The sequence below is a fragment of the Myiozetetes cayanensis genome, unplaced genomic scaffold (assembly GCF_022539395.1).
Source record: "Myiozetetes cayanensis isolate MyiCay16 unplaced genomic scaffold, myiCay2020 scf5-8, whole genome shotgun sequence".
In the NCBI taxonomy this organism is placed as follows: Eukaryota; Metazoa; Chordata; class Aves; order Passeriformes; family Tyrannidae; genus Myiozetetes; species Myiozetetes cayanensis.
Genome location: NW_026087742.1, coordinates 99732333 through 99854228, shown reverse-complemented (window position 1 = coordinate 99854228; position 121896 = coordinate 99732333). Strand labels below are relative to the sequence as shown.

Here is a 121896-nt window from a genome sequence, read left to right as displayed (position 1 = left end):
GGTACTTGAATGAGAAAATCATGATTTCTCTTGCCTGTTTTGTGAGTGGTATTGCAGCCAGGTAATAGGAGGGGCTGTACCCCGTGGAAACTAGGCAAAACCAACCTTTTTAACGTACTACAGAAAACTGTTAGATACCAGTGGTATTTCCTAGCACCAGAAAACAACTGCTGATGTAGACACCTGGGCCCTCATTCCTTCTAAGCAGGAATCTTAGGAGAGGCGACAGGCTTACCCTATAAAAGTAAACCAAATGGAAGGACAGTTTGTCCTTTCTCTTCAGGAAAAAGACTCAAAATACTGCTTTCCTCCTTGCTTTAGAGCATATTTTTTCCAGGGGATCAAAACCTGTAAACACTGTGTTTTTTTAAATAAGGTATTGGGCTGTCTCTGGTTCTCTCCTGTTTGCTGTCACTAATCAGTCTATGCTGCATCTATGGGCCACAATTCTCAATTCAGCAGTGCTATTTTTCACTGATCTTCTTCATCTGGGGCTTCCAACAGTTTCTGCTTTCCTGAATCATGGAAAGAAAATGTCCTTCACTGCTATCTGGTTGTGCACACTCACACCACCATTCCACGTCACAAGATTTCTTTTTCAGGAGCACTACAGCTCCCTTGCCACGGCATCAGGCTCTAGAGTAGCACTGCTTCACAGCTCTGCTCTGAACTACTTTGTGAACAACTGATGGCTTGTTTCTGTCAATTACTAATGCTTGATAATAATAAATGCTTTAGGTTTATTAAGTGTAAATATACACCAGCTTATAACACATAGCAAAGCCACTTCACCAAATAGTGACAGTTTTTGCTCCATACAGACATGCAATAGGAGCAACATCATCCACCAGACTCATCGATGAGAGCAGCAAATTCAGCCTGAGAGGAGGCTGAGCGGGAGGTGATAACAGAGTACCAGCAGAAAGTTTCCACACATTTTCAAGAACAATGAAGTGGTCTCCTTGAGTAACAACAGCAAGTGCTACCAGAACAAAGCCACAGGAGTCTCTTTAAGTGTCCTCCATCTTCTCTCTCCATTAATTCAATTTATGAGGATGCTTTAGAGAGCATTCAAGGACCAGGCTTGGAAGCAGCAATTACTCTGCTGTCACTGGTTTAACATCTTTACTCTCTACTTTACATATTCCACAGTCTCACTCTGACCTTGTACGTGCTTTAAATGAGGAAGTGAATAAATTGACTGCAGGCATTAAGAAAGTAAGAAAATCTGATTTTCTTTTCAGCTGTTGGTCCCTTCAACATCAACTCCACCTTAGATCGGGGCAGGACAGACTCTGGATCTGTCCAGGATCTGTGATAAATTTTTACTAAACAACACAACACCACAGACAGTGAAAAATCTGTTACCCCATCTTTGTGAACCAGCCATGGAGAGAAAATTTAGCAGCACCTTTGTCAACTTTGCAATGGAAAAGATTACTTTCCATTAAGGTTTCTCCTGGGCTCCTTGGTAGACCAACTTTTCAAGGTCCCTTGAACATGAGAACCAGAGAAAGCTGCTGATATAGGGGGACTGATTGGACCTCTGACAGGTATGACAGTAAGCACAACTAGAGGTTTAATGAAGAACACAGGTGCCAGACCACCAGAGCCAACATGCCAGGCCAAAGGCATGAAGGCTTGGCCACAGTACTTTACCTAATCTCATTCAGAAAGACATTTGGGGCCCATGGCCAACTGGTGGGAAAGTGGCAAGCCCCTCCAAATTTCAGATAAATATGGAGGGATGAAAAATTACCACTGCTGTGGCATAAAAAGAGATTTATAAGATTAAGTGGACCTGTCCTGTTGCAGGTTTTGTAGCTCAGTGCCAGCATTCTGGCTTTGCACAGTAGTGGGTCAGCATCAGCTTACGGAACATATCAAATCCCACTTCTCTCACTGAAGAAAGGGGCTGCTGTGTCATATACCATTTATGATTTCTCTTTGGATTTTTAAGCTCACATAACAAAAATTACATCTTCTTTAGAGAGTGCACAAAAAGAAGTAGTCTAAAAACCCACAACATTTACCTAATAGTTAAAACCATAAACATTGTTTTCTGACTGGTATAGCTCGATTCTTCAGGCAGCCTGACAGCAAGGGAGGTCACCATCATCATTTACCAGGGCTTACATCAGGGGGTGCTGCAGCTGAGAACCGCCTTCTCCAGGAACTACTTTGAAGATATTTTTGGCGTTTTCTTCATAGATGTAATTTAAGGCCACTGCTTTACACTCAGGATACAGTTTCTTCTAAGAATTAGGATCCCTAAGGCCTCTTGCTTCTCACTCTCTTCTTTCACTCCCTGCTACTGCTGGTGAGAAGCTTCCCCTCTTCTGGCCTCACACTCAGCTTCTCATCCCGAAATTCAGGTTCTTGCCACGCCAAAGCAGCACCCGATGATGAAATCAGACTTGCTAATACTGGTTCCGCCTTTCTGAACATCTGAGAAAAATTCAAACAACAAGCAATGTTTTTCATATTCAACACACGAGTATCTTTCATGTCTTTCAGTCCCTAGAATGAAGTGCCTGATTTCCTTCTCAATTTTTTGTGGGATCAATGCCTCCAAACCACGTCTGTCCAAGCTTCAACCTAACCAGGAATCCAGCCAGCACTCCAGCCTAGGTCAGCTTGTTCTGTCACTCATGACACATATATTTGCATAGGAGTGATGACAGAATTGAATCTGACAAAATTTGTATCAGAAATCTTGGTAAGAGGAAAGAGCTGCCAAACGTAATTTGGGGAGCGTACAGGAGAGGCATGAACAACCCCAGCCTGGTGAGGTAACACCCTTCCTTGGCAGTCAGCAGCAGTCAGGCCGGTGCTGGAGCTGCGAAAGGCTGATGGCAGGAGAAGATCAGGAGCACACAGCCGAGCAATGCCAGCCCGGGGTGTCAGAGCACAGGTCACACAGCTCAGATATCTTCCCAGCATTTAAGCTCCTGGGCCGCCTGTAAAAATCGTGTTTGTTTATTCAGAGACAGCAAGCTTCCAGCACCTGTGGCAGAAGAATCGAGAACGCTTCTGGAGCTCCAGCTGCGATCGAGCCAAACAGAAGCGCACCAGAAGAGCTCCTCCACTGAGGGCAGGGCAAAGCCACTGGAACTGTGAGGCAATTCCACCCCTTTACAGCACGCTCACTTTTTTCCATCACTCCGGACTCCCCCTTTTTGACAAACGCCGTCCAGGGCCGTCCCAGGAGGGCGGGACACCGGGACACCGGCACTGGCGCGCGGCGCCCCCGCCCCCGGCACGTGCCCTCTCCCCGATTGGCGCTCCGTTTCCCGCGTGACGCAGCGCAGGGCGGCGATTGGCTGCGGCGCGGCTCGGTGCGGGCGCGCGCGGTTGCCGCGGTGACCGGGCAATGGCGACATGGCGCCGGGCAGCGCGCAGGGAGCGCCCGCCGCCGGCAGGTACGTGAGCGGTCCCCCCGCCCTCAGCGCTCCCCCGGGCCGGCCCCAGGGTGACCGCACTCCTCAAGGGGCCGCGGCGCCGCCCCCCGGGGCGTGCGGCCTGCGCGGGCCTCGCGGCCGTGCCCGGCGGCACCGCCGGCGGTGCGGGGACCGGGGGTCGTCGGGGGCGGCCGCCGGCGAGTGATGGCACCTTGTGGTTCCTTCCCCCGGCAGGAGCGGGCCCGGGACGGCGGGCAGAGGCCCCGCGGCGCACAGCGTGTGCATGGTGTCGGACTTCTTCTACCCCAACATGGGGGGCGTGGAGAGCCACGTGTACCAGCTGTCGCAGTGCCTCATCGAGCGCGGCCACAAGGTCCTGGTGGTCACCCACGCCTACGGCCACAGGAAGGGCGTCCGCTATCTCACCAGCGGGCTCAAAGTCTACTACCTGCCCCTGAAGGTGATGTACAACCAGTCCACGGCCACCACGCTGTTCCACAGCCTGCCCTTGCTCAGGTACATCTTCGTGCGGGAGAGGGTGACCATCGTGCACGCCCACAGCTCCTTCTCCGCCATGGCCCACGACGCGCTGTTCCACGCCAAGACCATGGGGCTGCGCACCGTCTTCACGGACCACTCCCTCTTCGGGTTCGCCGATGTCAGCTCGGTGCTGACCAACAAGCTGCTGACGGTGTCCCTGTGTGACACCAACCACATCATCTGCGTGTCCTACACGAGTAAGGAGAACACGGTGCTGCGAGCGGCTCTGGACCCTCGGATAGTCTCGGTCATCCCCAACGCTGTCGATCCCACCGACTTCACTCCAGACCCGTCCAGGAGGGATGACAGTACAGTAACAATTGTTGTTGTGAGCAGACTTGTTTACAGAAAAGGTAATGGGGGGTAAAATGTAAGTTTATTTTGATTCTTTCTTTTTCTTGAGGAAGGTCCTGGTTAGGTACCACTTACACTGTGTCTGTGGTATGGATGGAATTTTCAATGGGAGTGGTGAGGAGGCCATTCTAAGCTTTTGTGTCTGTGCACTCAGGAAGAAGAAATGTACATTTTGAGTTGCACGTGTTGGTTCAGAGGTTTGTTTCTTCTTTAATATTGAAGATACTGAAAACTTATTAACTTATAAATTACTGCCATTTATAAAATGAAAAGTTTGGCTTATGTTGGACATATGATTTAGGCCCTAACCTATCTATTCTGTTAGAAATGTTTTAATAGTTTTTTTATTTAATGAAATGGCAGCAACTTAAGTGATTTTTTTCCCATATTTGTCTCTTAATAGATGAAAAATTGTGGGGTTTTTGGTAATTTTATATACAACAGTGTAACTGTCTGCAAGAGACTTTTTTTTTTCTGTACTCTTGAGTAGAGTTACGGCAGTGGGATACATCATGAGAAGTTCTGAAATCAAGTACAATAACTGCTTGCTCTAAATCTTCTACTCTTAGGTATAGATTTGCTTAGTGGTATAATTCCTGAGCTCTGTCAGAAATATCCGGAGTTACATTTCTTAGTTGGAGGAGAAGGACCAAAACGAATCATACTGGAAGAAGTCCGGGAAAGATACCAGCTCCATGACAGGTTGGTTTGTGTGACCTTTCAGTGTACTTCAGGGGTGGGGAACTGCCTGCTCCCTCCCTGCCAAAAAACCTGAAAATTTGAGGCTGGAGAAGGTGAGATTTATTGAAGGCAAAACAAATAGACCAGACACTCACTGAAGCCTTAGAGAGTTGGACTGTGATCCTACAACTTGATTAATAAAAATAGACCCTGAATGAGCCTTCACTCAAGCCATAGAAAAGTTGACTTACATATAAATTGGTCATATTCTTCTCTGCAACTATGATGCTTGTGTTAGCTTATTTGTGTCACTGCTGCTGTGATGATGACTGCTAGTAATTTATTTCATTATGAAACCCTTGGCATAGTGCTTATCTGATGTTCTTGTGGTATTACAAACATGTACCGTGTTACCAAAATGTTTCTGTGATACATATGCATTTATGTATTTTGAGGGGTTTTCATGATCAAATCCAGTTTTATGTTCTTAATATTTCGTTTTCTTTTCTATTTTTTTGTTGCCTGTTTTGTAGTTCAGTCAATGATTCCCCTGATAAAATTATTTTTCAGTATCATTCTCCTTTTACTCTTTGCTGTTTTCTGGTATCTGTTAAAAAGAATAGGTTCTGATCATTGTATCGTAAATACTTTTGCCCCCTCAGACTCTGATTGATCAGACCTCACACTGAAAATTCAAATAATACATATGACAAATCTTAGTTATTAACTTAATGAAACCATTTTTTCTTACAGAACTAGAAAGTTCAGTAGCAATGTTTTGAAGGCAGATGTCATTAAAACAGCAACTTCTCCCCTCAGCTTTATTTTCAGAAGTTTCTTTCAGTGTGACAATAAAAAGCAAAGTTTTCTATTTTTCCATCGCTGGAAAAATTTAGAGAAAATGGAACCAAGGTGCCTGTGTTCATTATCTCATTGTACAAGCTTGAACCACTGGTACCTTTTTCAGAAAATGTGTAACACTGTACAGCACTATTACAGTCCAAATTTAGTGTTTATCTCTATTATTCCTGTTTGTTTTCCACTTACATGCAGGGTGCGTCTTCTTGGAGCCTTGGAACACCAGGATGTTAGAAATGTGCTAGTCCAGGGACACATTTTTCTCAACACTTCCCTCACTGAGGCCTTTTGTATGGCTATTGTGGAAGCAGCAAGCTGTGGTTTACAGGTAAAAAAAAAAAATCTCTTATCTAGAGAGCATTTATCCATTTTAGACAAAGGTCATGATCAAATAATATGTGCTTGTAACATTTGGTTTCATCTGAGGCTCTGTCTTTAAAAAGGTAGGCAAATATTATCCCCCTTTACAGATCACCTGGAAGCTGAGACAGGAGGGTTAATTAAAACTGCTTAAGCTCCAAGAAGAAATTTGTGCAGAATTGGGAATAACACTTAGGTCTGCTTTCAATTCTCTGAACTGGCCAGACTGCCTCTCTAAAATGCAATTTTGTATGTACTCCTTTACAGAGTTTTGGGATGGTTAATGTTCACAAACGTTTACTTTGACACTGCTTTGAGAGGAGCTCCAGAAAAATTGCCTGACTATGTAGGGATTCAAGAGAAGAGTTCGAGAGAGAGAGAATAGTAAAGCCCTTTCTGGTGAATTTACAACTTAGATTGACAGCTCAAAAGAAGTTGAATCAATAGCCATAAAGAACTTAGATTTTCACGTTAAAATATGAAGAAAGTTTATTAAATGAGTATCTGATTTACAGGAAGTATAGAAAATGTGACTTCATTTTTTTCTTTACTTCAGTATCTTTTGACAGCTGTTACAACCTAGTTGTGGTAGTTAGTCCCTTGTCATCTGTTTTCCTCTTTAGAGGTGAGGAAGTTCTGCAGTTTCTTATTATTGCCTGCTGTTTAGAGATGATTGCACAGTGTGAGTTTTAGTAATTTCTAATTTCCTTTTAAAAATAATAATTCAGATTAAAATTACTGAACTGAATTCTTGTAAATGAAATTCTTGAAAAATGAATTCTTGTAAATGTTCAGTAGCCTAGAAAGCATGGACTGAAAGTGCATGTGGTAAAATTGTCCTCTCCAAATAGAGGTAACATTTTTTGATGAAGGGCTTTGGAGGAAGAGTCCAAAAACCTGGTTACACAGATTTAGTTTTGTACTGTTACAAACACCTTTAGGAAAGATGTCTCATAAGTGCTCATTAGACCAAGTCTTCTGATTTATCATGCCATGAAAGGATCGCTCTGGAATCTGCTATGCCAGGTCTTTTCTGGGGCCTACACCTATAGTTCACGTACAGGTCAGATTCCCAAAGCATGATATTTTCCTTCCCAAGTGCTGCATCTAAACACTGTAATAGCAGTGTCACCACACAGTTATATTGCTGTGCTGCATTTGTAATGTTTCTTTTGTTTGTTTCCGAGGTGGTGAGTACAAGAGTTGGTGGGATTCCTGAGGTGCTTCCAGAAAATCTCATTATTTTATGTGAGCCCTCCGTGAAATCTTTGTGTGATGGATTAGAAAAAGCTATTGCCCAACTCAGATCAGGAACACTTCCATCTCCAGAAACTGTTCATAATAAAGTAAAGACGTTTTATACGTGGAGGAACGTTGCAGAGAGAACTGAGAAAGTATGTATAACCATTTCTTTTAAATTCTCTTAAAATATATTTCTGAAACAGCTGCTTCTTTGAAATATTACTATGTACATTCTCTGTGTAATCTTCCAGTGTAATTTTTCAATACGTTTCTTGTCAAACATACATGATTTTAAAATGTTCAGAAGATGCTTTTTTTCACCTCACCCCAAATACTTTCGTAGATACGTGGGGTTTTTTTCTATTTGTATTTTTTATTATGCCATAACTGCTGACAAATATTGTGAAGAACAGCCTAGTTCTTTAATTAGATTTTACTCACGTATTTTTTTGAAGTCTTCATATGAAGTAACTTTTCTGGCATAACTGGAAAACATGCTGTGTAAGATGTATGAAAACGCAAAGACAGGTGATGGCTAAGTTTTGTCTGCCACGTGCTAACAAGGGGTTTAAAATTATGAGAGAGAGTTTAATGCCAGAAGGCTGAACTATGGCTGAATTTACATAAACTGTGGTTGTAATGAAAATTAATTTTCATTGGTTTTAAATAGTATTTCAGAATTAGAACTGCACTTCAGCATAAAACTTCTGCTGTTAGTGAAGAATGGTAACTGCAGTAATGTTACAAAAACCTGTGGAGATGTGTCACTTCTGACTTCAGCTCTTGTGTTTTAGGAAGGAGAGAGCAGGTGAACCATATGCCTCTTATTTACACTGCAGTGCACTTAGATATATATCTCTTGTAAGCCACTTCGAAGAATCATGTACAACCAGTTTATCATTTTCAGGTGCCATCAGTACAATTCATTTTATGATTTTGTAACTGCAAGCAATATTTGAACTGCAAAGGTTTTATAGAAGTTAGCCTAGATTTCAGTTTCCTTAATGTAGCCCATTCTTCAAAAAACCCCACCAAAACTCTTGTGAGGGAAAATGTTCATATAATTGGAAGAAGTATGCATGGAACTCATATTGTACACAGTACAGTTGTTAGCTCATTGTTAAGTTACCTGCAGGATGAAGTCTGTAATGTTCTCAAGGAAAAAATCTCTGTGTCCTTTAAGCTGTTTTTGAGTTGCTGGTAGTGGGTTTGTAGATGCTTGGTTGTGGTTAATATGTATATTAAGTCACTCATAGCATGTATGTGCTTTGCACAGTAAATGAATTCTAATGTTACTAAAAATTACTGGTGTTTCTTTAAGCAAAGATCAGTAGCCTGTTATGATTTGCTTCATTGTTCAAACACAGAGATTTGGAATTTTGCCAACTCATCTATGAGTTCATCCATCTTTGTTTTTAAAATCTAGTAATTGCTTGTTCAGGCTCTTCCTATGACTGATGTGACTATGAGATTAGAACCCATTCAATTAACTAAAAAACCCAACTCTTTCTGTATACATGAGAGACAAATTATGCAGCCTTCCTATTTAATGAAATACTCTTGAAGTCTATCAAAAATAGTTCTTTTCCTATTTCTCTTTAAATAAAGAGATGAAATTTATTTAAGAATAGTACTCGGATCAGCACTGAAGTATTTTTGTGGTAGTACTTGTCCCTTCTAGTAGTTAGGAATAGATAATTTATTTTGCACAGTGACAGCAAAGTAGTGTCTGATTTTTTGAGGTAGAAGCAACATTGTTTTAAGATCTTATTTTCTGTCTCCTCCCCATGTAGGTGTATGACCGGGTTGCAGATGAAGTGGTTTTACCAATGGATCAGCGACTTGACAGACTAATGTCTCACTGTGGCCCAGTGACTGGGTGTATTTTTGCTTTTTTTGCTGTTCTGAACTTCCTTCTGTTGGCGTTTCTGAGGTGGATGACTCCAGATTCCATTATTGATGTTGCAATAGATGCCACAGGACCTAAAGGTGCATGGACTAAACAGTATTTTTCGGGAAAAAAAAAGAAGAGTTAAAGAAGAACTTCCAAGCTCCCAAAATGCTCAGGTGGAGAGGGAAGAATGCATCAGTCACTAAAGGTTTTAATTCTTGCGGACAGAGACCTTACTGTTACAATTCTTCAGTTTCTTTCTGAAGTTCTTGGAAAGAAAGTTGGTTAAATGTGCTACCTCAATTTAGGATGCTGTTTTTAGTTTCAAATTCATGCAAATTTATAGACATCTCTTTGCACTTAAAGCTGGGAGGAGAACATGGGGTTTTATATGTTAAAAGCCTTTGGAACAAAACCACAAGATTTTTTCTGAATATTGCAGAAAGTGACTTAAACTTTAGTGGTATTTGGGAAAGCAAAACACAAACATTATTAGCTTACAGTAGTCCCTGCTAATCTGTGATATTTACTGTGACCTTGATTGTAAGACTTAATTCAAAATAACTTCAAACCAAACAAAACGCAGTTTTTCTCTCCTCAGATGAAAATGGCACTTGAAATTAGAATTAGTCATAAAGTCCATTACCATGTAAATTTCAGAGACACATTTGTAGTAGTTGTGTCCCAGTGACAGTTTTTGCCTGCACAGAATTATTATTTTGAAGTTCTTCCCTAGTCAGATTTGATCCTCCTGTTGCTAAATGAAAATTCCATAATTTTTTGATATTTTCAGAGGTGCTAAATTTGTTTTCTTCACTTGTGTGTGTGAAAGTGATGTAAAGCTTATAGCAGTTTTTTTCAGTACATAGGTGAAGAAATAGTATTATTTAAAGATAATACAGCCTTCAGAAACATCTCAGGCCTGAAAACTCTTCCAGCAGACTGTGCCAAAGTGTGAAGTAACATGTGCGAGAGAGAGTGAAATCTGTAAAGGGCTTAACAAGCACCATTGTGCTTGGTCACTCTCTCCCTCTCACCTCCCACCCACTGTTTTGTTTTAGCCTCCCCTTTCTCTTTTTCCTTCTCCTTACTTAAGACCAAAGTGGCATTTCAGTCCATCTCTGGGAGGGACGGTGTTCAGTGTGTGTGATTTCACCTACACATCATCTGAGACACTGTCTGTCAGGTTCTGCAAGTGGAATCTGAGGAACCTTACGAAGGTATCCCTTAAGTGCAAGGTATTCCTTAAGTGGGTGCTTTTTATGGAGAGGTAAAAAAAAATGTGGCTCCTTGCAATTGTTAGGATTCCTGAGCAATGTATACCTGGAACAAGAGGGAGCACAGTGTGCCAGTGTATGAGAAGGCATTCATCTCATTGCTGTTAACCACCTCTAAAATTCCCCCTTGTCTAATGCACTGGGTTCATTTATTTTCCAAGCATCACTGATGACTAAATTTTATGACTCTTTAGTATTGTGCACTGTAAGACTCTGTATTAATATTAACACTGTGCAATATGAAAATACTGTTTCCAAACCCTAGAAGGGTAGTATTTAAAACACAACTTCATCTTGTTTGGGTAGAGATGTAACTCCACAGACATAATTTCATTGAACATATTTTCATGGAACACAGAAAGGTAATATAAAATAAATGCCATATACAAAGTCTGTTTTCTTTTACTATAGTTTTTAGCCTTTGATGTGTAACATACAGTGTGTTGTATTACAATTTGAATTTTTTGAGCTCTACATTAAAAGTGGAGGTCAACTAAAATGGTGCCATATGGATCAAGGATAAATGGGTGGAATTAAGCTAATATTTTACTTTTCTTTTTGCCTTTTTTTTTTCTTTCTTTTTCCAAACATTCAAGTTTCTAACAACTTTTTGAAAATACTAATTATCACTCCAGGGAAATGTTAAATATATATATATATTTGTAACAATATTTTTGCTGATTCTGGTTTATTTCTTTTTGGTTCCCTGCAACATCTACAAACACAAAGGGATTGTCAAAACCTATTCAAAATACCTTTTTCATTTGTGGAACATTGTGTACTTACGAATAACATAATAAAACCTTGTTATAGTCTTGTTTACAAGCCCAATGTAAAGTTTATCTAGAAGTTTATTAACCTTTCCATAAAGAGTGGATACGTTTCATTAGTATGTGGGAACATACAATTAGAAAGTACAGGAGTACACACCATGTTGCTGCTTCCCATCACTGGTGGTTGGAGTTCTTATAAAAAAGTGATTATTAAAAAACATTCTGTACAAGCTGCCATAAAAACTTAATCCATAACTGGTTTGACCACAAATATGCTGTTCCTCAATTAACACCACTTGTATTATGCAGAACTCTCTGCAGGAATGATTCATTTACTGGCCTTGTGCAGTGGAGTAAGGGGTGATGTCTCTGAACCATTTTTACAGTTTTAAAAAAATCAGTGGGTGACATGGAAAAAGTTAAATAAAATAATCACAGCACTAAGAAAAATAACTGGGATAATGAGTGTAGTTAGAAATTTATAAAATAACTAAAAAAAAATCTAAAATGTTTCAGTTGTGCTGTAGGTAAGGTGATCATTGTGAAATAACAGGGAGATGTTACCAAAGAGTGAGTGATATTAAGTAATGCTCGTGCTGAATAGAACCTCTGGGGTGTAGGTGGAGGGAACACCCAAAAACCACCTGTATAGAGGGTCCCCCAAAATCTGCAATGAAATTCCATCCTCCAGGCACAAGGAGAAATGGTGTTTCCAATACATTATATGTAGACACTGTGAATTAAGGTGTGGACAGTGTGTTGGTAATGAAAATTGTATGTTAAACCAGAACAAGTTAAGTATGAATGTAAGATTAGTCTTTCAGATTGCATTTCAGTGGATGTGCACAGATCTGCATCTTTTTGAAATAAACATTTTTTTCCCTTTTGATATCTATTTCTCTTCACTAGTCCCTTTTTTCATACATGTGTAGGCTTTTAAAAAATAATTGTAAAAGTAGATCTTTGTGATGCTTCAGTAAAATATAGGCTTTATATAAATAGATACAAGAATAAATCTCAAAATGGTTTTATGGGTGTTTCTGAATTAAAATATATTTAGATATTTTTAGTATTTGAGTTGCTGTCAATTAACTACTCTCAGGATATTTGCTGTGCATCATGACATGCATAGTACATTCACTTCTGTAGTTTTTCCTAATTAGTTGAGCATTGACATAGATAAAAGGTGGATATTTTTTAAGGGAACAAAACTAAAGGCAGGATATGGTTATGCATCTAATTTACCATTTTACCAAAGTTATGCATTTTTCTTGTAAACCTAGCAGGTAGATTGGGTTATTTTCAGGTTCTGACTTGCTTCAACACTGTCATAATACAATGATATTTGTGAGGGATTCATCAAACTTTAACTGTGCATAAATGGTTGTCTAGAAAATGCTAGTTCTTTAAGTTCATTGTTTAAGCAGGAGGGACTGATGCATTCCTGGCCAACACAGGTGTTGGAGGCAGATGGGGAAAATTAAATTCCTGCTGGACTTTGCTGTCTTGCTGCCCAGGCAGCAGCAGGAGTTTTAATAACCAGACCTTACGTGGTGTGGTGGGTGGCAGATAGATGAGCTTGAGAGCAACCAGTGAGTCACTGTACACATCCCTTTTCAAAAGCAGGCGTGTTGTAAGTGTGCTGACCTAGGGATGCAAATGAGGCAAGGCTTGGATAGGAAGTAGTGACATTTATTAGACCAAACTGATAGAAAACAAATATCTCGGCTCTCTATACAGATGTCTTTGTTCTGATCTCTTCTGTTCAAGACAGGCTGTTTCTGTCTCCTCTTTTTCCCCAGTTGTCTTACTTTGAATATATATGCTGTAATTCAACGATTGTCTAGCATAAGAATAGACTAATACCATTTTTAATTTCTTTGAGATGAGGATCCCTCCAATTTTTATTTCCTTGCTAAATTCTTCAGGTCATATCTGACACTTCTCCCTGTTGGATAAAGTTACGGTCAACCAAAATGAAAATGAGTTGTCTTCTAAGCTGGATTGCCTTATCTTTTGTTCTCATTCCTTGCATGTTTGTAAACTAAGGATATATAAACATTATCTTTCCAATTTTTTGGAGGATCTAGCTAAACTACTTCATTCGCTTTCTCATGACAATTTTATTGAAGGATTAATACATTTTCTTGATATTTTGATTTAACAATCGTAGTTGTAAGCAAGAGTGGTTCATGGAGTAGTTTGGGCATCTTGCAGAAGTTCTCAATGAGTTATGTTTTATCTATGAAGGGCTGACTTGTTCACTCAAGTCACAATGGAGTTTTATAATCCAGCTCATTCTCCAAAGAGTGAAGGAAGAACTATGAGAATCCTGTTTCTGCACTGTCACTGCACTGTCACTGTTCTCTTGTGTTCTACCTGTTCTCTTGCCTACATTATGTTGCTAACCTATCTTCTGTTTAAAAAATACCAGACATTTCCGAGTGATCACTCCTGATCTTGCAATGGTTACCTGACTACCACTTCACCAATATTGTTTCCATGTGCTGTTCAGCCATCTTCCCACTGATGATTTTCTTTTTAATCCGCCACTGTAATTTTTTTAGCACTCTTGTATGCTAAGAACAGACTAAGAGATTACACAAGCTTTTCTCAAATGACTCATTCCATAATTTAACTAAAAATCTTTAGTTGTCTTGTTCTGAAGCCAGGAGGATGATTTTGATGCTACACAAATAGAGTTTGTCCTTCTGGAAGAGTCATGTTCCTGTGACTGCTTCCAAGTGGTCAAACTTCCTCATGGTTTCTTAGAGCACTGAAGAGCTCTTTGGTATTACTGGAATTTCACTAAGGTACTAAGCCCTCTGTATTGCTACAAACCAAAAGAAGTTACCTCTACAGTGTCCAGAGAAATAATTCACTGTAAAATTTTTTTCTGCATATCCACTATTTCTTTGGGATCCCTAAGAGAGGAGAGTCATTCTGCTCTTTTCTTTGACAGGTGTATAAATTGAAGAGTAAGAGTACCTGGGCAAGGAGGGGATTCATCGAAAGAAATAAATCTCCTGTGGTGCATGTAGGAAAGTAGGAATCAATAGAAGTTTAAAATAAAAAGAGGTGGGTATTCTACATAGATTGAATTAATTACATGCAGAAAAAATACTTTGTTCTCTGTGGAAGCCATGTGCCTTCAGAAAGTAAAAAGGGCAGTTAAAGAAAGGGTGCATCTTCTTTGGTTTCAAATATACCTTTGAATCAATGATGGATAACATAAAAATATTTCTATTTTTTTCAAAACAGTGAGATTCTGTTTGCAAGAGATACCAGTGGACACCATTCTTTATCCCTGAGTGATGGAAAATACCAATATGTTATCAAGTGTTTCTTATCACACAATTTCAATGTATTTTTCTCCTCCAACAGTAACTTCGACTTCTTAGCCCTGGCTTTGGAAATACGTGGGTTTATTTCAAATTATTTCATGATAATGCTTTTCTTTGACATGTTTGCCTTTGTTCTGTGTCTGAATACCAGCAAGGCCTGTTATCAAGATGGGAAACACAGAAAAGCATTCATTTTGCAGAATTTCTGAATAGTTGCTGCAACTTTACCTATGCAGTATTGTAAATGGAACTGCTACATCAAAGAATTAATCTAAGGTAGATGTTCAGGCTTTCAGATGGTATGGAGAACATCTGTCTGAAAATTTATGCTAATTTATGTGGGTTTGGAAAGGTGTTGCTGTTTTTTTCTTGTATGCAGAGATGTTCAAAGTATCTTATCCTTGGTATTGTTATTTAGTATCGAATAGCCTCTACCAAATAAAACCAGACTGTATTTTTGGTAAGTGAGGAACAGCAGGTCCTGAAGAGTTTAAAATAGATGACATATGATACCCAGAATAGCCCACTGCCACTTAGCCAACCTGAAAAACTATTCAAAGAGCAAACCAAAATGGAGGGCAGTTCTATACTCCATGCTTTCACTAACATTTATTTTGCCATTTTTGCTTTGTTTTGCTTCAAGCTTTTAATTAAGATTTCCTTGGCTTTGCTGACCCATTTCTATATTGTTAAAGGCAACAGAAAAGAGGCTGCCAGGATAGCAGAAGAGATCTATGGAATAGTCCCAGGTAAAGTAAAATTATGGACTCTCTAACATTTAAATGTATATTTGGTACATTTTTGTAACTTGAGGATTTAAATCAGTGAGTTGCTAGGAAATGAGGAATTTGTTGCTAAATGCATGTGTGAATGTTTTAACCTGAAGTGCCTTCCATTTCTGGGGTCTTTGCAGGGTCAGTATTTGTTGGCATGATTTAGGTGTGCAAAATATGAGACTCCAGCTAGAATGAGAACAACATTTCCTCAAGGCATTATGGTAAATAAAAAGATTGTTCTCGGAAGCAAGGCATTCTTTAGCAATCATTACAGATGGATTTACTAAATATCCAGCTTTACTGCCAGAGAATATTTAGGGAAAAGTTTTATCACATTGATTTTTTGAAAGGAGATGCTAGGAGGATGTAACTAATGACTTTATGAATCCAAGCTGAAAATCCTTGTTTTTTTAAATCAGATGATAAAAATGAACGCAGCTAAAATTGTCCTGAAAAATATGTGGCACATGAATGTATTGTATTTTGTAGGTTATTTAGTAGGTCATGGTTTTGGTTTTTTCCAAGTTGTTTTACTCCTTCATATCACTGCCGTAATAATTAGCAAACATGTGTTTGCATGCCTGTTAATTCCACTAATTAAAATGATACAGTATTTTAAATTTACTGGTAATGGAGGACTTATTTTTCTAGTTGAAGATTCTTATCAGCATTGTGACATCACACATTTTTATGTGACTCATTTGTTGTGTACTTGCTTCATGATGGATTGTGCCATCATGAACAGGCATATGAAGGGGAGTAGAACATGGGTGGTGCGAAATGGCCGCCCAAAGCAGAGAGATTAAGATCTGGCCAAGAGAAATACTGCAGCCAAGCATTTTTTACAAAGCCTTTATGAAGCCTGTGTACATACAGGCATATCTTGGCTGTTAAATTATTTTTTATTCTAAAGAATGTAATTCCTATTATTTATTACTGTCATTTTTTTCCAAGCATCTTTATGCAATCGTAGTCAGACATGTGGCAAACAGCAGTTTTTCCTTCATACAGGTTCCTATTGAGGTGCCTTCAAATTCAGCAGGCCATAACATATTTTTATTGCAAGTTGCCATTTGCAAAAAGCCACTAAGGATAACCTTACAAAATGCAAGATCATGTGATGCTGTTGCTGGGGCTCTGTATCATATTACAGTCAGAGCTTTGCAGCATTTCTCCTTGCAGTGAAGTAGCACAGCAGCATCAGGACTGTTTGATTTATCCATAGACATTTAAAAGGAGAATGCTTTCAGTCATGTCGCTCACAGCTGTGAAGGGAAGATGTGCCCCATATGGGAACTATATTTGCCACACGTTTCAGGGAGGTAGGTTGGGGTGGCTGGCATGGAACTGTGCAGCAGCTGTCATGGTGTGTTGTCATGGTGAGGGATGTGTGTGCATACACATGCGTTGGAAATGCATGTGGTAACATGCACTTGCATGTGTTACATTTCATGCTTAAAAGGTTAAATAAGGCACAGTAGCTCTGTTGTCTGAGTTACTTCTGAATCTTCCTGCCCCTATAAGGGCTCTGGGCTTTGTCACTTGTGATGTCTTTTGATTTTCTGAATTGAGCTTGCCTATTTCAGTCACCAGCATGATGAGGGGTATTGGGGTATTTTGGATATTTTCAGGAGGATGTTTCTCTCTCAACCTGCTTGGTTCTTGTTCCCATCATTTTGACTGCTGCATTCTACCTGGTCATTCAGAGCCTTGGCATATATTGTGCCAGCTGATCTTTCCATTCCAGCTTCCTGCCTTAGGAGCACAGGAACAGCTCTCTAAATAAATGGAAATAAAAGTAATAATTATAGTTAAAACCGTAACCCTATGAACTCAAGTGCATCCTGGCTCTTGGGTACACAAAAGGAGTGTACCAAGAGTGGTACAAGAGTTACACTCTTGGCCAAGAGTGAAACCTCTGCTGTGTCCTTGGCCTCAAGTCCCCATGGCTGTGCCTCTCATTGATTTCTCTCTGCCTTGGGTATCATTTGAAATGGAGATAAATCACCCTTTCCATTCTCTCTGGTGTGTGGCATAGCTGAAAAAATTAAACAAGACAAGGGTTTCAAATAAGTGCCCATGGGATTGCTGTACAACAGAGCATGAATGCAAACACTAGTGTTGCTTCTGTCCTGTGGCACTGCAAATGCAGCTGGCCTTTGGAGAAATACTTACTACCCACTGTGCTGTGGCATGGTTATAAATTTTAATATGGAACAAGAAATTTTTCTCTCTCTATTTGAGTGGCAGGGATTTAACCTGGGGTGATTGTATATGCCTGTAAGCAGCAGCTATGAAAAAGAATTTTTTTCTTGGCACATAGATAGATTAAGATAAGAAAAAGGGCAAGCAAGACAACATGGAGTCCAAACAGTTCAACATCTCAACATTATTAAAGAAGAGAAGTAAAACCTCAGGCAGAATTTGTTTTTCTATGCATTTTCTAAAATCTTTCAGTGAAGAGGATGATGAAATGGATTACCTGGTAGCCTGAGATGGAGGATGTTATTTATGAAATTGTCAGTTCAGGAAAAAAAACTCACAGGGACATGCCAGAATTCATTTGATGGACAAGTCATCCCCATGTCTCCTGTTATGCATATTTTAACTAAGTGCCAGGGAAGCTGGGATGCAATTTGTGTCAAAAGCTCCCTGGGAAAGGAGGAGACTGATATGGTTTTTAATAGGAGAATTGCAGGGCTCAAAAGTCTCCCTATGAGACCCAGCAGCACTAAACTTGTGATCTTTGCTGAAGCATGTTTTTAGCTGTTCTATTAAAAGTTCTGCCAAGAAGCTTTTTTTAGGTCCCTTAGTGAGCAGCCAGACTTCTCAGTATTGCTGAACTCTCAGCTGCTCTGCTGAAATCAATTTATCAAACAGTTTCACCACTGACCCCACATTGATTTCAGTCCTGATCTGCATTTACACGAGGCTGTGTTTCCCCTGTCCTCCTGGGATCTGCTTTTGCTGCTCACCTGAGTTAGCTTCCATGCATTTGCTGTTTCAGGCAGCTGGGCAGACCGATCACCTCTTCATGACGCTGCCTTCCAGGGACGCCTCCTCTCTTTGAAAACCTTGATTGCACAGGTAAAAGCCCACAGGTAAAGAAAAGATTGGGAAGCAGGGTGGTTTCGCGTGATTTGCATGTATGAGCTGGTAATAGACTGCATCAGGGCATGAGAAATATGGCTGTATGAATAATATATCAGCACAAATGCTTTGGGGCATGTATTAGTTTGCTTAGTTAAGATGCTGGGGACAAGCCCAGGACAAAGACTGTTACAGCTTGTAGCTTGCTATATGATAAACAATGATCCTTGTGCTCTTTCTCAATGATACACCATCAAACTGGGCTTGAGAACAGGGACAATAAATATATAGAGACTATAAAAAAAACCCAACAGTAGAAAGCTATAAAAGTGCCTATTGCTTTATATAAAGGGAGAGCTGTCAGCCTGAAACCCTTTGCTCCAAATGGAACCAGAATAAAGAGAGGAGGAAAGAATACCCTACAAAGAACAAGAAGGTGGATATGAAAAGGGATAGGTTATGGTTCTTCATGCTTTGCCAACTGTCTTCCTCACCACCTTTGATTAAACTCAATGTCCTCATCTAGCATGAATGGGCAACTGTCATCCCTCTTCCCCTGTCCCCCACAAGGCAGGGAAATTAATTCCCTGAGCATAAAGCTCTATGACTTGGCCATCAGGCTTTTTATAGTCAAGGTAAACTATTTTTACCAGTAAGGCCACAGCTCAACTGGAGAACATCCTCAAGGAGTGGAGCTGCCAGTCTGAAAGCCTCCACTCCAGACATATATTGAGCTGCAGCTAAAAGATGTTGCTGTTTACAGACAGTATATTTTTATGGAAAAGGAAGTGATGGAGGTTAGGGATAAAAAAATGAGGGTTTATTCACTGAGAGATTTGGTTTTCTGACCCCCTTTATCTCCATTTATACTGACCTTACACCATCTGATTAGTGGAGCACCTGGGGTTGTGGTTATTCACTAGATGCCCTGGTTATGCACTGATCATCGTTATATACTGGAGAAGCATGCAGTGTTATGGTTATACACCATTTAGGTAATCCACCCTTTCTCCTTCTCCTGAAGACATTTAATTTTTGGAGTAAAGCATGAGGGTCCTTGCAGATGAAAAGAGATCAGGGCAGCAATGTCTGTAGAGCCTGAACTGGAGCTGAGTTACCACACCTTGATAAACATAAGGACAAAGCTGTTAATGGATCAGCACAATCATTGCTCATTGTTTCTAATGTAGTTACGCTACTAGCCTAAAATTAAATGTTGGACTATACTGGAATATATAAGGGACACTCAGAAGTCTCTACGGAAGGACCAGAGCTTTCAAGAAAGCAGTGAGGCTTTGGCTCCATAGGGAATGCCTGGACATAAGGAGATTATGTAGTGCTGGAGATTGAAAAAAGCTCAAGAACTCACCAATGCCTGTTTCAGCACCAAAACAAGAGTTTGATTTTTCATGTACATTGAAAACAAGGTTTAACATGAGCAATGTTTGGCAAACAGCTATAGTAAGATCTATAAGTCATTCTTCATTTCCTAATGGAAGAGACTGCTGTATTGCCCAAGATAGCAGTACTTATTCTTTCACTTGCAATGACTGACTTTTATTTGTTAAATATATATATATATATATATATGAATAATGATTGAGAATTAGGAGTCTCTAGAAGATATTGGTCTCAAAGGAATATGCTGATCATTAAGTATGAAACAATTATACAATTAGAAAATGGAATCATATCAATATTTTTTGAGGTTTTATCTGTTCTCCTGGTACTATTGTAATGCATGGGAAATTTTAGCGACAACTTTTATATGACTAATGTTTTCACATGACCTAAACCCGATTGTTTTTCTATGATAGAATGCCTAGCCTAAAGTGATTACAATGGTTGCTTTTAATACTCATGACGTCAGGACTGATGACTTTTTTGCAGTGTTATGGTGCTCCCAGATACTCATTTCTGCCCATCCCAATGAGTACTGCATACCAAAAAGTGCACTGCTGCCATCTTGTGAGCTGTCCTGTCTATAGCACATCAGGTGGAGACAAGCTGTGTTTCAAAACATGCCATCAAGCGCAAAACAGAGCTGCTTCCAGGCCTGTTTATATACATGGTTGTAAAATCTTAATGATCAGGAGATTTAGTTGCATTCTGGGGAAAACACAAATGGCAATTGTTTTCTCTTATGTGAATATTCCTGGTTTGTCTTTGTGCAGGAATAGATGTGGCAACTGTCAATTTAGGGAAATACTTGCAATAATGTGTTTGTAAATCATTGTTCTTTCTTCCAGTGTAAAACATTTCTCGAGTGGTCAAATAAGAGGAACTGATCTGTGGGTGAGATTTGTCTCATCTATCTTATAGGTTTACCAAGTACTTACCACCTCTGAGGGAAACACACTGGAGACTCCATATAATCATAATAAAACTTTTAGGACATAATTCATCTGACCGACTAGAAACAGCTGCTTTAGCATGGGATGAAATCATATCTTAGGGATATCTCCCTGCTGAAGGAGCTGCCAGCTTCAGCCGAGCTGTTGATACTTGTGCCAGAGGCATCTTTAATCAGGGAGGTGAATCCTTCCAGCTGTAGCTCCTGCTGCTGGACTTAAATTTCTAAGGGTGCCATTACTCCCTCTATTAAGAAATGTGATGTCTTTCCTGTGATTGACCATGCATCATAACGCACTAGAAACAGAAGGCATAGCTTGTCCTTGCTTCCTGTTTCACCCCATCACCAGCTGTGGTTTGTGGGGGCAAGAACTGAAGCACTGAACAGCACTAATCCAACCCAAGCACCTTCCCTGGACACGCACCCAGTGACATGATGCTCTCCAGCCGTGGTCTGACTGCACCCATGCCAGCCCTGGGGGAGCTGTGTGGTTTGTGTGTTCTCCTCACACCCTGGCCCTGCATTGCAGGGTTTCAACGTGAACCTGGTGACGACGGACCGCGTGTCAGCCCTGCACGAGGCCTGCCTGGGCGGCCACGTCGCCTGCGCGAAGGTGCTGCTGGAGAACGGGGCCCAGGTGAGTCCTGGGGAAGCCACAAGGGTACCTGGAGCTCAGATGCTCCCTGCATCAGTGGGAGTGTTGGATGGGCTGCCTGTGTGGCAGGGACAAGAAGCACATGTACAGGAGCATCGATCACAGAAATGCGGAAAAATAAAACAGTGCTTTGTTTCCATGGGTGATGGATTTGCCTTCCCCTTGTGTCACATCGTTATTCTTTTTTGTTTTCCTTCAGTGTGTGAAACATAGTTGTGATTGATGGAAAAGGAATGAAAGATGCTAGGTGAAAATAACCTTGAAGAAAGTAACTTATCCCTCTTTTCCCCCTGCAAGTAATGATCTCTGGGATTACCTCTGGTTTTCTGTGGGATGGTTTGGAAGTCTCATGCAAATAGAAATAGATGTTCTTGAAGCAATGAAACATTTTATCTGCTAATAAAATAATAATTCCCACAGTTGGACCTGCGGTAGAACACATGTTAACGATGGAGATAAAGGAATGGATGAAATATGTAAGAATATTTTTATTTTAGCTGCATTGCAAGTACAGTTTATATGGCAAGAAACTGAGCAACACTACAACAGGCAATCAAGCTATCCTCTGCAGAAGAAAACAAATTTGTTAACTTCCTAAACTCTATGCCAAATTTTAATCCGTTAGAGGGATGAAGGGAAACCCCCTTTCTAATCAGTTTTACTTGATTTTGGAATATTAATGACATTGCCTTTTTATAACTCAGAGAATCATCTCTGAACTCTCTGTTGTTTCCTAAGAAATCAGCCTATTCCTGGTGTAATACATAGCTCCAGTGTTTTTTGTTTTAGCTTTATCCCCTACTCTCTGTACATAAATAAACAGGCTGTTTTCTACCTTTTGAAAGAACATATGCCATTTTGCTTCTCTCCTTTTTTTGCTGTGCTTTCCTTTATTTCCCTATGATACCAAATCACACAATGGCTGTCTTACCATTCTTTCCTCTTTTACCAGTTAAACCATTGCCCAGTGAAGAGGGAAACCAAGAAAGTAGTTTTTCTTCTTCACTTATCTCCTTTCTTACCCTTGGTTATCAGCCTGCCTGCATCGCTGCCCTTGTTGTGAAGTGATGCTGATGGACCTTCAGTGCCTCCAGCAGCTCCAGCCACATCTGCCTGATGAGACTGGGAGCAGGCAGGGGGCAGTGGAAATCCATACAAACTGGCACGTGCTTGCATAATCCATTGCTCTTCTCTGGTGTGCCACAGAGTTAGAGACATGCCGATTTGCTGCATGAATGGCCCCTGAGGGCTTGCTACGTAGTTAAACACAGCATAAACAGGCACGTGGTGTGACTCTTGGGGTGCCCTGCACAGGGCCAGGACTTGATGATCCCAATGGGTCGCTTCCAAATCAGCATATTCTATGATTCTACAGTTCTGTGATCTAAAGCACAGTGCAAGCATAAACCAGGGATGCTGCTGTCCCAGTGGAGAATGGAAATGGTGGTTCTTGCCAGCTCTTTACGTCAGAGGTGGGGGAAGGAAATTGTTTCTCTCTTGCATAGACATGTGTATACGGACTCTTTCAAGCTCTTTTTCTGTTTGGGATTAAGACTGTGTTTCTGTGAAAGTTTCTTTTGCTGGAAATGTGTTTCGATTGAAAGTATTAAATGTGAAGTAAATATTTTCATTTAAAAGGCAAAGCCATTTTCCTCTGAGGGTGTTCTACCTTGAGACCAGAGCAAACTATACAGTTATGAAGACATTCAGCTTCTCCATATAAAAAAAAAATAATTAAAAAATGCATTTTCTAGCAGCTCCTGGAGAGCATTAATAGCAGGCGGTGTCGCTGCCTTCTGGCACTAGTTATATGGGAAAGAGTGCAGACATCAAAGGAGAACGTTATATATATTATGTCACAACATATAACTCAGAAAGCTGTAAATAAAATAATTTCTGAAATTCCACATGACAAGAGTCTCATTCTGGTGCACTTCTGGGGTGTACATGAGGCACAGTGCAAGGGCGTTCCTCTTAAATTGGATTATCCTGAGCGTATCTTGCCATTCCAGGTCAATGCAGTCACCATTGATGGAATCACCCCGCTGTTCAATGCCTGCTGCAGTGGCAGCGCAGCGTGTGTCAACATGCTGCTCGAATTTGGAGCCAAGCCACAGCTGGGGAACCACCTCGCTTCGCCCATTCACGAGGCGGTCAAGAGAGGTAATGTTCAGGATGTGAGTGCTGCTAACAATAACTGAGTGAGGAATGCATCTTTCACTGATGACAAAGTATTTAAAAAAAATAAGTTCCATACCAGTACAGATAAATAGGCTTGGCTTTTTCACAGCTTTTGTTCCCTATATGTTGTACCTGGGTGTGTTCTGCTCTGCAGCAATTCAACAACTCTTATCTCCACAGGTCACAGGGAGTGCATGGAGATCCTTCTGGCTCATGAGGTTGACATTGACCAAGAAGACCTGCAGCATGGGACCCCTCTCTACGTGGCTTGCACATACCAGAGGACAGATTGTGTCAAGAAGCTTTTGCAGCTAGGTACACCTGGAAAGGAGGCCAGGGGAGAGCTATGGTGGTGTGAGCCAGTGCTTCTGGTCTCTCTGAGCTGCCTCTCCGCTGCAAACATCATGGGTTATTTCCATAAGAGGTGTTTGGGCAGCCTGAGTCTGTAAGACTATGAGGCTATTAAAAATTTCATCTCCACTGATGAAGAAATGATGATTTCCTGAGAAAAAAAAAAAGGCTGTAATTACAGACAGCTCCCTGGGGCTATCTGAATGTGAAAATTCTTTTAGTTTTCTAGAATGATAACAAGAAGCACAGAAAATGCTGGCTAATATTACTGACCAAAATCAACTCTTGATTATGATAAACTGCCACGTTAAACATTAAATTCACCTCTTTCTCAGTGGATGATGAAGGCAGCAGTAAAGCTGCTTGGAAGAATGATCACTGCAGGTCCAGGCACAGTCTCTGAGCTAACATAAATTTTTCTGTCAGTGTACATTAGCTGACTTACACCTGCTTGAAGTGTGGCCCTGCTGTGCCTGGCCAGCCCAGGGCAAGCATTTTGCTTGCTGTGCTCCCAGAATTATTACGTTGAGATACCTAAAGAGGTTTTTTTGTGGTGTGGTTTTTTTTTTCCTCTGGCAATTAAATTAACATAATCCATGTTGGATTTTATGCTATTAACAAATTTAAAGAGCATATGGTAAGCTTTAAACATCTGTTAGGTTGAAGGTCAAGCTGCTCAGTTCTGACCATCTCAGACAGGGTTTGGTGGCCTAGAGGACTCTGACAGTGCAGGTATTTGACCTGCTGAGTTTTGCACAGCTGCTATTGAGAGAAAGGAGTGAGTCCTGTGTGCTGTCTGCCTCCTTCATTTATTGAGGTTACTGTTGGAAACCGGCCTGCGTTATGTGGGTTCAGACAGTTCCTGCTGCCTCCCAGATCTAACCATGGACTCTTGTTCACTCAAGGAGCCAATGTTAACATGGGGAAGCGATTAGACACCCCCCTCCATGCAGCAGCAAGGAAATCCAGTGTGGAGATAGTTGTCTTGCTGACAGACTACGGAGCTAACCCAAAATGCAGAAATGCTGAACTCAAATGTGCCCTGGACCTTGCCACACCCAACAGCAAAGTGGAGCAGGCCCTTTTGCTTAGGGAAGGTAATGATTTCCTTTCTTCCTTTCTTTTTTTTTTTTTTAGTAAAGCAGTATTTATTTCCTTTATCTTTTCTTGATAGCTTTTATAAGTAACGCTGTATATAAGTTCTCTTCTGCCTTACCTTCTCTGCTGCTTTCAAGCCTGCAGCCCATGACAGGAATGAGTAAGAGATCTCTCTTTTGTTGCTAGATTTGCCACATAGTGCTAAGGTTTTAGTGGATACGTTGTTCAGTTATTCTGTGTTTTAATTTCCTGTCAACTGAAGGAAAATCATACATATTTACCTATCAGGACTCTAACGGTTAAAACCTACTGTGAAAGTTTATTCAAAGATAATATTTTAGTACCACCATCTAGTATTCAGCCCAGTACTGTGGCTCAATGTCCTGCTTCCTGCAGAAAAAGTGACGTGAGTGTGTGAGTCCTCGGTTGCCAGGAAAAAGCAGAGATGTTTGCCAGGTGGCTGTTCAGCTTTGCAGCACGCAGCAATTCCATGTGTTCATGGGGCTGCAATCTCGGCACAGAGTAGCACTGCCCTTTGCAGCTTACCTTCAGCCTTCTTGCAATTAATTATCTTTACTCAAAAAACTTCTGAGCAGAAATGAATGCAGATCCTCCTGTGCCTTTTTCAGCTGCACCACATTTGGCCAGAACTTGATGCATCCAGTAACAACATCCCTGTAATATGGACTTGCTGAACTAATCCCCTCCCCTTGCTTCTCTAACCTCTGTGTTTCCCAGCTCACTGGTACCCTGTTAGTCAGTCTGTGCCTGCCCCGAAGCTTTGCCCATGCAGAAGGTGAATGGTGCTCCCCCATGCAGGCAGCTGGCCACATCCCAACCCACCAAGAACCACAGCATGATGTGCACAAAGGGCCCACTTAACAGCTCTTGGATGGTAAATTAATAATTGTTGGTGTTGCACACAGGTTTTGTGCCAGCCCTGGAACACTGGTTGGCTTTAAGGAGAAAATGAAACAGTGGCTTAATATCCTTCTGTCCTATTCCCTTTCTCCATGACTTTTCATGCAGAGCTTTAATTTGCCATGTTGAAAGCCTTCTGGGAGGACTTTTGCTTGAATGTTTCTTACCTCTTGTGACAGCTGTCCCCGTATCTGAGATGCTCAGATGTGTGAGCAAAGGCAGTGCTGGTAGTTGTCCTGCTCCAGTTTCCTGTGTGAACCAGAGACTGTGGAGATAAAGAAAGAGACCAATATTAATAATTTTCCAGAATTTCCTTCTGATTTGCACTCTCAGCTTGTCACCCTCTCCTCCCTTACAGTCAGAGAGACTATAGGGGCACTTCAGCTCCTGCTGGCTCTCCATTTTTCAGACATGAAGTTTCTTCAGTTTCCTCACCTTTAGTCACACTTTCACATACTTAGCTATGTCTGACATGCAACTAGCCTTTACCCCTACTTCTGTGTTTTCTGAGGTCCTTCTGTTTTGTGCAGGTACCGGCTGAGACACCAGCAGTTGGAAGAAGCACGTTCTGTATATGTGAACAACTAACTGTATTTATCCTGTATCTTAATCCTTGCAAAACTGCTGGGAGTTGTCTTGTGTCCTGAGCAAGGGCTATGTATTCCAGAGCTCTCTCTCTCCAGTGAAGACAACTTTATGGTATTTTAAGTGTTTGCTCAAGAATAGATGCAGTAAAGCCTAGTAGTGCATACAGAAAATGGGGTTTTATGTTCATAGTTTTCAGATTGCTGAACCAACTTTGACAACATAAATTAAATAAGAACAATAATCTATTTAGCCAAATCTTGCTGGTGTTTGTTGCTTTGACTTACACTGCAGATGGCGTTGGGGGTGCTTATTCTTGCCTTTTATTCTTTTCCTCCCAGGTCCTGCCAGCCTTGCCCAGCTGTGCCGGTTGTGTGTCAGAAAGCATCTAGGTCGGTCGTGCCTATATACCGTCCACAAGCTGCACCTGCCTGAGCCACTTGAGAACTTTCTCCTTTATCGATAAGTCTGTGACTGTCTTTATACTGGTAAAGAAAGAGGAACAAATGGTTGTTTACTATAAAATTATTATAACAAAGAAAAAAAAAATCAAAGGCATCATATACTGTCTACTGTGGATACCAAACATTAGCTGCTACGTGACAGTGCAAATTGAAAACACCTCTTCACAGACAGTGAGTGATATTATGGATGCAGTTCCCTCATGGTCTGTTGCCTGATCCACTTACACCAGCCTGAGAAGTTGTAAAACCTGAACAGCTCTAGACATGTGTTTGATACTTGACATGTCTTTGTAGATGCACATGCACACATTCACCTACTACCTCACCCTGCCCCCTCTTCCTTTCCCCCTCCCCCTCCGATTTTCTCTGCATTTAGGGCTATATATATTTGTATAGTGTCTGTGCAGCTTCTTCCCATTGTCTGTCCAATCTCGATGTCAAAATCAAGGCAGTGGCTGTTATTCTTCCACTGGTGTGAGAATGAAAGCATTCAGTGCTGAACTTCAGCAGTATGTAATATATTGCACATATTTTGTCAGATTTGACTTTGCATCCTTTCATCTCTTTCCTGTAGTCTAGTGGAGTCCTAGCAACTACTAGCAGGCTCTGGCTGTCCAGACACTGTACATCCCTGAGCCCAGCTGCCCCCAGCACTAACACATCTTGTCCGTGGAAGTGCAAGTGGTGTTACCAAAGCAGGAGCAGGGGTTTGGAGTAAACCCACAAAAATGCATGAAAGTCTTAAAAAAAAAACCCTTCATCTCTTCTGAAAAGAAAATCCCTCCAAAGCTCCTATCACCTCAGGTCTGGCTGTGTTCATTACCTGAACAATTTTTCTTAGCTTAATTCCAGGACAGAACAGCAAATGTTTTCATAGGCATAGTAGGTGAGATTTCAATGTCTGTCCTTTGCAAAGTTTAAAGAAAAGCAAAGGAAGGAGTGTTGCTTTTTTGGGCTTTGCATGCTTTGACATTTCTCAAGATAAGTCCTTGGACTGTAGAGCAGCAGTGAAGCAGGGCCACTAAAGATGATTGTGCATCACCCAAATGTTCTGTTTGTTGTATTTTCCTCACCAGGACAGGTTTGCAGGCTTGTCTGCTCCCTCACCCCCTGTTCTAGAGGCTTTCGTTACTTTCCTGGGAGAAAGGATTTTTAGTGTCTTGTAACTTTGTCCATTGTGGTATTAATTTGAATAACATCAGGGTTAGTGGTTTGGACACAGCACAGCTGAAAACATGAACCTCTTTGAGCTAAGAAATGTGGGATCCAGTGACTGATGCAGTGCCTGTGTGACTTCGTAAAGGTTTGTTTATTTTTCCTGTGGAGGTTGTTCTGAGGCTAGAAATGCTTTTTCAGAGCTAGGTCTTGGTAAACTTCTGCCATGAGACAGGCAATGATGTTTCATTAGTTGTAGTAAAATGGGAAGCTGAGTTAAAAGAAGGGTCTGTCTCCACTTTGCTCAACTACACAGGTCCAAGAGGCTGCTGACAAGTTTTCAGGCTGTGAGATGTAGGGGTTTCATTATGAGTTAGGCATGCTGGTACTAAGTTTCACTACCCATATATCTTAAGTCTGGGGGCACTGACCTACTGGATCCTGAATACAAGATTGGCTTCCAGCAGCCTTTGAACTCCTGTCCCTGCTCCAGCAGCAGCAGTCTCTCTGGTTTGATGCTAATCCCTAAATGTCACCATGACAGTTTCTCTCTCTGAGACAAAGGTCTAACATTTCCTGTACTTCCTTATGATTAATTCAGCACAAGTAAGATAAATTGAGCTCTCAGCAGTTCATGAGACTGGACCTTCAATGTTACCGTGAAAATGAATGCAGTTTTCAGCCTGTGTTTGCACATATTGAATGCTATCTGATGGCAAGAGCTATTGCCCATAAAGTTGTCAGTGACATCAATGACCTTGTATAGTACAGTACATCATGAATCTGGGAGATTTGAACACTAAATTCTCAAGAGCCTTTGAAAATCAAATACTATCAAGAAAGAAATGTCTATATTAATCTGATGTCAGCAGACCTCTCACAGTTCTCTCTTTACTGCCAACTCACCTGCTCTGTTTATAAGGTGGCAGTCAGAATACCATCTGCTATCTAAATAGAGAGACAGAGCCTCAGCTCTGTGGGTTGTCAGACTTGGATCGCAATCAAGGAACTAAGGCAATTTCTGGGCTCTATTTCAGTGTAATGCTGAATTGATTTCCTGCTGCGATCATCAATGAAAGCAGTATTTCACTTGCATAGGATTTTAAATTGAAAAATGTATCTCCATTAAGGAAATGCAAAGTCTGTTGAGCCTCTCAGAAAGGTTTATGTTAAGAAGCAGCTCAAGCTGCCCTATATTTATTCCTGATATTAGCTTCCCATCAAAAAATCACCTCACCTTTTCTTCCTCGTGGAGACATAATTCTTCCTGAAATTCTGTATATCAGAGAGTCTAGAAGGAACAGAGCCTTAATAAATCAGAAGAGAAGCTCAGAAGTCCTGACATTAAGAAATTTCCTTAGAAACTTTACCTAGACTTTCTTGCTCTTATCTCAAAGATTAAGTTACCAATTTAATTCTCATTGACTGTGCTTTGTGTTGTAGCAATGCATGGAAATAGCTGGAGGAGGTATTTAATTTTTTTGCGAACATGCTATATGTTATGTGAGAATAAGGAAAGACTGGGACAATTTTCTATGAGACTACTGAATCTTGCTGGTGATTTTTCAGAAAGAGTTTGGAAAACATCTGTCACGCTTTCCCCGGCAGGAGAAGGGCTAACTAATCTCCTTCAAAACTGGTGGTGTCTTCTCTGTCCTTCCGTGATTATTGACTGAAACCTGTTATTTGGGTAAAATATGGTTTTCATGAGAAGACAGACATTTTTATGTGCTGCTATGTTCACTGCTATACAACATCCCTATGACTTTACCCCCAACAACCGCCAGTACTGTCTGCTGCAGTGGAAAGTGCTTCATATTTCACCAGGAATGACTGCAAAATATGCTGGCTGCTGGGAAAATTTTTCCACTCAACAGCTAGGATAGTTTTTCCACACAAACTCTCACTGATTCTGAGTACAGACACTGACCTGCAGTGTAAAGCACAAGCTTGCACTATGGATACTCCCTAGCTGTAAAGTCCCTGCTCCTGAGTTTGTTTTGCAAGAGTGGCTTAAATAGGTTACTGATGTGCAATAGAAACCCAAAACACTTCCTTTATCATTCTCAATGTGTTGGCTTTTCAGTTTTGTTAATAATCTGTTATGAGAGATCCAGTGGGGCCTCAGAAAGGCCGGTGATGGGGACCTCACAGATCTCAATTAACCAGATTTTGACTTCAAGCCATCATTTGTTACTCTGTGTATGTCCATCATTGCACAAGATCCAAAGCAAACCAAAATTAAATGGGCCTTTTATCAGCCCTGTCTTTAAAATAAGCAGTCTTCTTGTCAGCACTCTTCCTATCACTAGATGTATTGCTCTGTCTCCAAAGTTTTTTGCAATCCTTTTCTCTTAATTCCCACTGTATTTTTTCTCACACCACTAACCTCTTGTTCATAAGCATGTGTCTCCTGATCAACTTTCTCCTGGATTCACATATTTCTTCTCTACCACTAAGATAATGGTTTTTAGTTTCCTCATTGAGAAATCTAAGTCTTCAACAGAGGCATCTTAGTGAGGACCAGCCTTGTTGGACGTGTTATTTCCCTGGCTCACCAGGCTGCTGTGCTGGGCTTCCCCACCTCCAAACCTAGCTTTAGAGAAGGGTGTACTCCTGAGGCACGTGTAGTCCTCAGAGACTTCTCAGCTTGTGGAAGGAGGACTGAACTTATCACCGTGTTTGTGCAGTGCTGGAGCAAGTAATTTTGCCATACTGGGTGCTGTCTGGGCCATCTCCAGGCACGGCACCTCCTCTTGCTGGCTGGCTGCACATAACCAGTTTGCTCTTATGTCTGATCACAGTGAGAGATGAGCTGCTGTTGTTCATGGTTTGCAGTAATTTGTAAAGATAGTTGTGGCAATGCTCTTCTCACTTCCCCCTTATTGTTATCTCAGCCTCTTGCCCAAAATGTGACTCCACAGGTTTCCCTGCAGCTGAGACCACCTTTTCTAGAAGTCTTATCTGTGAGTGTTCTGGCTAATGGACCACCTCCTCAGGAACATACAACAGTGAAAATAAACAGACCAACAGATTTTGGAAGGGTTTAATAAACAATTTTTCTTAGGGTAGCTAGGAAAAGTTACATTCTAATTTGGCCTCTCACAGTTCTCCGTTTTGATCTCCTGACCAGTTTCTTGGGTTCAAGGTGACCTCTGTCTCCTACAGTGCAACTCTGCTATTGGCATTTAAAAATCCTCCAATCTCTGCAGGATTCAGCTTTTCATAAGAGATGTGCCAGTCCCTGAATTCCTGTCTGTCCAGCTGAATCTGCCACTCACAGAGTAAAATTAAAAAGGCAGGAGAATGCTAGGCTGATGAAGCTCGCTGTCATACTCTAAGAGCCAAAACTACCCACATCTGCCTTGAGGCGCCAACATCCCAACTTTCCAGGCAGATGCAGACTCTGAGGGACACTTTCTGTCCATCCACCTGTGTGCTCCTTCTTCTTATATTGGGACATGCCTGTGCCACTATAGGCAGTGAGATGGGACATTCATCTCTTCCCCACTGTCTTCCCCCAGGGAATTTGAGTCTGGTCAACATCTACCTCATGGCATTTAGATTTCTTCTCACCACACATGCTAGAAAGAAATATTGTACTGCCCCCATGCAAACCCTTGTGAAAGGGATCAGTGTGCCCTTTGTGCCGCTCTCTGCCCTCCACTTGCTGTCTACTGTGCAGTGCAGGAGGCACAGGGGCTGCCCGACACCCTTCTGTCCAAACCTGACCAGCCTCCTGCAGCACAACTCTGCTATTGGCATTTAACACACCTCCAGTCCTTACTGGATTGAAAATACAGGTGGTATGTCCCAACAGAGCGTTAGGGCAAGTCTGATCATAACAAAGATGAAACACATTCACTGACTCTTAGTTGAAAAATCTGGCCAACCTATATTCTGGAGTGACAGTTCATTATGCCTTTGTATTTTTTTTTTTTCAGAAATTAACATTTTCCACATGACAGTTGCTCCTCACTGTGATTTTTTTTAACCTTCAGTATGAGATGTATAATATATTATTGACAAATACAGATTATTCCATGCAGAACTTCTAAGTAATTTCATTTTTATTTCTTGAAAATTCATTTATCCTTAAATTTTATACCATTTGTAGACACTCAGGATGCACATTGCAAGAGAATAGAAAAATATGTCAGGTTTGGAATTAAAAGATCTTCAACAAAGGGTACCAGGAATTGCAGAAGAAAGCATAATTTGCATATTCAGTTTAGAGTAGCATCTGGAAGGGGGGAGAGAGATGAATCAGCAGAGCATGTCATTCAAGCATTTTGTTTAACAAGCTGGCCAAAGCAACACATTAGTCAGCAAACCACTGCAACTAATATATACACTTACTAGCAATGGATAAAGTTTCACATGTGACAGATTATGAACTTAATTTTCAGTGAATTAAGCTTACATATTCACAACTTTCATTCAGAATAATCATAGAACAGATTAATTAGAAAAAAACTATTGTAAATGCCAAAAAAAAAGCACATAGTCAACATAACAATTTTTGTTGTTGCTGTACTTACTCTGTGGTATTATCTTCTACAAGTCTGGCTTACTATCAAAATCACTAATTTTTCACTTTCATTCAAGTGCAAAACTGAGGTCTGATAAATACAATTAAGTTCCAGCTAAGTGATTTTGGTATTTATGGTAATGACATATTTAATGCTTTTAGCTACAAGATGTACCAAACTGTGTGGTGTGTAGGAAGGGAGGAAAAATAAAACTTGTAAACCAGTCTTCACAGGGAAGGGAGAGTTTAAACCTGTGTTTTCTTGAAACAACCTAACAGAATAATACACAGGGCTTTCTAGTCTTGACCTTTCTCCCAGATGTAGAGATTCAGTGTAAAAGTTCTGAGGATTGTGAGACAAGAAATAACCTGCCCTTTAGTAGTTTTCCTGGCCTGCAGGCTATGGCTGTTTATCTGATCTCCTCCACAACACAAGCAACAGGACCTCAACCAGTAATGGCCCTGACCAGGACCGGGGCATTGGACTACATCATATTTTATAAAACATGGAAGTCATTCAGGCTTCCCTGCCCAGATGGCCTCCCTGGGAGCTCCTCTGCCACTGTTGGCACTCCAGGCCCTGGGAAGTAGTGGCTTGAGGCTTTGTCTTCTCCTTCACATACGTCTGGTCTTGAGCAGAGCCAGGAGCTGCTTCCACTGGCACTGCCAGCGAGACGGTGCACTGTGCCAGTGGGCGGTGCCTGGCCAAAGCCTGCTGAGTTAGTGCCTGGGATTCTGGTAACCCAAACTTGTAGAAAATAAGGTGAAAATTAAGGTCAGTAAGGACAAACATTGTTATATTGACTACGTGCTGGGTTTTCTGGCATTTGGTAAGTGAATTGCTAGGCACTGGTGATACAGCCAAGAGCAGCCTGAGCAGATTAGGAAGGATTACAGAGCCCTGGGAGAGGTGATGAGGGACTTAAGGGACTCTGGAGCACAGGAATCTTTTTCATCAATATTCCTGATCAAAGGGAAGGGGTTTGAAAGGGCCAGTCAAATCTGGTGAATGAACAAATGGTTACAGGACTGGTGCCACAACCAGGGGTTTGGCTACTTAGGATGTGGGACTTGTGTTAAGAAACACAATCTCACAATCTACTGGGGGGCAGCCTGTCGGGAAGGGGAGGAGCATCTTCAGCCACAGGCTTGCCAAGCTGGGGAAGAGGGCTTTAAATTACACTTGCAGGAGGAGAGGAACCTCAATCCATCACACTCCTACCAGTTTGATGTCAGGGCCAGTAAGAGATACCCACCGTCTGGAGAGGAATCAAAGGTCAGCAGGAGAGCCTTTGAAGAGCAGCCCAAAGGAATTTCCCTCACTCCATCCAGTCAGTCAGCTTTATGCAGAGCCCAGCTTAAATGCCTCTATTCAAACATACATAGCATGGGGAATAAACAAGATGAGCTACAGGTGTGCACACACCTGCACTGGCATCTTGGAGATGGGGTGGTATGGCTCCTGTGACTGGGATGCTGGAATGGAAGGATACAGGCTCTTTAGGAAGAGCAGGCAGGGGAGATGTGGAGGGGGTGTTTCCTCTATGTCACCAGGTGGAGTATATGGAGCTCCACCACGGTATGGTTGAGGAGCTGATTGCATCAAGATTAAAGAAATAGAGGGGACATTATAGTGGGGCTCTGCTACAGGCCACCTGTCCAGGAAGACTGAATGAATGAGGCCCTCATAGACAGACAGGGACAGCTCATGTTCTCAAATCCTGGTCCTCATGGGGCCTTCAACCAACCCAACATCTGTTGAATGGACATGACAGCAGGGTTTGGGCAATCTTAGGAACTTAGGAAGTTCCTGGAATGTGTTGATGATAACTTCCTTCTACAAGTGATAGAGGCGCTATGTTCTCACCAGTAAGGAGGGGCTGGTGGGGAATGTGAAGCTCAAGGGAAGCCTTGGCTGCAGTGACCATGGAATGGTGGAGTTCCTTAGAGCACCTGGAAATTTTCAAGGCCTGGCTGGATGGAGCTTTGAGCAACATGGTCTAGTGGAAGGTGTGCCTGCCTGTGGCAGATAGTTTGGAAGTAGATGATCTTTAAGGCCTCTTGCAACCCAAACCGTTCTAGGATTCTCAGAATTTTGCAGCATACTGTCATATTTTTTGCTGTATGTTACCAGGGACTTGCTAGCAGTATATTTTTGTGAAAAATGGTTCATTTTCTGCCAGGTCTAACTGCTGGCTGTAGAGGTTAACATGCCCTAACAGAACAGAAATTAGACAGAATGGGAAGGGAGAGAGATGTAGAGATTTCCAGAGAAAACTTGTTCCAACTTTTATTTTTTGCCCTAGGAATGTTTGTGAATGAAATGTGGGGTTTTTTCTCTTAGGAAGAGAAGAATTAAAGACTCCACAAGCCTTATGACTTACTTGTTTTATGTTGCCCATGTCATTCTCCACTAACTTCATAAACACGATTCCAACTTTTTTTTTGGTTTTGGTTGGTGGTAATAGTGGGGGGAGTTTGTTTGGCTTTTGTTTTGTTTTGAGTTTTCTGGTTTGTTTGTTTGTTTGTTTGTTTTTTCTTGGGTGGTGAGGAACATGCTTTATGGTTTATATGTGGAGAAGGAAGATGGATGCACTTACTGAATCCTGAAGAAAGTTAGTTTAGAGCTAGGATATTAACAAGTATTGTTCTCTGCAATTTTCTTGCACTAAATGCTGACTAAATACCTATTTTACTCCAGTCACAATGAACAAATGGTTCTAGGAAGTGAAAATAACCCTGAATATCATTGAAGGCTGGTGTACCACTTCCCATGAGGGTGATAGGTTTTATGAAAAAAGTATACTCCTCACATTCTGTGTAAACACTAGTGTTCCCATTTCATTCTATCTCCATCAGAATTTAAGTTAAAATATTTTTAAGGACATTGGCCCAGAGGCTCATCCTTTGCATACTATTTGTATCTCATTATCCTGCAGAGAGATGCTTGCTCTTACGCATTTCAGAAGGTGAGTTCCTGCTGCCTGTAGCCTGACATGTGTAAGAATACTTTGACTTTGTCCCAAGAGCTTTGTGCCTTTCATTAATGAGTATATGTCAAAGACCATTCATCCCCAAATATCCCAGAATGGCTTCTAATTAAGGAATGTGATAATTTTTCTTTGCTACTTGTACTTCCAGGGTCACTACAGATTTACAGCAAGGTATATATATGGAATATGGAATAAGGAAACATCTTGAATAATTACATGACTGAGGAATAGGTTTTTGGGGTTGGGAATTTCCAAGACTTCAATGAAAACTTTCTAAAATGATGCCAACAAGTAAAAGTAAAGCCAGCTTGTTCCCACAAGCAGGTTCCCACAGGCTGTTGGTGTAGAGAGGGCAAGAAATTTCCCCTTGAGCTGACACTGCTTTTTTTCTCGAAATGCTTTCCAGTTCTACACCCAAAGGGCTCCCCTCCCCCTTCACCCACTGTGGGAAACCAAGGTTGCAGGGCACCACAGCTGCTCTGCTGGGTGTCCAGTGGGGTGGCTCCTTGTTTGACATTTATTTAAGTCTTTGAGCTGAAATGACTTATGAGTCTGCTACTGACCCATTGTAAATGGATGAAAAATACCTGGGCTTTTCATGCTTGTACCAACTTGGGAAGAAACTTGGTTTTGCCGTTCACCATTAAATCACTTGTTAGGGATTTTTTTTTCTTTCCTGTTTTTCGTTTTGGTTTTGGGGGTTTTTTAGATGTGTCTCAAGCATGTGACTAAAAAGGTCCCTCCTTGGTACATTTTTACAGATAATTCTCTTTGCTGGTATAATTCTCTAGCAAAGTTTGTAATCAGAAGAAATGTTAAGCTGAGTGAGGGCTTGCTCCAGATCTTCAGGTGCCTGCCCCAATGCTGTCACAAGAAGAGGTGATGAGAAAATAATACCCACCTTTTTAAGATGGAGAATAAAATAGAGAACTCTTGTTTTGTGGTCAGCATGTACAAGACAGCTTCCAGATCTACTCTGAAGAGGGCAGATATGTGGAAAACTGTCCTTTCCACTGAGTCTGAGGAGATGTGAGGATGCAGGAGCATATGGGTCTGGCCCTCACTGCCTACCTTCAGCCCTGCCAGGGCAAGAGCTGCCTGCAGACCTTTCTCTCCCCACCACCAGCCAAAGGGCTGTCAGAGTCCTAGGGAGGCTCTGTGATTCCTGATTTGGGACATGGAGAATGATCCTGGGACCTGATGTGGAGTGGCCCACACACCAGGTTAGGTGCAGCCTTGGGAGAGGTTGGCTGGAGCCTGGCGTGCACCAGGGATGTCCCCACAGCTGTGGGCAGGGTAGGGTCAGGCAGCCCTGCTACACATTCTGATCTTTGTGCTTCAGGTAAGTCCTGCACTCTACATCAGTTTCCAGCGGTGGTTTCCCTTCTGCAGCAACATCATATATTCAGATAAATGGCCAAGCTGGATGTGTGGTAATATGACAAAAACTTGTATACTTATCAGTGTGCTCAGCTCATAATCCTTTAGGAAAGGAAACTCTTATTTTTACAATATCAGTATTGTGAATCAGCATCCGTCAGCTGTTTCAGAGGATTTCCAGCCTCATGCAAAACAAAAGCCAAGCTGTGCTTGGGAACAGCAAAGGAAACTTCTACCAAGGCACACTGCTGCTGCAGATGGCTGCTTATTGCAGTCCCAGCTTTGCATTTTCAACACAGAAAATATGGATAGCTTCTGATCTGAGCAGATAATCTGTCTAACACCAGGTGAGTGGATTTCTTGGAACTGAAGAAAATGTGTTCAGATCCTATGGGCTTGAATATTCCATATACCTTCTGCTACACTGCACCACATGCCATCTTGCAGGATCAGGGTAGGGAGACAAGTATGTTGTTCAGAGAAGGCTAGTAATTTCACCCACCATAGTAATATGCTAACAGTCTTTACCAAAAGAAAATGAGAGTGCCTGCTATGCCTGTGGGATGCTGGAGGAAACAGAACCAGATGCCGGGTTTGGGGACGTTTTCTCTGTCTGCCATTGTTACCCAAGCAGTTGAACTGGCAGTGTCACTTTCTGCAGCACATTTTTGGAAGCCAACAGAGGCCCAGTTTTGGACAAGAGTTTAAGAGATCATGGGCTAACTTCTGTGTAAAACCACAAATTGCATTTTGTAATGCAGTAGTGGCAAGGTGTTTGTAACTTTTCCCATGGGGAATTCCTGGAAATTCATGGCAGTGAGAACAGCTGGAATGTGCTGGCTGTTCCCATCACAAGGGTGAAAAGATGTGTCACATGAGGGAAATTTCTAGAGGTAAGCTCCAGCAAGGTCTGAAAAGCAACCTGTGAGTGTGGGTGGAAAAGCTTATTGCAGTGCAACGTGCTTGATAAGTAGTGAACATTTAACCCCAGTGAAACTGGGGAAGAGAAACACCAAACCCTTAATTAGATACCTCCATTCCATGAGCCTTTTTTCACTCTTCCATCTGCCTTTCCAATAGTCTCAGCTGTTACTGCTCTTGCCTCCTGGTACTGATAGGCAGTGGGAAAAGAGAACAACCAGGGGAAGACATGTTTTTTGGCAAGACCCTCCAGGAGCCTTTGGGCTTGGGAAGATGATTCATTTGCTGGCAGTCTGCATGCAGGGAATGTGCTCTGAATGGGACTTGCCACCATGAACGCTGCTTAGCAGGGCCAGCTCAGCTGACCTGGCTGAGAGCTTGCTTGTGGTGCATTTGGGTTTTCTCCACACTGTTCTAACCACTGGGATTAATGGAAAACTATAATAACTTTTTTTTTTCTAATGCAAATTGTTTTTCAGACCAAAATAATGTCTTTGCAGAAATAATTTTGCTTTCTTCAGAAATGGTTATTTTACATTGGAAAGTTTGGGAGCCAAAAAGATTTGCAGCAAACCAAAGAATTCCCACTGTTTTTCAAAACTAATAAGGGCAAGTTAGAAAAGATGAAGAAACAGAAATTAAAATCTGATCTATGACTGGATTTGGGTTTCACTTAAATTTAGTATTGGACAAGTCTACCTTACAGTTTGCCAAATGCTAGCAGACTGTGACAAAAAGACCCACCACAGCTCTCAAGTATTAGGTTGAGACTTTTGCTGTTACATCTATTGACTGCTTGCTGGTGTGTTTTTGTCACATGAGATATTTCACCACACTATTCACCTGGCAGTGTGGACAAACCATGACTGTAGCCCATGAGACAGGACAAAAAAATACCAAGAAAATTACTTTGAATCTTCAAAATTATTTGGAAAAAAACTCCAAAAAACAAACAACCCCACAAACAAACAAACAAACAATCAAACAAAAACATGCACACACACACAAAAGAACCAAAAAAACCCACAAAAAACCCAAAAACAACAACAACAACAAAAAAACCCACCACAACAACTAAAAACCAAAACAAACAACAACAAAACACAAGACAAAACAAAAAAAAACAAAACAAAAAAAACAACAACAACAACAACCAAACAAACAGAAAAAAAACCCCAAACCAAAAACCAAACAAACCAGCAACTTTCAAGGTTTGGATTGTTTTTGCCTGTACTATGGTGTGCATGTTTTAAATGTAATTCAGACAGCAAGGTCAAGATATATTTTGTAATATATGAAGATGTTTATGTAGGTGTTCACTGAGAGACAACTGGCACCAGATGGTCATAAATGGAGTGTTGCTGCTTTTCTCTCTGTGAGGAGAATGCCCCTAACCCTCTCTTTTCCACAAAGAAAATACAATAAACTTGTGTGCAAGCTCTCATGCAAAGTTTGTCCTTTCCCTGGGGAAACTTGGTGCTTCTGCACATCTGCAGTGAGTTAAAGCACAGATCCAGGTGCTACTGACACCAAGGTGTGTTTGCTGCTTTCTTCAGAGGTTTTTTTGCTTCAGTTCAGAGCCTCTCTTGTTAAGTAAAATGGCCATCCTGCAGAAGGGAATAATTACTTGCAGAGGTCTGCCTGGTCCCCAGTCAGGCAGATGGAATGTTTGCAAAGGGAAGTTTCTGTGAGGGTGAGAGGAAAGGAAATGAAAACATTTCATGTCAGAAAAACTGTAAGAGAAGGAAAGCCTCTGGAAGAAAGACTTGATTTGAGAAAAGGAAATAGGGGTAGAAGAACTGGACAATATTATTAATTTGTCCGAAGGGGAACTTCTTCACTCTGTGTCAGCTCAAAGACGTCACAGCAACTTTCCAAAGGAAACCCAGGTACCTCCGGAAATGACACCAGTGATTTAGCACTCCTGTGGGCAAGCTCTGTCAGATTTAACTGCTGTGACTTAAAACATGGCTGTCCCAGATATTTGTCTTGCTCATTGGCTGGAAATTACTGCCTTAGAGGAGAATGTGGCATATGCTAGTGTCTCAGGGCTCAAGTTTGCAGGCTGGAGAACTGTTTGACTGGTTTTTGAACTGACATGAGGGGCTATGTAGTAAGACACAGTGGCATCAGTTTGTGGCCAGTGCTGCCATCCCTTGTTTAAAAGATATTGGGTAATCTCTGCTGAAAGTGAGGAGCCAGGCAGGGAGCGACATCTTAGGCTGATGCAGTTTAATCTGTCTGAACTGTCTGTCAAAACCCTCCTTTCTGAGGTGTAGGCACTCCAAAGTCAAGGTTTTGTAGTTCAGACAGTGGGCAATGCTGGCCTTCATCTGCACTGAAGACATTTCACCCTGAGGCACCCACAGGCTGTGCAGAACAAAGTGCATGACAGCACCGAGGGGTGATCAGAGCTGGGACACTTGGCTGTGAATTTGCCATGTTTCTAAGGTGGGTTTCAGCTGATTGTACGACACACCTACATCTTTGGTCTTCATTAAGGGTTTCTTTTTAGAGTCAGTGAAGGCTTACTGTAAAGGCCCAATTCGTGTTCTCTCAGAGCAGACATTTACAACACGTAAGATGAACCATGATCTGAAAATGGCCATATTTCTTCATTAGCTCTAAGGAAAAGCTAGGATTTCTGGCTCCAATTCTGAAGTTAAATTGAACAAATCCTAAGGTTTTGTGTCCAATTTTCCAAACATTTTCTGTAACTCTGTGGTTTTCATCCTCAGAAACCAATGCTGAATTTGCTTGCCAAGACAAATTTACCAGCACTGCATTTTCACTTTTGCAGAATATTTATGCTAATAAAAATAAAAATTGTTATACAATTGGTGTGCACAATTAAAAAACTGATTAGCAAGCGGAAGAAAAAATCAAGGTAGTAGAACATTTCACTGAATTACTTACAAAACTTAAATTTTGAAGAAGAATGCCAAAAGGTAATTCCATTTATAAGATACACTGTAAATAGAAAAAGTAATATTAAGTGTCATAGGTTCCACTTCACTGTGCACTTTTATCCACTGAGGATGTTTGCATTTGAATAATAGTGAAGTGATTTCTCCAACCTGGCCTTGAACACTTCCAGGAATAAGACATCCACGATCTCCCTGGACAACCTATTCTAGTGCTTCACCACACTCTGAGTAAAGAATTTCTTCCTAATGTCTAATCTAAATCTGCCCTCTTTCATTTTAAATCCTTTCCCCCTTTACCACTATCTGCCTATTTAAAATGTCCCTCTGCCTCTTTTTTATAAGCTCCCTTTAGGTACTGGAAGGCTGCTATAAGATCTCCCCAGAGCCTTCTCTTCATGCAGAACATCCCCAGCTCTCTCAGCTGGTACATGTGTTATAATGAAGGACTTAGGAGCCTCACATGCTGATTTCCTCCCTGCCCATACTGTTGTGGGGAAAATCAGCACAAATAGAAAGGAAAGCAATGGTGAAATGCATAAAAATTTAGATATTTCTTTCTTTTTCACTCTTTTCTCTGTGTGATTAATTATCTCTTGTGCCTCTACTACAAACTCAGTTAGTAGAATTTAAAACTAGACTCCTTACAACTGTAAAAAGTACCTACCTTGTTAATGTATGTGACACAGAAAATTGTTGAAAGATGAAATCTGGCCAAACAGAAGACAATTCTTCAATGAGATGATGTGCATGTGCTAGAAAGAGGCTTGTGGTGGGCTCCACAAAGGACAAATTCAAAGGGTGGGGAAACACAGGAACCTGCATTTTCACAAACTGTGAGAAAAAAATTTATGGAGCTATGATTTGAAAAATAAGGTCTTACTCACCATGGGTGAGGACCACAAAAGCATTAGCAGAAATGGCAAAACCTGGGAAGTGTGCTGGCAATATCATTCGAAACGAGAGAACAGGAGCCATTGTTTCCTTCAGTTCTTTGGGGTCAGCTTGAAACCAAGTAGACCATCTTGTCCCTTAACAAGTGCAGATAAAACTGCACTGTTCTGGGTGTTGGCAAAGGCATTCACTTCTAATAGGGCCCTCAGCAGGTAGTTTTCCTGGCCTTCCACCATGTGATGTGAGAAACTTGGTTTTAAATAAAACGGGTAGGAGATGTAATTTTATATATATATATATATATATAGTGTATATATATACAGACCTACACACACAGGGATGGAAATGTATATACATATCTTTCTCTATCTATATATCTATCTATATATATACACATACACATAGTATGAAATGAATCCCTGATGTGGGCAGAGCTCCCTGCCCCACCTAAATCCTAATGGTCAAAGGGACCTGTACTGGCATCCCCCTGCACTGTCCTAACCCTGCAAAGATATCTGTGCAAGAGTAGCAATGTAAAGGGGTCAGGCAGGGCACGTGGGAGATGGAACCATGCTGTCCCAGGTACTGCAGCATTTCTTCCAAAAGTAGGCTCTACTCCACTCTGTGCATAGAGGTAATAATCTCATCTCATCACTTATCAGTTCCCTGAATGTCCTACCTAATGGATCAACACAGTCTATGTCTGTAGGGCCTTTAGGACACAATGATAGGTGTATTTTGAAATGGCTACATGCCAGGTAAGGTCCCTTTTCTCCAGTTTGTCCGTAGAGAAGTAGGGTTTTGTAACATAAGAATTTCCACGCTGGACAAAGATGTGAGAATCATCGCAGAAACTGAAGATGCTCTGACTAAGCAAAGGCTTCAGGACCAGGCAGGGGACAGGTGTCCAACTACTCGGGAACATACCAAGACCTAAAGGAGGAATCATGTCCAAAAAGTGAAATTACAGAGTGTGATCCTGTAGCCCTGAAAGGAGCCACAATTCTGAGGAAATAGATGTGGCGATTGGATCCTGTGCTTGCTGTAACTTTGTCCGGGTCTCCTCCTCTCTAGTAGTGGCAAAGGACAAGTGTGATCAAACAAGAAATTCCTTTTTTGAACCCTATGTCTATTTACTCCATGAAATACAAACACATGTCCGGGATCAGGATAAAGCATACCTGTGGGATACCAGCCTGCTGTGGGGATCTCAGAGGCCCCCTTTCAGAAAGGGAGATGAAGGGTAGGGATGTCTGCTTCCATGGGGAGGGATGCAGGCTCATTGGCCCTGTTAGATGCTCTGTGCAACCTTACCAGCCTCCAGGAAGATCAGGGAACATCTCATCTGTCAAAGCACAGGTTTGTGTAACACAATGTGACCAAAATATATGAAACCAATAACAGATTATTAAAGTGATTACCCTATCAGTAACAGCAGGTCTCTCAGGTCAAAGCATGAAATGGCCAAAGTCTCCCTGTCTATGGGTGACTAGGAACTAGGGGATTTCTGTCTCGTAGAATCCTCCTTACTATGGTTGAATTTAAAGCTCTTAGCTAATGCATCTTCACTTATAACCCTATCATTGCACATTTGGATGCATATGCTGATTCCTTTTTAGTGGTGGAATTGCTGACATGTTTGTTAATATTGCTAAAGATATGATTATACATAACATTTGGCAACCAAGCCACTAAATTCAAGTAACACCAAATGGGAAAATTAGTTTTTCCACTCCTTTTACATGTTAATCAACAAAATTGATACAACACTTTCTCTGTTTACACACTTTTCCCTCAACAGTTGTAATGTGGAAATTTCAATGAGTAGGACACAAATGTAATTTCCAATCAGACTGAAGTGTCAGCTTGCATCTAGCATGCAGGGCCAAATCCAGGAGGCAAGAGATTTTCAGCAGGGAGAGCCATGGAAAGGGCTGGTCCTGTCCTCACCCTTATCTCATCAGCAGTTTTGCACCAGCCTGTGCCCAGGTTGCTTTCACAGATTTCCCACTGGCAAGTTTTGGGAATGATGTTCAGCTGCTGCTTGCACCTTTTAACATAGCTGATTATTTTTAAAGATATGGATAAAGAAATCCTAAATATGATTCCAAATCTCTTGCATGTGTTACGGGTACGATTAAAAATGAAACCAAGTTTCTTAGGCTCAGAATCAGTCTAGCATTAGCAGGTTTGAATTCCCAAATACACAAACACACTTTGCTCTAGCAGCCAGACAGAAAAAAAGAGGAAATATTTACATGGTTTAGACTTGTACATTGAAGTTCTGCCTAATTCCACTTGTGCACGAAAGGGCAAATATTCTGTGAAAGAAACAGGGTTTTGTGCCTGTAAATTATACAAATTTGGGAAAGAAAAAAACGTGCAAATCTCTGGTCTGAGAGAACAGAACTCTCACAAACAGACCCAGAGAAATGAGATGAAGGTCATCCTGAACAAATATTGCCCTTTTTTTGCGAGTAGACTCATGATGGCTTGTTTAGACTGAGAAATTGTTTAAAAATAAAAGGGCACTGCTTAGATACAAAACTCCCGGTGTGACAGCAAGTCAGTAAAATCAACTGAATAGGAGAAAAACACAGGAGCCCACACAGGGCTGCAATTTCCACTCCACGCGGAGAGCACAGGGCCTCCAGTGGGAAGTGTGGCTCCCCAGACATGTGGTTTCAATATCTGTAGAATATGCAGTGATCACTGCTGTGCAGCAGGCGATCAGCTCGCCCTTTCTTTCATCCTGTCAGGGCTTGGCAGATAGGACGGGTGGTTTTGAACAGCGTGTTGTGCGCAGGGAGGTGCTCAGCAAAGTTTCCCGCACACAACTTTCCCGGGGAGCAGCGCAGAGCTGCGTGCACTCGTGTCTCTGTTGGTTCTCTTTGCAAATCCCCTGCGGGCAGAGTTTGCTCAACTAGTTGAACTAGCTCTTTCTGCCTTGTTTTTTTGGCAAACTAAGAATTTCCTTCCTGATAAAAACTGAGTGCGGGCGCCCCGATTGGGTGCCGTGTTGGAGAGGATGTGACATCAGGCACATCTCTCGCTTTGCTGGATCGCTGGCTGCCGACCAGGGCAGCTGCTTCGTTAAATTCTAACCCAGGTACTCGAGTTTCTGCACGGAGCGCTGCCGGCACCGTGGCCCGGGCTGCTGCAAAGCCTGTTTGACTCATGCGTGCGGAGTCTGCTTCATAGATCATTCTGACCGCTGGGGGCTCACCGGGGACCATGGAATTTGAACTCTGGAGACGAACCACAAAGTGAAAAAACAGAAATTGGACAGACAGAGCTGAGATGGATGATGAGAGAACAAATCAAAATGCCATCAAATTGCAAGGAGCTGGAGGCCAGGCGTCTGCAATGTCTCCATCAAACCCACTGATGAGGGGTAAGTAGCGCTCCTGCCTCACCACAAACCTTCAGCTCTGCCGGAGGTGGCAAAGGACAGGGTCAGGCTGCAGTGATGTGCTGCTCCCTACGTCCAGCTTCAACAGGTCCAGTCAGTCCCACAAAATGCTGTCATGCCTTTGCCCTTTGGAAGGGATTTTTAAAAAGCTATTTCTACTTCACACTGAAATTTTGATTGGTTTTTCTGTGTATCGTAGAAAAGGGTATTTGATTCTGTACTGCAGTTTGTACAACCAGAAACAAATACAGCACTTGAACCACAGCACATTGAAAAACAAGTGGCAATGTGGCATATTTGACTTAAATTAGTGCCAGGTGGAAGCTTAGCACTGGCTCCGTTCTTCTTTTCTTTTTCTTTCTTTTCATCTCCTTTTTCCTTACTTTCATCTTTTCTTTTCTCCTTCTGATTATTTTAATTTTTATCTTTCTTCTTCTTTTTCCTTTTTTTTCTTTATTGTATCCTTTGTCCTTTTCTTTCAGATGAGCAGACCTAAGTGTTATTGTCCGGGCTGAGCCACCAACCCTTGTGGGTTCTTCTGCAATGGCATTGTGGTCAGTTGTGACCAATGCTGTTGTGGTCACATAACAGCAAACAATTATTCAGACAAATGGCCTCACTCTGATCATTGCTCTGTGGCTGGACCAGAGCCATTGAAAATATAGCATGGTGAGAAAAGACAAGTAATTTATAACTTCACATAACAGTTTAGCTGGATGTGTTCCACGTAGCTGTTTCTATGAAGTTATTCATCTAGTGGCAAGTGTAGAGGGAAAGAGGCAAATAAAGAAAACGTGACTTTACACTGTCCTCACTCCTCCTGGGCTGTTCAGGATGCTTCCATTCATACCAAATTGAAAGTTAAGACCATAAAACCACAATGCACAGCTGATCAGTCTGTGTGCTGTGTAGTCTGCCTGTCCTCGTGTGTGTTGTATGTGTGCATCGTGAGGCTGGGATGGGAGGGAAGGGACAGTGATGTTATTAAGAGTATGAATTGAACCAGGACCACGCTGGAGATGAGCTCCAGCAAAATGGAGGCTGGAAGGAGGGGATCCCCTTGTGGCACACTGCTGGACACAGATCATTTGGTCCTTTGAAAATCAAAGGGTTCAGTCCATTCCTCTTGTGTTTGCCTGTCAATAAGCTCTGCTGGCAACTTTCAGCCGGAATGTATTTGGCCCAGGCAACGTATATCACGAACTTTAAGGGACGGTCTTTGTATATGAAAAATACCATTTTTAATGCTGTTCTGTGTAATGCCTTTGTGTCTGCAAATACATATGCAAGGGCATACCTTCACTGAAAGGACTTCAAACCCCTTTCAAGCTGCCCCACACGTGACAAGTGTGGAAGGAAACCAGCCAGGGACAGGCACGGAGGGTGCAACGCCCTCCATTTGGTCAGAAGCTGGAAGGAATAACTTCTACCATCATTACAAAAAACAGTGCTCTAGAAAGATCCAGTGAAAGCTCTGTTGTCCACAGGGAGCAGTCAGAATTTGCGTGGTTATATGGTTATTACTATAAGACTCCCTCTGTATACACCACCCTGCCAGTATCATGTGCCCAGGTGATGGCAATGCAATCAAATATGGCCAGGGGTTTAATGTGACCTCTGGGCTGGCTGGGATTTTCTGCAGTGAAAGGGGAGCTACTGAATGGCACTGAAATACAGTGGGATTTGGATGTCTAGATGCTGAACTATTGTCTTGGTAAGAGAAAAACAGTCTGGACCATACACCCAGAAGAAACTGCAGGATCTAAGGACTGGTGATATTCTCGGTTCTCTGTCTTTTCCGCCTTTATTTCTCTCCTGCCTTGCTTGGTCTGGGCAAAACACAACTGTTGTGTTCTACCTTGTACTCCATACTGAGGTGTGCTGCGCAAGTGGGAGCTTGTGGAATTGTGTTGTAGCTTGTGAGCCAGAACCTTTGAGAAGTTTGTTGTGGGAGTTGAGAGCTTATTGAAGTGTACTGTAAAAATTAAGGGCTTGTTTTGAGAAGTGTGTTGTAAAGTGTAAGCTGGCACTTTTTGAGTCTAAACAGTGGGCTCATTTCCAGAATTAAGGCAACTGTACAATAAAGCACAAGAGCTCCCTGATACATGATCTGGTGTATTTGTTCAGACTGGCAAGAATTTGCAACAGACATCATACTCCTGACTGGTGGGTCGTGACACTTGTCCAGAAGGCTGATGTGAGGGTCACTATCAGAGATGTCATTATAATGCAGGAAAGCTTCATCTACCACCTTCTTGTCATCTCTGAGGTGAAGGGCCTTGAGGAGAAGCCGTGTGAGGAGCGGCTGAGGTCCCTTGGTCTGTTCAGGCTGGAGGAGACTGAGGGGAGACCTCTTTGCAGTTACAACTTCCTCGTGAGGAGAAGAGGAGGGGCAGACACTGATCTCTTCTCTCTGGTGACCAGTGACAGGACCTGAGGGAATGGCCTGAAGTTGTGTCAGGGGAGGTTTAGGTTCGACATTGGGAAAAAATTCTTCACTCAGGGTGGTTGGGCACTTGAACAGGCTCCCCAGGGAAGTGAGCACAGCACCAATGTAGGGGAGCCCAGTTGGTTCTGGGCTCTCTGTAAGCTGAAATACCAAAGATGGAACTTCTACACCTGACAGAGGGTCAACCATGGACAGTAAGGACTGTAACACAGAATGAGTTTCCTGTCAAGAATGCTGACCTATTGTGTTCAGACATGTGTGGCTATGTGTCCAATCATGAGTTGTTATGTTAGTGGTAAACCAATGGTGCGTGTACATGTGCTATCTAGAACTGTATAAGTAGCTGCACTGTTGTAATAAAGTGAGCTGGTATCCTGAAGCCAGTATCCTGAAGCCATGTCATATCCTACCTCGACCGCGACACACCAAGCCTAACAGAGTTCAAGAAATGTTTGAATAATACTCTCACACACATGGTGTGATGCTTGGGTCTGTCCTGTGCAGGGCTAGGGGTTGGACTCGATGATCCTTGTGAGTCCCTTCCAACGCAGCACATTCTGTGATTCTATGATTCTGTAATTCTGTGATTGGGGTCTGACTCAGCTTGCCTGTGGACTAAGGTGGGTAAATTTCAAATTTTGGATGAAAAATCTTGTTTCTCTGTGAAAGAGCAGTGGTACATAATTTTGACAATCAGAAATCCTTGTTCCAGTGGCAGTACATACACTGAACACAGATGTGTCACCCATGTACAGAGGCCTTGCTGCTTCATGGGCAGCTCTGGTGGGCAGACTGTTTCGAACACTTTCCCAAAAATCATTAGTTCAGGACTTTGAAAGACCATGGCCAGATGGAACTGGCATTTGCTTAGGCCTTAATCAAATATAAATACTGATCATTTGTATTACTGACAGTGTGCCTCCTGTGCTGTGTAGAAGAGGGATATGAGGCATGAAAATCCACTGCAGCCTCCTTCCTCTTCCAGGCAAGAAACACACATTCCAACCGGGAGCTGGCAGAAAACAGAAATTTTGTCATTTGCCGAAAGGTGATGCCGTTGGTGCAGAAGTTGGGGAAATTTCCCTTCCCTTCCAGAGGACTTGCCTCCCTGGTGTTGCTTCAGGGTGGAGGTATTTGCTGCAGGTGGAAATAGGGCAGGAGAGACATCATCTTGGGGCCATGCAGTCACGGTTGCAGATAAGTACGCCATGGCAATTAGTCATCAGTCATCAGACCCCTCTTTGCAAGGTATCCGAGGCTGGTGTGGAGGACTCCATAGGACTCCACTTCCATTTAGAATAAAACTCTTGGTTCCTCTCAGTTATAGAATTCCCAGCTGGATTATGATATGTTAGCACATACCTCTTTATTTTCCACTACCATTTATTTTTGATGCTTATGTGTTCAATCTTTCAGTTCATTGTTACAACTTGGCAAAATTACAAGCTAATGGCCAGTCCACAAATGACTGGTCAGGTCTCTTTTTAGTTTCAGTAGAAACCTGTATTTTCTCAAACAAGGGCTGAATGGATAAAATCTGCACATAGATATGTCCCTCTTTGTAACCAGAATGCTGACATGATGTTATAACAAGTTGGTAGATTGCACAAACCCCTACCTGTATTTGTGTATCCAAAAAAAGATCAAGTTGCAGCTCATCAAACTTGTTCTTCAATCTAGATTTTTAGAATTTCTATAAACATACTTCCCTTACAACTCATGCAAATTGGGCAATGACATTAGTTTCTAGATGGGACAAAGCTTTTTAAAGACCCTGGAAACACAACCAACAGTAACACAGGCAGGACGAGCAAGAACAACAGCGCAGTCAGATAAGCATCAATTTGACACAGAGCAAAGTTATTTTAGTCAGTTAATACTGTGCTTTAATAATTGTAGCAGTTTGGCTATCCTTATGAGACCAGAACTGCAGCTTCTGGAATTGGCTGTCCATTTGCTAAAGCAAAAGGATGTTTGTGAACTCACTGAGACTATGTGTCTGTTGTGGGACACGGCCCGTGGAACATAGAAGGAGGAAGGCAGAGCTCAAATGAAGGTAATAACAAAAATTACACAATTCTTTAGAAGCTAATTCATAGACTCATAGTACAGTTTTGTTTTGAAGGTACCTTTAATGTCCCTGCAATGAGCGGGAAACCTTCCACCAGACCAGAATGCTCAGAGCCTTGTCCAACATGACCCTGAGTGTTTCCAGCGATGGGACATCTGCTGCCTCTCTGGGCAACTCATTCCAGTATTACACCACCCTCAGTGTAAGAATTTTCTTTCTTATGTCTAGTCTAAATCTAACCTCTTTTTGTTTTAAACCTTCTTCCCCTTGTCCTGTTACAACAGGCCCTGCTAAAAAGTTTCTCCTTATCTTTCTTATATGCCCCTTTAATTACTGAAAGGCTGCAGTGAGGTCTCCCCAGAGCCTTCTCTTCTCCAGGCTGAACAATCCTAAATCTCACAGCTTTTCCTTAGAGGAGAGGTGCTCCGTCCCTCTGATCATTTTTGAAGCTCTCCTCTGGACATGCTCCCACAGGTCTTTCCCATGCTGAGAACCCCAGTGCTGAACATAGTATTCCAGGTGGGATCTCATGAGAACATAGGGGCAGAATCCTGCTGGCCGTGCTGTTTCTGAGGTAGACGAGGATATGGTTGACATACTCCAGCCTGTAGGGATACCAGGTTTCACCCCAAGCGAAATGCAGCACCTTGCACTTGGCCTTGTGGGACCTCATGAAGTTTCCATAGGCCCACTTCTCTAGCTTCTCTGGGTCCCTCTGGATTGCATCCCATCCCTCAGGAGTTTCAACTGCACCACTCAGCTTGATGTCATCTGCAGACATGTTGAGGATGCACTCAGTCCCTCTCTCTATGGCTTGATGTAGACATTGAATAATGCTGGTCCCAGTGTGGATCCCTGAGGGACACCACTTGTCACTGATGTTCATTGGGACATTGAGCCATTGCTCACTACCCACTGAATGAGACACTCCAAACCAACTCCTCATTCATCAAACAGTCCACCCATCAAATCCATCTCTCTCAAATTAAGAGAGAAGGGTGTTGTGGCGAGTCATGTCAAAGGCCTTACAAAAGTCCATATAAATTACATCTGTAGCCCTTCCCTTGTCCACTGATTTAGTGACTCCCTTGCAGAAAACCACTAGGTTGGTCAGGCAACTGAAATACATCACCCAGATTTCCTGAGTTCATTCCTCTGCTCATTTCAAGTACTTAGAAGCATTGAGGTGGAAATGAAGTGGCTCAAAATATTGTATTGTTGTGGTAGAAATACTGTTTTGAACAACTCTAGACAAAGGTATTCCACAGTTTAAAAATAGTCTTGCAAGAATAACTATAAATCTATAGCAGACTTTTTGCAGCCACAATGCCAGCAAAAGTCACACCCCCTACCTAACATAGTTATGCAGGCAGAGATTTCTGTGTGATGAACAACATGTTTCAGATACCATCATCTTCATATGACCATTTGCGTAAGTGCAGACTTTTTCAATCTCAGATGCATTTTAAGTCTTACTATACTAGACCTCATCTTGTTTAAATTTGTGCTCCTTCACTGACCACACTTGAAGGTGAGAGAGCAATTGCCCAGCAGGCTGGGAAATGGTTGACACACGTGTCATCACCTCATTACAGCACACCGTGGCATAGTCACAAGGGGCAAGACATTGGTCATGAGAGGTTCAGCTCTCCCATGCATGCTCATACCTGAGACAAGATCTGTGAATCTTGTATAAGCAATGACATCATCATCTTATCTGTAAAAGTGATTTTAAAGAATTATGGTGGATTATTAGGATTTTTTTACTGAAGGTGGTCTTCTCACTGTTAAGTATTCCATTCCATATATATGGTCTAATATAATTCCTGAAAACCTCAGCAACTCGTCCAGCAAATCAATCATTGGAGTTGTCTCTGTAGTTAGTGGAAGGAGAGTGGGACATCTTCAGAGGGCAGCAAAATGTGTTTCCAAAAGAAGACAAGTGCCCCCTGGAAATGCTTCCCTTCCTTCCCAGGGGGAACCTGGGCTATTGACCTAGACCAGGCACTGGGTTTTGAGTTGGTGAATGCTGAAGGAGGTAAATGTCTCCCAGAGGGATTATTGCTGTCAGCTGGCTCTGAACGATAAAATCTGTAATACTGAAGATCTCCTATTAATATTTACGTGGTATGTATGTGTTGTACCTCACTTTGTGGTTTCAATAACACAGAAAACACAGCTATTACTTATAATGCACCACTCACACTAAACACCGAACACTGAAAGGCAAAATTAACAGGTAACACAATTTATCTCCGTGTACTTTGGTGCCTTCTGTTGCTAAGTATTGACTCTAGCCCAGCTCTGAGCAGGAGTAAAAAAGTCTGGGCAACCATACCCTCTTAAAAGTTCTTTTGAATTAATTGGTAAAATGTAATGAGTTCATGAAAGCAAAGGCACTGGAAATAATTTAAAGAGAGAGACAAGCTCAACCAGAATCAGATGATGTTCTGCAGATCCTTCTCCAATCTTCTAAAGGGGAGTACAGCTGCTCAGTGCAAACACAGGAGGAGTTAAAAACACACCCAGAGAGAAGTCATTCTCATCTGTCTCCCTCCCAGCAGCTGCTCCAAGGAAAGCCTGGCAGGTCAAATAAAAAAAGTAGAAGAGAGGTCACAGAGTTGACCTCTGTGTTGACCATAGTGTGCTAATGAAGTGGAGTTTCTAGCCTTTTTCTTGTCTTTCTCTTTATACAGACTTTGTTTCAGACTGGTCTCCTTTACATGAAGCCTCTATCCATGGGCGCCTGCTTACTGTGAAGAAACTCATTGACCAGGTACCCCTCCACTGGGCTGATGTTATCTCTGCTGTGTTTGTTCAGTGGTTGGATGCAGTCTGTGCTTTACTGTGAAATTTTCAGGGTGAGAAAATTATGTTGACCAGACTGAAGTGAAATCTGGATGTAACAGGGTTTTTCTTTCCCAGTTCCTTGCCCAGCACAAGCTCTGTGCACTGAGTTGATGACTCATTGAACTATCTGGGGTGATACTTTAATTCTGGTGCAAGTAATGGGAGCCTTGTTGCTGGGATCTCTGGATGGCTGAGGGATTCCCTCTGCAACTCCTGGGCCTGTGAGCAGCTTTTGGTGCCCCATTTGGGGGACAGCTCTGGACTCAGGAGCTCAACTTGTGTTGAGGCTTCAATTCAGCCACTCACAGATTTGTTTCTGAAGTGTCCGAGGGTATCCTGGGGTCCTGCTGCCGCAGAAGGATAGGGCTAGGGAGAAATGACTTCTGAATGTCACCATTTCATTTTTTGAAATCCTTGGATTTAGCTAGTGGAGGAGTTGATGGAAAGGGAGGAAGGGATATTGGACTCTTCCAGCTTAACCTTCTGAAGCCCTAAGATTGCCAGAAAGGAAAGATCTTGTAGAATCAAACCAGTGGTTTCTAATACAGGGCCTGGCTTTCCTTCAGTAGGTGCCTTGCTGTGAAGAGCAGAAAACATTTCAAGAGCATTTCAGGATTGGATCCAGTCAAACAACTGCAGACTCAGTGGGCAGGAGGTCAGAAGGCTTAAGCAGTGATACAAAAAGGCAGCAGTCATCACCCTGACAAGAACTTTAGTAGCAACTTTTCATATTTTTTTTAATTATTATTTATTTCATATTTTGCTTTTCATGGTGTACTAGAAACAATATCATGCTGAGTTCATAACAGGATGTCTGTGTTGTCCCATTGGACAGTCCACTACAGCTTTCTGTGCTGAGTAGCAGTGTGTAGAAGGAAAGACCTGTTGTATGCTATGCCAGTATCCACTCCAGCCAAACCATCACAGCCCCTTTGTCTGCTTACTTTTTGAGATAAAAAGCTACAGGCAGTTCAAGAACTCTGATTACATAAAGCTTTAAAGCCAAAAAGAGTTTGCTGTTGTTGTTTTGTATGGGCATTTTGGTAGCTGGTTGTCACGATTTTTTCTGTTATCTTATCAGGGGAGTGATGTTAATCTTGTTACAGCGGACCAGGTGTCTCCTCTCCATGAAGCCTGCCTAGGGGGTCATGCTGCTTGTGCCAGTGTCCTATTAAAACATGGTGCTCAGGTGAGTACAGGATGGACAGGCCATTGCCTCTAGTGTTAGTGTGTTGTATTACCCCATTTTAAAAAGGCCAAGTGATGCCATGGCAGCATATCACTGTGATTTACACTCTGTGCTTACCTCTGCTTAAGGTACTTATGTAAAATGCACTTCTTTATATAGCAGTCCAGAAAGCACAGACATAAACAACAGGTATTAACGTTCTTTAGATGAAGATGCAATGTTCTCATAATTTACAAGAACAAGGGGAAGTTCATCTTGCAAAGACTTTACAGTCTTGCAGCAGTTAAGGGTGTATTTCATTTTCTGCACAAATTAATCTCATTGGTATCAACATGCAGAGTCTCAAGTAGAGGTGTAGGACTGTTGGGATCAACTGATAATAAAATGGAAAGAAAATGGAAACAACATGCAAGTAAAAGGGTGAAATGACTGAAAAATGGGCACACATTTAACTTGGTAACTCCCAAGATATCCTGGAGTGGCACTGCCTTTTTTGCAGGAGAGACTTAGGTGCAGTTTAAAAAAGTAATTTTTTAGTGATCACGTTAATAAAAAGTCATAATCTTCAGAAGAACCAGGGAGTTTTGGCATGGAATTAAATAAAAAGTACTGAGAATCCTATTTTCTGATGAGAAACTGGATAATTGTCATCAATTTTGAAATAACAAGAAGACAAATAAAATACCTGATCGAGTTATTTTCCCCCAGGTGAATGGAGTGACTGTTGACTGGCACACTCCTTTGTTCAGTGCTTGTGTCAGTGGCAGTGTGGCTTGCTTGAATTTATTGCTGGAGCATGGAGCCAGCCTACACCCACCCTATGACTTGGCATCTCCCATCCATGAAGCTGCTAAGAGAGGTAACCCCACAGGCATCAGCCCTCCTTTCCAGGTTGCTAGCAGTGTGTTGAAGTGGAAGAGTGAGATAAAGAAGATAATGTTCTCAGTTTGGGTCATGTAAAATGCCCTGCTAGTTGAGGGGTGCAGTTCTTCCCACCCCTACTGGTTATCAAAGGCAGGACAGCTCAGCTGTCAGATCCTCTGACTTCACATGGTGACGATGCATTGTCCAAGTCAGCCACCTAAAATGTGGACATTTGAAAGAGAAGTCTGACTGTCTTCAAAAGCAGAGGAGAGAAACACAGAGGGATTAATTTAATCTTCAGTAGGCATCTGAAATGAGTCAGATAAAGTCAGATAAAATATGAGGCCTTTACCCTGTTTTGCTGAGTGTGGCTTCTGTAGCTCCTGTTCTCCAGGCTGGATACACTGGAATGGATGAAAGTATTACACTACCACCTTTTGACAAAACATTGAATCTTTGCCAAACTACCCCATTGCAATAGAGAATTTGCTGACTCTTCCTTTATCCCTTTTAAGGTCACGTGCAATGTGTTGAACTCCTTGTGTTCCATGGGCTAAATATAGATCACAACATCAAGCATCTGGGTACTCCACTTTATGTAGCTTGTGAGAACCAGCAAGTGAACTGTGCCAAGAAGCTACTTGAGTCAGGTAAAAAGAAAACTAAAGAATGGGGTACTTTTGTTTCCTGCAACATCTATCTTTGGATTATCTTAGCATCAAAGGTTTAGGAAACCTCCTGCCTTGGGACCTGGAGAGGTTTCACTCCTAATGGCAATCCTGGATTGAATGTGGTAGCAGGGCGACCAGGGTCTTCTTGGCCCAGGAACTCAACTTTACAGCTCCCAACAAAATGATGGGTGATTCTGGATTTCACATGACTGATGGTGCCTGGACCTCTTTTCTCTTGAAGTCAAATAGAACTTAATCTAAATGTTTGGCTATTGTTTTCTTTTTTTTCTGAGTTTGTTTTTTGCTGCCTCCTATATATGGGAATATGTACTATAAAAACATTATAAATGGTTTTGAATTAGTTCTGCAGCTCACCCTTCTTAGGGTGTTTTAGGAACCATTATTCCAGAGTAACGGAGGAATTATCACCAGGGATGCTTATGCCCTCTTCTACCAAGGGCCTCTAGAACTTTTCCATCCTTACATTTTTTTCCCCAACAGATACTTTGGCATTTGGAAATTCCACCAGCTTAAGCCTCCAGTACATAGCATGTTGAAACCCTGCATGTATATTGAGGGTAGGGGATTAAAGGTGGGACATAAGTGGAACTATGCCTTTGTCCTGCTTCAAGATATCCACGAGCTGCGCTGTGGATGAAGGACTTCCACATGCACCATCCCTCTAGGATCATTTCCTCAGTCACAACCCCACTGCTCCTCAATCAGCATGAGTTGAGCATGTGCAAGTTTTAGTACCAAGCCCAAGCACAAAGTAATCCACCTCTGCCTGGATGCTACATCATTTATGTGTTATTCGGAGCAGTAGCAGCTCGTGCAGTGAATGGAAATAGGCTACTGTATATTCTTTGTCATTATTCTTTGTCATCTCTTGGTGTTCAGGAGCAAATGTGAACAGTGGCAAGGGCCTGGACTCCCCTCTGCACATGGCTGCCAGGAATTGCAGTGTGGAGCTGGTGACGCTGCTGATGGACTTTGGAGCAGACATTTGGGTGAAGAATGCTGATAACAAGAGGCCGATGGAGCTGGTCCCACCTGGCAGTCCTGTGGGCCAACTATTCCTGCAGAGAGAAGGTGCCCCTTAGAGCTAGTTTTATTTAGGGAAAAACTATGCAGGCTGTTGCAAAAGGCTATGCTATTCTAGGCTACTAACACCAGAAAACTTTGAATAACTAAGCTTGCTTCTGTTCCCTGGCAGAGGGACACTGTTTTCTAGTGCCAGAATATAGTGGGTCACTAACAGTGGTCATGTTAAGAACAATAACCCATTTTGAACCTTTGGATTGTGAATTTACTGCATCGGGGAGCAATCTTATGGAGCTTGCAATATAATGAGTAACAGAGTTTAGGGTGAAAAAAACAAGCAAAACACTCCTTAGAAATGAATGGTAGCTTTTTCTCATTACATAAAACACTGAAGTTAGGGAGAATCTCTCAGTTTCTTTGTGTCTGAAATGGGAGTAGAGCCAGGAGTGTTCTCTGGAGCAAAGGCAGGCAGCAAACCACCTCTGATGGTAGTTGAGGATAACTAGTGAGAGCGAGGACTGGCATCTTTGATTATACAGTTTTGTGCCAGATATTGGTCTCAGCACAAATGTATAAATGCAAATTTGCAACCAGAAAAATTTTAATGCATGTGATACTAAAAAAAAAAAGTATATTGAAGAACTTATTTTCTAGTTCTTTGTGCTAAACTTTGATTCTTGGAACAAATTCTTACATAGATGCAAAATTATCTTTAAAATGAAAGACTATGTTAAATTTTTTTGTGAACATTAAGGAAAATTGCACAGGAATGATATAATGAATATATATATTCATATATAGATACAATGAATATATATATTCATATATATATTTATATAAATATATATATCTGTATTTAAACACCGGGCTTCTTTTAAAGACCAACATTATATGCTGAATAATCCAGCAGTATAATCATAAACTTTAGGAAGTGTCTATTTTGTACCTGTAAATTAAATCCTTCCAACTAATTTTATTTTATTGATTATGAACTCTTTAATGAATTATGGTGAAAAATGTTACTTGCCATTCTACTCATTTTTGTACTTATCTTCTTTAGATTTTCTCTCAGTCACCAAGCTATACACATTACTAATTAATCTGGATTTTCATTGTTTTAAACAAGCTGGTGATGGTGTGGTCCATGAGTTTATTGTACTAGTTACATGTTGATGTGATTGTTGCCATGGAGACACTTACACTAAGGTAGAATTGGAATAACAAAATGATGAATCAGGCCCTGGTTGAAATAGTAACATGAAAATAGTAGCATGGAAGCCACTGTGCTGTCCATGTTACGCATAAGCAACGGATATTTGGTTTCCCAGCCTAATCTGTGGTGCACAGAGCAGTGCTCTTTCTGAGTTCCAATCCCTGCTCCGCTTGACTCCTGACTCCCATGGCTGCTGTGTGTGTCCTGTTTATTTGAGATAGAAAAACAGGCACACCCTGTGGAGCTGGCCTGAGAAACTCTGCTGACAGCTCAGGCAGTAAGGAACTTTTCTAAGTGAAACTCAGCAATCAAAATCAGAAATGATAAATACCTGAATGGATTTTTTCTGTGTAATAGTGTTTTGCTGATGTTCTCCAACATGCCCTTCTCTGAGTAGGGTCATGCGTGAAGGACAGCTGATATCTGACTTCTTTAGCTGGCTGAATGATTGCAATCTGGAAGAGTGGTGTAAATACTACGCGTCTTGTTTCACAGAGGGGTTTGGAAATGTGCTGTTGGGATCATTCACCCTGCCAGCCCCACGGCCCCTCAGCAGCAGCTGCTGTTCCCCTGCCCTGCTCCCACACATGGCTCCTGTCCCCCTACATCCCCCAGAGATTCTGGGGAGTTGAAGCCCCCAGCCCACGGCCAGGCAGTCTGCAGGGAGTGTGTTGGTGAGTGTGCTGACCCAGTTGCTCTCCCAGAACTAGCCCAGAGCAGATGCAGTACATGTTGTGGTTTCCCTTCCCACACCTTCACCATGCTTCTGGACCACCTCACACTCTACTTGCATTGCAGGGAGGGTCCTAAGTGTGGGTGGGAGAATTTGCTAATGATCCAAAAAGTGAACTGTGTTTTTGAAGAGTATGCTTGTGCTTGCTAAATATTTTCCAGTGTAGTGTCATGGTTTGTGTTATGATAAGTCTTCATGTTTTAGGTTTGGCTGCTTTTTCTTTTAATGGAAGCTTTTTTTTTTTTTTTTCAGTGGGAGGTTTATAGTCACACCATTTATCTTTGGGATCAGAATGGTCAAGTACAAGTACACTGTGATAGTGCAATAGCCAGTTTAACTCTCCCCATATCGGCTTGCCTTCTGTTGTACCCAAGAACAGGGTAACTGAGTCATATGCTGACTCCTAGGAGAAGGGTGCAGCCCTTTGCACAGTCTTTCGGTAGCACAGCAGTTTTCAGCCTTGGAGAGCTGGTGGAAATGTGATGTCCTGCATGAGGGAAGTCTCAAAAGCTGATCAAAGCTGTGACCTCACTGCATTTTTGCTGTAGATTCCCTTCCTGCCCAATGCACCCGATTCTTCCAGCACTAACACTTCAGCTCTCAGAGCACTGCTATCGCAGCAGCCAAGCAGGCAGGCACTGGAAGTGGCAACTAAATTGTCCCCTCACAGCTCACTTACCTCCCTCTTGCTTTCTGCAGTGTCTCTTCTTATCTCCTCCCCACTCCCAGCATCCAGCCCCCACATCCGTGCCTGTCCTTCTTACCTGCCTTCCCGCAGTCCTCCACCACCCTCCACACTTGTGGCCCCTGTGCAAATGATGCTCTGGGGGGCTGAACACTGACAGGTACAACAGTTAAAACTTCACACAGGATCTACCTCTTCCTGAAAAGGATAAGAGACCCACATAAGTGTATAATGTGTGTTCAATAAGTGTATTATACTTAGATTTTTAAAAAAGTGACAAAGATTCTTCAGCAGGTCTTGCATTTGTCAATATGGGACCGGTTAATCTGGAAGTTTAGATAAAGGATTATGTAGTGTTTCTTTTGCTGTGTGTTTGTCACTGTTACGAAGTACGTCTCAAGAAAGCAGAGGACTGAAAATTTGGATCTCATGGGGGGAATGAGGGGAAGGAAGGACTTTTAAGATAGTATCAATCATCTGAGACAACACAAACTGCTTCAGACTCGTGCAGCTTAAAAGGAAAGGCTGATGCTGCTGATGCTAATTGTAACTGTGTAATGACAGAGTGGATTAGTCCTGGGCTGGATTGCTAGTGGGCTGATGTCCTTTGGTGGGTGCAAATTTGGCTTTTCATTGCAGAGTGTGAAAACCTGATGAGAGGTGGGTTACAGGAGGTGGGGGGAGCAGTGATGCACAGCTGCTGTTTCAGCTTTATAATTTTGACACTGTAAATCCATGTGTGTAACTTTTTCCCTGGCTCTTTCTCCAGGGCCACTGTCCTTGATGCAGTTGTGCCGCCTGTGCATCAGGAGGTGCTTTGGATACAAACAGCATCAAAAAATAACTGAACTTCTCCTCCCGGACGAGCTGAAACATTTCCTTCTCCACATTTGAGCCTTTAATATTCAAAATGGTGCCTTTAATAACACAGCAAGGTTTGTTGACTCTTTTTTCATCACTAGTGTTGCCAGTGTCTGCAATGTTAATTTATGGCAGTTTCTGATCTCTAGTAAAGCCTGGGTCCAAGAAGCACAGGACTGACTGACTTGCTCTGTCCTCACTGCTGCCACTCCCACCAAACCCATAATTTGGAAAGAAGCAATCCTGCATGTTTGCATGGGTAGATCTTGGAAATGTGACTTGAGAACCCCCTTGAAAGCATAGAAAATTAACATTTTAAAACAGATCTCCTGATTCTCTGGCACAGTTTCAGAGGTCTTGTGGTTGACAACCCCCAGCTCAGCACTAACAGCACGTCACTCATATGTTAGGCACACTAAGGAGTAAGCAGAGCTCACGAGCCTGTCATCTGTGAGGGCTGAACCCACACCAGTGTATGGGTAAGGGAAGGGAACCCAACTGAACCTATCTGCCAAACAAGGGTGGCCCTCTGACAGAAGTTATTTATTTTCCAAGGATATCACACTGCAGACAGATAAGCAGCAACCAACAATCATCTGCATTTATGCCAGCATCTGAAATAGGCATTTCTACCATGACAGCAAGTAGGTCAGTGCTGATGGCAGCTTCCTACAGTGCAATAATAGTGAAGGAAAAGTTTTTAATTATCCATTAAAATCACTTATTCCTGATACTTTGAGACATAAGAGAGCTATTCTTCAGAACTACACATTTTGTCCTTGTAGCTTATTATTTTTCAAGGACACAGGCTAACAGGCTATCAGTTGCCAGCATTGAGTGCCTCCTTTTTTTGCCCTGAAAATTAGGTAATATTTCCTAAGCATTTTTCAGTGTACATTGGAAAAACAACAGCTTCTATCTCCTGTCCCCACTCAAGAAAAGAGATCATCTTAAGAGCGAGATAATTTTTTTTTTCTTGGAGAATTGCTACCTCATTCATAGCATTTTCCATGGGAGTGGTAATAATAACACCTCCAGTGTGTGGTCATAAAACAAACAATGAAAATACTGAAATTAAAATCCATCCCAAAATAAAAGAATAGTCGACAATTTCTGCCCCCTGTTCAGTTGCTGAGCAGCTGACTCAGTGTATATATGTGGTTCTTATTCCACTGAGGTCCTAAGAACACATATTCCCTCCAGCTAAACTTTAACACTGAGCATTTTTCTTTCCCTTTCAGAAACAAGTCCTGCTGCCACACACCAAAGATCAGCTCTGACCACTCTGTGCTCTCTCAGGTGCTCCCCTGGAAATATCAGCTGCCTGATACTTGTGGAAGCAATGATGAGGAGACTTCAGCTCTTCTTCCCTCTTGAGCTGTGAACCTCTTGAGCTTACCCTGTTCCCTCTTGAACTGTGAACCGTGGTGCATCTGCATCACCTGAAAGCAGCAGTGTACCCAGTGCCTCCCGTGAGGGGCTGCCACCACATGTTCCCTGTGTTGGAGGAGCAGGCCACGTACTTTGGTGCTTCTGGAGATCATTTTCTTTTTCATTTCACTGTGGAGACTCCGTAAGAGTGGGCTGGGTGTGCAAAAAGTATGATGACATTGTTAACACTCTCAGTGACATATGCAGAGTCCTCATCTCATAAGTGGAGAGACTGGCAGCCTTCAGACACACCAAAGCTTATTTTGATGTTTACCACTGTGCCAGTGTGTGTGGTGCCAGCCTTCCTTTCACGTATGGGAAGTTAAAGAGGAGGGATCAAATGCTACCTTGGATGCTGGTATTTGATTGTAAATTACAATTCAGATCCTTGTCTGGACAACATCACTGCTGGCTGTAGGTATCCAGTGTCGATACCTTTGTGCTGATCAAACACAGCACAGCTCTGTTGGTTTTATGGGACACTAAATCATACCCTAATGGGACAAAATGACAAAATCAGTTATATCTGTAACTACTCTGGTGATAGAGACACCTGGAAATGTTCACTTATCTGACTCAATTCGTCACACATATTTGAGCCATGCAAAAATTAACTGGCTAGTTTAAGATAGCCTTCTAAATTATTTTCCTCCTGCTGGGGAAGAAAAATAGACATCTGTCTTCACAGAGGTTGAATAAACCTATTCATGATGAAGGCAGAATAAACCTATTCATGAAAATAAAGGCATCTTGGATGGGAAAGGTGGATCCTTCTAAAATCAGTATCTTAACCTGAATCCCCTGTTAAAGCTGAACAGGCAGAGAACGGACAATGAACTGGTGCTTAAATTTTGAAGATTAAAGTGTGAAGAATCCCTGCTTTGGTGACACATTGGAAAGCTGAAGATTCATCTTATTATCTTTGAAATGATGGAGAAACATTCTTTTTACATACCAATTTTGTCTTTTACCTTTAGACATCTTATTTTGTAACTTCAGTTACATGGATTTATAGCAGTAATACCAGGAGAAAACTGATCTGAGAATGTGGTGAGAGTGTTGCTTCCAATTTGTTTTGCGTCTGGAAATTTCATGATATGACTCTGTTTACTTGAATTTTCTCTGACCAAGTGAAATTAGGATGAATTCTGTATGCTCAGCTTGTATCATCTTATCATGTTTGCTTATTTATTTTCATATGAACTGTGATCAACACTGGTGAATTATGTCTTTATGCATCAACACTTATCCGATTATAAACTATAAAAGTTGTACAGGATGCAAACTGAATAAGCTCATTATAGGTGAGGTTTGAATTTTTTTTTTCTATATTTGAAACCATTCCAAATGTAATGCAGAACTTGAATGATTGTCAGGAATATATTCTATCAGATTCTTTCCTATAGTTCTGATAGCAGTTTAATAGTAGCTAAGCTTCAGTTTTGTAGGCTATTTTCCCAAAAATAAATGATTTATACTATTTTGTGTGTTTTTGTTTTCACTCATTTTTAAAATGATAGCCCTAATTTTGTGGATCGTCTGATACTGTGGGACTTTGAACTGAATTCTAACTGTTTGCAATCCTAAATACAGGCAGGTAGTGTACAGAATAGTTCCCTCAAATAGAGCAATATCAAAGATATTACTAAAAGGCAAATACTGTGCAAAGAATGCATTTTGCTGATGTCCAGGTGGAGCTGGGCTCTGGCAATTCCTTTTGTGCTGACTTGAGGGTTAGTGAAAAGAAGACAGAGATTACACAGAGTAGGAAAAGATGTGAATTAAGTTGGTCCTTGTCTAAACTAAAGTTTGTTTTGACTTTTTTTTTTAACTGATTTTCATCAATTTTCTCCTGCCTCAGCAAAAGGCACACGTAATGTTCTGGGTGCCATTGTGTGTGCCTACACTACAGGAACCCTTTAATGGATGTGAGGGTGTGGAGATCCCTGTGTGGTCATAAGTCCAGCAAGTGTCTGTCAGTGCCTATTGGGTACACTGTAGGGCTGGAGAGATGTGGAGGGGCAGTAATTCCCTCTCCATCAGATGCATCTCTGGGAGTCTCTACCCACAGAATCTGGCTGACAGTGAGAGGGCAGTGCCAGCAAACCACTTTACATGATATTGTTTCTGCTGGATACAGAGCTGCTTATGAAAACTGTGAAACTAAACAACACCTCAACAGAGTAAAACAACAAATTTAAGCAAGAAAATGATCTTTTGTTTTATTGAAATACATCTGATGCAACAAATCATTGGAAAGTTGTTTTGGCTCTACAGCAGTTGCTGGGTGGGATCAGACATGGACCAGGACTCAGTTCTTCATTTTGCAGTTGTGCAAAGGTCCACAGCTGCCCTACCCAATTCTTGTAATTTCATATTTTCTCTCACCTGGAAACAACAACAGGCATCCTAATTTAATAAGTGTAACATACATCTTTTCAGAGTATGCAGAAAATGTCCTCTTGCTGTCCACTGACATGAATTTGTTTCAAGATGACTGAGAAGGAAATAAATTTTACTAGCTTAGCAAAATGGGAAAGATTGGGTGCAAAATAGCAAGTTAGCGGTGCCAAAGAGAGTGCTTCTAGGCCTGAACTGGGATATGCTCAATTCCTCTCTGATCCATGTTCTCGAGAGCTACGGGTCTGAGACTTGATGCTTCCAAAGCCGCTTTTTCTTGCTTAACACATGCCCTGCATTTGTCAAAATGGAGACTGCCTTGCCCTGCAGTTCCAGCCTGAACTCCTCTGGCTTTGGATAAAATTCCTGAGAGTTATTTCTATGCATATCAAGCAATTATTTGTCGCTCCTTGACACGTTGCTCAGCTCACTGCTCCAAGGGGATACTCCTGTTCATTCACACAGGCAACATTTGATGCAAAAGTGCTCTCTAGGATGCCTAGGGGAGTCCACTTTTCCTTAAAATGACACCAGTGAACTATTACTGGTAAGAGAATGTTTCAAATTGTTATATCCTGATTTAACATGGTAACCCTTACCCCAGCCCTACCTGAGTGCTGGAGAATACCTGGCTTATGTCACTGTGCAACAAGGTCTTGTCTCTTTTCTATGTCAAGTGAAGCTTTTCCTTTCTGAACTACTTCCCTTTGCATTTTTAACGGGGTTGAAGCTCATTAATCATCACTGATTCAAGAGACACAGCACTAGATTCATGGCTTTAGTGCCTGTGAAGTAAAAATTGAGTTTTTAATCTGTCAGCCGTCTCACTGCACAAATTAAACTGTGGAGTCTCTGCCAAGTCTGGGGCTTTTGAAATCCCTAGAGTTTTTCTTTCTGTGGTCTGTAAAATGCAGTGATAGCAGTTAAAGCAGCTCTTTGTCTCATGAAAGCATGCTGACTCTGAATCATGAAGGTTCACACAGACTCTGGAAAGATGTTATGAATATTACAAGCATAGGGTTGTCTCATTGTCATTGAAGCTGCCCTTTTTATTAACTTATTTTGCAGAAAGGGTTGGTGTTGGTTTTCTCTCTGATTAAATAATTGTACCAAAACAGGAACAGTTGATGCTAGGAATTTCTGCCTGGGGCAAAGCTCCCAGCAGCTGCTTTGCTCTCTTTGGTCCTCACTGTGCATGAACTGCCCTTTTTCACTCTCTTGCCAACCATGGGGACTGAGACTGACAAACTCTTTGTCCCTTCCAAGTGTTCATATATAATTTTTCCTATAAGTTGGCGGGCAGAACCTCTGCCTTTCCAAGTCTCTTCAATGAGAGCTACAGGCATCCCTTTCTGAAATAACTCCATTCATACCCATCAGTTCAGAATAGGTGCCAAATGTATTTCTGCTCCTCAGCTAATCAGACGTTGTGAGCACAGGGTGTGACCACATCCCATCTTCAGTGAAGTTACATCTATTTGTTTGTCCCATAGAAAAGGCAGAGCACTGCTCAGGCTCTGGAAGTACCAGCTCTTTTTTCACTGACCACTGGAAGAGGGTGGCTTTGCTCACAGCTCCATCATTTTTCTTCAGTCATGCAAACACCCTACAAAAATCCTTTTCCTTGTAGAGCAAAGATTAAGAAGTAGCTTTTTCTGTCTTTCAAGCTATAATTACTTTTATTATTTCTCAACCTAGAAAGCTAACAAAAACAAGCCCAAATGATTCCATCCAAACTAAGCAAATTGCTCATTTTTCTTGCAGGAACAGAAAAAAAACACATGAAAAGTTCTATCTACTGGTTGGCCTATTGGGACATATTCTCTAGAGTTGATGGAAGCAAGGTCAGTTCCTCCTAGAACTAAATAGATTCATTTTCTATCTTTGCTATCTCTAGTTCTTTTGAGATATATCCTCTGTGGTTTTGGTGAATCCAAGCTTTCCTCTCACCCAATTTATCCAGGAGGTCTATGTGACTTGAATTCACTAACAGTTTCTCACTGATAGTGCCTCAGTACATCAGAGCATAAAACCAGATGTTTGGATTAGGGCATCCCTGGGGCAGGGACTGGCAGCCACAGGGGGCTGAAATGGGGTTGTGGGTCCTGGGGCAGGGTCAGGGGGATCCCCAAGTGTTGTCAATGGTGCTGGTGGTGCCCTCAGGGCCTGGACATCTGGGTAGCCATGCAAATTCTCAGCATCCATGGCATTCATGAGCATGGCAAGAGGACATCTATAGCTCCACTACATATTTTTTGTATGGCTAATCCCCCCATTTGTTCTGCAAGTGTGTCCAGTTACTTGTATCTAAGAAAATGAACAAATGTTTCTTGCTCTCTCATTTTTACTCCCTTGATAATCCTCTCTCTCATCTCTCCCTCGTAGCCTGTCTTTTTCTCAGACCTGATTCCCAGCCTCTTTTGCCCCTCCTTGGACAGACACCTGGGTGTTTAAAATACTGTGATTTTATCTGGAAAAAACATATCCCCCTCAAAGAATATATATATATATTAAAAAAAAAAAAAAAAAAAAAAAAAGAGAGAGAGAGAGGAAAGAAAAAGAGAAAGAAAAAGAGGAAAAAGGAAAAGGAAAAATGGCCTTAGCTATCTAATGCTTCCCCATTGCCTTCTGTGAGTGTCCTCTGTAGTTTCTCAGAGAATTTCCTGTTCCTGGCTCATGTAACCTGACAACTTATTCCTAAAGAAATACCTGGTGAAAACACCTTCAGCTCAGTCCCTGAAGGGGTTTTGCATAAGCTCACTGCTTTCAGTCATGTCATTCCATACAAATGGTCTTTGTTTTGAATGCTTATCCTGGTTTAAAGGGGCACTGCTGTTGCAAAGCTCCAGCAAAGGGCACATCACAGAGAGCTCTTCTTTTCCTGAGATACGGAAACGGTGTTGTTCCTGATCCCTGTGCAGTGTGGACTTTTTGTTTGTTTTTCTATGTGCCTGGGCAGCTGAGTGGAGAGGTGGCCAGGCAAAGCATTTCTCTCCCATTAAGTGTGATAATTAAAAGACCCCCAACCCTATGAACCAGGACTAAAAGCCAGAACATTGAGAGCCAGGGGGGGATAGGAGTAACTGCACACATCTCTGTCTCGGAAGACTTAAGATCAGGATCTGCTGTCTTACTCCTGCCACAGCAGCTCCTCCCCCAGCGCTGGCTGCTGCTGCCCCTTGCACAGGAGCCATCCTGGGGCAGGAAGGGGCAGAAAAGTGGCTGCCGTGAGTACTGTCAGACCTGCCGCCCTTTCCCACTTCCCCGGACAGTGCTGGGTTTAGCCAGCAGATGGTATTGCCGGCACACGTCTCTGCAGAAAAGGAACAATCAGGGAAAAAGTCGAGATAGAAAAGACGCGGTGCTGGGACTGAATGCAACCTCAGGCTCTCATGGACCAGGGAATCGGTCATCACTGCCACTTCTATCTGAAAGTGGTGCAACTTTCGTTTATTACTGTCCTATTATTGCCCAGCCTTTCTACATCTATTGTCTGAAAGTGGAATTCGACAGGATGCATACAATGCTCAGGGTTTGTCTTAACTGTTAGACTAACTATGCTTAATGCTTGTCTTCCTTTTATTGTGAAGTCTGACGTTTTTACCACTTATAAATACTATGAAAGAAGCACTGGAGAATTCTGGAAAAAATTAATGCAAACACTCTCTTGGTCAATGGTTATCAACGACCTGGTAATTAGAGGTATCCTGCAGCACTCCTGGTTTTTGAAAGTTCTGCTCATTGACTTAGTTTGTTACATAGCAGTTTGCTTAATATATTTTCCTTCTAACCTCCATTAGCAATCGACAGAAAAAAGACCAGTTCCAGAAAATGGAACATCCATACCTACTGAAATTACATATAATTAACCAATTAGAAACAGAAATCTGTCTCAGTGTTCAGAATGAGCACTTAATGGAGTATAATACCTTTCAAAACCCCTTCTCTCTTCTTGGGAAATAATTACTGTTGCCAGCTTCCTAATTTCACAGGCTGGCTGTTACCACTTTTCAGACAGCAGCTCTGAGCAAGAGTCCTTCCCATAATTTATTTTGAGTGGGAGTGCTCCTTGGAGCCTTCTCTAAAACACATGTAGCACCGAACTTTACGAAACCATTTGGTGTCACAGCCAGGACTTGTCACATCTGTGCTCCATGCTGTGCAGTGACTCTGATTTCAGAGAAATGTCTTATTTCCATGTCCTCTCTAAAATGTTTTGTTTAGCTCACTTCCCGCAGTCTACAGCAGGAGACCCATGGCATAGCATATGATAATCTAATTCAGCTTCATGTCATAGAAATAAATGCCTTTACATGCTGACTATATGTAGGCCAGGCCTTTTAAATGCAATATATGCCGTGAATTATGGCAGATTCTCACACATCCTTCTAGGTAAGGTAATTGGGTCAGACACGCAAGTGAGTGCCTGGAGATGGAGGTGCCTTTGTGGAGATGGAGGCAGTTATTCCAACCTTGCTGTCATTTCTTTGAATCTTCTGTGGGAGCTGCCTAGAATATTGCAAGTATCAGTGACTAAAACATGAGGTGGTAGGAACAGCATCACAAACTTAATGTGTTTGTGCTACTGCTGTGTAGCAAATTGCAGCTAGTGGGTGTATATAGGGCACACAGCTCCTTCACCAGTCTCTTCTGGCTCCACAAAAGCCATGAAGGAAAGGAGACCAAAGCTCTGCCTTGCTCTCTATCACCTGCACACCTCTGGGCTCTCTCTGGGAGAAGGGAAGGATATAACCAGCTAGGTGGAAGACATGCACCACAGAGATATAAGCACTGGAGAGCTACTGGTTCATTTAATTCAGGCCCCCTCTTAAAGTGACGCATGTTTTAATGCTGAACTCCAGCCATTGTCATCTTGAGGCTGCTGTTTCCTCAGCAGCACTGATTTTGTGTGCTGGTTGGTAATATGGTGTATCTCAGATGGAAACCTCTCTTCATATCACACATCACCCTTTGAAGCTACTTTGGCTGTCAGTAAAAGCACAGTGCTTTAACTACCATTTTGGCCTCTTCAAACTTCCACTAAAGTGAAGATATTCTAATATAACCAGAGGAAAAAAAAAAGGTGTTTTTTTTTTTTGTTGGAATTTTGTACAAATTACTTCTGTTCTCCTCACTGATAATTTTAAGCAATTTTCTCTCCAAGATCCCATTCTTCCTTTCACTAATGCACTTATTGACTCATATCTATGAAAGCACCTTGCCTCCTGGCTCCTTTTGCTGGCTCATTACTTGTATTTATTGCTGCATTTCTCTGAAACACTTTCATTAAATTCTGCTTTATGGTTATCACAGAAATCTGCTGTTAGTATACAGTGCCCTTTCATGCTCATAGCAAGTGCAAGTTCGTTCTGTCTCTTAAATTTCATTAATCTCCTTCAATCATTTAAAAATTTAAAAAGCCCCCCAAAACCAGTTAAGTTACTGCAGGATTTTTCTTCTTTCCATTAACAGCAAAATAAAGCTAATTTCCTGCAGCTTTCTGCTTTATAGCTCAAAGCTTTGGTGAGTATTACTTTTCTGAGAGCTATTATGATTGCCCACAGGCAGAAAAAGTTCAGTAAAATATCAGCTGCTGAATCTCCAAAGAAACATTCATTGGGGAGAAACTTGGAGCTCTTTGTTTTCAGCATTTTGTAGTTACTTAAGAGGCATTTATGTTACCTTCACCTCATGAAGGGTGACTGTTAGCACTGGTATTTTTAAAGTGCCACAATTATGAGGCATGAATGTGAACATTGTGAGGTAATTTGAAAGCATTTTTGAAAAAGTCCAAAAGGCAGATAAAAGACCCAAACCCCAAAAACAAGCAATCAAACAAACAAACAAACAAAACCCCACACCACAGAAAAAAAAAACCAAAACAAACCAACAAAACAATTAACCAAAATCCCCACAAAGCTGAGAATTATACATTGTCTCAGAGGTACTTTTACATACAAATCCAGGACAAAAATATCCACCAAAACAGACACCTGTAATTTTTGGTAACTATTGTTGGTGCTTCAAATGACACTGTCACAAAACTTCCCTCGACAACCAGATCCTCAAAGCTATTTAGATGCCACAGTACACAAATTTTGCTTGGGCCAGAGTGTGAGCGAGAGGCCCTATGGGTGGCCAAACCTTAATCTCGGGGCATGCTCACTACCTTATGCAGTCCTATTGCATTTTCAAATACATTTCATAAATTAGTTTCAAAGAAATCCCCAAATTCCTCTTACTCCACCCTTCAGGTTGTACAAGTGCACCCTCCATCTCCCTGGTAGCTCCTGGATGCTTTAGAGCCAGCTTCCGTGACTACAGGGGAACTCCCTCTGACATGTGGATGACCTGAGAAGTTAGGTTCATGTATCTGCACCTGCATGGCAGCATTTCACCCATATGCAAGTGCAGTGCATGATGAAACTGGAATTAAGAATCCCCCTCAGGTGTTTCATAATTGCTAAGAATAAACCCATTGTTGATTTGGCTATACTGAGGCTGAACAGCCTCTGGGTGCCACAGCACAACCTGGTTTCTGTTCCTCCCATTGCCAACATCTGGGACCAGACTTGGGAATGCTTTTGCTTCCTTCAGACCATTGTGACTGTCTTGTCCATAAGGAGGAAGGGGGTTACAAAGTGAAGATAGTATTTACCTGGAAATTACCCAACAAAGAAGCAGAATGATGATTCTGCACATCTGAAACAGAAGTATGGCCTGAACTAACTCCCAAACCAACCCCTTCGAGGAACACTGCTTTTCTAACAGTGTAACCGTATGGGAATAGATTTGAGTTTGTGTTTCTGGGAAGTTCTCTTTGTTATATACTGGTAGAGACATAGATACAGAATTTCTCTCCTCTACCTGGCTAGCTGTTTTCATGATCTGTTAAACACAGTGGATTCAAAATTTAATGGGGTAGAGGGATGGCGTGTACATGCCACATGATTTCATCTATTTCAGAAGTCATACACTGTACGGAGTGTGCACATCCTTGGGATACCTCAGGTGTCAAAACAACAAAGAAGATGAGAGATCAGATAAGGAGAAAGAAAGGGAGGGAATGTGAGCCATTAAATAGGTGTGTTGAGGTTTTCCTGCCCTTCTCTGTGAGGAGCTGTGGCAGGCTATTGGATTAACCCACACAGCCAGGCAGACACTGGGACTCAGTCACTCTCAGGACAGGCCTTCCTCAGGAGAGGACCAAGTTCTAGAAGACATAGCTGAATGAGAGCTCTGGATGTCAGTGATGGGAACTTTACTGGACTTAATCTGAATAATACTGTGAAAGGCAGTGCCAGTGTTTCATGACCCTTATTCTTTCCTTTAAGACTATTTTTTTTAAAAAAACCACGCATGAAGGAAAATAATTTGAAATGTTTTCTCCTTTTTATTCCTTGCTATCTTGCTATCTATACACTTCTTACTAACCCCAACCAACTAATACCAAGGCCAAAGACCCGGATGACAGGGCAAAGTGCACCCTCAGCGAGTTTCCAAGTGACAAAAAACTCCTATGGGAAAAGACTTAATTCTTTAACACCAAGTTAATCATCAGGCAGCAGTGTGTCCTCACATCAAAGAAGGCCAACAGCCTCCCGGGTGTATTAGGCAGAGAGTATGGACAGCAGGTCAAGGAAGGCGATTGTTCTCTTCTCCTCAGCTCCAGTTGGACACACCTGGAGTGCCGGGTCCAGCTCTGGGCTCCACAGCACTGCTAAAGTGAGTCCAGCATAAGACCACAAAGATGATTAGGGAACTGAAATACCTCTCATAAAAGGAGAAACTGAGAGAGCTGCTGCTTAATCTGGAGAGAAGGCAATTCAGGGGGATCTGGATATGAGATCTAACTGCTGTCTAACTTCCTGATGGGAAGCGAGGAAAGAGGACAGAACTGGGCTCTTCTCAGTGGTGCCCAATTACAGGACAAGAGGGAGTGGATACAAACCAAAACACAGGAGGTTCCACTTAAACATAAAGAAAAGAAAATTACTGGGAAGATGACTGCACTGGCACATGTTTCCCAGAGAAACTGTGGAGTCTCCATCCCTGGAAATATTGAAAACCTGACTAGATGTAGTCCTGAGCAACCTGCTCTAGTTGGCCCTGCTCTGAGCATGGGGTTGGGCTGGATGATCTCCAGGTGTGCCCTCTGGCCTCAGTTATTCTGTGATTCTGTGATGTATTCTGCTAGCACAGGTAGCTTCCAGAAGGGAAGAAGCTTAGTTCACACTGCCTACATTTCTCCATACAATCAGAACAGCAACATTCAATTACCTGCATGTCACCTTCAGTTTCACACCTGGACTAGTTATAAGCAGATTTGTGAGTGTAAACCTGACCTCTGTTTCTGGTCCCGGAAGGCACTTTCATAGAAATTGAAGGGAATGCTGCTGGTTTGGTTTTTTTTTTTTTTTTTTTTTTGGTTGGTTGGGGTTTTTTGTATGAATTTGCAAACTCTTCCCAGAACAGGCAACATCACTCAACTTCTTCCCCCCCTTTTTTTTTTTTTTTTTTAGAATTAAAATGAATAAAGAATAACATTTTGCAGAACAGGGAACTGCAGATGTGGTGTGCAAGGCAATGGATTTTAATGAAATTTTTCTATCTCCCTGAGAAAGATTTCCAGTAATAAGCAGAGCTCACATGGCAACAGCAGAGGCAAAGTGTTTATCACAGAAGTTTTCATTTGAAAAATATTCTTATATGGATTTTAATATTTTTTTAAGCATTTAATATGATGTTGCCACTGCCAGTAATAGGCCACGAGCTTTCTGTGAAGGTTGCAAGGTCTCGGGACTGAGGCTTGTCAGGCTTGTTCTGTATGAATATTTTGTGATTTTTCCTGCAGCTTTTTGTATGGATGAAGGTGAACATCATATTCTTCATAGTAAAAGCCTTCAAATGCTGTCATCTTGCTGTAAGCACCCCCCAGTAATGCCAGCACGCAACCGGCTACACTGGGGCCCAGAGGAGCAGGGAGAGGGTCAGTATAACTCCTGCAAAGGGGTGGAGAATAAGAAATGTTTGTGTATCAGTTCTGAATGAATAGTTATTATTTCTTCACTTGTAATAACTATATTTTGACTGTTAAGATTTCAATTATACCAACAACGAATTCTTTAAACAGAATTTTGAGCATAACAACTCCTAGCTTTTAAAATCCAGATTGTAGTATCTTGTAATATCTTGATAACCACCAAAAAATCCACAGGTAGCAGTTAATCTTAAAACCCTCATGATTTCCATGACTGTAACCAACTATAAACCAAGATGTGATAGTTCTGCAAAATCGTCCAGCAACGCAGCTTCCACAACTCTACCAGACATGTGAGACCATAAGAAAGTGTTCTTGACTCAAACTGAGTCCAATTTAGCTTTCACATGCTATCTCATTTAAGTTAACATTTAATTAATGCACAATAATTTTGTGATGATTGTTTCAAAGGCTAACTAAATTACCCAATCTTTAAAAGCATTACCTGGGTTTCTGTACTGTTCTGTCACTTTGCTGACCTGTCAGGAAGGAGTGAGAGATGGTCTGTAAACCCAGTAAGGCTGTTGTATGTTATGACTTCCCATGCAGATAAGCTTTGAAGGAGTTAAATGCAAAAGCCTACAGACTTTTCATAGCTTTTCTTTTATTTTTCCCCTTGGATGACAAGGAAAAAATTTGTACTGAGGTGACCTCAATATTCAGAGACATTAATGTCCTCGTGTCAAGGGGGCAGATCACCTCTAGATTGGAAAGCTCACCATAAGAAGTTGTAAGATTTCTATCAAGGATAGAAGTCATTTAACTGGAGAATTGCTGACACTGCCTCTATCTTCAAAAAGAAGAAAAGTGTGATATGGACAACAAAAGAATTGATATGTCCTTCTGCCTCTGAATAACTGCCCTTGACATTACCTGAAATTGCACGGGGAGATGCTTTAGTGGTTGAGAAGGTAGAACATAAAAATATATTGATTGTATTAGTAGCCCTCTGTCCTCATTTTTCTTCTACCTTTGCTTCTTGTCCCTGGCAATATGGTGACATCGCTACTGTTGGGAAGTTTCGGCTCTATAAGCAGTTTGAGGTCTGAGTCATTCAATGGGATCAAGAGCTTTCTGAGTAATATCTAGTTTTAAGGACATCCTTTGTAAGAAAAGGACTGTGATTGTGTAAGTAAGTTGTCCATTCATAGCCCCTGGTGGTCTAATGGTAAAGGCGCCGCGCTGTCACCGCGGAGACCCGGGTTCGATTCCCGGTCAGGGCCACTCCCGGGCAGGTGGGGCTCGTTAGCCCTTAAAGGCAACCCACCTACGTCCTGAGGACCTCGCTGCCACCGTCCAAGCTTGCTTGGCCCCGGCAGATGAACCTTAGGATTAAAGGGTGGGCTCAGTTCCGCGCACACTGTGTCTCACCTAAAAAATCCAATGCGCAGGCTGGAAGGTGGAAAGACCTTCCCCGGATCTTCGCTTGCGAAGACTGGCCATTATGTCCATTCATGCAAGAGACTCTTGAAGAAAGCATCCCAAAAGACAAATTGTGAGTCACACTGGTTCCTCTGCTAATACAGGACACTTTTAAGATATGATCTGTTTTTTAGGCAAGCATGACACACAGGGTTGTTCAAAAAGGTGAAATGACTTTTTTTCTTTCTCTTCCTGTGGGACATGCGTTAGATAATGCCAACTAAGGCATAGGCAGAAGAGAATTTCCAAAATTTGCACTTCTTAATATCAGTCTTCAAAGTTTTCCTTTGCAATTTATGAGAAAACACAAGGTACTTGTGGTATAGGACACTCTGCAGTACCTGCACACATTGTTCTTTTTGAATTCTCTGCTTTTGGGGAAACAGACAATTATATGTGGACCCATAATTCACTCTGCAACAATGACAATATGGAGGCATATTACTAAAAAAAAAAGATGCAAGAAATGTACATTGAGACTTCAAGGTCAAGAACTATAAACCTAGCTTCTTTTCTGTCACATTAAAACTAACCTTTAGGGTTGGTTTTAAGCTGTATTGAAGATGAACATGAGTGATGACTGATAGTAAACAAGCGATTAAGCAAACAATTTCACAGTCAGCTTCTCTTATCTATTACAGCAAGTGGCACATGCTGTGAGAGTAGGTAGTATCTTGGGCCACCACATTTTCTTAGGAATGTACACAGTTATTCTTACATTAAAACATAAGTAATTAGTGAGGATGAGTGGTCTTCACTGCTGAAAATCAGAAGCATTCTGCATTAGATGAGGTTCAGTCCATTCTCACCAAATTTTATTCTTTCAACCACTACATTATACGCAAAATTCAAAGAGAAGTGTCCACTAAAAGGGAGAATAAAAGTTATTACCCTGCAGGGGACACCTACTGGGTATACTGTTCTCTAAATGGTTCTTCTACTCTGAGGAAGGTTTTTCATACAGGATATGGTGAAGCAGGGATAAAGGATCTTTATATCTCAAAATACCACCCAAGGGTTGTCATTCAGCTCTATTTGGACAGGAGAATAGCACACATTTGGAAAAACAGAGGATACCACTCCAACTAGGTTTTGAAGATGGTCACCATTATTTTAGTGACTGTTAGGAAGAGAGAACACAAACTGTATCAGGTGAATACAAGGAATCCTTCTTAATAAGATACACATTAATATTTTGAATTCTGGAGCATATGTGATCTCCTGCTAGGCATTTTCATGAAAGGACAATAAGATTTCTACGTAGAGAAGTGCACCAATACAGTTCCCAAGGGATAAAACAATTAATGGAGGAAGAAACTAAAGAGCTGGCCTCACAACCACACCAAGGAGGTCAATGTCTTCTGAAGTGGCAGCAAAATAGAGACTGCATTCACAGGCAGTCCCACCGTGTTGAAAGGTTTTATTTGAAGAGCTGCAAGTTAATTAGAGGAAAGTAGAAGGGCTGTCACATAATGCTGGGCTTCATTAAATATTGGCTTCCTGGCAAAAACCTGAGAGACAGGATGGATACATTTGTTTTAATTGCTCTATGCTTTTACTACGTCTTGGCTTCTATAAATATCAACTTCTTATACAGTTATAAATGACCAGGCATAAGGGACAGGATAGTAGGGGTGCATCACTGTCTTGGCAGGGTTTATATTAAGACAAAAAAAGTAATTAGTGAATGTATTTTTGTTTCCATCAGAACTGGCAGACACTGTAACAACAAAGTATCCTCAGTACACACTAGGTCTGTCAAAGACAGAGGAAGTGAGAGAGAAGAAATGTGACAAGCAGAGTTAAGCAGAAGGAATTTTTCCTCCAACTTGAATAAAATTACCTGATTTTACTTTCTGTGGGCTTATTGGATTATTTTTTTTCTCTTTCAAAATGTTCTCTGCTATGTGAATAAAACTTTGGGACTTCAGAGAATCCAACAGGATTTGGATGAAATCTGCAGTATCTGGGCAAATATGGATGCCTGCTGAAGACTAAAGAGAGTAACAGAAGAGTGATAGGGCATGAACTTTGAACAGTCATGGGATCAGAAAAAAGTCATTCGGTGTTGTGGTTTTGAGGACTTTCAGATCCATAAATCCATTCCCATGGCTATTTCTACAGCATACAGATATGGTAATTAGGAAGAGCAAACCATTTTTAAGCAAAATGCAGTACACTAGTGAGGCTTATTGGAAAGTATTTAGGGGTCTGCAGATCGAAAAAGGCTGCAAACTACATTTTTAGTCCAGGCTAACAAGCAAAGCAAGAGTTCATGAGTGTCTGGAGTCGATTACACATTTGTATCTTAATTCTGAGCTGCCTGACCCTTTACACACATTGTACTCACCCCTGATGTTCCTCTGATTTGCAGAGTAAATCTTTGTGGAATATCATGCATTAATTTTAGAAAAATAATCTCTAAATCTACAAAATCTATAGTAATTTAATAGAACAAACCATATTATTTGGTTAACAACTCCTGCATGACAAATCTTTTCTTGATTTCACTCAATTGTCCCTTCCAGAGAGATTTGAAAAATTTGAAAATTTTCAAATTACGGAGAATTTCCACATCTCTATCTGAGTTACTGCAGTGCCTCACTGATAATTAATTACACTTCAAGTTGAATTTATCTAGCTTCTTCTTTCAGAAGAGTGTGTTTTCCCAAGGCCTTCTTCCCCCATAATTTCCAGAAAATGTCGATTATTTCTATTAGGAAACAATGTAAAATACTTATTCAAAATGATGGGATTTGGAGTGGGCGAGGAGCAATCAATACTGTGTGTTTTGGGAGGAAACTGATCTCTGACCTCAGGAACAAGGCAGTAAATTGCAGCCTCAACTCTGAAACCTTCCAAGAAAACTATGCAATAGCAAAGTTGTGAAATGCAGCTTTGAATTCCTTTTCCTATTTACACCTCTGTGCAGCCTTGGCCTTATCAATGAGCATCATTAAGGACTGTGCAAATCCTATCATTCAGTCAGATTGAGAGAACCTTCTCTGACAGATATTTAGATACAGGAGAGCAAGGAAAACAACCACTCCCTTTCTGAGGTTTACTGTGGAGTTTGTCTAAAGCATACAAAATTTTCTTACAAACCTCTAGTCATTGCCATCTGTTTTTCCTGTCACGTATGGCTCTGTTACTCTTTCTGATTTTGCTTGCAGGGCCATGGTGAGAGGTCAGGCAGCCCAGAGCATCCCCAGTGGAGTTTGCTGTGTGCACCAGTGTGACCCAGCATTACGGGGCCAGCCTGAGACACTTCTGGTCTCTCCAGGCTGTCCAGGGATCCCAGAGCTGTGTCTCCTACGGAGCACTGCTTGGAATTTTATTTATAAAATGGTTACATTTTGGTCTCTGTTGGCAAAGACCACTGCCTGCATGACCTTCTGGTGACAGGGTTACTCAGACTTCTCCCACTCTCTCAGGGAAACAGTAGAAGGAGAAGGAAAACATGGTCTTCTGGATGTCTGATTAATTCATCCTCCAAGCTAAACAGTGGTAAGTTTAAAAAAAGTAGGTAAATTTAGAGTAGGTAAGTTTCTCTAAAGAGGTTATCCCAAGGAAGATTGAATCATATTACATATGTACAAAGTTAGGTTGACAAAATTACACCAGTACTTATTATCTGAGTGATACATTTTGTAATTCACTCCTAATTCAATGGCTAGTGTTCCTCCATATCACGGTGTTTTATCAGGATTATGTTATTTTGTGGAACTGGGGGTTGTGTAAAACCAAGAATTTATTTTCTCAGGAAAACCAAAGATCTCCTTATATCCCTAGTCAAAGCATGAAAGGATCCTTGCGTCCAGGATAGCAGGGCTATGGCAGCTCACACATTTCTGTGTAAGCAGGGACATGAAATCTTGCCTCACCCTGTTTGTGCAGTAACTGGGGAGGCTCATGGACATCTTCCCCACTGGTAATGGGATGGGTGGCTCAATCCCACGGCTGATAGTGGTGTGGAAACACTGTGCTCAGGGAATACTTGGGATTGGTCTTCACTGCTGGAAGCTTTTTATGCAAGCATTAAAAACACAAAAGTGTACTCTGGCTGACAAGCCTGACCAGCTCTGCCATGTAGCTCCTGGTGGGCACCCCTGGTTTATAAACTACTCCAAGGGCTGAATTGCAGCCAAACTAGAAAAGTTACCCCTATGTCTTGATCTGGGGATGGCATTTTTCACTCTGAATGACTGAGAGCATTTCACTTGCCTTATTACAGTGGGTCATTATTATCAACTATCTGCCTTCCTGTAATCTCCAGTGAACGTGCACATATAGCTGCTTTTCTTATTAAGTGGATGAATCCTTGTGTGACTTAATTTGGGTGCATGTAAGTCAGAAAAGCTTGTCGGAGAATACCATATGTGGAGTTACCTGAATTTCTTTTGTGGTTTTTTGGTCTGCTTCTCTTTTCTGTCACCAAATCGTGTTATGTGAAACTAGATACATGTTCTGTAATTCTTGCTTAAGTAATAGAATATGGTGTTTTTTTCAGTTTCTCAGTTGATGAGTGCCTTACAACACATGCCATGACACACAAGGCACAACACCATTGGCCAGGGAGACAGTGCAGGAGAGTTATCCTGGAAACATGGAACAAACCTGAAATTACAGGCTGATGTGGGTGAGGTGGGTATTAATACCAAATAAATAATCTGAAACTTGGCAATCTAGGATAATAACCCCTTCTGTCTTTAGTCCTTCTTTCCTGGGGGTTGTGTTATTTATTCAGTCTATGGTGTCCCTCAGACTTACTGGCTACTGAAGATCTTGAAGATAAGTTTTCTTATAGATCTCTGTGTGTGCACACAGAAGTGGTTTGTTTAAGGATATTATACTGCAAAAAAGGAATGGTGTAGATTATTTGTTATCACGAAGAGTCTAGCAAGCCATGAAAATTCTACTTGTATAGTGAAAAACAGGAAAAAAAGGACAATGCCTTGTAAAGGACCTTTTAACTGTATGTCCCTTTTCACGCTTAACCTGAGTTGTTTGCCAGATTGGGTATAGCCACTGAAATCTCCACTGAGGCCTGCTGTGCAGGCACATGCACAGCCTTTTTCTTCTGTTGATGTCCTGTTCCAGTATGTGCTAGTGTCCAACTTGGTGCTGGCAAGTGCTCTCTGGTATTTGGTATGGGATGGAAATAAGGCTCAGAAAGATTTTGGAAAGTGTTTTCTCTAGGGTAAGAGCTTCCCTGTGTTCAATATGAGAAGTTACTTCCAAGGTATTTTGTTTAAAAGGATAATTTTGTTTAGATTCAGAAAATTCCTTTTCTATCTTTTCCTCATCTATTTAAATGATCACAGCACACTAATGCTTTGTGAGCCTATGTTCATTAGAGATTACATTTTATTAGATAACCTTCAATCAAGTGGCATCCAAGATCATGGGTAAATGCAGCTCATCTCTACACCTCAGTTTCCAGTTGTGAAATAATGAGAAAATGAGAGTGTCTCAGGGCTGCATGCTCTGCTACCTGACTTTTTGTATGCCTGACCACCAGAACGGAGTCTGCTACTACGTAAAGCAGAAGAGTGGAAAAATGAGAGGTCTCAGAGCCAGACAATCAGGAATTAGTATGTTGTACAATGAGCTATTTAATGTCACCAATCAGAAATACAGGGAAGAGCATTACATCCTAAATCCCAACCTACTGTGGGATATAGGCACCCACCTCTTGGCCACAAGTCCCGGCCTGACAGTTTTGCATTGAACCCACCCCTCTACTCTTCTCTTCTCTTCTCCCCAGGTAAATGCTCAGCCAAGATCTGCTAGAAGAACTCAGTTGGATTATTAAGGTTTAATCTTTTTCTCCAAGGCTAAGACTATTTAAGTTGTTAGTTAAAGGATATTTGAAGTTATTCAGAGTACTGGGGTTTTTTATGTGTGTGTTTTGGTTTTGGTTTGGTTTTGTGGTTTTGATTTTTCTTGGTTTGGTTTGGTTTGGTTTTTTGTTTTGTTTTGGTCTGTCAGACCCTCCAACCAGAGTGATCTAATCATAAAGCTATGGGCTAAATGTAATCTGAGATGTACTTTGGACATGAGGGGTGATAAGCCTGTTGAAACCCCTCTGTGTTCAGAAAGCCTTAGCAGATGTGTGATCTAATAGCTAGACAGATGGTTTTGGAGGGTGAGGCTACAGGATGAGTCAAGAGAACACAGCTCCTGCATTCTCGCCCTGCCTCTTGACTGTCACTGTGCCATGATGATTCTGAGCTGATGTGGTGTGAAGATAAATGGCAGATTGGGTTCCTCCACTGGAACACACAGGGGGATCTAGAGTGTGAGTTCCAGGAGGATGCAAGCATGGGCTAAGAGAGTGGGACACATGCTTTTAAGGCTTGGAAACATAATTTGTACGTGGAATACCTAAATCTAACTTGAGTTTGTATGGATGCTGCACTAAATATCTATATATACTTTTGGGCCTTCAGCACCAGAAGAGACTGGTTTAAAAGGATCGCAAGTTCAGACTTAGGCAAGATTTAAGTACTAAAAGCCTTTTGTGGTTCTATTCCCAAGTCATTTGGAGTAATCAGCTACCTATTCTCCAGAGAAAATGAAGAACATAAAAAGATATATATAGAAGGTCAGCAGTTTCCCATTAATCACTCTCATTGAGGCTTGTAGATGTAAGAAAAGCTGAGCATCACCCCCTGTCTTCATTTCCGTCAATGCTAATCTCATCTGAAGACTGACTTGGTCTCTACTGTGCTTCCCAAGTTTTGATGGGACCACATCCCAAAGGAAGTCTTCTGCATTTTTAAGAATAGATCTCTTATTGCCATGTGCTTCCAGCATGCTGATTGTCCATAACAGACACATGGGACGTCATCTAACATAGACACATGAGCTTCATACACGAGCCATCTGGAGAAGAACTCCACTACTAGAAAAGAAATGGCTGCAGCCACAGGAAAACATGATCTCCTCTAAGAGAGCCTGTACACAGAACAGAATGTCTTTGCTCTGGTGCAGCTTGTTGGCTTCGGCTGTTGCACAATTCAAAAGGAAAAAAAGGAGAGGTGAAGCCCAATATTTATTCAAATGATTCTTTTGCTCTTTTCTCTTGGAAATTTACATTTAGTCTGAAAAAGAAACCAACTCAAAATCATTATTACAATTTTTAAATGTTTCTTTCTAATACTTATATATATTGGCCTTTCTTGTCCAGCATATCCCAAGGCCTTAACTTTAATCCAAAAATTCTGTAATATTGCAGAAATGAATCAGCCAAGGCACTCCCAGGTTGAGTTTTAATCAGTGGGTAAGCCAATTTGTCCTTTCAAAATTATTTTAATTAAGGTACCCTAGACTGAACATTAATATAAATATAACTGTGCAAGTATGACCATTATTTTAGGAGAGTCTCAAGTAAATCTAATGAAATGTCTTTCCAACTCTCTCAGGCCTTAAGTAAATCCTTCTACATTGGGAGTGAGGAATGGGAGGGCAAAAATTAGAAATAAAACTCCTTAATAAAACATAAGTAGGAAGTTTGTATTGTTCCAGATTATTTTAAAGGACTACTCTGCATTAAAGCACTGGCAAGCATACAAAGTAGATAAATTATGCAGCCTGAGTTGATTAGAAAGTATTTTGATGCAGTAAAAATTCATTACATACTAAAGAACATACAGTTTTTATAGACTTCTGGATTAAGATGGAAGAAAATACCTGTCACTGAACCTGTTATTTAAATGACTTTTCTATAACACTAATCCTATCCTAATTTATAGTGTGATATTCCTTCAGATGTGATAATGACTTGCAGATATTTTAACACCATCAGTTTTCAATGACTGCATTAAACTGTCATTAATTACATCCAGATGCTATTTTTGTTACAAGGACTGTTTAGGAAGGCTTGGTAAGTTCCATGAAATCTAAAATACCTCAAAAATTATTAAGAGCTCTCTTGACAACAGCTGAATTCACAGCTGGAAGAAAAGACTGTAAATGAGCCTAGTTTTACCTCTATACCTCTGTGACCAACATCAATGCTTGGATAGGGCACATTTGTTCTGTCTGTCACTGGTGAGATCCGGGGCATTGACAAGTTCCCTAGAATGTCAGCTGAAGTTTCTCTACATGAGAGGTCACTAGATCTACATGTGAGATCCACTGAAGTCTGAAAAATTCAGATCTTACCCAAATAAACCAAATTTAGTGGAGTGTCTGTCCTTCCCCTGTAAAACCAAATGTGGCAGAATGCTGCTGCTGTCATTCCTTGATACTGCCAGAGAAAGCTCCCTTCCAGCCAAACCCAGAATAATATCTTTTTAAAAAAATAGCATCATCAGCAAAGTCGTATTTACATCAGCTAAACAAATATTTTGTAGTAGTTGCAAATTTAAAGTAGTTTAAGTTTAAAGTTAATATTTTTGCTATAACTGATCTGTATCAAGTTTGAAAGGCAAAAAACATTTAAAACCATTTAATATGCTTAGTTTATAGCATCAATTCTCCTTTTACATTGATCTCTTATGAAAATAGAAGTTGGCAGAGAGTGGCATTTCCTAAGAAATTTTGGTGTCCACAAGTCACAGTGGAAGATTCAAGAACATTTTTCTTGAATCCTCTTAGTCTTCCCTATAGATTGTGTTGCAATGCCTGTGTCAGTACAGATGTGCAACTGGAATTACAAGCTGTGTCCTTGAAATCTGCTTCCAGCGACAAGCAGAGGGAAATTTGTCTCCCCCACCCAACACCTGATATCCCTTATATCTGTACTGATCACTGCAGTGAAAGGACGTAGGAAAAACTCCCTTCAAATAATTTTAAACCCTCTTCTTTGTCTCAATAAGATTTTTATTACTCAACTAATTCAGTTAATTTCCCCAAGTCAAACCTGTTTTGCCCATGACTGTAAGGAGTAAGCAATCTCTCCTTGTTCTTACCTCAACTCATGAGACTTTCATTATATTTTCTTTCCCCTGTCCAGCTGAAGAGAGGAGTGACAAGAGAGTGGCTTTGGTGGGCACTTGTCATCCAGCCAGGGTCAAGCCACCACAGTGACCCAGGTCTTGATGGATTTTCTGTTATGAAATTTCACTCTGGCAACAGATGAAAATGATTCTTATGTTGTGGTTATGTTGCATCCCATCAACAATCCAGCGCAGAAAATAGGAGGAATCAAGTTCTGCCTTCTTGGTACTTACATCTAATATCTGATGTGCTGACAGTCAGGCCAATATATTGATGTGAGGGACAAATTCTGACCTATTCTATCAAGAGTTTTTAATTATAAATCATGGCTGCTATTAATACATGCCTAAGTAATAAGTGTGTACCTCTGTGCATGAGTTCATGTGTATGCATGCATCAGTGATATTTGCTTCTCATCTTAGCTAAAGCTGGTTTTGAAGCTTTCATGAAATGTTGACTTAAAACTACATGAGAAGGAAGTGAGAAAGATTGGAGCTATTGCCCAACAAAGGGGTGTGATAATTTATTGATCTGGGATTCATGTGAAGTATTACACTGTTAATAAGAGAACTTATTGAAAAAGTAAACGTATTTGTATTTCATAATCTGTGCACACTCTTGTCTGAGAATAAATGAGTTTCCTACCCCTCAAGCTGCCTCTCTGACTTCTACTGTAAAGTGCCTTGCGCTCAATATACTCCATTTCTCTTATTACTGTCAACTAACATCAGGGCCCTCTGGCTTTTCCTGGGCTGTTTTCCTAATGGCGTTTAAAAAATTAGTTTATAGCTTTCTGTTCTAATTTTTCTTCACTTCTCTGGTTGTACTTGTTTTTATTCAGCTCTGAGCATTTTTAGAGCTTACATGTTAAAGTAGAAAGTGTAACCTTAGAATGGAATTTTTTAAACTGTTTAAGATATGAAATAAAAAAAAAAATCGAATAATAACATATAGTAATTGTTTCAAATAGAGGTTAAGGATCATTGGAAGATATAAAAAGAGGTCGATAAATACATTCATAACTAGATTAACTCTGTCAACTCCACTTGAAGAATACACATGGCAGAATTACAAATTTGTTTTTCAGGCTCTTGGTACCTTGCTTGGACTTCAGTGATTTTTATGTGTAGGGAAAAATTGGAGGTTAAATGATCAGTAATTGCAATTGGTGCTAGAATGGCAATTACTTTGTCAGCCAACACACTTCAAGGTTTTTTTAGCTTATTTTTTCTGTGCTGACTCACAAATACTAGTGAGGAATTGGTTCACCCCACAGAGGTTTTTTTTCACTGCACTTTTCTGTCAGGAAAAAAATTTTTGCTGGTATGATTTGACAAATTCAGATGTAATGATATTCCAAATGAATGAAAATTATAACAATTCTAAAAGGAGAAAATTAATATATAAAATCAGGGAAATCTGATTAAGAAATTAAAAAGAAGAAAATATATGTTTATACACAAATCTTATGCCTCCTGCTTAACTTCAACAATTAATATGGGTTATGATATCTGTAGATGAGAACCTCTAAATGAAAACAGGTTCAAGGTCAGAGGAAAGAAAGCGGGTTCTGGTCCTCTCTTTCATTATCTCAATCAACAGTGAGAAACATTTTTATAAGATAATTGGATGTGATCAAGACATTTCATCTTAGTCTAAAATGGTAAAAAATATTGACTATTTAGCATTCAGAACATTTCTTTTAAACTATTGCCCATAAACAGCCGTGGGTCATCATTTTCTATCTCCTCTGTAACATATTCATCCTGTAGTCACCACTCAGTGTAAGTACAACTAGGTTGATGGATGCTTCCTCTAGAAGGTAAAGAAAAACTATTAAACCAGCCATACTCTTATATATTGACTAATGGTTCTCATATGCCATTTCCTGCATTAACTCATATTAAATATACCCTCTTGGTCTACTGAAGAAGAAAGACTGCATTTTCTTTACCTGAGCTCCAGAAGGATGAATCAGCAGCTGTAAATTAGGGGATTCACAATGAAGAGTTCAGTCTAAGTCTCCTGCATCTCAGAAACACACCACTCAGTGAGCTGTAGACTCCTGCCAAGGGAGCAGAAAGATAGATAGATAGAGAGAGAGAGATAAACCTATCTACAGATATAGGTGAAATTCATGGAGAGACATCTCTCATACATGTATATATATAATATATGTATTTATATACTTGAGATTGTTTACAAGGGGAGGGAGAGGGCAGAGAAGGAAATAATCATTGTTAGTCTCTTGGTGTCTTCATGACACTCCCACCTTTGAACGTCATTTTTGTTGGGTGCACTTTTTTGGCCAGCAGAAGTTGGCAAACAGAAACTCTGCCTGTACCTGAGGGCTCAGCCATTTTTCTATAGCCAGATTCAGAAATCAGAAATTAATTTATACACTTGGACAGGAGAGACTTTGCTGCCAAAGGATGTATTCATGGTATGATGAACGTTCCGACTTCCATGTTCGTGCTGCATCACTAACAGTGCCCCCTCTGGTGTAGGAAGCACGAGAAGTGCTCACAGGATCCTGATCTAGTCAGTGGTAATGCCAAGGCTGGGAACACGTTGTTATGGCCAGAGTACACTGTCAAAGCAAATCCAACACGCTTTTATTGGGTTATGAAAATGTTGGTTGACAGTGGGAGAGAGGATTACGGTGCACAGCACAACACAATATGTACAGACAGAGCTTTTCATGGGTAAAGGAGCTCATTTATGTTATGACCCTTGGCTGAATGATTCAGAAGATGGAATTTAGCGATGAGTGAATGAGACATGTTTATACAGGAAAGGATTGCCACGGCCTGCAAATAACTCTTGATAGTGCTATTCAATACAGTTACACAGATGATGGTCAGGTTTCAGAAGGAAAAAAAAGAGGAATAGGTGATAACCTGGAACTAGCCAAGGACTATCCTTGCTGCAATAAAAAGAGAGGAGCAAATCCTGATCATGAAACTACTGAGTGGCACTCCCTCTTTCTTCTATAAATCGGATATAAACAAGCTTCTCAATGAAAGGTTACTTTCATTTCCTAGGTTGTGTGGATTTTTTCTCTTTGTTTTTGTTTTTGTTTTGTTTTGTTTGTTTGTTTGTTTCTGAAAAGGTTAACTTAGTTGCAAAACCAAAATTGTCTTCTGATAAGAAACCATTCTGGCAAAATACTTAACCAAGGTTTCTGGAGGCACACACTTAAGCAAAAGCAATCCACCTTCATTCTGTTGGCTTATGTCAAACACCTTACTGGAAAAGATTCGGTCATGCATATTTCCATTTCCTAACCTCACCTTTTAGTATATTAAGCCTATTAATCCCCCTCAATCACTCAGTGTCCAAACCAATTATGTCTCCTGATTCTGCATCTTTATTGGATTTTACATCACTCATCCATGAATCATTGGTTATTGTTGTGCTGTTTGGGTCTCTGCCCACGTCCTTCTCAGACCATGGGCATCATTCAGACTGAAGATATACGTGCACCTAGAGGAACTCTCTCAACACCTACCAGTGTATTCCAAAGATAGGCTGGGAGAGAAGGAGGAAGAAGTGATGCAAAAGGAAAGAACCTGTTTGCATTTGCAACTGAAGTTATTTGTAATTGCACTGTAAGCTTTCATGAAGGATTCAATCTAGTCTGAAGAGTTTTATCACCACAATTCCAAATAATTTGTTCTATTGAGAACATTAAAAGAGCAAAAAGGATTATAACTGGTATCAGTTCAGGTGTTATTGGAGCATTGCATTTCTTCTGTTATCTGCTCCTTGCAGGATAAGTTGCTAGTGTGTGGTGGCTGGAGGGAATTTTTTTCCCACTCAGCAGCATTGACCCTCCACTCCTGTCCTTTGTAGATGGGCAGCAAATACCCTCCAGCTCCTACCAGGAGAACATTATTTTCATTCTCTGCTCACAAAGAAACAATGCATTCCACCTTCATTAGTTTCACAGTGATTCCTCTTGCCTCCTCTCTCACTCTCCTCTGAACAACACGGGATTGCTTAATGCTAATGAAAGATTATATTTGTTTACTAAATTTGAAGGGCAACTATTTTTGGGAAAAAAAAGATTGCATATAAAGCTGCTTTTGTTCAAGCTTGAGAATCTTGCCTCAGTGCAAGGTGCTTCACTATCTCTTACCCATGGTTTCTTCAGTACTTGCTAACTGTGAAAGTTGTGAGTAAGGGTTTATAAAATCTCTCCAGCCTTCCAGATGGCACTCTGAGGCCCGAGAGCCTTCGTCTTACTCTTTCCACACCTCATAGACCTCTGAGTTTTGTTTAAATCTCTAAAGTTCAGTGCCTAGGATCATTACTAAATGGAGGAGGATTGGAAGGAATACCTCCTGAACTGACAGGATCAAAAGATGTTCTCTTGGACATGCCTATAAATCCCTTACTCACCCATCAGCACCTAATGAGTCCTTTGTCTCAAAGGAAACAGGAAGTAATATGGAGAAATGATAAGCTGAATAGCATAAGGTACATTTTGTCAAAGGTATGAACTGCAAAATCTGAAAAAACTGAACATTTTACTCCTTCACTTCACCAGATATTTTTTTTCATCAAATACAGACAGGCAGGTAGAGACAGTACTTTTAAAATCAACTCCAGTGTATTTTTCCATTTTTCCCCACTCCAAAGAAAAGGAGAATTGATCTTCTTTGGGTTTTTTTTGTTTGTTTGTTGTGAGTTTTTTGTTTCTTTGTGGGCTTTTTTCTGTTTCAGTGTGTGTTTCCTTTTTTTTTTTTTTTTTTTGTTAAGCACAGATCAACTTCAGGAAGTTTTTCTTTCAAAAGTTCATGCAAATTTAGTTCCACTTCATTAAATCTCCAGGTGAATATTCTTCCTTCAGGATGGAAGCCATCCCAATGGACTTAGTTAAGTCATTTTCAAAATGCATTATACTAAACTAAATTAGTTCTACTTTAGGTCTGTCAGTACCATAGGCAGTACAGTTGTAAGTTTGGGTGTCCAGGCTCACTTGGGTGATGGAATATATGTAATCGTATCAATATGGAGCTCTGTCCCAGCTGATTGGCTTCACTGAGAAACAGCATCCATTAGCACAAGTGAACTGCTGCAGGAGTACAGCAATACTGCTTCTGGCTCGTGAGCCTGGCTGAGGAGCACCGTGTGGCATCACTTTGGGCAGAGGGAGATGTAACCCCTTAGTTCTGAGAAAGAGGCTCAACTGGTGTTTAATGAAGTTTAGCTCTGCAGTTCTCAAACTCTGAAGATTTGCTTCTTTGCAGTAATTGCTTCATCTCCATGGTGGGGAATGAGGGCATCACCCCAGTATGAGAATGGCTGATTACACTCAGCCAGCTTAAATTCCAATTTAATTTTACCCTCACTACTAATTTGGATCAGCTTTCCCAAGTGTTCCTCAAGCCCACTATGAAAGAAATGAGTTTTGTGTTCAAAGTGAACAACTGCTTTTAACAAAGTACTGATATCTCCATCATATTGATCTTCACACAAAGTGTAACTCAATCACAGGAAGGAATGAATAGAACAACTCTGTGTGGACAGAGTACAAGAATGCCCTATAGTCTTGTTGAAAACTTAATGAGAACTAACTCTATGTTCTCCTTTGCTTGCCTAGGTTCAAACATGACAATAACAAAGCCTTTCAGTCATGCACCACAAACATGTGAATGTGGTTAGCTTGCCAGACCTATCCAGAGATAGATAAAAGGTAGACCTTTTGTTGACACTGTGTTCTGAACTGGAAAACATTAATTTTTTCAAAAAAATTTCTGGTAGCAGAATATAGGATATAAGTCGTAAAACATTCTTAATTTTGAAACAGACTTAATCCTAGAACAGCAAAGCCAAAAACAGATGTCCAGGTACATGGCAAGGAAACTGGAAGGCTGATACCCCTGGGAACCTCAGTGTTCCCAGGCCATGTATTGGTCCTACCTTCCACCAGATATCTCCCTTGGTGCCAGCTTAATAGTACACAGCCTGGCTCACCCAGAATTAACCACAAAGAAGCCCAGACACCTCAGAAACCCTGCAGATGAGATGGGGGGAAGGCAGGACACAGCTTTGTCCCAGTATCACGGGATATGGGGATATCATTGTAGGATATGTATCTTCATACTATGAATTTCTGGAAAGTCTCCAGCATAACTCCTCCAGAGAGGGAGGATGCTGATGCCATGTGACATAGTGGTTCCTTCTGAGCTCCCTGGTAGCATTTCTGGGAGCAAAAATGATGCCTGTGCAGGCCTGTCTGATGCCTGTAATTGTGTTGCTTTCTTCCTGTCCCTGTGGTTTGAAATGAAGCAGAATGGAACTGATGCTGTGCTGAGGGGAAGTCTTTTTGTCAGGGCTGTCTACCTGTAGCTTGAAAATAGCTGAGCAAGGACTGAGGGGACCTCCTCCCTACCCTGGCTATTTTCCTTGCTTAGATGGCAGATTAGTCTTGCTCTGGTTCATTGCACTAACTGAAGGAAAACACAAATCTGTAAACTCAGGCCGACGCCCCAGAGATCAAGATTATGTCCCTTCCTCACAGAATTGTCATATATTTGAAGGAGTTAACTAGTAAGAATTTTTACTTTTCACCTACTTTTCTCAGTTCAAAAATTAACTCAGCCTCATAATTCAATGGCAATAAATGCTTAAAACCTCAAACATCCTCCAAATGGTTTATGACCTACACAGGGTGAGATATTTTCTACTTCCTTTTGCCTAGTCTCCTGTGAAATGCATAGACTGGGACACACACTGTACATTTTATTATTAGTCATATTCCACTTATGTTTTGACATGCCTTACTCTTTCTCCTTATCAGTTGCTCTGACTTTGTATCTGAGATTATGCTAGGTCATTTTTCTCTTTCCTCTAATAATCTTTGTATTTGTAATCTTCTTCATGTGATATATTTGCTTGTATCCTCAGATTCCCCACATCCTTCACCTTTCTACATTCTTATTCTTTGTGTCCTCTATCACATATGTACAATTTCCTCTCTTTTCTTCCATGTTTCTTAGTGTTGTCTCTAACATTGCCACTTGGGTGGTCCTCTGGTCTTTGCTGTTCCATCACTGAATCCTCCACCATGACAACCTCTGGAGACAGAACACTCAACTGCTCTCCCACTGTGTGTCTCCCTCAGGTGATGCTGGGGAGGGCTCCTGTACCCGTCAGAGTCCTTCCCAAGCCATCAGCACTTCAAAAAGTGAATAAATTCAGAGCTTTTCTGCAGATGCTCTGATTATTACATTCAGTCAAGAGCTTTCTCTTCATCCTGTGGTGTTCTTGGTAACCAGTAACACCAGTATGAAACAGGGAGAATTGTGGGAAAAACTTCAGTCTGACATGGTACAGAAGGAAAGATGATTTTTATTAACAAATTCCCTAATCAGGTTGACTTTATGCATCTGCACTCTTCTGGCTAAGAGTTCATTTGCTCATGCTCCCACAACCCACTCCTCATGAGCAGCAAGATGTATGTGCACTGGTGCCCTGAAGTCAGAGGGCAGGACTGTGGTTGTCAGGTCCTCATGAATGTGTCTCTGGGGTTTCTTTTGACTGGTGACAATAAATGACAATTTGGACAGATCTCTTATATCCCTTGGCTTACTCCATGAGCTGTTGTGGAGTGGCCCCTACCCCAAGTATGGTGCTCACTTCAGGACTAAAAATCTGCCTAAGATTTATAAGAGTTACCTAAATTGGCAGCCTAAGGGTTTCTGCCTATTTTCTGTTTTTCTTTGTTTGAAAAATATCTTTCTTCCTGCTAACCTGATGGGAAAGTGTATATGTGCTATGTGTGATCTGTTGCCATGTTGGTGTCACTCTTCTGTTGTCAGGATGCAGGATCTGCTGGAGAGTCAGCTGGGCTGGGGTCTTCTCATAGTGTAGGTTTTCTGGGCTTGGTGTAACAGCGTGTCCCCATTTTACTGCTGGAAACAGTGTCCTGGGTGAAGTATGCCAAGCATGGTGCCCTTCATTATCATTACAGATATTTTTAAAAATCATTGTTCTGCTGCTCCTTTCCCTGCTAAAGCTTTTCAATCTCACTGCATACACCTCAATCTTAGTATTTTTGATACAAAACTCTGCAAAGTCACCAATAAAACTAATTGCTCAACAGAGCAATATATTTTAGAGATAAATTACAAGAGAGATGGTACTGTATAAAACACCATAGGACAAGTCTTTATAGATATTTAGAAACCTAACTCTGATGCACTGCATCGGTATTAATTAGTGTAGTTTCTGTATTATTTCACCCAGTCAAGTCACTTGTATCATTCTCAGAAGAATAAGAAGATGTAAGCACGTGCATGTAACATAGTACTGCAAGACTGGACAGTGTTTGACAAATCTTAGACTGAGAAGCCCAAATAATTTTTCTAGGAACTGAATACTGACTGTAAGGCATTGCACTAAGTAAATGCTATTGACTTCTCAGTATAGTTCAGGAATGAATTGACATATCCTCCTTTTGATGTTGAGGATGCTGCCAGCTGGTTTGACAGGAAGAGGATGTACTTCTAACTACACAGATTTTTTGAGGCTGCTTTCAATATTGAAAATGCCAAGGCATTTTACATCTGTCCTGGAAAATTTCAATCAAACTGTACTCAAAATATTATACATGCAGTATATACTGATGAATAGATGAATGCTTATATTTTTATTATTAACCATTGCCATTATAAAAAAAGACTATACTTGAATACTATTTTAGCTACACCAATTTTATATGTTTTAACAATAAAATACTCCATGATTTGTTTTAGTGGCATTTCTGGGTAGAGCACAGCTGTGGGAGTGCAGAATGTGAAGAATCCTTGTAAAGTTTTTCATTATGTTCTGAATGCTAAGTGCAGTGATAAATGGACTGTGATTGAATTTCTTAATGAAGAAACAGAATAATTTTAGAAATGGAATAGTCTTCCCAGGTTGCTATCAAGTCCATTGTAAATGCAGGTCTTTCATGTTATTTTCTACTTTACACATCTTAAAAGCATAGGAAAAATCTGAGAAAAAGAAGCAAACAGCAATTAAAAAAAAGAGCAAATGAATAAGGATCTTTCATAATTTGTAAGGAAAAAGTATTGGAAAATTCAAAGACACAGAGAAGACAGCAAAATTTCAATCCCCTACAATACTTTCTCTGATGCAAAGTTGGATAAAGAATAAAGAGAAAGCTTAGTTTAGTTCAATTTAGTGCTGTTTAGTGCTGGTCTCAGCTGGGATAGAGTGAATTTTCTTAGTAGTATCTGATATGGGACTATGCTGTGGACTTGTGAATAAATAACTGTTGATAATGCTGAGATGGTTCTGTTATTGCTGAGCAGTGCTTGCTCAGAGTCAATGCATTTTCTGCTCCTCACCCAAACCCACCAGCGAGAGGGCTGGGAGTGCACAAGGAGTTGGGAGGGGACACAGCCAGGACAGCTGACCCCAACTACCACAGGGATATCCCACACCATACGGTGTCATGCTCAGCGTACAGAGCTGGGGGGAGAAGGAAGGAGAGGATGCTCAGAGATAAAGTGTTTGTCTTCCCCAGCCACCTTTACTTGTGATGAAGCCTGGCTTCCCTGGAGGTGGCTGAACACCTGCCTGCCTATGGGAAGTGGTGAATGAACTTCTTGTTCTGCTTCTCTGTGTGCAGTTTCTGCTTTATGTATTAAACTGCCTGTATCTCAACCCACAAGTTTTCACAGTTTTACCCTTCTGACTTCCTTCCCCATCCCACTGGGTGAGAGTGAGGGAACACATGAATATGGTTGAACTGCCCACCAGAGTTAAATCACGACATCCAAAAAAATAAGCAAATAACTGTTCAGATAATGGATGGTTTATATAGGATGGAAATGGATTTTGAAACATGAAACATAGGTAGCAGTACTTACTGGACAACCGATACTTTTATGTGGGTGATTATAGTTTGAAATAATGACGACTAATTCTAATGAGGGGGAGCCCACCATCATTTAGGAACAATGGGGACAGAAAATAGCTTGCCCTCCTCAAGCTAAAATGGGCAAACTACAGGCAGGACAAAGTATAGCTTAACTGCCCTGGAAATTAGGATGCTCCCTTACCACAACTGCGTCTTATTTAATAATACTTCCTTTTGGGTTTATTCTTTTTAATTTTTCTTAAGACTGAGGTTAAAATGTTTTTGCACTACTACAGCAGTATGGGCTAGGGCATGAGGCAGAAGATCTCAGCCTTGCAAATCACAAAACCACAGATTTCCTCAGGACTCTTATCCTCAGCCTGGCTCTGTCACCTGAGGATTCTTAGAAGGAGGGTAAATATATCTGTATAGTTTTTCAATTACTGAAAAAGGGCATTTGAGCCATGTGACATAGAAATGAAGAGAGAAAAATACCTGAAAAACATCAATAAAACATCCAAAAGACATCCCCAAAACTAAAAGCTCCAAAGAAACCTGCAGAGACCTGATTTCCCTGCAGCTTGGTTGGTGTTGGTGTTGCAGGTATTTCAAAATGCTTGTGGGCAGATGAGTTCTGTGAAAACTACTCCCCTCATCTGCAGTTCAACCTATCTCCCTAACATGACAGCTGTATGAGCATTGTAATTGCTGCAATTCTTCCGGTTTATGCAGTATTAACACGGTGGTTCCTTTATTTATTTATTTATTTAATTATTTTTAATTAAACAGTCTCAGAACTTATCCACCCAGGGAACAGGCTACTAAATGATGACATTAACAAATTGCCCTCCTTCCCCTCCTAGAATCAGCATTATCCACTAATTGCACAATAGCTTTCACACAGCTGCCCTCGATGTGCCCATGCCAGGATGGGCTAATGCAGATTTCCCAGAGCAGCCCAAGGCCCAGGAGATGGCACTCTTTCACAGCTCTTGTGCACACATGGTCTGTGCTACAGTTGGAGTAAATAACTTCCCTTCAGAAGTGATAATTTTCTGGTAAAATGATCAGCAAATGGAATTCTCTGAGTTCAGAAGTCTTAGTGGAAAAATACAAGATGAGTCTGAAGCTTCACCTTCTGATGCCAGCACATGAAAACTGTTCCCTGACTGGCTGAATCAATTCCTTTACTAACTAGTGGTGTAGAAATAGCTTTTCTTCTTTATTGGCAAATAATTTCCTCAGCTACTAGTTTCAGTCCAATGGCCAGGGTTGGCTACAGCAAAAATATTATTGCAGATAAAAGTAAAATGTAATACTTGGTCTGCCACATAAGACACACTGAGAGTGATAAACAAAAGTAAAAGTATATGTTGTCTGATTCCTATGTACATCATTACCTGGGGCTTAGTGGGATTTAATCAGCTTATCCCCATGTTGGTTTTGTTATCATGCCATTACAGGGAGTGTGTTCAGGTAAGTCTGCAACAGCAGAAGATAAGGTAGTCTTTGAAGGTGAGGGAGAGAGCACAGGAGCCAGGTTTCTGTCCACAGGTAAGTGGGGAACTGGGGTCAAGTCCTGCTTATCCATAATGGTCTGGGGTACAGGAGGTGCTGGGCAGAGAAAGTCCTGCTTTGGTCTCAGGTGCGGTAAGAGGAGTAGGCATTCATTTGCTTTGCTTACTCCACTCCGGGGATTGGTGCTCAGTTTGCCAGCCCAGAGCATCCCTGGCAGCACAGCTCAGAGGCCAGGCCACAGCAGTACCCAGGGCTCTGTAGGCATACCCCCTCCAATTCTGTGGCCAAGCACTGCAGATCTGTGTTGAAAATTTAGATTTCACCATGCATGGAGCCTGTCCTGTTGGTCCAGGGCAGGCTGGTGTCACAGATCGGGAAGGGAGGGCTGCCTCACCTTGATCTCTGTGAAAAGGACAGGTCCCATACCTATGGCACAAGCAGTGGCCTTTGTGCTTTCCAAAATCTTTTCCCACTTAAACCCATCAACCCATAAACCCTTGTGTCAAAGGAGAGAGAACTGCCAGAAGTATGTGAGAGGTCCTATCTGAACTCATCATCCAGGACATGCATCCTGTTCCCACTGCCACTCCTCAAGGCAACTTGCTTGGCTTGTCTGGGAAAGCCAAAGTGGCAATCCTCAAAATCCACAGCAAAAAGAATGACAAACTGCCCTCCTTCCCACCAGTGCTAATGCCAATTTAGAAATTAACATCATTTCTCCTTTGCTGATTGCGAATATTGTTCACAGTCTGAATGAAACCATCTGCATCTGTTACTTAATTAGACCACAGTTTTTCAATCAGAGAAAAAATAATCCACTGGGATACAAGTCTTTCCTCTAGGGCAGTTTCCCATATTTCAATCTCATATCCTGTTGAGTATTGTAACAGTTGATTGTCTTACTCTCTCTGTAGCCTCTCTGAACCTATTAAAATAATCCATTAAAGATAAATGTTAGACCTATTCTTTTCCCTGCTTACCCTAACACAGTCATATGCAATGTCTGCCTGTACCCTGTCCTGAAACAGAAGGAACACACAGGAAAATTAATGATGTGGTACAACCCTAACTTCAGTTGAGTGATACAAGACTAACAATTCAACTGTTTACTTTTTTTTTCTTTTAATAAACCTCTCTTTTAATATGAATTTCTGAAGATTTTTTCTTTGAAAAGCTCTCTTTTGATATGAATTTCTGAAGAAAGGTGAAAATAAGAAGATTTTTGAGGACAGATGCAGGAGCCCTGGATTGCAGGGATTGATTTTTTCTGATTCAGCATCAGAGGAGACATAAGTTACCAAGAATATGTTTGCAATACAATCGAACCTCATTGCTGCACACATCACATTCAATACTGCATTATAAGAATGCTTTCTTAGACCTTGACAACTTTTTCCAAGGCCACAGGAACTGAAACATTGTGTGTCATTGTTCCTGAACTTGTAAGCACAGAAAATATTGCTGCATTTTTCTGGTTTTTTTGTGTGTTCTGTGTTTGGGTTTTTTTTTTCTTTTTTTTTTTAATCCAGGATTTTTAGTGGGCTGATGTGGTTGTCAGCCCATTGCACATTTAAGAGTCAAATGTTGTCTCTCACAGAGGCACAGTGACCATAACAGGTGAACAAACACATACCTTTGAACATGTAACTATGATATTGTGCACTGTAGGAACCCCAAGAAGGCATGTACTAGATCTTTATGGCTGGGACTTCTTTTATTTGTCACTGAAGGTAAATCTGCCCCTTGGGAGGTAAATTTACAATCCATCTCTTTGGTTACTGTCATGGCTCTGAAGTACTGGTGTTCTCCCTCCACAATCACTACCAGTTCAGTGCAAGTCATGGGATCACAGGCTAAAATGAGTTGGGAGGGACCTCTGTAGGCTACCTCACCCTAAGTGGGTCCAGCTTGGACAGGTTCCTCTGGGACAAGCCCAGTTACATTTGAGTATCTCCAAGGATGCAAATCACACAACATCTCAAGGCTCCTATTCTGGGTCTTTCACACATTTTCTGCTTCTATCCATCATCTCTCCTTCCATTAATGCTTATCTCTAAGAGGAGTTTGATCATCTTCTTTACACCCTTCCTTCAGGGAGTTGTAGACAGCTGTAAGATCTCTCCCAAGCCTTTTCTTCTTAAGACTGAACAGACACCTTTCTCAGCTACTCCTTCTGTGTCCTTAAATCACATACACTATTGTAAAATTTGATTAATAGTGCTTTGCCTCTGCACCTACTGGTTTTTACATCTTTATTCCTTACTCACTCCCCAGTATTTCTTACAGAGCACCTTGCCCTGTTAATCACAGACTGCAAAAAGAATACACTTTGAAAAGTAGTCACTGTGATTTGGGCACAGATGAAGGCAGACTGGGAATGGCAATAAGACGGCAGTAGTAATATAGTCAGGGAATCCAATTTTGTGTACACAAACTCTTCAACATCTAGTGGAAGTCACTGCAGTTTTGATACTATTTCTGCTACTAAAGCATCTAATTAAAAAACTATTATACATGCATCAATTAATAATTTGAGCCCCTTAGATCATTTCTGCTAAAATTAATGTTTCAGTTGCATGAAGGATCTCTTAATGAACCACCACTAACAAGAATATCTCTCTAATTAACTGAACGTCTTTAAAACAACAAGGCAATTTTTGGAGTCGTTTGCTCTTATCCCTGCATCAATTACGCTTGAAACTCTGAGATTTTGTAAGATTTGTCATGCCTGTTAGAGAATAAGAAAAAATTGTCAGAAATTAAAAGAAAAATTGTATAAAAGCTCACTTGGCTTTGATAATTTGCTGTTGTGTCTGAAATAATAAGTGATATTTGTGGGGTGCAAAGGTTTTAGATAAAAATGAAAGGGATTCAAACCAAGTTTGAAATTAACATTTTGCCAGAAGAACTTCCACCTAGGAAGGGTTCAAGAGGCTGAAGACTGCTCAGAGAGGAATCATAGGTTTTGGTCAGCAAAAAAGCAAGGGGAAGTGAAAGGTATGCCCTTTCCCTGAAGGACCACTAGGCATCTACATTTCCCTCTGCAGTCTTTCATTTGGGACTCATCCTGTTCATCACAACATAGATGTCCTGGTATTGGAGGGATTTCTTTCAATACACAGACCCTGAGTCAGAGAAGCATCCTCATGCAACCTGTGCTTCAACACAGATTTGCTCCTTCCTCAAGGCAGCAGGTGAGGTGCATTGGTCTCAAGAGGGGTTGGGAGTCTTTTCTGCTACTCACCCTCTCCCTCCACTGCAGGGGTGGATGAGCAGTCCGTGCCCTTCTAGATTTAGACAATCCACCAGGTTGATGATTATAAGATTTTAAAGCTTAGAGGTTCACTGAAAGACATAGTCAGTATTCAGACAAGTGAAGAAAAGCAAGTTGGCATGGAGATTTGCTTTCCCACCACTACTTATTTTAAATGGAGTGGTAAGAAATGAGGGCAGTTAACAATCCTCAGCATCTTATTGATCATCTTTTTCAACTTAACACCTTGATGCCTTGATCTTGAAAACACATAATTTGAGGGGTACATATCCTCAAATACTTTTAGTCATCTAAACAGAACTTTTTGTAGACAGTGCTGATCACTCAAGACCTAGTTTAAATATAATTAATAATCCCTTGAAATGACATGTATTTCCTTTGATATATCCTCTTTCACAGGCAGGGTTTAGCTGATGCTGTGGCATCAAGTATGGGTCACTTGATTATGAAAGCTGAGAAGATTAACATACCCTTTTCCCACTAGCTCACACAGCTGGACCCTTTTACAGCAGAAAGAAGCCAGAAATGAAGACAGCCTAATAAAAATTCTTACATGCACTTCTTGAATACTGCATGCATTACAGCTAGATGAAGTCTATTTCCATACAATCACCTAGCTCTTTTCAAGTGTCTTTTTAAAATCACTACAAGCAATTCTTTAGTAATTCAAGGTCTGCCTATGAGCAGACTACCTAAAAACTGCTCATCCATTATCCAAACACTATTCTAAAGGCCTGCATTTGAAAAAAAAAATCCCCCAAATTCACAGCTTCATTTATCTCAGAGTTTTTATCACTGCTTGGAGAGTAAGATTTTAAGGACAGAAGCTATGCATTTGAAAGACTCTTTCTAAAATCATATCCAGTGTGTATGGGAAAGATGCCTCTTCTATAATTTCCTTTTAAAGCTGCAATGGGGCTTACACGTTATAGATAAAAGAGATCACATTTTTCACACAATTAAAATATATTTGTAAACAAACGCATCAAAATATTGTACGAACTGATTTACGTGTAATGGAAATAGAATGAAATAGGACAGAAATGAAATAGAAAACATTTGAGAAAGGCAAGGACCACGTTTGAAAGAACTGAAAAACAAGTTACCTATTCCCAATTCCCACACTGTATACCCCAGTGTTCCCATTCCCTACCTCCTCCTTCCCATCCAGTTTAATAACTTCTGCTTTTTTACAGGAAAACAAATCAAAGCCACAATGATAAAAGCAGTACAAAAAACCAGGCAAATAGCAAAAAGCCTTAAATGCTTTGGGAAAACTTCCAGTTTCTGCCAGTTTGCATATATAGGTATGAGCCACCCTGATGGTTTCCTCCATTGTGGTGCTGTGCTTAAACAGACTATATACATGAAACCTGAGAGCATGCAACCTCCTCAAAGTCTGGCTACCTGGGCTCTGGTCCCTGAGAGCTACACACCCCAAGTGTTCGCTGATGTTTCAGGTCAACCAGAACTCTTTGACCACCACTCAGAAAGCTGCTGGCCATGGAACAATGCTACACTGGCCTTGCTCTACAACACCTTATTTTATAAGTAACCAAAGACAGTCTGAGCAAGCAGCAAAATCCTTATATCTGAATAATGGAGATAGTACTGTAAATAACTGTAACTGTAGTGGAAAAGTCTCTGACTCACCATGGAGTGGAGTACTGATGAGGAATGCTATAATTTACTGTCAAATGCTGAAGGTACCTTTGAATATGGTCACCTGCAAACTGTATTTTAATGATTGCCACCCATTGTTGGAAAAAAAATGCAGTTGCTTAACCCACTTTTACAGAAGTATAAGCCAATGTTTATTTCTTCTCCAAAAACAGTCAGGTGAGCACTCACATATGTTTGGTAAAGGCAAAGTTGCCACAGTGTTTGAAGAGACCTTGGTAGCCATCCTGAAGCACCATCAGGGGCAGCATGGGCTTTCTGTATCACCCAAGTCATTGTCATACCTCATTCACCACTCTACCTTCTTCCAGACTGATGGTAGCTCAGTTGTTAGGAAGCAGTAATGGGATACATGCTCCCAAAACAGCACATATCCCTGCCACGGCCCCTTAGTGGTGCAGCAGCGCTGGTTAGACAGCAAAGCCAACAGAGAGGAAGAACCCCAACTCTGTTCAGTTGCTGTGTCAGACACCTCACTTCCCCTAATAAGCAAAAAGATGGTTTTCAAAGCTTTTGTCCTCACTTCTTGCTTAGTTGTTGTGTGACAGCTGCCCCATATGTCTTACACCATTAATTGCTGTGTTACAATTAGGAGACAACTGCATAGAAACAAAGGAAAAGCAGATTTCTGCATGACCAAGCAAGACACTGTCAGGGTATTCTTGTCCTGTTAATTTTCAATAAAAAGTGGCAAAGCTGAAAAATATAGGAACAAGGAAAAATGCTTCTTCAGACATTTTCTGTCATTTTACAGTTAAACTCAGGACTTAACTCTACCACACAAACCACTAGCTCTTTGCAAAAAACCCCCCAACCCCGTACTTCAAAAATATTAGAACTAGCTGCAGAGAAAATAATTTTAAAGACATGAAACACTTTGACATATGTTGTACATTTGCCTAACCCTCATCCAAGATCTATCTACCTCCTCTGGCATGTGGCCTTTATCTTAAAATTTCAAACCACTGCTAATGAAATTTACGGTCTTCTGGTAAGGGTGCAGCAAATAAATAGAATGCATATGTCCTGTGCTCTGTCTGGACAGGGAAAACCTGTTTGATGACCCTGGTGTCTCACTGTGTAGGGTTGGTTTAACCAGCCTGGTCTGTGATTAGGTATTTCATTTTTATGTCTTTCTTAGAAAATGAACACTGATGTGTTGTAACCATATCACTGGAAAGTATACAAAAATGACTGATTAGCTGTGCTGTCTAGGTCAAAGTTTTATGATTAATATTCAATAGAGCTCTTGTGGACTTATAACAGAATTATGTACCTGAGGCTATATTTAATTAACAGAGTCTTTAGCCCCTGCTGCATTCAGCATTGATACTTCTCCATGATCAGCTGTGTAATTTCTTTCAGCTGTTGTGACAGAGAGACTTTTGTCAAGAGTAGTCCGATTGTCATGTAAGCATTGAAATATTATTATCACAACAATATAAGCTGGATTTTAAATAGGTTATTTTGGCCACAGTTTGGAGCATGTATGAGAAAACATTTGTAACAAGAAGTGGCTTAGCATAGGTTGGAAGGAAGAGGAGAGGTATGCAGATAGAGGCAGAGGCTTTCCTTTGCCTGAGACTGCTGTGATATATACAAGGATATACATGGATTTAGAGATTTTTTTTTTTTTTTTTTTTTTTACAGAATAGCTTTCTATGGAGTCAGTAATGACGTATGTTCTTCCACTCCCATTTGTGGCAAACCTGACCTTTTTCCTTAATGCAATATGTCAAGAATCAGTTTGTAATTCTGCTTCAAACACCATCTCTAAGTCAAAACTTTCTATATGAACAGGAGTCTGAATCTTGCACTGAGAATACAGAAGACAAAAGAAACTAGGTGCAAGCACTAATGAATGAATAAATCAGCCAAGAGCAGAGACAACCAAGGGAGACAACAGAATCTGCTGATTAGAATGAGATAGGAACAACTGATAGAGGCTCTCCTTTTTGTCTCTTGCATATAATTTCTGTGAGGTCTTTCACACATTGTATTATTAGTACAGTACAATGAATACCCTCAGTATTCCCTGTGTCTGGTTCTTGCTGTGATTTCCCTCTTGCTCCGAAGCTTCAGGTTGCATGGGCTGCCAGAGGCAACTGTGCTCCTGCATGTGGATACATAGAGACCTTAGCCAGAAGAGATCAGTTTCTTATTCTCTTACAATAAACAAGATCAAGGATAGGCCCTTTAAGAAAGTGCTTTAGATTCTCAGTTCATGTGACTGGAAACTTCAAAACCATTTCTATATTACTTTTGTGTTTCAGTTTTCTAAACACATATCCTGCTCTAAAAACAGTGTGAAATCAAAGTGAGTGCAATAAAATGCATGAAATTTCTTGTTAATCTGTGAAGAACAATTGATTTGGCATTATTTAGATTTTTATAACCCCTCAAATTTCAAAGGCTTTACTATCCAGTATATAAATGATGGTACAAGAAATCTGACATCTTTAGTTTTCACCTATTTGTCATTTTTCCCTTTTCCACTGTAAATAATATAGGACTCTATAAGACTTAATAAAGATAGCCAGGGGCAAAACTAATGCTCAAGGAAATACTTCCTTGATTTAACTGTGAATAGGAGAAATGAATAGGAGTTCTCTTCATCTGAATTTAAACTAAACAGAAACTTCAGAATTTGCTGCAAAACGTTTCCACCGGAAAACTTCCTTCCAGCACCAGAAAGATCCTTCATATGCTTATGAGAGCTGCATGGTAGGTTTGCTAAATATATTCAGCCTGGAAAAGGTGGATGTTTTTAGGAAATGCTGGAAGTCATAGTCCAACCAGCTTGCTGTGCCTATTGGACTTTTGGGAAGAGACATGAAAATGAGAGATTACCCCCTTGAAAACTGGAAGGAGTGAGGGCACTGCATTGGAAAGGATGGTCTCTGAGTCTCCACAGCCTGTGTGCATTATAAATTTAGGGTTGTTTGGGTCTGAGGCATCAGGTAGAGAGAAAGGCCTGGGAGATTCCCCCCTTACCAGTGGATCTATTGTGGGGAATCCTTTGTGAACGGGCGAGATGGACTGGCTCAACACCACAACAGACTGAAGCCTGGCCAGCATGCTAGAAATGCCTGGAAACACACCACAGGTGACGCTGCAGCTATGTCCAGGATTTAAAGCAATTCATTTTCAAGTCTGATTTAAACACTGATTTTTAACCCTAATTATGGCAGGAGGGGCTGTTGTTTAAACCCACTGGATTCCTGTGCACGTAGAACTGCAATGAGTCACTTATTTCTGACCTGGCCTTTCTTCTTAGCACCCCAAATGAGTATGTATTTTGTGATCAATGTAGCTGGGTGCTTACACTGCTCAATGGGAGGCTGTCTCCTTCTGCTGTGGCAGCACAAAGGCTGAAAAAATAGCAAGTGAGTTGTATTCTTCAGACAAGCAGTGCTGATGCTTCCTTTGTTTAGAAACCACAGGCTCAGCTGGGATTTTTTTGATGGTTTTGAGCCCTGAGCTTTCTCTTGAGTAATTTTTTTGTAACTTTCCTCCTGAGTCACACAAGAGAAAATCTTACCCTTTCAAACAAAAGTGCCTCATTTAAGAACTGGACTGTGAAAAACAAATCAGGTGTCATAATTTTGTGAAACTTGTGATGTAGTAGCTGGAGCTGCAACACAGACTGCAGCAGAGAAGCTTGCAGGACTGGACAAGTGCTGCTGGTTCCTACTGCTGGGAAGGGTGAACAGCTGTTAGTCTTAAAGCTCATGTTGGTAGAGCAGAGTCTCATATCTCATAGAGATACCTCAACCAGCTTTGCATTAACTGTTATGGCTACAAGGAGCAGACAGCAATGGGGCAATCATACTGTCTTTGTGGTCCAAAATCCAGCAAATTAATGCAGGAAGAACATCACATGAGGAGAACTTCTTCCGAGACCCAGGCTACTTTCAGTCTGTCTGGGTATTGAAATGTGACACTGTACAGCCTTGAGCTTTCTCCTGGGGTCCAGAAAACACATTTAATGAGAAAAGCAGTGATTTACTGTCCAGCCATCACCCTCCATGGGTGAGGATGGAGAAAATCCTATAGTGGGATACAGTTTGGTTTTTGATCCTGCTTTCCTGGATTCCTTGAAATGGTGACACAGTAGCAGTCAATTGTAGAATCATAGAATAATTTGGGTTGGAAGAGACCTGTAAAGGTCATCTAATAAAATCCTCCTGCAGTAAGCAGGGACATCTTCAACTAAACCAGATTGCTCAGAGCGTCAGCCAGTCTGACCTTGAAAGTTTCCAGTGATGGGGCATCCACCACCTCTTTGAGCAATCTCTTTCAGTGTTTCATCACTCTCATTGTAAAAAATTTCTTCCTTATATCTAGTATAAATCTATCCTCTTTTAGTTTAAAACCATTATCCCTCATTTTATCACTACACTCCCTGATTAAAGAGTCTCTCCCCACCTTTCCTGTCATTCCCCTTTAAGTATGAAAGGCTGCTGTAAGGTCTCCCCAAAGCCTTCTCTTCTCCTGGCTGAACAGTCCTTTGAAGTGTTGTCAAACCCAGCTGTAGGTAGGAATGGCATGTGACAGCTGAGGTTTTTTGTTACACTTCCTACCTTAGAAAGGTGATGGGGCTCAGGAGCTCTGGAAATTATTCCAGCTCCAGGACTGCTACTGGGGACAACTTTAGTTCTAATTGCATAACACATTGCCAGATGGAAGAAATGCTTTATTAAAACAACAGGAATTATAATAAAACCAGATCACAGGAACAGATAAGTGTTTCAAATGTGGCAAAATTCTGTTAGAAGTTCTTCAAAGATCTCTTTTTCAGCTTGTGGAGAATGTAGCAATTAAGTTTGAAGCTGTTAAGAAAAAAAAGAGACAGGAACATTTCAGCTGTTATTGTCAAGTAATTACTGAAGGTTCATTACTTACCAGAGCTGTGCTTCCTGTAACACAAATCTGAGCAAGCTGTGAACACTTTGAGCAGACCTGTGGCTGGGGAGAAAAGTAGGGGAGGACACAGGTTTGGCTTTCTAGTCTATTTAGTCTGCTGATAGGCATTTTCCTTATGGTGCTCAGAAACTGGGATGACGAAATCCCTTCAGTTCCAGCACGTCCTTCAAGGTCCTTTTAAAACTTGGAAACAACTATCAGGACTTCAGCTACAGCTTAGTAATATATTGTAATAATAGTTAGAGGGTAGTATGGTTATCAATCTAAAACTACATATTCTTTCAAAATCCTTTAAAAAACCTCTTTCTTTTGGGGAATTTTATCACATACATGTTATATAGGACAGTAATTACTTTGGACTCTTTTTAAACTATAGCATATGATTGAAGTGGTATAAGACAAGGTCCATGAATGGTTTTATTTGGGTGATCTTATGGATGTTTATTACTTTGTTTATTAACTTGCTTGCGTGTGGTGCCCCTTCCATGCATAAGATGATGACATGGGCCCTTCATCTTTTAAGCAAAAGATTTTTTACTTTTATGTAATTATACAGACTGAGGATGTACAAAATATTTCAATAAATTGTTCTATAAACTCAATTTTTTTCCCCTGAAAGAAAGCAAACCAAACCCACACTTAATTAAGAATTGTAGATATCAAAACACTCTATTTTGGCATTTTATAAAGGAATAATTTCCATTTTTCCATTGAAAATGAGTTTCAGTTTTAGTAAATTTTAGTAAAGTCCTGAAGCAGTTAAGTGAAAAAATATTAAGGATAAATATTGCTCAACACAAAAGACTTTGCCTTTAACCCTTCTTTTCAGCTACCATTATTGAAAATATTAGCTGAGTAAATCCCATGGATTCTGATGCAACAGGGAATAAAAATACAATAAAATAAAAATAAAAAACCAAAACCTAACAAACAGCCAGACTTTTTAAAATTTAAAAATAATAAAATTTAATTTTTTAAAAAATAAATTTAAATTTTAAATATCATAAAAATAGAGCCTTCTTTTCACACAGAAAAGCTATTTTTATTTAGACACTTCTCTCTTGTATTTTGCTGAGTTTAGTGGGATTGTTTCCTATATAGTCCAAAGTTTAAAATCAAAACACTAACTTTAGAGAAGTTAGTATTTTTAGCCCAGCTCCCTTTTCCACTTTGACAACGTAGATGTTAGCATCTTCAACTGACCTTCTCTAAGTCATTCCTCCTGAGAATGTTAGAAACATTCTCTTCTTCCCAAGCTGAATGTTTTTATGAGGTGTCTGGCGCTGACCCAGAGCATGTCAGCACCTAGGCTGTTTATTTGCACCCTGCATCAAGAACCACAGATGTACCAGAATGAACTACGAGGGCTTCCTCCAGCATGAAAGAAATATTATAGACTAAACCATAAATAGTTGGGAAACAAAGAGGGATTTCATTCTTTCAGTGGCCTATATGAAGCTGTGCCACAGCTACAGAAGAGTGCACACATGAAGTCCCTGCTTAAATGTCAAAGAGAAGAGAATCCATTCTGTTTCACAAGGTTAAGTGGAAATGTCAGTCTGACTGACTGATGTTTTTAAAAGATAGACTCACTATCTGGTAGAAGAACCCAAATTGGCTTTTACGCTTCATTTGTTCCCATCCTTTGGACAGCAGAATGTCTGTGAGGGCAAAGAGTTTCCCTCCCCTCCTCAGGGCAACTGTGGTGACTGTCTCTGAAAGACTGCCACCTTGCCATTATTGCTCTGGGGGAAAATTATCCACAGTGTTAAGCTCACTAGCTTCATGAATTTACATGTAGGATGAATTTGATTAACAGCTTCCATGTGAAGGATTACCAGAAGACCTGCTGTCCTTGCATATTTTATAGACACAAGTTCTATACAGCCAGTGAACTAAGCCTGGGTCTCAGCTGTGACCAAAGCAACCAATAGGTTACCCTGAACTAAGTGCTGTAAAAAGCCCTCCCCGTGAAATAGTCTCACTTTTCCCCATTATATAGAAAGCTGGTGAGTAAAGAATACAAAACCTAATTGAAAAATGGCTGATGTACTTTTTAATTTATTGCCTTACAGTCACTGTGAGTCTATTGAATAATCCATTACAAAACAAAGTATCTTATTTTTTCTGCAGTGACAGTGTGTAATGCACATCTATTCTCAATTTAAATGAAGGTACCAAGAGTAATTGTTGCCCAATTTATTAGATGGCTTCGGCTGTTCTTTTTTCATGGTCTAGTCTATTTGCAACCTGCTAAAACAAATTAATCCGTGCACAACTATGGCAGACACCCCAAGCAATAACTTTCTGTATGTACGTCTTGTCTGAGACAACTTGAGTGAAAGAAAAAACATGGGTGCAGGAGACAAGATTTCTCTGACAAAAGTACATCTCACGTTGCTTTGGAATGCTGTCTGATTTAATCTTTCCCATAGATGTAAAATTTCCATCTTTCAAGATAGTTTTTTCAATCGAGATCGTTGGTTTAAGACTGACAGCACAGAGTTTAATGACAAGAAATTGCTATTTACTAGGTAAGATGCTGAAATACCAAAGATGTTTCTATCTCTGATATTAAAAAAAAAAAAAAAAAAAAAAGAAGAAAATCTTCATACTTGACCTCTAAGATAATTTTCGTGTTTCGTGCCAAGCTTTCACATTTTTACCTAACTGCTGAGCTTAGCAGAACACATCACTGATCTCATGAAAAGGTCAAAGTAAAGCTGCTGTATTCAGTTTAGTTGAAAGTACTGATATTTTCCTTGCACAAAAATATATTTTATGTTGTGTCCCCCTAATCCATATTGCCACTGCAAATGCACATTCACAAGAACATTTTTCCTTTATCATGGAATTGGATTGAAAATAAACCCATTCCAGTATGGTAAATTATATAAGTTACAGTTATTTGTTATTTAAGTATTCTGCTTGCATCTAGCTATTTACTGTTTGGAGCCAGCTGTGGTAGCTGAATTTTTAAAATTTAATACAAGTAGGTGAGTGCAATAAAGGTTCTCCCTGGAAAGTGATGCTTCACCTTTACATATATTCTCAGAGAACAACCAGCAAATATGTAACACCATCATTACAGCCTCATAACAAATGCTTCTCGCATCCAGCAGTGCTTCTGATGAGACCAGTTCTGAAGCAACCACTCTGCAGCAGGAAGTGCCCATTACGTGACCCAGGGAATTAATGCTCTCCATTTACAGGCTGACCCCATGTGTTGAGGACCACTGTATAATGCATGATGCTGCATAATTTAAGCAGGAATACTGGGGCACAAGGTATGGACAAGAGCAAGTCACTGGCAAAGGAAAAGAGCTCTTCCAGTTTTTCTTATATCTCTGCTCTTAGAAATGTGACCTCAACTAAATCAGTATTTCAAAAGCTTTGTAAAACTGCCCAGTCCATTAAAATGACATGGCAGTGACTATTCATCGCTGTGTATCATCTTGTCATCAAGCTGCATGGACCTGTCAGGATCACTGGGTGATTTTTAGACCCATAGCACCTCCAGTAATTTTCTTGGTGGGGAATTGAGGTACCAGTTTGGAATACTGGCATAGCTACACTATTTCTTATTCAAGTCTTTCTTGAACAAAGTATTCAAGAGCTACAGAGCAGGCCACGCAAAGCTGTAATCAGAAGACTTGCATCCCCAAAGTGTTTTGGATGATGTGTATCTAGTATTAACCAGAGTTACAGGAATATTTTCTGTATGCTTTAGACATTTTATGCTCAGATATATTCTCCATAAGAAAGCTTACCTTTTCAGGATGTCTGTAGCACTATCATCTCAGTTTCAGCTTCTTATTTACTAAAAGCAGCACTTCTTTCTGCAGAGAGCCTTTCTCCCACCCTCTCTTTTCACAGATTATTATTCTTTCCTAGATCAGAATTGAATTTCACCCAGTATTTTGGGGCTGATCATCACTATTTTATATTCTAATCCCGTTCTTCAATTTAAGGTCACCTTAAAGTACTTCTAAAGTTAAAAAGAGAGTTTTCTATGTCATCAATAATATTTGCCTTATCTACATAATTGGTGAAAGTAATGAATAAGAAGTCCATAAAACCCTGCCCAGTACTTATTGTTTTGTTACACGGTGACCTGTCAGTATCTATTCCCCCTGTATGTTTATACAAACAGTTTTGAACCCCTTTGTATTAACTTCATCTAGGCTGTGTTTCTTAGTTAACTTGCAAGAAAGTCAGGAAAAAAGCTTGTATAAGCTTACTGGAGTCTAGTGATGTCATGCTGCTGATTCTTCTCTTTTCTTTAGACTTGTTATACTATCAGGAACTCAATAGTTTGATATAATATATTCTTTAGAATTTCATCTTGGCTCTATCTTAAATGCTTGCTATTTTTCCAGCATATGCAGTTGTTTGTTGAGCAACTTATTCCAATAGTTTTCCTGGCTCTGAACTTGAGCACAGCATCTTCTAGACCCCCAGCAGTTCCTGTGCCTCCTGTTGGAAGATGGTACCTTAATCATTCATCTTCCACCTTCTGAAGTGTCACCTGTCCTCAGCAGGCATTCTCAAAGATGACCTCTGATTGCTCTGAGATTAGTTCATCACATTCTTTAAATATCTTACAACCATTTTCATCAAGCCCAGCTGAGCTGAAAAAAATGCAGCTACACTGTCTTTCCTAAACTTTCCCTTTTATATGCTAACCTGAGTTCTTGTCCCTTTGATGCTGGTGTGAATTCAGTTAGTAATCCACTTACAGGCACATTTTACGATGAAGAGCGGAGACAAAAAAGGCACTAAAACATTTCTGCCCTTTTCCTGATATCCATCAGTAGCTTTACTTTGCTGTTTAGAGCTATTCCCCTGCAGGGAAGCCAAAGAGAAAAGGACAAGGGTCCATACTGGATATCTGCCAATGTCTTTGTATGCACTCTATTAGACTGGTACAAATTAAGGTGATATTCATCCTCACAGAAGCGAGATAAAGACCTTAACAAGCATAAATGAAAATTACAGGGATTCTGTAGAAACTTCATACTTAAGGCTAGAAATATGAAAGCACACATATATTCACCTGTCTCTGTTCTATTTAATTTTCAAAACTAGATTGAAGAAAGGGTACTTTTTTCCCTTCCCATTTTTGGAAAGTTGCCAGAAGGGAAATAAAAGGTTTGATTTTCATGATATTATGCTTTCCATGTTGAAAATAATGATAAAAGAAAAGAAAGAGAGATGATGAGCATTGTCTTACACTGGTATGATCAAAGCATATAGTTTTCCTTCAGTTTGAAAGAGAAAGGAGCTAAGTTTGAATCAGTGCATAAAAAGAATATATTCAAACTAATTTTAGTCCCCTACACCATGGCAGTGTGAGGAATGGTAGAAAATTAGCTGATGCTAGTGACAAAATTTCCCAAAAACGAGCAATGAAAAGAGTAACCTGAAACATAATTTCTTTTCAAGTAGGCTACCTATTCATCTTCAAAACATCCTTTCAACTGAGAGGTTGACACCACTTTTTGGTGTCCATGTAATAACCAAAAAGACTTTATGGCAACGTTCCCTAATTAATTTTTCATATTTCGATTATTTAATGCATTGGATCCATTTTACTCATTATATCTTGGGCTGATTGAGAAGGTGGTAATAAGCATTCAGTTAACAGCAAGTGAATTACAACAAAAGTTAACTATAATTATTTCCTGGTTCTTAAAGGTTAAAAATAGAGGGTTGTGCATCCACAGGGCTCAATACTGTTGCTAAAATGTATACCAGGAAAGTTTAGGATGAAAATATTTGCCTGGTATCAGCAAAAGAATTATGAGCATGAAGTATGTGTAATAACAAGTTATTACTCAGAAGGAATTTCACTTACACTGTGGTTTTCCACTAGAAAAGCAAAGGCATAATGAACTACTAAATTAGAACTTCTGTTTTCTCACTAGTAATCAAAAGCAATGTTATTATTTGTGTAATGAAGACACAAACATGAAAATAAAACAACTAGCATGGTTATAAATTTGATGTAATCATAAATAAATGGCATGAATAGCCAATAAGAATTAGACAGCCTATTGAATTTGCCAAATACCAGTTGGAAAGGAGTGCAAAATTAATAAAGTACATAAAATATGAGATGAAGGTATGCTTAGGGAGAGGATTATTCCAAAGCACTGGCCCACGACCCTGTTGCAGGATAGCAATTAGTACCTGTCTTTCTCCTGTGCTGTAATTTGAGCCTTTATGAGAAAAAATTGTTTGAGCTGAGTAGGGAACCTTTCCCATGACTCAGTTTCTCCTGGGTTAAATCTGTGGGCTCCGGTACTAATTTTGGACAGACTTTTCAGAAGCAAATCTTAATTACTCCTTTTTCAGACATCAGGGTATGTGCAGGTGATAGAACACCCTCTGCAGCCAAAGAATGGGCAGCCCAAGACTGCCTGAGGAGCGTGTGCTGTGTCTGCTCCTCACCAGGCACGTCCAGATGTCCCGTCTGAAGGAGACTGCTTTTTCTGTGGTGAGGTTTAGACTACAAGCTCCTTTTGCAGAGCAGCCTACCATCCCACAACCACCTCCCTAGCCCAGTTCACAAGAGCTGCCTTAATGGAAACTGGAGCGCATACTTAGAGAAAGTACTTGTTTGTGGAACTGAGACAAGTGTGGCGGTTAATGGCAAGCTGGAGTTTGTGTACGCTAGATGTGTTTCCGTTGGGAATTGAACTGAGAAATTATTAATCTCACATGGCCACCTGATGCTCAACACGAAATTTATTTTTCTGTCAGTTGTGCAAAATTTATGAATTTTAATGCAGTACACTCTTCAAGAAATCTGCAAAGAATATTCCTTCCAAGTTGTGCATTAAACATACTGTCTCATCCAACCAAAGGCTCCGAAACTTTACAGCTTAATATTCAAAAAGTAAAAAGCTAGAAGACATTGCTGTTTATGAGATGCAATGAGAAAATAAAATATTCTTATGCAAGGTGCCTATATTGAACTGGCAGGCAGATCAATGTGTTATCCAGCACTCAAATGGAGGAGTGGTGTATTTGTTTCCTACAGCGCTGCAACCATAAAAATGAGTCAGGGAATCAGACTATCCATAATTTTATGAATATTTATTATCTTGCCATATGGATCTTACTTCTATTTATAAGATCTTTTAAATATTCAATACTCTCTAAGGCTGCCCATAGAAATGTAGAAGCAAGTTCTTTTTATATACCTCATTGTATTATATGAAGTCATTTTTCATAGTAAAATAGAAAGAAAATTAGAATTATATTTTAATTTAAAAAGTCTATTAAAAAAAAAAAGTATGAACCAGTACCTAAACCTCTTTTATACTTAGTTATCTCTAGTGTTACTCAAACTTCTGCAAGCCAGACACTGAAATGAAAACAGATTGCACTTTTATAGGCCATACTTTTGAAAACTTTTTTGTTAAAACCTTAGAGGAAAGACTTGATCAAAAAAACATGTTCTCAGTTCAAAAGTTCAGTTACTCTTTGACTGAAGACAAGACCTTTTGGTTGCTCTCGTGTCCTCGTTTCCTTATGAAACACCTCGTAAGTATTATAGATGATGTTAAGAGCTCAAGCGATAACGGCATGTCTGACTCACCTCACTGTACTGCTGGTAAGAAAAATTTTGAGCCCTGGGTGAATCCAGACCCATAGGTCAGCCATGTTTTTGGAATAATTTTTGACATCACTGAGTTTCTTGAGATTTGTGGTTGCTTCAACTTCTACCATGTTTCACAGCAGAGGGGAGTTATCGGACTGCGTCATGGTCTAATTGTAGTCTGGGTAATTCATGTTCTTTACCCCCTAGACCTTCCATAATTGAGTACATACACCTGAAGAAAGCATCGCTCCTCACTTCAGAATCCATGATTGAGGCTTTCAGTGGCTGCACTGGGTTTCATATATCAGTTGCATTTCAGCAGTGGGTAATGGGCATCTTATTCAAAGAAGATAGAAGTAATTTCTTTAAGGAAAAAAAATTCTGTTAAGTCTGATGTTAATTGGTGTCATCCAAATGAATTAATAAGCATAAACTGTGAATGTATCAGAGGAGTCAGATTACTTAAAAGCTGCCTCACAACAGTATTTATAGATATGATACTGTGAGTTAGATTTGGAGGTGATGATATTCAGAGGCTTTATGCTCATTTGTATCAGCTAGGGGATCTTGTCGTTTGGAAGAATTCCATTGTACTTCAGAGGAAGGTACTGATTTTCCCAGGAGTTTGCCCAACTGAAAACTATAGATCAAGCTACGCACACTTATAAAAGCAGCACTTTTGCCTCTGGTTTCAATTCAAAAGGTAGCAGGAAGAATTTTTTTTTTCTACATTCAATTGTCCCTTAGTTTAAACCTCAGTAATTCACCCTAATTACAGAACACTCAGGCTGAATCAAGTCTCTTAGGTATAGAACTTTAAATTACTGCAGGCCTTTAAAGGAACTGCCTCTTGCTTTTCCAGTTATATCTAAAAGTCCAGATTAAATAACATAAAAGGTACATACTGCAGACTTTTTTTTCTTTTCTCTCACACTATTTTATAACAACATAACTTCACTGTTTTCCTTGGAGCTGCTTATCATTTATACGGATGAGAGAGTAAGGATAACGACAGTTCATCTGCAGATATATAAGGAAAGGAATAGGTGAAGAAAATTTACAGCTTGTGTTACATTCAGAGCTGGACTAAAAGGCATCTATTTTGCCAAAATTCGAACCTCCATCAAACAACCTGCCATCCCAATTGCATCGTTTTATACCATCTTCTCCCTGTCAGCTTTTGATTTAACCCCTCTAGCAGCTGCTGTGAGCTGAATTCAAGAATAGATCTGCAGAGCTATAACCAAGAGGAAAGAGCTCAGAGGTACCACTTAAGTACCCCACCAGCTGAGGGATACAGCAGATTACTTCAAGTTGGATTCATTCTGACGCTTGAATTTCAGTGCTCATATGAGAGTCCGGTGTTTCAGCTCCTCTTACAGGCAGTAAATTCAGCTGGAGCCTGATAAACTCTACAGCTCACACCCAGACTCAGTCCAACTGTCCAGATGCAGGAACCTAGGACTGTGCAAGGTGACCTGGGTATCCTGTCCTGCTTAGCTGCTGGACCAAATATGTGGGGTCATCCTCTTGGCCTGAGAGTCAACTGGGGATATTCCAAGCACCCTAGGGCATCTCAAAAAGCACTAGACACCTGTGTGGGGTCAACTGAATCATGCCTCTATGCCTGAATAAAACAATTGGATAACCCTCCTGACTCCTGTGGGTTTGGTTTGGTGTGCAGGGATACTTGTGAGGCTGTGGTATATCCCTGTAGGCTGACAGGCAGAGCAAGGATATGTGCCCTTCTGAAATGGAAGCTTCAGGGGATGGGAAACCTGTGACCCTCAAATGATGCAGCTGAGGGCATCTACTTCATTCCCTGCATCTCCTCAGAGCCACCAGGGACACCTGTAAACTGTGATAAGGCACATCCACATCAGTGTCCAAACTTGGAGTTGAATCTCTCCCCATCCATCAGCTGAGAAACCAAATCTGCAGGCCAGGGAGGCATTTAAACTGTGTGTCCTAAATCGGGGCTGGGAAAATTAAGAACATGAGTATGGGCAGTATGAATGCCCTCATCTGTCAAGTGGGATTTTAGGGCAGTGTTTTCCTGTCATCCTGTGGACTTCAGCTCTGAGTCTCTCTGCAGTCCCCTATAGGCTGTGCTCACACAAAAGCAGTGGACTGGTTACTAAACAGCTTTAAACTCTTATATTTTTCATTTCAAAGTCATAGAGAAGACAGGAAACCTCTTTATGCTAAGCAGAGACTCCACTTTGGTAGGTATGGCTTAAAAACACAAGCACAGGAAAAGAAGGAAGGAAAAGTAGCTCATATCAGTTTAATTCTGTGATATACATTCTCATATTTCAAACAAACAAAATATAAAGATTATATTAGGACTAAACTAAAATAAAATATTAAGATTAAACAAAAATAAACTACACACAATAATTGCACTCCTGGTAACCTCCCAAAAACCTGAACATTTTAATAGCTGTCATTATATAATCTCTGAAGAATCTATGACATTCTTACATTCTTACCCACCCCTCTTTTAATGGAAGAAGCACTGTAAAAGAGTCAAGAGCATTTAAGACCTCACAACAGCTTTCTGACAAGACTGCTTCAATGTCAGAAATTTTATAATGAGTAAGAGCTATATAAAGATGATGATAGCATCCACTGTTTCTTTTTTTTCAAATGGTTGTTTAAAATATCAACCTCATTAAAACAGCTGCAGATGTCTTGTAAGATCCATACTGAAATGACTCCCAGGCCAGTTTCTCATTTGGATCCCCAAGACTGGCTCTTTTCCAGAAGGATTGCAGAGTCTGCATGATATTTATTCATTTTTAATTTTAATATTGGCAACATCACTCAAAGAGAAGGTACAAAAAGGACAACACAGGAACTTATGAATGTTGATTGCAGTGTGTCAAATCTACTTTTTCATAAAATGAGTGGTGGATTGAGTATACTTAGGTACCTTTATAGAACCATAGAATAATAGAATTGCTTGAGTTGGAAGGGACCTTAAAGATCATCTAGTTCCAGCCCTACTGCCCTTCATTGTAATGGATTGTTCAGATCCTCATCCAACCTGTCCTTGGACAGTTCCAGGGACAGGGGACCCATAGCTTCTCTGGACAACCTGTTCCAGTACCTCACCACACTCACAGTAAAGAATTTCTTCCTCATATCTGATAAAAATCTTCTCTCTTTCAGTTTAAAGCATTAACCCTTGGCCTGTCACTACCTGCCTTTGTAAAAGGTGGTTCTCCATCTTTCTTGTAGACTTCCTTCAGGCACTGGAAGGCCACATTTAGGTTACCCCAAAGCCTTCTCTTCTCCAGGCTGAACAATCCCAATTCTCTCAGCTTTTCCTCACAGGAGAGGTACTCCATCCCTCTAATCATCTTGGTGTCCCTCTTCTGGACTCACTTCAACAGGTCAATGTCCTTCCTGTACTGGAGACCCCAGAGCTGGATGCAGCACTGCAGGTGGGGTCTCATGAGAGCAGAGTAGAGGGGCAGAATCCCCTCCCTCGACCTGCTGGCCACGCTGCTTTGGATGCAGCCCAGAACACAATTGGCTCTCTGGGCTGTTAGTACACATTGCTGGCTCATGTCCAGCCTCTCATCCACCAGCACCCCTAAATCCTTCTTGGCTGTTCTTGATCTGTGCATCCCCCAGCCTGTATTGATACTGCGAGTTACCCCAATCCAGGTGTAGCGTCTTGCACTTGGTCTTGTTAAATCTCATGAGGTTCCCTCAGGCCCACTTCTTGAACTTGTCCAGATTCCTTTAGATGGCCCCATCCTTCAGGTGTGTCAGCTGCACCACTCAGATTGATGTCACCTGCAAATCTGCTGAGAGTGCAATTAATTCCTTTGTCAATGTCATTGATGAAGATATTAAATAACACTGGTCCCAATACAGATCCCTGAGGGGTACCATTTGTCACTGGTGTCAGTTTTTCTGACTGCCTCCTCAAGAGTTTTTGGATTGTTCCAGACTCCTATTTAGCTCCTGGGAAAGACTGATAATGCTGCCTCATGTGACCCTTCCTGGGGTGGTGGTAACAGTGGTCTCCACTGCAAGCCTCCTTGCAGCTGCATCTTTCCCTGGACACTGGTTTTGCTGAATGCCTGGAATCCAGCTGGACTGTGGTCCTTACAAATGTAGATTCACTTCGGTTGAAGAGACTAAACTATGTAGAAAGAAACTTCTGGCTACCTTGTCTATTTTAATCTATTTGAATTAAGACTGTCCTGTTTTACACATCTGTGGGTACTTGTGGCACTCCACTCTTAAGAAGGATTGAGAGGCCAAGACTCACAGATGCTCATGGTCAAAAAGGAACAACAGAAGTCAAAGGATCCACAAAAGAAAGTTACAGGGTTTTATCAGTAAATAATACACTTGGTATAGGAATTGATATATTAGTCCCTTATTTTCTGGCATAAGCACACAGTGGAGAGTTTCAGGTAATGGGTTGTGTGAAAGGACAGAGAGAGAAGGAAATTAGAGAGAGGGAGAGAGAAAGAAAGGAAGAAAGAGAGATCACCAGTCCTGGCTTCAGCATCAATCCAGCTGATGGGGTGCCCAGGATCCTGGGGTGTAGGCACCCAGTCATTGTGGGGGTATATGGTATATTCTTATTGATAAGTTTTCCCCACCCTATTGATATGTTTCTCGCTTTCTATGCAAATCAGTTATCACACGCAGTTCCTTTCTTTAGACCTTTCTGAAAATGGGTCAGAGGGCTGTGGTGGGTCTTTGGGTGGGTCTTCTTGATGCCCCCCTACTTTGTGGACCTTTGGTGAACAGTCCATGCCCGCTTCTCGACTTCATTCCTGCATGTCTCACATAGGGGCTAAAAGGATTAAGACTACACAGGGAAAAACAGCCTCAAGTTGCTCCAGGGACAGTTTAGATGGGATATTAGCAAAAGTTTATTCCCCAAAATGATTGTGAAGCATTGGAACAAGCTGCCCAGGAATGTGGTTGGGCCCCCATCCCTGCAGGTATTTGGAAGACTTGTAGGAGTGGCACTTGGAGATGTGGTTCAGTGGTGGACTTGGCAGTGCTGGGTTCACAGTCAGACTCAATAATCTTATAGGAGTTTTCCAGACTAAATGATCTGTGATTCTGTGTTTCTAAGGATGTTGCTAAAAATAAAATAAAAATTACCTTGAGTGAATAACAGTTTGCAAAACTTTAATTTGGACATTTTTCCAGTAACTCATGAGAAAATATTATTCCTTAGTAGGAAATGATAATTAAGCCCAAGAAGCTTATTCCCTTCTGCTTTGGGTGTCAGTTTGACAAATGACCATTTGGCATAGCAGAAAACTATCCCATTTTCTCTAACAATAAGTTTGAATAATATATTTTGTTCTAAATATGGGGGTTTTTTATGCAGTTCATGACAGTTCTACTAAATAATAACTTAATAATAAGATCACTTAGCCATTAAACTAGTGCACCTGATGCCAGCAAATATGTTCATTGTTGCTAGTAAGTGTGAGCTGATGTCCACCTCAGTGCTCTTCCAGTTATCCATCCCTTTTCACTTCATGCTAATTCTCGTCTTTGTGGCTGCTAAATGCTGTATTTTGGTTGGTGTACATTTGGATTATACAGGGGTTCAAGAAATAACAGCAATTTTATCTCAGCACCATCATTAGTAGGGGCTGTTAATTTCAAGAAGCTAAAATTGTATTTTACCATTTGTTAGTATGATGTTACCTCCACTGGGGAGCTGACAGCTTCAAAATATGGTAGGTGTGATTTACTCTGGAAATATTGTAAGAATGTCAATCACATTTCAGTATAGAAAAAAATACTGCAATGTAATATGTTTTCTCTAGCCAAGGGTATTCTTCTTCTTCTTCTTCTTAGGGCTATATATATTATAGTTTTCCACTGTTGTATGTTGTCATGACCAGTAAGTCTCTGTGTTTAATATAAAAAAATGTAGTGTTGATAGACATTAGCAGTTTGGGTTGGGAAAAAGGTAATGGCATGCAATGCCTTTTCCCTCAAATATAATTATTTGAAATCTGATGTACACTTCCACAGCAAGAATTGTCAAGTGTCGTTATAAGGTGATGACTACTTAGTACCCCGCTTGAAATTATTATGGTAGGTTCAGCCCAGGCACAGCATTCACATCTCAGTTAACTGGTATTAGTAGAAAAAATATGGAACAACCGTTTTTAAAAGACAAATAGGTCATTTTGAATGTCCAGGGCTATTTCAGAATTTAATGAGGACTGTTTTCACATAGTCCCAGTGGGTAAGGGAAGATGGTAGTTCAGACAGGACTGCTTCTGTAACAATGTTCTTAGACACTTGCTCAGTTCTCATGTTGCTTCCCTTTCCCATTACAGTGAAAAAGGCTTCTCAACATGAGAGATACAGAACAGACTCCAAGTGTAAAATACAGTAAAGTTAAGCCAGCTCTTTATATCCAATTCAAGGCCCTTTGCGTGATTAGAATTGTGGAAATGAACTCTGAAATCACTCCCAACATTCTTGAAGTTGTTATATCAACTTTTTTCTCATTTGGTGTTGGAACTAAATGATCTTTAAGGTCCCTTCCAACCCAAGACTTTATATGATTCTAGGGTTCTGTAGATCCTAAGAACTACAAACAAATGAGCAACATGTCTGAGAGTGTTTACAAAGTCTTTTGCCCCAAAGTTGCTCTTTCAGGGGAAACACATCTCGTTAGATCCTCTCTAAGAAGCAGGCTGCCAGTGAACCACCTGAGGTGGCTTTGACATGGGTGATGAGAAGGCATGGTTGTAACAAGAAAAGCTCTCTAGGAAGGAATATTTCAGATGTAGCCCTGAACCTGATTTTTACAGTAACCCTAATCCTACTCTCCTTTGCAGAGCTGAGGGAGAAGCTGTGCTTTCTGCAGCAGGGAAAAAAAAAAAAAAAAAAAGGCACACTGCCACAATCAACTAGGCTTGCATTCTGAATGCATGTAAATATCCAGACCTTTCATCAGAAGCAGGGGCTGGTACACCACTGAACTGCAGGGAAGGTAGAAGGAGAAACACAATAGTGGGGACACCTGATAGCTGGGTAGGTTTCTGAACAGCAGCGTGGCACAGCGAGGACAACTTACACGTGAATTTGTTTTCATGGTAGTGCTTTTCTTGGTACCCAAGATAACAGTGCAGCAGACTCTGCTACTAAGGGTAGTAGTATTTGTTTTGGCCACATTGACCCTAAGCACTTCATTGCTTTCATATCAGATGAAGTCCTTAGTGCTCAAGGATGAAGAACTACATAGGTGCTTTTATGAGAGTAGACAGAATATATCCTGAGATGAGGCTTTGGATTTGATAATAGCAGAAGTCTTTTCTTGAAGTAATTTATACCAATAACATAAGAAAAAGGAAGATTTAGTATTAAGAAAGGCAAGTTTCTGTTGTTGCTGTTTTTCTGTGCTAGTACATTGCAGATTTTTTTATTCAGTATGCTATTCAGTCCAAGGACTGATTTTATTGTCAGATTTTGAAGTATTGATTAGAGCTGGTGAAAAAGAGTTCCCTGGTATCAAAAAAGCCTTGAAGAACAGCATGATAAGAATTCCAGTCATGTGTGTGCCCTTTCACAAGCTTGATATGCTTGATGATAGCAGCATTCCCTAAATGTGCATTAGCATTGATCACCTGTTAGACTGGCATAAATGACACTTTTAATTGAGATAAAAGACAACTTTTTGCAATTTTTTTTCTCTTCTATTGTAATTAGGAATAATGCCATTGAGTGTTCACAGATCAAACAGACATGTGAATGATGACAATGACCAAGCACTGGTATTTTTCTTTGGATTTATTTTAGGTGATAATCAACAGTGCATATAACTATCCTTCTCTGATATACCTCCCTCTTCTTCCCTTCATTTCCCAGACAAAAACATTCAGACAATTTCTGAAGACAGTATTAATGTAAATTCACATTCATGGTTCTTCACTGGTAGGTATTGTATTACCGTACCCCCTCATGTTTGTAGCTCTGGCTGACAAGGGCGTATCCAGCCAAACATCACTAAACACTTAATCCCCTATCCATAAAATGTAGCTGCAAGGCTGAATTGTTTCTATCATGTGAATAGAAATTCAAACTCTTATGTTAGACCACACTTTAAAAAGTACAGTAAAATGAGGTTAATACCATTTTGTCTTCTTCCTATTAAGATGTAGGTCCATTATCGTCTTTCTTGTTTAGCAATCCTTTGTGTGAAAGATATGCTGGAGATCATCTCAGGAAACTTTAGGCAGGTACAGACTAGTAATTTACATCTGGACTGGTCATTATCAGGTTCCTTTGTGGTCAGCAGACAGGAGAAGACACTTTTAAGGATGATCCATCTGACAGATATGACATCTGCTTTAGGGTGTGAGAAACCAGTGTCTTGAGGCTGTGACCACAGTAGCTGCAGGTATTCACGTGACGAACATCAGCAATTGTGTGACAGACCTCATCATCATGGTTTTATTTGGCTGTGCACACACAGAAAGCTTGTAATAGGAAGGCACTTGTGCTGTATGAAACTTGAGGAAGTAAATGTGCAGAGAAAACAGTTCCCTAGAGACAAAGAAGGTTTTAATTATGTGAGAGGACTACAGATGGCTTAATAAGTTACCCATGTCTAGTGTCAGATGTTGAATTTCTTATTTAGCCACAGAAATAAATCAAACTCCAAACTGCCCCACTGAAAGAAAGGACACTTATGCACAGATTTTTCAAGTAGAAAAGCTAGTATCATTTAAAAAAACCTTAAAATTACTATACATATTTACACTTGTGAGGAACTGGGGGTAGCTGGAACACATGTGTGTTTTCTACACACACCAGGTGAGGCAGAGATGAGCTGAAACCTCTTCAGCTGGAGTCTCAAAGGAAAGCTAGGCTCTGCTTGGCTGGTGTTTCTTCTAGAAACACTGAGATGCACAAGGTCTGAGATTTAGCAGTAACATAGCTCACCACTACTGCAATTAACTTGACAGTGAAAGATAGGAATGATTGTTCCTTTCAGTGATCCATTTAATGAAAGGCCTAAAGCATCAATCCTTAAATTACTTAAGGAAGAAAGAAGGCATTTTTGCTACAGCTCAGCACCTGGCAACTTGGTCTTTACATGTGAAAAAAACCTTCATACCTTCAATACTCTTGATGAGCACGTTATATTTAAAAGCAGTGCCCTTTTCAGTCAATCACAAACCTGAATTTATGTCTTTCACTGCAGAGGATGAATCTAACCGAGAAATGCAATGAGAATTAATGGATTAGCCTTGCATTTTCATCTCCATTCCTTCATTCATTCTCAGATCACTCACTCACCTTCTTGACATTCCTCTCAGTTCAACTTGGAAAATGTCTTCACTTTTGCCAAAGTAGACTTTAAGCCCATTTCAGATATACTTTGATATATATTGCTTTTATTTTGGACTCCTTTTATTTTGGCTTGTGTTCCTTAAGTGATCACAATTAGTCTGATACACTGTGAAGTCAGAATATCTCATTATCTTATTGTATTTATAATTCTCTTATTCTAATAAGTACTCTGCTTTTGCAAGGATGTCTAGATTACTTCATAAATGCATCCATTTTTGCCTCTGAATGATACCATTCCACTACCAACTTATATACAGTCTAAAAATAGAGATATGGAATAATGAATCCACAGTTAGATCACATTGCCAAATGAGATGCCTGCCAGTGCATGGCATGTCAGATAGGTGCAGCTGAGAATGGCAGGGGAGG

General features: G+C 40.8%; 3 protein-coding genes across 7 annotated transcripts; all 3 read left to right on the top strand.

Annotated features, from left to right (window-relative positions):
- Positions 1-3330: 3330 nt before the first annotated feature.
- PIGA (phosphatidylinositol glycan anchor biosynthesis class A) lies at positions 3331-12270 on the top strand. The gene is made up of 6 exons (XM_050331936.1): positions 3331-3422; positions 3636-4294; positions 4865-4997; positions 6030-6162; positions 7382-7588; positions 9230-12270. The coding sequence occupies exons 1-6, from the start codon at positions 3382-3384 to the stop codon at positions 9470-9472; spliced, it is 1416 nt and encodes a 471-aa protein (XP_050187893.1). The 5' UTR covers positions 3331-3381; the 3' UTR covers positions 9473-12270.
- Positions 12271-15292: 3022 nt separating this feature from the next.
- On the top strand, positions 15293-27197 carry ASB11 (ankyrin repeat and SOCS box containing 11). 3 transcript variants are annotated; one of them, XM_050331956.1, is made up of 7 exons: positions 15293-15470; positions 18505-18584; positions 21521-21577; positions 23608-23758; positions 23957-24091; positions 25033-25224; positions 27073-27197. In XM_050331956.1, exons 1-7 carry the CDS (start codon positions 15293-15295, stop codon positions 27195-27197), a joined length of 918 nt encoding a protein of 305 aa, XP_050187913.1. The 3 variants fall into 3 exon arrangements, with proteins under 3 accessions (XP_050187913.1, XP_050187912.1, XP_050187914.1); XM_050331955.1 differs by having other exon boundaries at positions 21470-21577; XM_050331957.1 differs by lacking the exon at positions 15293-15470 and adding an exon at positions 16739-16819 and having other exon boundaries at positions 21470-21577.
- Positions 27198-45121: 17924 nt separating this feature from the next.
- ASB9 (ankyrin repeat and SOCS box containing 9) lies at positions 45122-62889 on the top strand. 3 transcript variants are annotated; one of them, XM_050331960.1, is made up of 8 exons: positions 45122-45387; positions 52622-52701; positions 53857-53964; positions 54673-54823; positions 55344-55478; positions 56400-56591; positions 59944-60109; positions 61335-62889. In XM_050331960.1, exons 1-7 carry the CDS (start codon positions 45294-45296, stop codon positions 60066-60068), a joined length of 885 nt encoding a protein of 294 aa, XP_050187917.1. In that variant the 5' UTR covers positions 45122-45293; the 3' UTR covers positions 60069-60109; positions 61335-62889. The 3 variants fall into 3 exon arrangements, with proteins under 3 accessions (XP_050187917.1, XP_050187916.1, XP_050187918.1); XM_050331959.1 differs by having other exon boundaries at positions 61277-62889; XM_050331961.1 differs by lacking the exon at positions 56400-56591 and having other exon boundaries at positions 61277-62889.
- Positions 62890-121896: the final 59007 nt, after the last annotated feature.

Excerpts from the sequence above, each read along its gene's own strand:
- PIGA (XM_050331936.1), top strand. The coding sequence starts at position 3,382 with ATGGCGCCGGGCAGCGCGCAGGGAGCGCCCGCCGCCGGCAG. Across the intron at positions 3,423-3,635 it reads GGAGCGCCCGCCGCCGGCAG|GAGCGGGCCCGGGACGGCGG; the intron begins GTACGTGAGCGG and ends TTCCCCCGGCAG. Across the intron at positions 6,163-7,381 it reads CAGCAAGCTGTGGTTTACAG|GTGGTGAGTACAAGAGTTGG; the intron begins GTAAAAAAAAAA and ends TTTGTTTCCGAG.
- ASB11 (XM_050331955.1), top strand. The coding sequence starts at position 15,293 with ATGGAGGGCAGTTCTATACTCCATGCTTTCACTAACATTTATTTTGCC. Across the intron at positions 15,471-18,504 it reads GATCTATGGAATAGTCCCAG|GCAGCTGGGCAGACCGATCA; the intron begins GTAAAGTAAAAT and ends TTGCTGTTTCAG. Across the intron at positions 24,092-25,032 it reads CAAGAAGCTTTTGCAGCTAG|GAGCCAATGTTAACATGGGG; the intron begins GTACACCTGGAA and ends TGTTCACTCAAG.
- ASB9 (XM_050331960.1), top strand. The coding sequence starts at position 45,294 with ATGGATGATGAGAGAACAAATCAAAATGCCATCAAATTGCAAGGAGCT. Across the intron at positions 55,479-56,399 it reads CAAGAAGCTACTTGAGTCAG|GAGCAAATGTGAACAGTGGC; the intron begins GTAAAAAGAAAA and ends CTTGGTGTTCAG. Across the intron at positions 56,592-59,943 it reads ACTATTCCTGCAGAGAGAAG|GGCCACTGTCCTTGATGCAG; the intron begins GTGCCCCTTAGA and ends CTCTTTCTCCAG.